The 144,179-nt window shown below is 44.9% G+C and overlaps 2 protein-coding genes across 2 annotated transcripts; one reads left to right on the forward strand and one right to left on the reverse strand.

The window, feature by feature from the left end:
* Window positions 1-45,925: 45,925 nt before the first annotated feature.
* On the forward strand, window positions 45,926-62,647 carry SPC24 (SPC24 component of NDC80 kinetochore complex). The gene is made up of 6 exons (XM_040415830.1): window positions 45,926-46,029; window positions 53,010-53,220; window positions 53,307-53,451; window positions 54,350-54,454; window positions 61,145-61,221; window positions 62,414-62,647. The coding sequence occupies exons 2-6, from the start codon at window positions 53,064-53,066 to the stop codon at window positions 62,518-62,520; spliced, it is 591 nt and encodes a 196-aa protein (XP_040271764.1). The 5' UTR covers window positions 45,926-46,029; window positions 53,010-53,063; the 3' UTR covers window positions 62,521-62,647.
* Window positions 62,648-66,194: 3,547 nt separating this feature from the next.
* Window positions 66,195-92,290, reverse strand: LOC120986396 (sphingosine 1-phosphate receptor 1-like). Its single transcript, XM_040414940.1, has 3 exons — window positions 92,145-92,290; window positions 77,916-78,032; window positions 66,195-69,140 (listed from the first exon to the last, which is right to left on the reverse strand). The coding sequence occupies exon 3, from the start codon at window positions 68,846-68,848 to the stop codon at window positions 67,697-67,699; it is 1,152 nt and encodes a 383-aa protein (XP_040270874.1). The 5' UTR covers window positions 68,849-69,140; window positions 77,916-78,032; window positions 92,145-92,290; the 3' UTR covers window positions 66,195-67,696.
* Between the last annotated feature and the right edge of the window lie 51,889 nt (window positions 92,291-144,179).

Raw genomic sequence — 144,179 nt, forward strand, 5'->3', positions numbered from 1 at the left:
GTACTGTTAGTCACAGTACAGGGTTAGTAGGCACAGTGATGTCACATACAGTACAGCCAGGGTTAATATGCAATGTGACATCACAGTGCAGGGTTAATATGCACTGTGACATCTCAGTATAGCCAGGGTTAATGCTAAGTGTTAATATGCGCTGCAAATATAAGCCCTGTGCTGTGTTGTCACTGCATATTAACCCTTTACTGTGATGTCACTGCATATTAAAGGGGTACTCTGGTATAGGAAAATAAATCCCCTATCCAAAGGAGATAGGAGATAAGTGTGTGATCGGGGGGGGGAGGGGGGGTGGCGATCGCTCGATGGGATCCCCCACGATCTCCTATATGGTACTCCGGATCTCCTTGTGCCCGGAGCGGTGGTCAACACTCCCCTCCATGTATCTATGGGAGAGCCGCAGATACAGCACTTGTGTATCGCCAAACCTTCCATAGAGATACATGGAGGGGGAGTGTTGACCACACCACCGCTCCGTGCAGTGGTTGACACATCTCATTTCTTGAGGACTGAGCCGGTGCGCCGTATGGGAGATCACGAGCATCCCAACAATCTTTGTGGGGGCCTCATGTTCGAGTTTCGCCTAAGGCCTCACAAAGTCTAGAGCCGCCTCTGGTTCCACATGCATGCTAGGTCCACTCTGATTTTTATAATTTTTGGTTGCCAAAATGGCCTCCATTAGTCTTGCACCCCTCACCAGCCTGTCTGCCCCATGGACTTATTTTTATTAGTGTAAGTATTAGGCCTCATGCACACGACCGTTTATTTTTTAAGGTCCGCAAAAACGGGGTCCGTAGGTCCGTGATCCGTGTCCGTTTTTTCTTCCGTGTGTCTTCCTTGATTTTTGGAGGATCCACGGACATGAAGAAAAAGTCGTTTTGGTGTCCGCCTGGCCGTGCGGAGCCAAACGGATCCGTCCATCTGCGATCCGTCTGTGTGAAAGTAGCCTACGGCCACGGATCACGGACGCGGATACCAATCTTGTGTGCATCCGTGTTTTTTCACGGACCCATTGACTTGAATGGGTTCGTGAACCGTTGTCCGTCAAAAAAATAGGACAGGTCCTATTTTTTTGACAGACAGGAAACACGGATCACGCCCGCGGATGAACAACGGACCTATTGAAAGTCAATAGGTCAGCAGAAAATCACGGAAAATGGAACAACGGCCACGGATGCACACAATGGTCGTGTGCATGAGGCCTAAAGCTGTAGCCTGCTCTCCCTCACTCACTGGAAGCCTTTTGGCACCAGGAGAGGTACACTGCGTGCATAATTATTAGGCAAATGAGTATTTTGACCACATCATCCTCTTTATGCATGTTGTCTTACTCCAAGCTGTATAGGCTCGAAAGCCTACTACCAATTAAGCATATTAGGTGATGTGCATCTCTGTAATGAGAAGGGGTGTGGTCTAATGACATCAACACCCTATATTAGGTGTGCATAATTATTAGGCAACTTCCTTTCCTTTGGCAAAATGGGTCAAAAGAAGGACTTGACAGGCTCAGAAAAGTCAAAAATAGTGAGATATCTTGCAGAGGGATGCAGCACTCTTAAAATTGCAAAGCTTCTGAAGCGTGATCATCGAACAATCAAGCGTTTCATTCAAAATAGTCAACAGGGTCGCAAGAAGCGTGTGGAAAAACAAGGCGCAAAATAACTGCCCATGAACTGAGAAAACTCAAGCGTGCAGCTGCCAAGATGCCACTTGCCACCAGCTTGGCCATATTTCAGAGCTGCAACATCACTGGAGTGCCCAAAAGCACAAGGTGTGCAATACTCAGAGACATGGCCAAGGTAAGAAAGGCTGAAAGACGACCACCACTGAACAAGACACACAAGCTGAAACGTCAAGACTGGGCCAAGAAATATCTCAAGACTGATTTTTCTAAGGTGTTATGGACTGATGAAATGAGAGTGAGTCTTGATGGGCCAGATGGATGGGCCCGTGGCTGGATTGGTAAAGGGCAGAGAGCTCCAGTCTGACTCAGACGCCAGCAAGGTGGAGGTGGAGTACTGGTTTGGGCTGGTATCATCAAAGATGAGCTTGTGGGGCCTTTTCGGGTTGAGGATGGAGTCAAGCTCAACTCCCAGTCCTACTGCCAGTTTCTGGAAGACACCTTCTTCAAGCAGTGGTACAGGAAGAAGTCTGCATCCTTCAAGAAAAACATGATTTTCATGCAGGACAATGCTCCATCACACGCGTCCAAGTACTCCACAGCGTGGCTGGCAAGAAAGGGTATAAAAGAAGAAAATCTAATGACATGGCCTCCTTGTTCACCTGATCTGAACCCCATTGAGAACCTGTGGTCCATCATCAAATGTGAGATTTACAAGGAGGGAAAACAGTACACCTCTCTGAACAGTGTCTGGGAGGCTGTGGTTGCTGCTGCACGCAATGTTGATGGTGAACAGATCAAAACACTGACAGAATCCATGGATGGCAGGCTTTTGAGTGTCCTTGCAAAGAAAGGTGGCTATATTGGTCACTGATTTGTTTTTGTTTTGTTTTTGAATGTCAGAAATGTATATTTGTGAATGTTGAGATGTTATATTGGTTTCACTGGTAAAAATAAATAATTTAAATGGGTATATATTTGTTTTTTGTTAAGTTGCCTAATAATTATGCACAGTAATAGTCACCTGCACACACAGATATCCCCCTAAAATAGCTTAAACTAAAAACAAACTAAAAACTACTTCCAAAAATATTCAGCTTTGATATTAATGAGTTTTTTGGGTTCATTGAGAACATGGTTGTTGTTCAATAATAAAATTAATCCTCAAAAATACAACTTGCCTAATAATTCTGCACTCCCTGTATAGTGTGGACACAGCATGCTAGGTTCCCGTCTTATAGAGATCGCCTTGACGTTTGGCAGACGGGCCCAAATAATTTTGTACAAAATGTATTTGCCAAGAATCTCAAATTTACAAAATAAGCGTAGCATTAGCACCAGAATATTTTCTATTACTATGGCATTATTGTACTTTATTTGGTTTGCAGAGTGCTGTTTTTTTTTTCTGCCGATTGGATTAGGTAGGGTCTTATTTTTTGCAGGATGAGATGACGGTTTGATCGGTACCATTTTGGGGTACATATGACTTTTTGATCGCTTGGTATTACACTTTTTGTGAGGCAAGGTTACCAGAAAATGGCTGCTTTGGCACAGTTTTTATTTATTTATTTTTCACGCCGTTCACCTGACACGATGGATCATATTATATTTTTATAGAGCCGGTTGATACGGACGCGGCGATACCTAATATTTCTGTTTTTTCTTTTTGTTTCCCTATTTTGTATAATTTTATATGACTTAATTACGTGAAAAAGGTGTTTTTAGTTTTTTTTTTACTTGGAACTTTATTTAGTATGTAAAACACTTTTTTTTTAAACTTTTTTTTACTTATTTTTGTGACTTCAACTTTTTGGGGTCTGATCCCCTCTGCGATGCATTACAATACATGTGTATTATAATACATTACTGTTAATACACTGACAGCCTCCCTGTGAGACTAAGGCTCTCTCACAGGCTTCTGTAGAAGGCTAGCCCCGATACCTATGGAAGGCACCGCAATACCCCTTGCAAACACCTTCTATAACACGGTCAGCACTTACCGAGGCAAAGAAAGGGTTAATCCGACGGCATCGGCTTTTACAGCAATGCCGGTAGATACAGCAAAATAAAAGCTTTTTTATTGGCATTCCCGGTGCCATTTTTTGTTGGTTTTTCATATGAGTGCGGGTGATAGGGGGAATTAGTGTTAGACACATATAATCTTGCCCAGTTAATATTTATAGGTGTGTGTATTTGCACTCTAGTGTTAAATCACACAGACGTCATTTTTAGCTGGTCAGCATTTTGTGGACGGCAAAATACATACGGTCATGTGAATGCACCCTCACTCAGACTCTTCGAGTTTGTCATGGAATCATATGTCAATCTGAGTGTCCAGGGAAATCCAAGGAGAAGAGCATGACCAGCCAGTTCATCTCTAATCATTCTGCTAGCTTTTGTGTTCAGAGGCAAGAGTCTGGAAACAGAAGGCACACTGGCGTAGGTATAGAGGTCGCAGCTGCAACCGGGCCCCTAAGCCAGGCCTTGCTAGTGGTGCTATATATTTCCCTTTATAAGACGCAGTGCGTCTTATAGAGTGAATTCTAGTGAGCGCTTCCATTATGAAAGCGCTCACTAGTATGCAGGAGGCAGGGGGGTGAAGCGCTGTACTCACCTCTCCCTGCTTGCTGTAACCGGGCCCTAGCTGCTGTGTCCTGCCTGCCTACTGCGTCAGGACGTACACCCGCATTATGATCTGACGCTGACCGGGAGAGTGGCGGCAGAGCAGGAGAGGTTAAGTTAATTTATTTATTTTGACATCTGATCTGAGGTCTCATATGGGGTATGGAAGTCTAATGGGAGTTTGAAAGTCCAATGGGGGTTTGATATGGAAGTTTGGAGGTCTAATGGTGGTCTGGAGGTCTGGTCTGAGGTCTGATATGGGGGTCTAGAGGTGTAATGGGGGTCTGGAGGTCTGGTCTGAGATGGGAGTCTGGTCTGAGGTGTGATATTGAGGGGTCTGACATGGAGGTCTAATCTGAGGTCTGATATTGGGGGGTCTGACATGGAGGTCTAATGCTGCGGCAAGCAGATAAAGCGCTGCCTTCTCTTCAAACAGCTGATCGGCAAGGGTGCCAGGGGTCGAACCCCCCGCCGATCTGATATTGATGACCTATCATGAGGATAGGTCATCAGTAGTAAGAAAAGGACAACCCCTTTTACAGTAGGACTGGAGGGATGGTTAGGTTGAGAATTTGGCATGGGGGAACGTTTAAATTTTTACCTCAGGCAGCAGAAAGGCTAGTTGCACCCTTGCCCCTTGTCAAAAAGCACTGAGGGAAGGGGGGGGGCACCTAAGCTGAACTCTTGCACCAAGGCCAATGAGCCTTTAGCTACGCCCCTGAGAAGGCATATTGGCCCACTGTACGGGTGCAGGTTAACTTGCAGAAAATCTGCAGGCTGCATTTCCATACCAGATCTGCAGCAAAAACTGCATGTGTGACTTGCGATTTTTGCAAAGATCTCGTTCTTCTATTGAAAAGGCTTAAATCGTTGCCAAAAATCGCAGAAACAATTAAGATCCTGCGGATTTCTAAATCCGTTCGGCAGGCCAACTTCCACAAGAAAAAAAGAGCAAAGTGTACATGAGATTTCTCTAATCTCATACACTTTGTTGGTACTATATTAAGCTCCAGTCACACGTCCGCAAAATGGGTCCGCATCCGTTCCGCAATTTTGCGGAACGGGTGCGGACCCATTCATTCTCTATGGGGACGGAATGGATGCGGACAGCACACAGTGTGCTGTCCGCATCCGCATTTGCGGAGCGCGGCCCCGATCTTTGGGTCCGCAGCTCCGCAAAAAGATAGAGCATGTCCTATTCTTGTCCGCAGCTGCGTGTGAATGCAGCCTTACACTGCATTTTTTCTGCACTGAAAAACTATGCATAATCCACAATGTCTGCAATTAGCCTAAACGTTCCCTGCCTGCTTTGCAGGGAGATATGGACTTTGCTGCGAGAAAATCCATAGGTAGCGGTCCCAGAATAGATAAACCTTCTAGGAGAGAGAGATCCGTGGCTGCATCTAGTAAGACCACAGTTGAGGTTGAGAACAGTGACAGAAGTGTCTGCTTTCCTCGCCAACCAAATGCACATGGCAGTACTTTCTGGGACGTGGCACTGGACCGAGGAGAGGTAACAACTACCTTATAGTGACCTAATACTACTGTGACTGAAAAAAATCTTCCCACTAATACTACCATATAGTGACCTAATAATACAGCTACAATACCAAATGAAACCACCACACAGGGAGTAAACTCTTATATCTCCATATAATCTCTCTTATATCTTCTCCTATTACTCCATATAATCTCTCCTGTATCTCCTCCTATTACTCCATATATCCTCTCCTATATCTCCTCCTATTACTCCATATATCCTCTCCTATTACTCCATATAACCTCTCCTATATCTCCTCCTATTACTCCATATAACCTCACCTATATCTCCTCCTATTACTCCATATATCCTCCTATATCTCCTCCTATTACTCCATATAACCTCTCCTATATCTCCTCCTATTACTCCATATATCCTCTCCTATATCTCTTCCTATTACTCCATATAACCTCTCCTATATCTCCTCCTATTACTCCATATAACCTCTCCTATATCTCCTCCTATTACTCCATATATCCTCTCCTATTACTCCATATATCCTCTCCCATATCTTCTCCTATTACTCCATACAGTTGTGTTCAAAATAATAGCAGTGTGTTTAAAAAAGTGAATAAAGCTCACAATCCTTCTAATAGCTTCTATTTCCATACACACAAATGCATTGGGAACACTACACATTCTATTCCAAATGAAAACATAAAAGAAAAATATATCTAATTTGTGTTGTTCCTCTAAAAAAAATAGAAGAAAAGTGAATATTAGACTGTTAAAAAAAATTGCGGTGTTTGTATTCTTCTTTACAAACTCAAACATTCACTATATAAACTGAAAATGTTTGAAGATTTTGCTTTCCTTTGAATTACTTCACTAATATTTAGTTGTATAACCGCTGTTTCTAAGAACTGCTGTACATCTGTGTTGTACGGAGTCAACCACCTTCTGGCCCCTGTGAACAGATATTCCAGCCCAGGATGATTGGACTACAGTCAACAGTTCTTCTCTATTTCTTGGTTTTGCCTCAGAAACGGCATTTTTGATGTCACCCCACAGGTTTTCTATCGGATTAAGATCCGGGGATTGGGCTGGCCACTCCATAACGTCAATCTTGTTGGTCTGGAACCAAGATGGTGCACGTTTACTGGTGTGTTTGGGGTCATCTTGTTGGAACACCCATTTTAAGGGCATTTCCTCTTCAGCATAAGGCAGCATGACCTCTTCAAGTATTCTGATGTATTCAAACTGATCCATGATCCCTGGTCTGCGATAAATAGGCCCAACACCGTAGTATGAGAAACATCCCCATATCATGATGCTTGCGCCACCATGCTTCACGGTCTTCACAGTGTACTGCGGCTTGTATTCAGTGTTTGGGGGTCGTCTGACAAACTGTCTCCGGCCACTAGACCCAAAAAGAACAATCTTACTTTCATCAGTTCACAAAATGTCTCTTTAGGCCGTCAATGTGCTCTTTGGCAAATTGTAACCTCTTCAGCACATGTCTTTTTTTCCACAGTGAGACTTTGCGGGGGCTTCTTGCAGATAGCTCGGCTTCACATAGGCGTCTTCTAATTGTAACAGTACTCACAGGTAACTTCAGACCTTCTTTGATCTTCCTGGAGCTGATTGTTAGCTGAGTCCTTGCCATTTTGGCTATTCCTCTATCCATTCGATTGGTAGTTTTTCGCTTCCTTCCACGTCTTTCAGGTTTTGGTTGCCATTTTAAAGGATTTACGATCATTTTAGCTGAGCAGCCTATCATTTTCTGCACTTCTTTATATGTTTTCCCCTCTCCAAGCAACCTTGTAATCAAGGTACGCTGTTCTTCTGAACAATGTCTGGAACGACCCATTTTCCTCCGAATTTCAGAGAGAAATGCACTGTAACCAGCATGTACAACATTAGCTGCCTTCCTTCCTTAAATAAGGGCAATAATTGCCACCTGTTTTTCAAATAATGAATGACCTCACTCATTGAACTCCACACTGCTATTATTTTGAACATGCCCCTTTCAATAAGTGATTGAATTACAGAGAATCAGCAGCACGCATGTCATGACTGTTGGGTCTGTTGGATTTCTATTACTCTACTACACCTGCTAGTAAATTATTTACCATGTAGAAATATCATTTCTACCAAAAACAGTGATTGATCAGGTTAGTGATGTATAACCTCCCCTATTACTCCATATACCCTCTCCTATTACTCCATATACCCTCTCACCATATTGTTGCCCCTCCCTGTGTTCAGTACAGTGCACTCTTGTTCCAGGAATCCCCCCTGGGCATTACACAAGAGGTGGGTTAAATATTCCTCACCGACCAGGAAGTTTCTGTGCACAGAGCCCCGCCTGTCTCTTCGGTGTATTGCTGAGTCACTGTGCGCTGCTGTTTTGCAGGAGAAGGAATGTGTGGAGGTGACCGGTGTAGTTCAGTTTTGTTTCAAAAAATGTTTTTAATGTATTTATTTAGTTACTTTTCTAAAAAAAAAATGTTGCACAGGTGATTTAAAAAAGTTTTATGAGTTATTTTTTGCACTAAAGCGGTACCAGACCCCACACAATGATGGCATCTGCATGCTGTCCATGGATGTCACTGACCCACTGAATAGAAAGGCCAGCAGTAAAAAGAACCGAAGTAGTCCATGAAGAACACAGCCAGAAGTGAATTACTCCATATACCCTCTCCTATACATCCCTGCGCATATATCAGACACATCCGCAGGCCCCCATATATCCGACAAGAGGCAGCGGGTTAATTTATTCTCCTTTTAGCTTATTTTTTCCCCCCAACTGTATGGAATAGCAAACTGTTAAGTGTCTCCTGTAGTAGAGTACTCTGGGATCCGTGTCATGGTCTCACTTTGTTTCCAGGATTTCACATTCTTCATCTTGGAATTTACATTTACAAGGAAATCTATGTGTGGCACATGTGCCATGTCAGACAGATAACGCCTCAGTTATGTGACACTATATAGAAGGTTGTCATACACCTGAGCGTCAAACACCCCCTCAAAGAATGCGAGATGATTGCATTTACTTCGTTATTGGGTCTACTTTAGGCTACTTTCACACTGGCGATTTGGCTTTCCGTTTGTGAGATCCGTTCAGGGCTCTCACAAGCGGTCCAAAACGGAATCCGCTCAGAATGCATCAGTTTGCCTCCGTTCCGTCTCCATTCCGCTTTGGAGGTGGACACCAAAACGCTGCTTGTACTGAATGTACTCTGTATGCATTCCATTTCCGTATTTCCGTTTTTTCGTTCCGTTGAAAGATAGAACATGTCCTATTATTGCCCACAAATCACGTTCCGTGGCTCCATTCAAGTCAATGGGTCCGCAAAAAAACGGAACACATACGGAAATGCATCCGTATGTCTTCCGTATCCGTTCCATTTTTGCGGAACCATCTATTAAAAAAATGTTATGCCCAGCCCAATTTTTTCTATGTAATTACTGTATACTGTATATGCCAGAAACGGAAACACAACGGATCAGTGAAAAACGGAACAACGGATCAGTGAAAAACGGACCGCAAAACACTGAAATAGCCATACGGTAGTGTGAAAGAGGCCTTATTAAAAATATATATTTGTACTGTTAGGCCTAATGCACACGGTCGTTTGGGTCCGCATCCGAGCCTCAGTTTTGGTGGCTGGCAGCTCGGATGCGGACCCATTCATTTCAATAGGGTCGCTGTCCGCATCCGTTGCACCGTTCCGTGGTCCGCAAAAAAATATATAACATGTCCTATTCTTGTCCGCAAGAATAGGCAGTTATATTAAAGGCTGACCGTGCCGTTCCACAAAATTGCGGAATGCACACGGACGCCATCCGTGTGTTGCAGATCCGCGGTTTGCGGACCGCAAAACACACAACGGTCGTGTGCATGAGGCCTTAGCCAGTAAATAGAAGATAAAATCAGTGACCAATCTAGCCAACCTAAATAGCAGTGAACTAGTCTGTGTTCATACAGTACATCCAGTCTTCGTGTCTCCAAGGAGTGTCTGTGCCTCAGCGGTCTGTCGCATCACAAGATAATTACTGCTGAGGTGTTTTAAGGACAAAGCCCCAGGTAGACAACATATTCACACCTTACAATGAAAAGACACATAAGCAAGTAAGGTTAGGACAGCACGGGTGGCAGTGACACCGTCACATGTAGTCAGGACAGCATGAAACTGCGAACCATCCCTTGGCTCCTACAACATCACTATGGCTGCAGCTATTTTCCTTCATGGATAATACATGAGAGGAATGGTTCTTGACATCACTGGTTCAGTCTGGCTGAGATTGCTGCCTGCTTTTCTAACGTCTCCACAGACTGCTGTTGATTTTAGCATTCAGTCATTTAAAAGTTAAAAGTAAGTGGTTGCCAAAAACCAGCATCACAATCATTGCAGACTGGGCCTGGAAAAGAGTCACGGCCACCTGAGAAGAGTCATGGTTATTCATGACTTCCTGCTCTCCTGCTGATGGCTGACAGTCTTCTACCTAGTTTTCTCTCTTTCTCTCTAGGAGAGAACTGCCAATCATCAGCAGATGGGCGGGAGAGCAGGAGATTATGGATAGCCAGGACTCTTCTCAGGTAGATCTGACTCTTCTCCAGGCCTGAGCTGCAATGATGATGATGCTGGTTCTCAGCAACCACTTACTTTTAGCTCATGAGTGACACAGCGCTGACATCAGCATTTCTGTCACTATTTTATACTGCCCTCAGTGAGATTAGCATAAAGTTGATAACAGGTTCCCTTTAAAGAGGTTGTCTCACCTCAGACAATGGGGGCATATCCCTAGGATTTACCCCCATTGTCTTTTAAGTGCGGGTCCTACCACTGGGACCGAACCTATATCAACAAAGGAGCCCCACAAAGTGGTGGCTGGAGGACTCCAAGTCCTGCCACCACCAAGCGCGCTCTCTCCTTAGAAGTGAATGGGAGCACACCGCGCATGATCGCCCACCGTTCCCATTCACTTTAATGGGCCCAACGGAAACAGCCGAGCCAGCGCTCAGCTATTTTTGGCGGCCCTATAGAAATAAATGGAGGGCAGCTGAGCAAGCGCAGTGCGCCCTCCACCAGTTTCGGGGCTCTGTTCTCGATATAGGTGCGGTTCCCAGCAGTGGGAACCGCACCTATCAGACAATGGGGGCATATCCTAGTGATATGCCCCTATTGTCTGAGATGAGACAACCCCTTTAATAAATCTACCCCAGTGTTCTGAGAAAAGAAGCTCCATAGTTATTACATGGGAATACAAGAATTTACTAAAACAGGCGTGTCAGGAGTGGGAACTTGTCCACTTTCTGAGAAAAGTTACAACTGTGTGACTGAATCAGAATGCTTGCCACATCTGGGTAAGACTCTTACATCCATGACCACCATAAAGCTAGTGCCACACCAAAACTTACATGCCGTTAAGTATTTTCGCTATCTGAATATACAGCAAAATAAATGATTAATCGAGAAGCCATAGAAACATTAGAAAAATACCTGTAGGAGGAGAGCAAAGAATAAAATGAGAGCAGTCTCCTCACTGCTTCTCTGCCCAGTCCTGTGAGATTCCACACTACCCCTGCAGTTTGGTACTGGACATGTGCTGGATTGTCAGGGGTTCAGATGAAAGGAATTATGTTTCTTGGAAAGGCCCTTGAAGACGGCCAATTTTCTAGGAATTGGTCTCTATTTTACTACTTTGCATTCCAGTCTTTATAGCATGTTTCATGTTAGCACAGTTGTATCACATGGTTAAAGAGGACCTGCAATGCAGTCTGAAAGCACAGTGTTATAGAGCAGGAGGGGAGCTGAGCTGAAGGCAAAGTATGCTCCTGTATGCCCATACAGTGCCACAGGCCGCAGCCTATTGTCAGGAAATCCTTTCAAACTATAGTGAACGGTTCTTAAGATTTGTTCTAGATCTGTAGGGCTGTAGTGTTTTTTCATGTGATAAGGAGTTGTTTTGCACCCGTCCTCTCATGACTGTAGTTGTGCTTCTGATCGTGCAGCACTCCAGAAGAGGGAACTTGCAAAATGATCATTATTATCTGGTTCCATTCAATGTTTTGATGTATTATACCCGTATTGTTCTTCTATGGATAAGTCAGCGTTAACAATCCTGGCTCTGCCCTGTAGGAAGCTGCTAGATGGACTTAGGTCCGCCCCTAGTTCATTCTAGTGTTAGCTAGGGAAGAGAGACGAGCTACATGTGCTCAATCCTTGGAGAAACTAGGCCTGAGTCCCAGAGAATCACTCAATCTCAAATATTTACAGCAAGTGAGCCATATCTACTGTACAGTCCTCCAGAGAGAGGAAAGGAAGAACTAGAAGGTCCAGGAGCTGTAGGGCCAAGCAATGGAGTCAGCTTATAAGGTATTCACTGTTAAAGGCTGATGAAGACTTTACTGCAGAGAGAGGGACATTACACCCCTCCACATTTTGGCACGGTCCTGGCCAACCAAATCTTAATTCTGTACCCCTCATCCTAGGAATTACAAAGTTTGCAAGAACCGTATTGCCATCCTTAAGAGAGAGACTTTGGAAACATAGAGTACTACACACCCCATCATTGCTCATATCCATACATAGGTATTATGGAGTAATTACACTGTGATACTGGATACTGCTGGATGTACTATAACTCCTATTTTGCACTTTAGTAAAACAGTGCTTTACTATCAGGAGGTTCAAGTACAAACAGAGTCATAAAGTCATAAATAACATAGCAGCAAACAGGTCAACAATTAAGGCTAGTTTCACACTTGCCGCTGACTGAAAGCATTTGTGAGATGCATACGGATGCGGATCCATCTCACAAATGCATTGCAAGGACGGATCCGTCTCTCCGCTTGTCATGCGGACAGACGGATCCGTCTTTGATCTTTTTTCACATTTTTACCGGTCTGCGCATGCGCAGGCCGGAAGGACGGATCCGGCATTCCGGTATTTTGAATGGCACTAATACATTCCTATGGTAAAAAATGCCAGATTCGGCATTCAGGCAAGTCTTCAGTTTTTTTCGCCGGAGATCAAACCGTAGCATGCTGCGGTTTTATCTTTTGCCTGATCAGTCAAAATGACTGAACTGAAGACATCCTGATGCATCCTGAACGGATTACTCTCCATTCAGAATGCATGGGGATGAAACTGATCAGTTATTTTCCGGTATTGAGCCCCTAGGACGGAACTCTGTGCCGGAAAAGAAAAACGCTAGTGTGAAAGTGCCCTAAAACAAGAGGAATGAGCACCTTGTTTGCAAAAGCTTACAATCTATGAGGAGATTGGGACGACACAGAAGGTAACAAGCGCTTGTTTTGTACAACACTATAGGGCAGCAGATAGTATAGGGCAGTGGTGGAGAACCTATGGCACCGGTGCCAGAGGCGGCACTCAGAGCCCTTTCTGTGGGCACCCACACCCTGGAAAAAGTCTATGGTGTACCAATATATGCCTTAGACTTTTCCTGCCATTCATCAGCCCAGGACACAGGCAGAGCATTATACATGGAAGATATACTGTATTGGACTGTAGTATTCAGATTAAATTGCCGGTTTTGGCACTTTGCAATAAATATGTGGGTTTTGGGTTACAGTTTGGGCACTTGGTCTGTAAAAGGTTCTCCATCACTGGTATAGGGCTTCATGAGCCAGTCATCAGCCGATATCTGTTGTGCTTCTGAGTGCATGGGGTGTGGGGGAATGGAGAGGAGTTAGATCAGGGGATGCGATAGGCTAACCTAAAAAGATGCCTAAAACTGTAGATGTGAATTAAAGGGTTGCGTGATCGGTTGGGGTACCGGTTGTCGGACCACCGCCAATCTGATGTTGATGACCTACCCTGAGGATAGGTCATCCATATTAAAAGCCTGGAAAACCCATTTAACCTAATTGCTTGGGCTAGAGCATTCCAGAGAACTACTGCAGTTGAGAGAAGGAGATAGGAGTGAGGGGTTCCGATCATGGAGGATGTTAGTCGTAAATCATTAGCTGAACTGGCCTGGTTACTAACTTCCTCACCATTCATCGGCCACAGCATCTACATCTCCTGCCCGGCACCTGTACCAAACACATAACACCAAGGGTACATCAAGTACCATCAGGCAGGAGCCCCAACATCGGGGTGTGCCCCAAGGGAAGAAAGGGTGCACCCTCCTGTCAGTGCCCAGCCCTATGGAGCTTCGGTATGAGGATTGCTGCTGTGATTTACGTGAATAACTGTTGCAGTCAGAGCCACTACCACTTCCATCCTCCGCTACTACCGAGCCGCGGCAATCACACATAACAATCTTTATCCAGCACGGTTGAATATGGTGACTCATATATACACTCACCTAAAGAATTATTAGGAACACCATACTAATACGGTGTTGGACCCCCTTTTGCCTTCAGAACTGCCTTAATTCTACGTGGCATTGATTCAACAAGGTGCTGATAGCATTCTTTAGAAATGTTGGCCCATATTGATAGGATAGCATCTTGCAGTTGATGGAGATTTGAGGGATGCACATCCAGGGCAGGAAGCTCCCATTCCACCACATCCCAAAGATGCTCTATTGGGTTGAGATCTGGTGACTGTGGGGGCCATTTTAGAACAGTGAACTCATTGTCATGTTCAAGAAACCAATTTGAAATGATTTGAGCTTTGTGACATGGTGCATTATCCTGCTGGAAGTAGCCATCAGAGGATGGATACATGTTCTCATTCTGTTTACGCCAAATTCGGACTCTACCATTTGAATGTCTCAACAGAAATCGAGACTCATCAGACCAGGCAACATTTTTCCAGTCTTCAAAAGTCCAATTTTGGTGAGCTCGTGCAAATTGTAGTCTCTTTTTCCTATTTGTAGCCCATCCGCCTCAAGGTTGTGCGTGTTGTGGCTTCACAAATGCTTTGCTGCATACCTCGGTTGTAGCGAGTGGTTATTTCAGTCAACGTTGCTCTTCTATCAGTTTGAATCAGTCGGCCCATTCTCCTCTGACCTCTAGCATCCACAAGGCATTTTTGCCCACAGGACTGCCGCATACTGGATGTTTTTCCCTTTTCACACCATTCTTTATAAACCCTAGAAATGGTTGTGCGTGAAAATCCCAGTAACTGAGCAGATTGTGAAATACTCAGACCGGCCCGTCTGGCACCAACAACCATGCCATGCTCAAAATTGCTTAAATCACCTTTCTTTCCCATTCTGACATTCAGTTTGGAGTTCAGGAGATTGTCTTGACCAGGACCACCCCCCTAAATGCATCGAAGCAACTGCCATGTGATTGGTTGACTAGATAATTGCATTAATGAGAAATAGAACAGGTGTTCCTAATAATTCTTTAGGTCAGTGTATATATGTAACCAAAAATAAAGTAGAATGAAGGTTCTGTTCACACCTACTTTAGTTATTTTCCCATCAGCTTTCCAAACTACTTGGCTGTGTGAAGTGACAGCCGCCCTTAGCAGTGACTCTCTGCTGTGGCTCATACATGGGATGTGGGCTTGAGGACTGCAGCCCGCTCCAGGACATTATTATGCCATAACAGCACAAACCCCTTGAGGTTATGGCCACGCAGGGCAGATTTTCTCAACAGATTTTGCTGCACTTCAAAAGTACGGTACATCCACCTGGCCTCATGCATACGAACGTGTGCTGACCGGGCCCGTGCTGCGGACCGCAAATTGCCATGTGCCGAGGCCTAAGAGTGCATTCACATGACCATATTTTTTGCGGATAGGATGTGGACCCATTCATTTCAGTGGGTCCGCAAAAAAAGTGGACAGCACACAATGTGCTGTCCACATCCGTATGTCCAATCTGTAGCCCCACAAAAAAAATAGAACATATCATATTTTTGTCCTAAGAGGCCTAACTTGAAATACTGCAGGTTTAAAATCTTTCTACTTTACTGGTATTATTAAGGGGTTTTCCAAGACTTTTTTGACTGGATACGTCATCAGTATCTGATGGGGGGGGAAAGGGGGTCCGATACCAGGTACCCCCGCCGATCAGCTGTATGAGAAGGGAGCGTTGCTCCTGTAAGCGCCACGGCCTTCTCTCAGCTTAACAAGCAAAGGCCATGTGACTGATAAACGGAACGTCACTGGCCTATGGAAAGCTGAGAGAAGGCTGTGGCGCTTACAGGAGCGTCAGTGCCTTCTGCAACATAGAAACATAGAATGTGTCGGCAGATAAGAACCATTTGGCCCATCTAGTCTGCCCAATATACTGAGTACTATGAATAGCCCCTGGCCCTATCTTATATGAAGGATGGCCTTATGCCTATCCCATGCATGCTTAAACTCCTTCACTGTATTTGCAGCTACCACGGCTGATCAACGGTGGCCCCGCACGTCGGACCCCCACCAATCAGATACTGATTATGACCTACCCCTTTAAACACTGCAGATCTGCGGTACACAAATCAACGGCAGCTCCGCAGCGTATTCCTCCTGTGTGGATGTACCCTAAAGGGGTTTCCAACCGTTTGATAATAATGACCTATTCTCAGGAACCCAGAGCAGCTCCATGAAAGCCTTACATCACCAAGTGAGTGCATAACTACAGAAGAGGAGGGGTAATGCTATGGGGGTGTTTTTCAGGGGTCCTTAGTTCCAGTGAAGGGAAATCTTAATGCTTTGGCACACCAAGACATTTTGGACAGTATTATGCTTCCACCTTTGTGGGAACAAGGTCCGTTTCTGTTCCAGCAGGACTGTGTCCCAGTGCACAAAGCATAAAGGTATGGTTGGCTGAGTCTGGTGTGGAAGAACTTGACTGGCCACAGAGTCCTGACCTCAACCTCATCCAACATCTTTGGGATAAACTACAACAGAGATTGTGAGCCAGGCCCTCTCCTCCAACATCAGTGTCTGACCTCACAAATGCTCTTCTAGATGAATGGGCAAAAATTCCCACCGACGCCCTCCAAAATCTTGTAGAAATTCGTCCCAGAAGATCAAAGGGGGACCAACTCCATATTAATGCCTACGGATTTACAATGGGATGTCATAGAAGCTCCTGGAGGTGTAATGTATAGATGTTCCAATGTCACCGATAACTTATGACGTACAAACACACCTTCTGATTTCACAAGAAACTGCCCATAACTTGAGCTATGTCACCACAGTCCCATTCTGAAGTCTAACTATACTTAGACCAAACATAAAACTGTCTTCAGTAGAATCTGCAGGTGTGGCAGGGCTGAGGCAACTCCTAGACAGTGTATGACGGGAGTAGACCACTGTTTAGTCATATATCACACACAGGCTCCCATGTTAAAAGCATACTAGGTAGTATACTTTTTTTTTTTTCAGGACACCTCTGCAACGAATAGCATAGAAGACCGTACTACATTTCCCAGCCTGACAGAGGCCAAAAGGATTCTCAGGGCCGTCATCAGGTGCCTGAAGTCCTATGGATACCTTGACAGCATATAATGCAAACAGACAGGCTTTGCTTCTAGGCACGAAACCTGTAGGAACCGATTACTTCTTCAGATCACTAAAAAGTGTCTGTCACTCACAATAGCCGAGTGAGCACACTTAGGCCCCTTGCAGACGAGCGTTCTTCCCGCAGCGAGTCCACATTGCAGCTCCCGGCCTGACCTCCCAGCACTGACTTACATAGCATTATATCGATTTATGATGCTATGTAACCCTTAGGCCTCTTTCACACGGGCGTGTCCAGATTAGGTCCGGATGCGTCCCGGTGCATTGCGGCAAACCCACGCGAGTAGGTATGCAATTGCAGTCAGTTTTGACTGCGATTGCGTTCCGATGTTCAGTTTTTATCGCGCGGGTGCAATGTGTTTTGCACGCGCGTGATAAAAAACCGACTGTGGTACCCAGACCCGAACTTCTTTACAGAAGTTCAGGTTTGGGTTAGTTGTAGTGTAGATTGTATTATTTCCCCTTATAACATGGTTATAAGGGATAATAATAGCATTCTGAATACAGCATGCATAGTAAAATAGGGCTGGAGGGGTTAAAAAAAATAAAAAATAAAAATTTAACTCACCTTAATCCACTTGTTCGCGCAGCCCGGCTTCTCTTCTGTCTTCATCTGTGAGCAATAGGACCTTTGATGACATCACTGCGTTCATCACATGGTCCATCACCATGGTGATGGATGATGTGATGAGCGTAGTGGCGTCATCAAAGGTCCTATTGCTCACAGATGAAGACAGAAGAGAAGCCGGGCTGCGCGAACAAGTGGATTAAGGTGAGTTAAATTATTTTTTTAACCCCTCCAGCCCTATTTGACTATGCATTCTGTATTGAGTATGCTATTATTTTCCCTTATAACCATGTTATAAGGGAAAATAATAATGATCGGGTCCCCATCCCGATCGTCACCTATCAACCGTGCGTGAAAATCGCACCGCATCCGCACTTGCTTGCGATTTTCACGCAACCCCATTCATTTCTATGGGGCCTGCGTTACGTTAAAAACGCACAAAGAGGAGCATGCTGCGATTTTCATGCAACGCACAAGTGATGCGTGAAAATCACCGCTCGTGTGCACAGCCCCATAGAAATTAATGGGTCAGGATTCAGTGCGGGTGCAATGCGTTCACATCAAGCATTGCATCCGCGCGGAATACTCGCCCATGTGAAAGGGGCCTTACAGTTCTGGAATGTATTGGATAACACTGGCAGCCTGCCGGATCCGGCAATCTGTGTGCAAACGGATACCATTTGTAGATGGATCCGGTATTTTCTCCATACAAAAACCAGATAGTGATTGAACTGAAGACATCCTGATCTGATTTCTCTCCATTCAGAATGCATAAAACTGATCTCCTGACGTCACTGGGTCACATGACATTCTCTTGTCACATGACTGAATCGGCAGCGTGAAGAGAAGGGTCGGAAGCTGGAGAGCTCAGGCTGTTTGCAGAGCAGGTCACGGATGGCTGCTCATCACTCATAGAGGGGGGAGAGAGTGTCTGTCAGTGCTGGAGGTACATGTGTGTGCTCTGGACGAGCTGAGGGGAGGGGGTCGAGAACTGTATGCTGGGGGATTCTGTGTAAGACTGTATGCAGGGGGGGGCATGTATTATTGTATGCAGAATGGGGTGCAGTGTAATATTGTATGCAGAAGGGGGGCTGCGTAATGTGTGCAGGGGGGGTCGTGTAATAATGTGTGCAGGGGAGGCCATGTAATATTGTATGCAGCGGAGGCCATGTAATATTGTATGCAGCGGAGGCCATGTAATATTGTATGCAGGGGAGGCCATGTAATATTGTATGCAGGGGAGGCCATGTAATATTGTATGCAGAGGGGGGTGCCGGGTAATAATGTGTGCAGGGGAGGCCATGTAATATTGTATGCAGGGGAGGCCATGTAATATTGTATGCAGCGGAGGCCATGTAATATTGTATGCAGGGGAGGCCATGTAATATTGTATGCAGGGGAGGCCATGTAATATTGTATGCAGAGGGGGGTGCCGGGTAATAATGTGTGCAGGGGAGGCCATGTAATATTGTATGCAGAGGGGGGTGCCGGGTAATAATGTGTGCAGGGGAGGCCATGTAATATTGTATGCAGGGGGGGTGCTGGGTATTATTGTATGCAGGGGGGGGGGGGCTGCGTAATGTGTGCAGGGGGGGTCATGTAATAATGTGTGCAGAGGAGGCATGTATTATTGTATGCAGAATGGGAGGCCGTGTAATATTGTATGCAGAGGGGGGTGCCGTGTAATATTGTATGCAGAGGGGGGGGGGCTGCGTAATGTGTGCAGGGGGGTTGTGTAATAATGTGTGAAGGGGGGCAGTGTAATATTGTATGAAAAGGCGGTATTTGTAATATTCTTGGCTGTGGAGGTGCTGTGTAATTTTGTATGCAGGGGGGGTGCTGTGTAATTTTGTATGCAGGGGGGGTGCTCTGTAATTTTGTATGCAGAGGGGGGGTGCTATGTAATTTTGTATGCAGAGGGGGGGTGCTATGTAATTTTGTATGCAGGGGGGTGCTGTGTAATTTTGTATGTGGGGGGGTGCTGTGTGATTTTGTATGCAGAGGAGGGGGGGTTCTGTGTAATTTTGTATGCAGTGGCGGAGGTGCTGTGTAATTTTGTATGTGGGGGGGGCTCAGTGTGATTTTGTATGTGGGGTGGGGGGGGGGGGGGCTCAGTGTGATTTTGTATGCGGGCTGCTATCTGGGGAGGCCACATTGTATGTGACATGTTTTACTGAATACAACAGGTTTTCAGTATGTTCTCCGCACCCAATATTTATTCATATATATTTTCTTCTGTACAAGTCAAAGTGAAAGCTGCCAGTTTTACTGTTTTTAATAAAAACTTATTGTTGAACCCAAAAAAATGTTTCTATATATTTTTGTTCATTTCTCTATATTTTTATTTTTATTAATTGGCATTCTTCTGTATTCTCGGCGCTTGTAGCTGTGCATAGAGATAGGCACAGACGTCTATCATGGTGAGTGTCGAGTGAAGTGAGCTTCAGATGCTTCATCCAAAACTTCGGAATAATACTGTATGGAGATCCGTCTCCGTACAGTATTAAAATGTATGGGCTCCAAGGAGCCGAAGTAAGTTATTCACAAAGTCACGCGAGACTCCATTGAATAACTGAGGTAGTTGATTTTTAAAGTGGAAAAACACTTTAAAACTTGAAACTGAACTCGGCTTCGGTTCAGAGGTACTAGAAGGGACCGAAGCCGAGTTCTGTTTCAAGTTTTAAAGTGGTTTTCCACTTTAAAAATCAACTACCGAAGTTATTCAATGAAGTCTCGCGCGACTTCGTAAATAACTTACTTGGGCTCCTCGGAGCCCATACATTCTAATACAGTACGGAGACGGATCACTGTACAGTATTATTCCGAAGTTTTGAATGAAGCGACTTTGGATGAAGCATCCAAAGCTCACTGCCTTCGACACCAACAATGGCCTAACAGACACGCACATTACACCGCCCCGCTGATCTGTGAGGAGCAGCATTTACTGCTACAAGGGGACTCCCTGTACCATGCTTTAACCCCTTCCTGAACACCCAACGTAAGTATACTTCGGTGGGTAGGTATTTTAATATGGCGGGCACTCGCGAGCACCATGGTTGCTGGGTGCTGTTTTAAACAGACACCTGGGGCCAATGTATGTGATTGACGATAACGTTGACTGCACACATTTAACCCCTTCAGGTGGCTTGGTGAAATGTGACCATGCATCGGCTCCCCCTATTGACCCTTGGTGCTCCAGAATGATCCAAGGCTGCAACAGCTGTCTTCCTATGAAGACCCTACCTGTGCATTGGAGACTATTGGGGGAACTATAAAAAAAAGTGTACCGAAAAAAAGATTTTTTTTTTATATATACAGTCATGGCCGTAAATGTTGGCACCTCTGAAATTTTTCAAGATAATGAAGTATTTCTCACAGAAAAGTATTAAAGTAACACATGTTTTGCTATACACATGTTTATTTCCTTTGTGTGTATTGGAACAAAACCAAAAAAGGAAGGAAAACAAGCAAATTGGACATAATGTCACACCAAACTCCAAAAATGGGCTGGACAAAATTATTGACACCCTTTCAAAATGTTGGATAAAAAAGATTGTTTCAAGCTTGTGATGTTCCTTTAAACTCACCTGGGGCAAGTAACAGGTGTGGGCAATATAAAAAAATCACATAAAGCAGATAAAAAGGAGAGAAGTTCACTTAGTCTTTGCATTGTGTGTCTGTGTGCGCCACACTAAGCATGGACAACAGAAAGAGGAGAAGAGAACTGTCTGAGGACTGGAGAACCAAAATTGTGGAAAAATATCAACAATCTCAAGGTTACAAGTCCATCGCCAGAAATCTAGATCTGCCTTTCTCCACAGTGCGCAACGTTATCAAGAAGTTTGCAACCCATGGCACTGTAGCTAATCTCCCTGGGTGTGGACAGAAGAGAAAAATTGATGAAAGGTGTCAACGCAGGATAGTCCGGATGGTGGATAAGCAGCCCCAAAGATATTCAAGCTGTCCTACAGGCTCAGGGAGCATCAGCGTGAACTATCCGTTGACATTTAAATGAAATGAAACGCTATGGCAGGAGACCCAGGAGGACCCCACTGCTGACACAGACATAAAAAAGCAAGACTACATTTTGCAAAAATGAACTTGAGTAAGCCAAAATCCTTCTGGGAAAACGTATTGTGGACAGATGAGACCAAGCTAGAGCTTTTTGGTAAAGCACATCATTCTACTGTTTACCGAAAATGGAATGAAGCCTACAAAGAAAAGAACACAGTACCTACAGTGAAATATGGTGGAGGTTCATTAATGTTTTGGGGTTGTTTTGCTGCCCCTGGCACTGGGTGCCTTGAATGTGTGCAAGGCATCAAGAAATCTGAGGATTACCAATGGATTTTGGATCGCACTGTAGAGCCCAGTGTCAGAAAGCTGGGTTTGCGTCCGAGATCTTGGGTCTTCCAGCAGGACAATGACCCCAAACATATGTCAAAAAACACCCAGAACTGTATGGCAACCAAGAGCTGGAGAGTTCTGAAGTGGCCAGCAATGAGTCCAGATCTAAATCCCATTGAACACCTGTGGAGAGATCATAACTCCTTAAGGACCAGGCCATTTTATGCAAATCTGACCAGTGTCACTTTATGTGGTGATAACTTTAAAACGCTTTGACTTATCCAGGCCATTCTGAGATAGTTTTTTCGTCACATATTGTACTTCATGACACTGGTAAAATGGAGTAAAAAAAAAATCATTTTTATTCATAAAAAAATACCAAATTTGCCAAAAATTTTGAAAAATTAGCAAATTTCCAAGTTTCAATTTCTCTACTTCTATAATACATAGTAATACCTACAAAAATAGTTATTACTTTACATTCCCCATATGTCTACTTCATGTTTGGATCATTTTGGGAATGTAACAAGGTTTAGAAGCAAATCTTAAAATTTTTCAGAAATTTTTAAAAACCCACTTTTCAAGGACCAGTTCAGGTCTGAAGTCACTTTGTGAGGCTTATATAATAGAAACCACCCAAAAATGACCCCATTCTAGAAACTACACCCTCAAGGTATTCAAAACTGATTTTACAAACTTTGTTAACCCTTTAGGTGTTCCACAAGAATTTATGGAAAATAGAGATACAATTTCAAAATTTCACTTTTTTGGCAGATTTTCCATTTTAATAATTTTATTCCAGTTACAAAGCAAGGGTTAACATCCAAACAAAACTCAATATTTATGGCTCTGATTCTGTAGTTTACAGAAACACCCCATATGCAGTCGTAAACTGCTGTAAGGGCACACGGCAGGGCGCAGAAGGAAAGGAATGCCATACGGTTTTTTGAAGGCAGATTTTGCTGGACTAGTTTTTTGACACCATGTCCCATTTGAAGCCCCCCTGATGCACCCCTAGAGTAGAAACTCCAAAAAAGTGACCCCATTTTAGAAACTACGGGATAGGGTGGCAGTTTTGTTGGTACTATTTTAGGGTACATATCATTTTTGGTTGCTCTATATTACACTTTGGTGAGGCAAGGTAACAAGAAATAGGTGTTTTGGCACCGTTTTTATTTTTTGTTATTTACAACATTCATCTAACATGTTTAGATCATGTGGTATGTTTATATACCAGGTTGTCACGGATGCGGCGATACCTAATATGTATACTTTTTCATTATTTATGTAAGTTTTACACAATAATATCATTTTTGAAACAAAAAAAAAATATCATGTCTTAGTGTTTCCATAGTCTGAGAGCCATAGTTTTTGGGCGATTATCTTAGGTAGGGTCTCATTTTTTGTGGAATGAGATGACGGTTTGATTGGTACTATTTTGGGGTGCATATGACTTTTTGATCGCTTGCTATTGCACTTTTTGTGATGTAAGGTGACAAAAATGGTTTATTTAGCACAGTTTTTATTTTTTATGGTGTTCATCTGAGGGGTTAGGTCATGTGATATTTTTATAGAGCCGGTAGATACAGACGCGGCGATACTTAATATGTATACTTTGTTTTTTATTTATGTAAGTTTTACACAATAACAGCTTTTTTAAAACAAAAAAAATGATGTTTTAGTGTCTCCATATTCTGAGCCATATTTTTTTTTTTTTCGGCGATTGTCTCAGGTAGGGCTTAATTTTTTGCGGGATGAGGTCACGGTTAGATTGGGTACTATTTTGGTGGGCATACGCCTTTTTGATCGCTTGCTGTTGTACTTTTTGTGATGTAAGGTGACAAAAAAATTGTTTATTTAGCAGTTTTTATTTTTTTCGGTGTTCATCTGAGGGGTTAGGTCATGTGATATGTTTATAGAGCCAGTCGATACGGACGCGGTGATACCTAATATGTCTAATTTTTACCATTTTTTTTTTTACTTTATTTGGGGAAAATGACGTTTTTGTTGATTTTTACTTGAAACTTTTAATTTTTTGGGGGGAAAACTTTATTTTTTGTCCCACTTTGGGACTTCAACTTTTGGGGGTCTAATCCTTTACAGTGCATTTCAATACTTCTGTATTGAAATGCATTGGCTGTATGAGTAATACAGTGAGTATTACTCATACAGCTTCCGGCCTGTGAGATCCAGGGGGCTGGATCTCACAGACTCGTCACAGGAAGGCAGCGCCGATGCCTCAGGAAGGCATCGCGCTGCCTTCCATGCCATCGGGTCCCCCCTACAGCCCCACGGGGACCCGATGGCACCGCCGCCGCGACATTGAAAAGCTGCAAACCGCAGGTCTGAATTGACCTGCGATTTGCGGCGATCGCCGTCACGGGGGGGTCACGGGACAGCATTTAGCCAAGGTGCCTGCTCAATGATTTGAGCAGGCACCTTGTTCCGATCACCACCCGCCGGTGATCGGAAATACACATGACGTACCGGTACGTTATGTGTCCTCAAGTACTGGGACAACATGCCGTACCGGTACGTCATGTGTCCGGAAGAGGTTAAAATTTCTGTTGGGAAAAGGCGCCCTTCCAATAAGAGAGACCTGGAGCAGTTTGCTAAGGAAGAGTGGTGCAAAATTCCGGGTGAGAGGTGTCAGAAGCTTATTGATGGTTATAGGAAGCGACTGATTTCTGTTATTTTTTCCAAAGGGTGTGCAACCAAATATTAAGTTAAGGGTGCCAATAATTTTGTCCAGCCCATTTTTGGAGTTTGGTGTGACATTATGTCCAATTTGCTTTTTTTCCTTCCTTTTTTGGTTTTGTTGCAATACACACAAAGGGAATAAACATGTGTATAGCAAAACATGTGTTACTGCAATACTTTTCTGTGAGAAATACTTCATTTTCTTGAAAAATTTCAGGGGTGCCAGCATTTACGGCCATGACTGTATATACACACACACAAATTCAAATCACACTATTTTCCCAAAATTAAAATACATAATCACTGCACTGATGCTGCATCATACCTATCACTGCATGCAAAAACACCCATACTATAAAAATATAAAATTATTTATCCCATTTGGTGAATGGCATAATGGGAAAAAAAAAAACACATCAAATTCACTTTTTGTCATCTCAACTTCCCAAAAGAACAGGTCAGTTTTATCTCATAGGGAACGCTATAAAAACTAAACCCATAAAACTATATACCGTGCCTTGCAAAAGTATTCACCCCCCTTGACTTTTTTCGTATTTTGGTGCCTCACAACCTGGAATTAACATGGATTGTTTGAGGATTTGCATCATTTAATTTACAGAACATGCCCACAACTTTGAAGATGTTTTTTTTTTTTTATTGCGACAGAAAAAAGTCAATGTGCATAACTATTCACCCCCCTAAAATCAGCACTTTGTAGAGCCACCTTTTGCGGCAATCACAGCTCCAAGTCGCTTTGGATAAGTCTCTATGAGCTTGCCACATCTTACCCCTGGGATTTTTGCCCATTCCTCCTTGCAAAACTGCTCCAGCTCCTTCAAGTTGGATGGTTTGCGCTTGTGAACAGCAATCTTTAAGTCTGACCACAGATTTTCTATTGGATTGAGATCTGGGCTTTGACTAGGCCATTCCAACACATTTACATGTTTCCCCTTAAACCACTCAAGTGTTGCTTTAGCAGTGTGTTTGTGAACCTCCGCCCTAGCCTCAAATCACGCACAGAGCGGTACAGGTTTTGCTCAAGAATATCCCTGTATTTAGCCCCATCCATCTTTCCCTCTACTCTGACCAGTTTCCCAGTCCCATCCCCACAGCATGATGCTGCCACCACCATGTTTCACTGTGTGGATGGTGTTCTTTGGGTGATGTGATGTGTTGGGGTTGTACCAGACATAGCGTTTTCTTTAATGGCCGAAAAGTTCAATTTTAGTCTCTTCAGACCAGAGCACCTTCCTCCATACATTTTGGGAGTCTCCCACATGCCTTTTCGCAGACTCACAACGTGCCTTTTTGTTTTTAGCTGAAAGTAATGGCCACTCTGCCATAAAGCCAAGCTCTATGGAGCGTACAGCTTATTGTCGTCCTATGTACAGATACTCCAGTCTCTGCTGTGGAACTCTGCAGCTCCTCCAGGGTTACCTTAGGTCTCTGTGCTGCCTCTCTGATTAATGCCCTCCTTGCCCGGTCCATGAGTTTTGGCGGCCGTCTATTGGCAGGTTTGCTGTTGTGCCATGTTCTCTCCATTTGGTTATGATAGATTTGATGGTGCTCCTGGGGATCATCAAAGATTTGGATATTTTTTATGACCTAACCCTGACTTGTACTTCTCAACAACATTGTCCCTTACTGGTTTGGAGAGTTCCTTGGTTTTCATGGCTGTGTTTGGTTAGTGATAATATAAAGAGTATGGTGGCTCTCTATCGCCTTTCACTATGGGTGGGTGCTGCTAAGCCTAATGACTCACCCAGTCAATTAAATTAGCAATGTGTATAGAAAGGCTGAGCACACTCCCAATGGACCACACACAGACTATTCAAAAATTATTATATTTATTGCACCGATATATAGAGATCCAAAAGTTAAAACAAAATAAGCATATAACAAATTACACAGTAAAAATATACCTTAAAAAATATAATATGGAAATTATTCGGATAAAAAGCATTCAAATAAAAAACATGAATATTTCATTTGCGGTGGTATACAAAAGGTTAATATATGCAACTTGAAAAAAGGGTATGCTGATTGGAAGAAAAAGAATCGATATCAGTTCAATATATTCGACACTGTGAAAATAAATTTTCGACTGTAAGAAGATAAATGTTCGAATAAATATAAGAACAAATTTTCGAATAAATGTCCAGACTGAAATTCGATATAGACTTGCAGTAATTATATCGATTGAATATTATTCAGTCAATGTTCCCTGTATGGCAATGCGAAAAAAGAAACACTAACTCTTGCAAAATGCCGTCTGACTGTAGCACACGGTGGCGTCCCACGTGGCTGATGGAGTCAGATTCGGCGGTACCTGTTAGTGGCGGTTCAGCAGGAGCAGTGTGAACGGTATAGCCCTCCGTGTAGAGATTCTTTAATAGAGAAGTTTTTGAATACAGCTCTATCACTTCAAGGGTTTAGATGTTCGCTATATGCCACAAAAGTCCATCAGGGTAAGAAGAAGTCGATTCCAGTTATTAAAGTCAGAACGTCCATCAGCTGATGTGCGGGTCTTTTGAAACCAGACGCGTTTCGGGGTCTTTTCCTAGCCCCTTCCTCAGTGGTGTTTGGTTAGTGATGCCTCTTGCTTAGGTGTTGCAGCCTCTGGGGCCTTTCAAAAAAGTTATGTATATGTAATGACAGATCATGTGACACTTAGATTGCACACAGGTGGACATCATTTCACAAATTATGTGACTTCTGAAGGAAATTGGTTGCAACACAGCTTTTTATGGGCTTCCTAACAAAGGGGGTGAATACATACGCACATTCCAATTTTCTGTTTTCTATTTCTAAACAATAGTTTTATTTATATATTTCTCTCATTTCACTTCACCAACTTAGACTATTGTGTTCTGATCCATCACATAAAATTCAGATTAACAAAACATTGAACTTAAAGGGGTTCTGCACTTTGTTTTAACTGATGATCGGCGGGGGTCCGACACCCGGGATCCCCGCCGATCAGCTGTTTGAGAAGGCAGCGGCGCTCTAGTAGCGGCACGACTAGTATCAACTAGCGTCGGCGCGGCTAAGCTCTATTAACTTGAATGGAGCTTAGCCCCGCCCACGCTAGTTGATACTAGTCATGACGTCAGTGGGCCGGCGGTAAACAGTGAGAAGGCCGGCGCTACTGGAGCGCCGCTGCCTTCTGAAACAGATGATCGGCGGGGGTCCCGGGTGTCGGACCCCCGCCGATCAGAAGCTGATGATCTATCCAGAGGATAGATCATCAGTTAAAACAAAGTGCAGAACCCCTTTAAGGCTGTAATGTAACAAAATACGAAAAAAGTCAAGGGGGTAAATACTTTTGCAAGGCACTGTAAATGTGTTATCGCTGTAATCGTACTGACCCGGAGAATGAAGGGAACAAGTCAGTTTTATCTCATAGAGAACATTGTAAATCGAGATGAGTGAATTTCATGTTATGAAATTTGTTCACGCTTCGTTTGGTGGTAAAAGTAGAATTGCGTTATGGATTCCGTCACCACGGACCATAACGCAATTCTATGACGGAATGCATAAAGAAAACAGGACGGATCAGTTTTGCAGCCCATAGACTTCTATTATGATGGAATAAATAACGGAATGCCGCTAAAGGCATTCCGTTATGCATTCCATCATAGAATTGTGTTATGGTCCGTGGTAACAGAATCCATAACGCAATTCTGCTTTTACCACCAAACGAAGCGTGAACGAATTTCATAACATGAAATTCGCTCATCTCTAGTTGTAAAAACAAAAGCCATAAAACTATATAAATGTAGTATCGCTGTAATCTAAATGACCTGGAGAATGAAGAAAACTGGTCAGTTTTATCTCATAAGGAACACTGTAAAAACAAAACCCATAAAACTATATAAGGGCTCATGCACACGAACATGATAACCCCTTTAATAATGTTTGATTGAAGCATTGATTTCGTTCTCCTGGCAGCATCAGCAATACCCAGAACGGTGCCATCTTGTGTGAAAGAAAAAAAAAAGAGACCAGAGGCCATATATGTGCTAATCTGCCATCAGAGAAAGGCCTCATGCACACGACCGTTGTGTGTTTTGCAGTCTGCAAAACGCGGATCCGCAAAACACTGATGGCGTCCATGTGCGTTCCACAATTTGCGGAACGGCACGGACAGCCATTAATATAACTGCCTATTCTTGTCCGCAAAACGCGGACAAGAATAGGACAGGTTATATTTTTTTGGGGGGCCACGGAACGGAGCAACGGATGCGGACAGCACATGGAGTGCCTCCCGCATCTTTTGCGGCCCCATTGAAGTGAATGGGTCCGCATCTGAGCCGCAAAAACTGCGGCTCGGATGCGGACCAAAACAACGGCCGTGGGCATGAGGCCAAAGTATAAAATACTAATCATCAGTATAAAGCATCCACAGAGCGGACAGAGACAACGAGAAGAGATAATTAAGAGCTAGATAGAATTAGAGAGTAAAAATTGTTGGGGTCATTTATCAAACTGGTGTAAAGTAGAACTGACTTAGTTGTCCATAGCAACCAATTAGATTCATTTCATTTCCCAAAGGAGCTGTCAAAAATGAAAGGTGGAATCTGATTGGTTGCTATAGGCGACTAAGGCAGTTCTACTTTACACCAGTTTAATAAATGACCCAAAGTGTTAGGGAGGGAGGGGAGTCTCAGTCCTTTACACTGTCACCCCTGCAGTTTCTGCACAGTGTGCCAGGCAGGGTCATAGCAGCCATTTACACAGGCTGTGCGTGTCACTGACTACTCTGCATCACAGTCACAAATTCCCACACAATCTATCTGCACAAAAGAAATCTGATATTTAAGTGACTGCGCGCTCTGTGTTTAGTGCAGTGCCAGACAAAATTGGCTTTGTATACAGCAGGTAATCGTCACATGCTATTTTGGTGAGTATTTGAAAAAAATTACATTTCAAAATTGTATTTTCAGTGGTAATTCAATTTCTTGCCTCAGGCTGTGTACAAACACCATGTATGTGTGTATTTTAAAAAAAGGTACAATTCTTGCATCACAGACAGGTTTGGTGAGTGGTAGACAGAGGTATATTCGGTTAGCAAATGTTTGGCATAAGAAAATGACAGTCATTTCTAGGTTCATCCACTAGTAACATGTCCGCTCCTGCCGCCACTGCAAACCCACCACAGCCAGACATCATCTCCTGCACCTTGTCCGTCATGTTTCATACTGCCACTGCTGTCACCAACTGCTACTACAACTGCAAGGCCAGACATCTTCTGCACCTAGTCCGTCATGTTCCATACTGTGCTGCCACCAGTTACTACTACCACTAGTGCCTCTACCATTCTCACTACACAGCCAGACATTATTTAATATTCAAATCCAGCCTTGTCCATGATGTTCCATACTGTACAGCCATTTATGTTGACACACCCCTGCTGCTTCCACCACTACACAGCGAGACATCTGCTGCTTTGCCCGCATCATGTTCCAAACTGTATTGTCGCTGATGACAACTCGCCACTGCCGCTATCACCATCACACAGCCAGTTATCTGTCGCCATTATGTCCGCCCTGAACTCTTCTGTATTGGAAATGTAGGCAACAACCATTTAGGACCTGTGCCTCATAAAATAATACATTTTGGAAGGCCATTATAACAAAAAAAGCCACTTCTTTTTACATAGAAAAGGTCCGTCTGGTGTATGGGAAATAGACAGTTCACTGTGAGCAGGGAAACCCCATGCCTGAAGAGGACCTCAGCAGCAGGAAAACTTCTCTGTACATATGGATCCCATTAGTGAAGAGGACCTTAAAAGGTAGGCAGACAATGTCATAGAGCAGCAGGAAATGCTAGCAGAATGCTTGGGTGTATAGGGAGAGGCATTACCAGTAGAAAGAGGGAGGTGCTCATGCCGCTCTACAGAGCACTGAGACCTCATTTGGAGTATTGTGCGCAGTACTGGAGACCATATCTCCAGAAGGATACTGATACTTTGGAGAGAGTTCAGAGAAGAGCTACTAAACTAGTACATGGATTGCAGAATAAAACTTACCAGGAAAGATTAAAGGACCTTAACATGTGTAGCTTGGAAGAAAGACGAGACAGAGGGGATATGATAGAAACTTTTAAATACATAAAGGGAATCAACAAGGTAAAAGAGGAGAGAATATTTAAATGAAGAAAAACTGCTACAAGAGGACATAATATCACAGAAAAAATATAGCTACCAGTTTTAAAATTTAACTTTTACTAAATGATATTTAAAAGAGCATTATCCAAATATTCCATGATATTATATTTGTAGGCCAGACTAAGATGAAGCTGAACCCACCTTTAGCATCAGGGTAGCAAACAAATATTTTGTTGATAAGAAGTAGGGAAAGAAATGGCACTTACGATTTGAAGGTATTCTTGTAAGGTAGATGTGTTATAGGTGCGATCTGAAGGTTAGATATCCTTATGGGTACCTGGTAACTAGACCCTTTACTTACCCCTACATGACCCTAAGATGCTTTCTCACAGTGGGCTGCTTGTTTTAAGGACAGGGTAGATTGTCCTATAACTGATGGTGAAAGGTCCCGACGCGTTTCCCCAAGTAAAGACTTGGTTTGTCAGGGGACTTTATATTAGATTCCCATAGCCGAAGGATGGTGGCTGAAATTCTGGCGATAACAGAGGCTGATGATATGCAACCTCCTGTATATTAGAGCAGAGTTTAAATAGCGGACTTTTGGCGCCAAATATTTAGTAACGCCCCCTCTGACTCGTAGGTGAGTGATGTCTCAGTGGGTGTGTTATTATTGTGCCGGTGTTCTTATTGATGTTAAAACTAGGTACCACGAGGGTGACGTACCTGTTGTCCGGCCCCGCTATTTTCTATTACGCCGATACCCCGATACGTCACATCCGGTCATATGATCAGGAGTTTTGGCATCATGTGATCGCTACTTCCTGTCTATGGAACGCAAACAGATGCCGTTGGTTGTTTATGGAACACATCGCCTGATACTGATTTTTGTTTCCTCTCAGATCACTTGGGTATTATAATAATATTCTTTTATAGTTGCTAAAAACTCTGCAATTAGATGTCAATAAAAGAAATTAAATTGGAATAAGGATGTTTAATCGATGTCTTAGTTTGATAAAGGGGGGGTGAGGAGATATATAAGACTTTTGAACCTATTCCGGCTCTGATATAATCTGGATTCCTAGTCATATCTATTTTTAAATGGATCCCATGTCTATAGTTACATCACTAGAGACCTTACTGAAAAAGAGGGAGGAGTTAATTTAGATGAAGCATGTGTAGGAGATTTGTTCATTGAGTCCCTGGGGGTGAATGGTTCTTAATCTATAGATCCACTGGGCTTCTTTTCTCAAGATTCTGTTATCCCAGTCTCCACCCCTGGGTGACTGTCTGACCACCTCAACCACTTGAAATTTTAATGTTTTTGCATCCCCACCATGATATTCGTTAACATGGTGTGCTATTGGTTTATCCCTTTTATTCCTGATATCTCCCAGATGTTCACATACCCTTCTTCTAAATTCACGTTTGGTTTTCCCAATGTAATTTAGTGGGCAGATACAGGAACACATATATATTACTCCTTGGGTACGGCAGTTGGCAAAGTCATAATTTTGATATACTATGCCCGTGCTACTGCTAGAGAAGGAGTTGGAATTTAATATATATGGGCAGCACACACAGTTGTTTCCACATTTGAAGGTTCCTGGAGGTCTATTTCCAAGCCAGGTGGGGTCACTGGGTGGTTTCTGATAATGGCTGTGTATTAGCCTATCCCGTAGTGACCTACCACGTCTATAAGTGATGGTGGGGGTAGTTGGTAGAAATTCAGCTATGTCAGGATCAGAGAGTAGGATCTCCCAATTGTTGTTCAGGATATCTCTTACTGTCATGACCGCTACCCCAGCAGCAGTCGTGTCGCACCAGACGGAGGGGAAGGGGGACCCTTTATCTATGGATGGGAATAGTATGGCCACCCCTGACTAACCCTAAGCTGGCACCTGTCTGCCCTGATACCCTAGACGGGGTGTGAACCCGTGCGGCGAGCAGGATGCCTAAACCCTCAGTCACCCTAACAAGCCTAGAGTGGGGAAAGGCCGATGGGAGCACTAGTCACCATCACTCATGTCTAGGAGAATAGCAGGGGAAGACAGCAACAAACAAACTATAGCAGAGATAGACTTATCCAGTCACGAGCAGAGAAGGCGATCCCAATCACGACAGTCCACGCCGGACAAGAGCTCCACAGCAACACCATCAAACGATCTCCTTCAAAGGTCAGAATAGAACTGGAAGTAAGGACTATATCTGGCAATGACTGCAAGTGAAAGTGAAACTAATATAGTAGCTGGGAGTGGCAGACAGGACTCACCTGAGAAGGATGCCTACAAACTCCCAGTCAGGACAAAAAGGTTCACAAGGCAAAACCCAGATGACATACCCTGAACCACGGAGCAAACTCACAAGCTATCGCGAGTAGCAAGTTGCTGCGACCTTCTCCTCCCAGACCTGTCTGGATCAGTCACAGTCGTGACAGTACCCCCCTTTCTACGAGGGGCCCCTGGACCCTCAAGACCAGGCCTCTCCGGATGGGAGCTATGAAAAGCCCGAATGAGTCTGTCCGCTTTTATCTCTGATGCTGGAACCCACATTCTCTCTTCGGAACCATAACCTTTCCAGTGCACCAGGTACTGAAGAGAGCGACGAACATATCGTGAATCAACAATTTTTTCTACCTGAAACTCAAGACTGCCATCAACAACCACCGGTGGAGGCGGTAGTGGCAATGGTTCAGGAGGTTCTACATATCTCTTAAGCAGAGATCTGTGGAAGACATTATGGATCCTTAGAGTCTGAGGTAGCTCCAGACGAAAAGCCAGCGGGTTAATGATCTTAATTACCCTATAAGGACCGATACATCTCGGACCTAATTTCCACGAGGGAACCTTCAACTTGATATTTCTGGTAGACAACCACACCAAGTCATTCACCCCAAGGTCCGGACCTTCAGAGCGCTTCTTATCAGCCGCACGATTGTATCTACCACCAATTCTCTTCAAACTTTCTTGCACACTCTGCCACACTGAAGAAAGTGAAGACGCAAATCGTTCCTCCTCGGGAATCCCAGACGGCCCCCCCTGACTAAACGTACAAAACTGAGGATGGAAACCATACGCACCAAAAAATGGTGACTTATCGGTGGATTCTTGACGACGATTATTAATGGCAAACTCGGCTAACGGTAAATAAGATGACCATTCCTCCTGATTTTCGGAAACATAGCATCTTAAATATGTCTCTAGGTTTTGATTGGTACGTTCAGTCTGACCGTTGGACTGTGGATGGAAAGATGAAGAAAACTACAGATGAACCCCTAAACGAGAACAAAAAGCTTTCCAAAATTTAGAAATGAATTGGGTACCACGATCCGAAACAATATCGGAAGGGACCCCGTGAAGCTTCACGATGTGGTCAATAAAAACCTGAGCCAGTGTGTTAGCATTAGGCAATGCGGCAAGAGCAATAAAGTGCACCATTTTACTGAATCTGTCAACAACTACAAGAATAACAGTCTTCCCCGCTGATACTGGTAGATCCGTAATGAAATCCATTGACAGGTGCGTCCAAGGCCTGTTGGGGATGGCCAGAGGTAAAAGACGCCCTGCCGGACGAGTATGATCTACCTTAGAACGAGCACAGGTAGCACATGCAGACACAAAATTCAACACCTCCTGGCGCCACTTAGGCCACCAGAACCGACGAGACACTAATTCAGAGGTTGCCCTACTACCTGGGTGTCCTGCCAGTGTGGAGTTATGGTGTTCTTTTAGTATTTCCAGGCGTAAATTTTCTGGCACAAACAGTTTACCCGAGGGGCAGGAGGCCGGGGCGTCCCCCTGAGCTTCCAACACCCTTCCCTCCAAACCTGAGTGTAATGCAGAGACCACCACCCCCTTTTGCAAAATGGGCTCTGGTACCTCAACATCACCCCCTCCAGGAAAACTTCGAGACAATGCATCCGCCTTAGTATTTTTTGCCCCCGGGCGATAGGTTATTACAAAATTAAACCTAGTAAAAAATAACGACCACCGAGCCTGTCTAGGGGTGAGACGTTTAGCAGACTCCAGATATAATACGTTTTTGTGATCAGCAATCACCGTGACGGGATGAACCGCCCCCTCCAAAAAATGACGCCACTCCTCAAAAGCCAACTTAATAGCCAAAAGTTCCCTGTTGCCAATATCATAGTTCCTTTCAGCAGTAGACAATTTCTTCGAAAAGAAAGCACACGGACGCCATTCACCAGGGGACGGGCCCTGAGATAGTACCGCTCCCACCCCCACCTCTGATGCGTCAACTAGGGATCGACCGATTATCGGATTGGCCGATATTATCGGCCGATATTGAGGATTTTGAACGTTATCGGTATCGGCATCTATTTTGCCGATATTCCGATAACATATTGGGAACACAGAACGCGCTGCTCTCAGCGCTCTCTGTGTTCCCTCCGCAGCACAGGGGAGAAGGAAGCCGTGTCTCCCTCCCCCTGTGCTGCTGCTGCCGCCAATGAGAGGAGAGAACATAAGAGGAGGGGAGGGGCTGTGGCCACCGCTCCACCAATGAAGATAAGCCTTTCATTCATTCATATAAAGGAGGCGGGAGCTGGCTGCAGAATCACATAGCCGGCTCCCGACCTCTATGAGCGATAGCTGCGGTCCGCGGTAGTTAACTCCTCAGGTGCCGCGGATCGCAGCTACCGCTCATAGAGGTCGGGAGCCGGCTATGTGATTCTGCAGCCAGCTCCCGCCTCCTGTATATGAATGATTGAGAGACATCTTCATTGGTGGCGCAGTGCGCCCCCCCCAAGCCCCCACCCCATCCCAATCCCGGCCAATAGTAAAAACATTGGTGGCGCAGTGCACCCCCCCCCCCACCCAGTATTACTCATTGGTGGCAGTGGCCACAGGATCCCCTCTCCCCTGCTCCTCCGATCGGAGCCCCAGCAGTGTAAGCCTGGGGCTCCGATCGGTTAACATGGCAGCCAGGACGCCATTGAAGCCCTGGCTGCCATGGTAACCTCCCTGCTGCTGTGTGCACAAAGCACAGAGCAGCAGGGATAGTGTGAGCTCCTATTTACCCTGATAGAGATCTATCAGGGGGAATAGGACAAGGGTTCTAGTCCCTAAGGGGGCTAAAAGTTAGTAAAAAAAAAAAAACACAAAAATATTAAGTATAAATGAAAAAGATTTATAAAAAAAAAAAAAAAAATACACATTAACAATAAATAAAAAAAATACACATTAACAATAAACATATTAATTTTCAGCAGATTTGTGTAGGAATTTTTTTTTTTTTCTCAAAAATGAAAATTCCCAGAATATCGGTATAAATTATCGGCTATCGGCCTGAAAGTTCACAAATTATCGGTATCGGCCCTAAAAAATCAATATCGGTCGATCCCTAGCGTCAACCTCTACAATAAAAGGAAGCGAGACATCTGGCTGTACGAGAATAGGGGCCGAGGTGAATCTCTCCTTCAGAGATGCAAAGGCAGTTTTGGCTGCATGTGACCATTTGGAAAAATCGGATCCCTTTCGGGTCATGTCCGTCAGTGGTTTGACCACCAAGGAATAGTTCTTTATAAATTTTCTATAAAAATTGGCAAACCCCAGGAAGCGTTGCAATGCCTTCAGGTTCTCAGGCAGATCCCAGTCTATAATCGCCCGGACTTTCTCTGGATCCATGCGGAAACCTGAATCTGACAACACATACCCCAGAAATGGCAGTTCTTTTACGGCGAACACACATTTTTCTAACTTAGCAAACAATTTGTTGGCCCTTAATATCTGCAGCACTTGTCTCACATGGATCTTATGTGTATCCAGATCCGGGGAATAGACCAGGATGTCATCAAGATATATCACAACAAATCTCCCGATAAGGTGACTAAAAATATCGTTGACAAAATGTTGGAATACCGCAGGCGCATTAGTAAGACCAAATGGCATGACCAGATTTTCATAATGCCCTTCCGGAGTATTAAAAGCCGTCTTCCACTCATCCCCCTCTTTGATGCGAACCAGGTTATAGGCTCCTCTGAGATCCTTTTTGGAGAACCATTTAGCACCAGCAACCTGATTAAAGAGGTCGGGAATGAGAGGAAGAGGATAGGGATCTCGGATAGTTATCCGGTTTAATTCCCGGAAATCCAGGCAAGGACGTAGGCCCCCATCTTTCTTTTTAACAAAAAAGAACCCTGCAGCCACAGGTGAAGAAGAGGGTCTGATGTGTCCCTTAGCCAAACTCTCCGAAATATAATCTTTCATAGCCTTCCTCTCCGGGCCAGAAAGATTGTATAACCGGGTTTTAGGTAGTTTTGCCCCAGGTAGTAGATTAATCGGGCAATCATATGGACGATGAGGTGGTAACCCCTGACAACCCTTCTCAGAGAACACATCCATAAAATCTGACAGAAAGGCAGGTAAAGATGTTACAGAGAGTGTAGAGCACCTACTACTCAAGCAGTTGTCCTTACAATGTTCACTCCACTCCACAATCTCCCCAGCCTGCCAATCCACCACGGGATTGTGAGTCACCAGCCAGGGAAGCCCCAATACCATAGGAGCCGGAAGACCGTCCAGGACATAACAAGAGATATGCTCTTTATGGAGGTCCCCTACCTGCAGATGGATATTATGAATGATCTGAGTTAACTCTTTCTGAGTAAGAGGGGAGGAGTCGATGGCAAAAACAGGAATAGTTCTGCGTATCGGTTCTGGAGTAAAACCCAGAGCCTGAGCAAACCGTGAATCCACCAAGTTGACCCCCGCCCCACTGTCCAAAAAGACGGAACAGATCTCAGTCTTATTGCCCGCCTCAACGGTAGCGGACAAAAAAAACTGAGACATGCGTATGGAGGAAACAAATACGCCCAGACTGTTATCCTCCGCACAATCTGGGGACTCTAGTTTTCCGGCGGCTCCTTTGTTTGTGGTCTCTTGGGTTCTGAGGGACAAACCTTTACAAAATGACCCCTCCCCCCACAACGAAAACAAACCTCTGACCTACGGCGGAACTTAGGAGGATTCACCCGTCTAGTGGCGCCCCCTATTTGCATTGGTTTGACTGGATCATAACAAACCGATCCCTGCCCTATAGAGGCCTCCGTAAAATTTAATAGTCTCTCCCTGAGTCGTCTGTCGATTCTTATGGACAGAGACATAGCAGCCTCCAGAGACCCAGGGACCTCGTATACCGCCAGCGCGTCTTTTAATTTTTCAGACAACCCCTGGCAGAACTGACTCCTAAGGGCCGAGTCGTTCCATAACGTATCAGTAGCCCACCTACGGAATTCGGAACAATATAGTTCAGCAGACCGGTTCTCTTGCCGAAGTCTACGTAGCTTACACTCAGCCAGTGAGACCCTGTCCGGGTCATCATATACGAGACCCAGGGCTTCAAAAAACTCCTCCACTGATCGTAAGGCCAGAGAGTCTGATGGTAGGGAGAAAGGCCAAGCCTGCGGATCTCCTTGCAGGAGAGAAATTACAATGCCCACCCGTTGTTCCTCACCGCCGGAGGATCTAGGGCGTAACCTGAAGAACAATTTGCAAGCTTCTCTGAAGGTTACAAATTGGTCTCTCCCTCCTGAGAACCTATCAGGTAAAGCCAAGGATGGCTGCTGCAGCACTGTTGCTTTTAATCCTGCCACTTCAAGGGATAATCCCTGTAATTGTTTCGCCAAAACCGTAACCGGATCCATAGTGGAACAGAAAAATACAAAGCAAAACAGCAAGCAAAAAAAAAAAAAAAAAGGAAATGTCACTTTTTTTTTTTTTTTTTTTTAAAAGGCCAGATATACTGTCACGACCGCTACCCCAGCAGCAGTCGTGTCGCACCAGACGGAGGGGAAGGGGGACCCTTTATCTATGGATGGGAATAGTATGGCCACCCCTGACTAACCCTAAGCTGGCACCTGTCTGCCCTGATACCCTAGACGGGGTGTGAACCCGTGCAGGATGCCTAAACCCTCAGTCACCCTAACAAGCCTAGAGTGGGGAAAGGCCGATGGGAGCACTAGTCACCATCACTCATGTCTAGAACAGCAGGGGAAGACAGCAAAAAACAAACTATAGCAGAGATAGACTTATCCAGTCACGAGCAGAGAAGGCGATCCCAATCACGACAGTCCACGCCGGACAAGAGCTCCACAGCAACACCATCAAACGATCTCCTTCAAAGGTCAGAATAGAACTGGAAGTAAGGACTATATCTGGCAATGACTGCAAGTGAAAGTGAAACTAATATAGTTCACAAGGCAAAACCCAGATGACATACCCTGAACCACGGAGCAAACTCACAAGCTATCGCGAGTAGCAAGTCGCTGCGACCTTCTCCTCCCAGACCTGTCTGGATCAGTCACAGTCGTGACACTTACCCTCTGGTTCTGTTTAGCATAGGTGCCAACAATTCTAGTTGTGGTGTCAGTCTGACAATGAGAGACATTTGTCGCAAGTAGAGAGTGCCGATCTCTCTGATTGGCATGTTGGAATGCAGCCCTTAGTATCTGATCAGGATATCCTCGCTGTTGGAATCTACCACGTAAATCTGCAGATTGTTCATAGAAGGCGGAATAAGATGAACAGTTCCTTTTCATGCGCAGATATTGCCCCCTGGGAATGCCTCGTTTCAGGCTCAGTGGTTGAAAACTGTCACCTTGAAGCAAACTGTTGGTAGAAGTGGCCTTCCTATAGGTCTCAGTACGTAACTCACCCAGATGTTTGGTTATACGGACATCCAGGAATGCCAACGTTTCGTGGTCAATCTCAGACGTAAACTTCAACCCTATATCATTGATATTAAGATGTTTAACAAAATCCGAGAATTCCTCTCTACTGCCGTCCCATAAAATGAATACGTCATCGATGTAGCGACCCCAATATATAATACTGGGGGCCCATCGATGACATGACTCATTGAATACCAGCGTGTCCTCCCACCAGCCCAGGAACAGATTAGCGTAACTGGGCGCACATGGGCTACCCATCGCTGTGCCCCTGAGCTGGTGGTAGAAACGTGTCTCAAACAAGAAATAGTTATGCGATAAGACAAATTCCAGAATTTTGATGACAAATTCGGAATGACGCTGGTATTGGGTACCACGAGTGCTCAGATAATGTCTTGTTGCAGTAATGCCCCAGGAGTGGGGAATGCTGGTATATAGTGCCTCTACATCAATAGAGGCCAGATAGATGGTATCTGCAACTTCAACATTCTCAATTTTGAGTAGTAAGTCTGTGGTATCTCTAATATGGGACGGCAGAGAGAGGACAAAGGGTCTCAGAATTTTGTCAATATAGGAGCTAACACCATACGTAATGGAGTCTATACCAGAGACAATTGGTCGTCCCTTTTGAGGTGGATAGCCCTTGTGGATCTTGGGGAGCGCATAAAAAGTTGGAATTTGGGGATGAATAGATAACATATGGCCCATTTCTTCCTTTGATATTAGTCTATCATCAAGTGCCTGAATCAGTATGGTCTCTAACTCCATGTTAAATTTAACTGTAGGGTTTGCGGGTAAGATGGCATAACATGTGATTTCATTTAGTAGGCATAGACACATATCCCGATATGTATTATGATCCATTATAACCACATTTCCACCTTTGTCAGATGGTTTCAGTATGATCTTAGGGTCTTTTTCCAGTTTTATAAGGGCCTGCATCTCATCCTTACTCAGATTACTGATTTTAGTTCTTTGTGATCTCTCTAGTTTAGTCAGTTGGTCTGTCACCAGTTTACAAAATAAATCTATAACTAGAGTATCCTGGGGAGGTGGTGTTTTTTTACTTTTTTGTTTTAAGTCGGTAAAAGGACCTAGGCCGCGAGTTTGTTCATTATCATCTAATAGGGAATTCAGAATCCGTACCCCCTCTAGATCAGATCTAGCGATACCTAGTTTTTTACACTCCTCCTCATCATGAGTTTTGAAGAACTTGCGCCATTTAAGCTTACGGACAAAAAGATTGATATCTTTAACCCACTCAAAGGAATTAAAATTTGTAACCGGAACAAAAGAGAGGCCCCTACTCAAGAGGTCCTTCTCCTGTTCCGTTAGTAGTTTGTCCGTAAGGTTAATGACTTGATTCTGAGAGGGTATTATTTTGTCCTGTTTCCTCGTTGTGGAGGACATAGTTTTAAAATAGAGGGGCAAAGGTTTAAAAGTAATATCAGGAAGTATTACTTTACTGAGAGAGTAGTGGATGCATGGAATAGCCTTCCTGCAGAAGTGGTAGCTGCAAATACAGTGAAGGAGTTTAAAGGGACACTGACAGGCCCAATAAGCATATTTAGGTATATATATGACAGTACAGGTCTTATAAAGTGTATTAGAATCATCTAAGTATCCCCCCTGTCCACCTTAAAATAATACAGTAAACTGAAGTTTTATAACCTGCTTGAATCGTCTTCAATCTGCCCAAGGGGCGGCGTTTCATCTCCACTTGCGCCCAGCCAGCCTCGCCACAACTGCCTTTTTGAAGCGCCGCCCAGCTCATCAATATTCACTTCACTGGGCGGCTACTACTGTCCCCGACTTCACAAGATCCAGTGCATGCCCAATACAATCCTATGGGCATCGGCCTCCGTCTCATCTTCAGCGCATGCACCCGGCACCCTCACTGGCCGGGATCACATTGCGCCTGCGTACAGTCTGCATCTTAGAGGCCGCTTCAGCCTCTGCATTATGCGCATGCGCCGGGCACTGTTCAGCGCAGCGCTTCAGATCGGGGACAGCAGAAGCCACCCAGCAAAGTGAATATTGATGAGCTGGGCGGCGCTTCAAAACGGCAGTTGTGGCGAGGCTGGCTGGCTGAAAGTGGAGATGAAACGCCGCCCCTTGGGCAGATTGAAGACGATTCAAGCAGGTTATAAAACTTCAGTTTATTGTATTTATAAGGTGGACAGGGGGGATACTTAGATGATTCTAATACACTTTATAAGACCTTTACTGTCATATATATACCTAAATATGCTTATTGGGCCTGTCAGTGTCCCTTTAAGCATGCATGGGAAAGGCATATGGCCATCCTTCATATAAGATAGGGCCAGGGGCTATCCATAGTATTTAGTATGGTCAAATGGTTCTTATCTGCCGACACATTCTATGTTTCTATTATGTATATTTTGGGGCTACATCTTGAGCTTTCCTTTGACAAGGATAATGGTAAAATCACAAGTTATTGACAAAGTCTTGCAATCTGATTGTATACTTTGGTGCTAACAATTCACAGATAACTCTCGACAAATGGAAAATTTGTGCCATCGTTCATTTTGATCGTACACTGTACAACTTTTCAGTCTAGTTTGAGCATATTAAACCGTTAACATAGCAATGTTCAATAAAGTACCTTCATTCCAGCATGGGTCTTCTTTCTTTTATTCAAGTTTGCATTTTGATCAAAAAGTGATTTTTCAAATATCCTAATTCAGGGCTTGACAAATTTCCTTGGAATCTAGGAGCCAGCTAAAAAAGTTAGGAGCCAGGCGGAGCCGCGTCATAAAATCTATATTGCGATATAATTTTAAGCATGTATATCGCAATATATTGTTTTCTATATTTGGGGGGGGGGGGGGGGGTGTTTAAACTTTTTTTTTTTTTTACTTTATTTAATAACTATTAGCCTCCTTAAGGGCTAGAACCCTTGTCATATTCACCCTAATAGAGCTCTATTAGGGTGAATAGGACTTTACACTCTCCCTGCTGCCCTGTGCTTTGTGCACACAACAGCAGGGAGATGACCATGGCAGCCAGCCTCTGATCAGCCCCCCCCAGCCTATGATCAGGCCCTCCAGCCTCTGATCAGCCCCCCCCCCAGCCTCTGATCAGCCCCCCCCCCAGCCTCTGAAGTGGGGAGGGAGGGACTCCTCTCCTTCTCCACTGTGCCGGCTCAGGAAACCATGGTGCGCGCCGAGAGCGCATCTTTGAAAACGGGCTGACAAATACCCAAGCGCCAGGACCAAATTCCTGGTCGCCATGGCGCCCGGGATTTGTCGAGCCCTGTGCTAATTAAGCTTCAAGGTACCCAGAGGGGTGTTATTCCTCTCCTCTAGTGCCCAGTAACGCCCCCCTGCAGTGCCCAGCCGGCTTTATTTCAAGCCCAGCACGCCTCCTCATAAATTAATTTACTCCCACATCGGAGCCGAATGGCGCCTGCCCCTCCGCTACGTCATGTAATTTATTCACCCCACGATCCTTGTGTCCTCCTTTCTTTCCCCAGAAATCTCGCGCAGCCGCAGTATCGCCGACTGCCTGCGCCTATACGATACTCCTGGTCCTTAAAATATGCTAATGAGCCTCTATGTGCTATGAGGGCGTTGCTTCAGCACCTAGAGGCCCGGTCAACTCACCCTTTGGCACGCCCATGTACAGTTGATTGACTTTTGAGTTCTCCTCAGTGTCCTGTAAATCCCACGCCTGCGCCGTCTCGTTTAGTATTCGGCGCAGTGAGTGAATGACACGCTCCTGCTGCCGGCTACCTCACTGAACCGAAGGAAGGAAGCCGGCACCAGGAGCCTGTCCTTCACTCGCTGCGCCGAATACTAAACGGGACGGCGCAGGATTTACGTGACGATGAGGAGAACTGGACAGTCAATCAACGGGACCTGGGCGTGCTAAAGGGTGTGTAGAACGAGCCTCTAGGTGCTGAAGCAACGCCCTCATTGCACCTAGAGGCTCATTAGCATATTTTGAAAGTCTTTATTTTAAGAGAACAGCGGCAGGCAGGGAGTTATAAAGCACACTGTTCTGTACTGCTGACATTAGCCCATCACTAATGTCAGTCAGCTACATAACGTTATTTCTCATGACAGAAACCCTTTAAGCAGGTCCTCACAGAGTATGGAGTTTAGACAATTCACTGTGAATCAGTTAAATCCCATCATAGTTCCTGACCTGACCACCAGGGGGCTGAGAGGTCCTTACCGGGTATGGGAAATAGACAGCTGCTGTAGAGTCGGCTATTCCGCATACTTGGTAAGGACCAGGTCCATATTGTGCATGGAGTTTAGCCAAATCAATGTGAGCCGGCTAACGGTACTTTCACACTTGCAGCAGAGTGATCCGGCAAGCAGTTCTGTCGCCGGAACTGCTTGCCCGGATCCATCAAAACGTATGCAAACTGATGGCATTTGTAAGACTGATCAGGATCCTGATCAGTCTTACAAATGCATTGAAATGCCGGATCAGTCTTTCCAGTGTCATCCGGAAAAAAACAACGAATCTGGCATTTATTTTTTTCACATTATTTTCGGTCAGAAGGATCCAGCACTAATGCATTCCTATAGAACAAAAAGGCCGGATCCGGCATTCAGGCAAGTCTTCAGTTTTTTTGGGCTGGAGATAAAACCGTAGCATGCTGCGGTTTTATCTTTTGCTTGATCAGTCAAAAAGACTGAACAGAAGACGTCCTGAACGGATTACTCTCCATTCAGAATGCATTAGGATAAAACTGATCAGTTCTTTTCCGGTATAGAGCCCCTAGGACGGAACTCAGTGCCGGAAAAGAAAACCGCTAGTGTGAAAGTACCCTAAACAGTAGCTCTGTTCCGGACCCGTCCACTAGGGGCCGAGAGGTCCGTACCCTGTATGGAGCTTAGGGTCTATTCACACGTCAGTATGTGTTTTGCAGATCCACAAAACACAGACACCTGCAATTTGCGGACCGCACATCGCCGGCACTTAATAGAAAATTGCGGACAAGAATAGGACATGTTCTATTTTTTTCGGGAACGGAATTTGCGGGTCTGCATTTCCGGATCCGGGCTGCACATCGTGCGGCCCCATAAAAATTAATGGGTCCGTAATTCCGTTCTGCAAAATGCAGAACTGAATTGCGGATGTGTGAATGGAGCCTTAGACACAACCGTGACGGAACTCAATACTGGAAACGTTAGTGTGAAAGGACCCTTAGACAATCCCTCCAACTCACTCTTGGCGCCTACTTAGGCCTCCTGCACTCAACCGTTTCCCCCCCCCCCCCCCCCCCCCCCGTTTACTGCCCGTTTTTTTGCATTCCGTATACGGAACCATTCATTTCAATGGTTTCGCAAAAAATACAGAATGTACTCCGTACGCATTCCGTTTCCATATTTCCGTTCAAAGATAGAACATGTCCTATTATTGCCCGCAAATCACGTTCCGTGGCTCCATTCAAGTCAATGGGTCCGCAAAAAAACGGAACACATACGGAAATGCATCCGTATGTCTTCCGTTTCCGTTCTTTGCTGAACCATCTATTGAAAATGTTATGCCCAGCCCAATTTTATCTATGTAATTACTGTATACTGTATATGCCATACGGAAAAACGGAACAAAAACAAAAAACGGATCCGTGAAAAACAGACCGCAAAACACTGAAAAAGCCATACGGTCGTGTGCAACAGGCCTTAGGCCTCATGCACACGACAGTATTTTTTTGCGGTCCGCAAAAAGCTGTTCCGTTTCCGTGTGTCTTCCTTGATTTTTGGAGGATCACCAGACATGAAAAGTGAAAAAAAAAATCTAAGTCAAGTTTGCCTTGCAAATGATGGGAAAAAAAACGGACGCGGACGACAATCTTGTGTGCCTCCGTGTTTTTTCATGGACCCATTGACTTGAATGGGTCCGCGAACTGTTGTCCGTGAAAAAAATAGGACAGGTCCTATTTTTTTGACGGACTGGAAACACGGATCACGGACGACAAATGGTGCACTATCCGAGTTTTCAACGGACCCATTGAAAGTCAATGGGTCCGCAGAAAATCACAGAAAACGGAACAATGGTCGTGTGCATGAGGCCTTATACAGTTTATACCCATTTCGGACATGGCTTTTGGGCTTAGTTTTACCTCAGGACACCTCACCTACAAAATCCTATCATTAGCGGCCATTTTTACTTGAAAACATGGCAGAACAGCCAACATCCTGAGGTGAATGTGTACAGCAGCTGTCACAGACCGGGTGTTTGCTATACCTAAGGTATAGTATTCTGACAGAACATTCCGGGTAACCTCCTTCCTCCTCCTCCTCTTCGCGCCTCATCATTGGTCCCACCAGTGAGAAGCCCGCCTTGGCATGAGGGGAGGAAAGACACTCCTCCTATCAGGACGAGGCGGGCTCCAGGGCAGGTTACACACGCTGACGTATCCCGGCTATACCCCGCTTTCTAAACCCACTCCGCCCGACTAGGTGAGCTGAGCACCGGCAGCGATACCGAGCAGCGGGCGGTGAGGAGGCGCAACCGCCAAACGTACCACAGAGTGGTCGTTAAGAGCGAGGATTGGGCGGGAAAGTTTGAATCCAAACGGTCGCCTGAAATCCTTAGGAGAAGGCAGGGAGGAGAGTTCGTGCTTTGACTGTGATTGGACAGAGAGCACGCGGCTCCTGTGACTAGGCGTGTCACAACGCCAGAGCTGGTCGGTGATTGGGTGATAGGCGGGGAAAGAGATGATTGACAACGGGGGCGTGGTCATGACGTTTGTTCAGGCAGTGGGGTTTGGTGCGATGGTAAGAAATAATGGCGGCTAAATGATGGCACCTCAGACCCCAGCCCGTCCATCTCACTGCCGAGGGGATGTGGCGGTGAAGGCTCTGTTCACACTGCACTATTCTTTCACTCAAAATTATTATTAAAAGGCGGCTTATAAGATGGAGCCATCACTTACAGTGGCTGGTGTGAATGTATCCTCAGGCTCTGTCCACGCGGCCCATAAAGGTTTTGCTTTGATTTTCATAAAATTCTGCAAAAATTACCTCAAAAAGCTGTGATAGGAATACGGCTTGGGAATAAGCGAGGGCAAATCCGGTTAGAAATGCGAATTTCATGGGGAAAAAAACTGATCTTCTTGTTCTTGACGGTTTCTAACAGTCCATGAAACGCAAACCGTGTCACGGCCGCGTTTCCGTGCTCAATGTCATAGACCAAAAAGGCTCGTCTCAAACCGGCCTTCGAGGAGTTCTGCCATGATGAGTGTAGAACATGGGGATCTCTTGGCTGCAGCCAGCCCACAGATCTCCACATTTAGGCTCCGTTCACACGTAACGGAATTGCGGACCCGTCCGTTTTTATGGGGCCGCACTATGTGCTGCGCGGATCCGCACTTCTCGGGCCGCAATTCCGTTCCTGAAAAAAAATAGAACATGTCCTATTCTTGTCCGCGATGTGCGGTCCGCAAAATGCGGAAAGGACATTGCCGGTGTCCGTGTTTTGCGGATCTGCACATCCTGTCACCTGGATTTTGGGTATAGAGCTGAGGACATGGGCTGCTAGATCGCCTCCAGCACATCCGCAATACCCAGTCCTCATAGCTCTGTGTGCTTTAAGGGTACTTTCACACTAGCGGTTTTCTTTTCCGGCACGGAGTTCCGTCCTAGGGGCTCAATACCGGAAAAGAACTGATCAGTTTCATCCCCATGCATTCTGAATGGAGAGAAATCCGCTCAGGACGTCTTCAGTTCAGTCACTGAACGGCGTTTTGGATGGAGGAAATACCGCAGCATGCTGCCGTATTATCTCCGTCCAAAATTCCGGATCCGGCATGAATTTACATTGAAATGTATTCATGCCGGATTAAAAATACCACAATGCCGGATCCGTCCTTCCGGTCTGCGCATGTGCAGATCGGTAAAAATGTGTTTGTTTGTTTTTATAACGGATCCGTTTCTCCAGATGACATCCGGAGAGACGGATCCGTTCTTGCAATGCTGTCCGTTTTCATGCAGATTGCCTGATCCGATGACAGAACTGCTTCCCGGATCACTGCAGCAAGTGTGAAAGTAGCCAAATTGTGTCAAAAAACCGATTTTATAGATATAATGAGTCCAGCGTTCTCTGACTCTGAGCCCAGCCACGCCCACTGTGAAGGAGCCCAGCTCCGCCCCCATCCTCCGAATCTCCTCCCTGCTCCGCGACGTCACAAAGCTAGAGCGCCGTAATCTTGCCATGTACGAGCTAGCGCATGCGCAGTTCGTTCCCTGTGGCTAATGCCAACACAGGGAAGGAACACTGCCGACACTGCGCATTCGCTAGCTCGCGAGATTACTGCGCTCTAGCTTTGTGACGTCGGGGAGCAAGGAGGAGATTCGGAGGATGTGGGCGGAGCTGGGCTCCTAAAACCTTAGTAGCCTCATTTATATATCTATAAAATTGTTTTTTTTACACAATAAAAGCACACAGAGCTATGGGGACTGGGTATTGTGGATGTGCTAGCGGCCATCTAGCAACCCATGTCCTCAGCTCTGTACACAAAATACCAGGTGACAGGTTCCATTTAATTGCTTCAACTGTTCTATATTTATTTCAGGCTTGCAGCTCAGGGGGTGTGTCCTTTCTGCTGCAGGTCTCTCCCTATCACAGCTCAGGGGTGTGTCCTTTCGGCTGCAGGTATCTCCCTATCACAGCTCAAGGTGTGTGTCCTTTCGGCTGCAGGTCTCTCCCTATCACAGCTTGGGGGGGGGGGTGTCCTTTCTGCTGCAGGTCTCTCCCTATCACAGCTCAGGGTGTGTGTCCTTTCTGTTGCAGGTCTCTCCCTATCACAGCTCAGGGGTGTGTCCTTTCTCCTGCAGTTCTCTCCCTACAACAACTCGGGTCAGGGTGTGTGTGTCCTTTCTGCTGCAGTTCTCTCCCTATCACGGCTCAGGATGTGTGTCCTTTCTGCTGCAGTTATCTCCCTATCACAGCTCAGGGGGTGTGTCCTTTCTGCTGCAGGTCTCTCCCTATCACAGCTCAGGGGGTGTGTCCTTTCTGCTGCAGGTCTCTCCCTATCACAGCTCAGGGGGTGTGTCCTTTCTGCTGCAGGTCTCTCCCTATCACAGCTCAGGGGGTGTGTCCTTTTTGCTGCAGGTCTCTCCCTATCACAGCTTGGGTCAGGGGGGGGGTGTCCTTTCTGTTGCAGGTCTCTCCCTATCACAGCTTGGGTCGGGGGGGTGTCCTTTCTGTTGCAGGTCTCTCCCTATCACAGCTCAGGGGGTGTGTCCTTTCTGCTGCAGGTCTCTCCCTATCACAGCTCAGGGGGTGTGTCCTTTCTGCTGCAGGTCTCTCCCTGTCACAGCTCAGGGGGTGTGTCCTTTTTGCTGCAGGTCTCTCCCTATTACAGCTTGGGTCAGGGGGGGTGTCCTTTCTGTTGCAGGTCTCTCCCTATCACAGCTTGGGTCAGGGGGGGTGTTCCTTTCTGTTGCAGGTCTCTCCCTATCACAGCTCAGGGGGGGTGTCCTTTCTGCTGCAGGTATCTCCCTATCACAGCTCAGGGTGTGTGTCCTTTCTGCTGCAGGTCTCTCCCTATCACAGCTCAGGGGGGGTGTCCTTTCTGCTGCAGGTCTCCCCCTATCACAGCTCAGGGGGTGTGTCCTTTCTGCTGCAGGTATCGCCCTATCACAGCTCAGGGTGTGTGTCCTTTCTGCTGCAGGTCTCTCCCTGTCACAGCTCAGGGGGTGTGTCCTTTTTGCTGCAGGTCTCTCCCTATTACAGCTTGGGTCAGGGGGGGGGGTCCTTTCTGTTGCAGGTCTCTCCCTATCACAGCTTGGGTCAGGGGGGGGTGTCCTTTCTGTTGCAGGTCTCTCCCTATCACAGTTCAGGGGGGGTGTCCTTTCTGCTGCAGGTATCTCCCTATCACAGCTCAGGGTGTGTGTCCTTTCTGCTGCAGGTCTCTCCCTATCACAGCTCAGGGGGTGTGTCCTTTCTGCTGCAGGTCTTTCCCTATCACAGCTAAGGGGTGTGTGTCCTTTCTGCTGCAGGTCTCTCCCTATCACAGCTCGGGGGGGGGGTCCTTTTTTGCTGCAGGTCTCTCCCTATCACAGCTCAGGGTGTGTGTCCTTTTTGCTGCAGGTCTCTCCCTATCACAGCTCAGGGGGGGTGTCCTTTCTGCTGCAGGTATCTCCCTATCACAGCTCAGGGTGTGTGTCCTTTCTGCTGCAGGTCTCTCCCTATCACAGCTCAGGGGGTGTGTCCTTTCTGCTGCAGGTCTCTCCCTATCACAGCTCAGGGGGTGTGTCCTTTCTGCTGCAGGTATCTCCCTATCACAGCTCAGGGTGTGTGTCCTTTCTGCTGCAGGTCTCTCCCTATCACAGCTCAGGGGGGGGGGTGTCCTTTCTGCTGCAGGTATCTCCCTATCACAGCTCAGGGTGTGTGTCCTTTCTGCTGCAGGTCTCTCCCTATCACAGCTCAGGAAGGGGTCCTTTCTGCTGCAGGTATCTCCCTATCACAGCTCAGGGGGGGGGTCCTTTCTGCTGCAGGTATCTCCCTATCACAGCTCAGGGTGTGTGTCCTTTCTGCTGCAGGTCTCTCCCTATTACAGTTCAAGGTGTGTGTCCTTTTGGCTGCAGGTCTCTCCCTATCACAGCTTGGGGGGTGTCCTTTCTGCTGCAGGTCTCTCCCTATCACAGCTCAGGGTGTGTATCCTTTCTGCTGCAGGTCTCTACCTATCACAGTTCAGGAGGGGTGTCCTTTCTGCTGCAGGTCTCTCCCTATCACAGCTCAGGGGTGTGTCCGTTCTGCTGCAGGTCTCTTCCTACAACAACTCGGGTCAGGGGGTGTGTGTCCTTTCTGCTGCAGGTCTCTCCCTATCACAGTTCAGGTGGTGTGTCCTTTCTGCTGCAGGTCTCTCCCTATCATGGCTCAGGATGTGTGTCCTTTCTGCTGCAGTTATCTCCCTATCACAGCTCAGGGGGTGTGTCCTTTCTGCTGCAGGTCTCTCCCTATCACAGCTCAGGGGGTGTGTCCTTTTTGCTGCAGGTCTCTCCCTATCACAGCTCGGGTCGGGGGGGGGGGTGTCCTTTCTGCTGCAGGTCTCTCCCTATCACGCCTCAGGGGGTGTGTCCTTTCTACTGCAGGTATCTCCCTATCACAGCTCAGGGTGTGTGTCCTTTCTGCTGCAGGTCTCTCCCTATCACAGCTCAGGGGGGGTGTCCTTTCTGATGCAGGTATCTCCCTATCACGGCTCAGGGTGTGTGTCCTTTCTGCTGCAGGTCTCTCTCTATCACAGCTCAGGGGTGTGTCCTTTCTGCTGCAGGTCTCTCCCTATCACAGCTCAGGGGGTGTGTCCTTTCTGCTGCAGGTCTCTCCCTATCACAGCTCAGGGGGAGGGTGTCCTTTCTGTCAAAGCACTTTCTCTATAACTGACATAGCTTCTAATAGAACATATGGCTGGTGGCAGTTGAAGACTTAGGGCTCATTCAGACGGCCGTATGGTGTCTACAAAAATACGGATCCGTTATTTTGAGTATTAGATGCTACTTTATTCACTTCTATGGGGCCTTTTCTTCCATTCCACGACTCAGCAAAACAAATGAAACATGTCCTATACTTGACACTGAAAATCTGGACTTGGTCCCAGTGAAGTCTATGGGTCTGCAAAAAAAGCAGAATGTAATCAGTTTTTTTGCGGACATTATGAACTGTCCGCAAAAAAAAACAAAAAACGGATCCGCATTTTTGCTGACAGCATACGGCCGTCTGAATGAGCCCTTAAACTGAGCGCGTGCGACCAGCTCAGTGAGGTGGACAGAAAATAATCTACATAGCAAACAGCGGGTGGCGCTATACAGATGGATTTCATTGAATAACTATATTATTGTATCGTATTAGCTATAATACATCTTTAATTACCTGCAATAACAAAAGTATTCAGATCTAGGAGCTGGTTTAAAAACTGTGGGGCAAGCCCTTCAAGCGTTTGAATCCCGAATAGTGTGTATGACCTCCTTTATGAATCCAGACTTCTAAGTAAATGCAGACCCCAGACCAGACTCCCTGAATAAATACAGACCTCAGACCAGACGTGCAGACTCCCTCCCCCATTCCTGCGCTCGCTCTATACCCCCGTGCTCCTGACCCCAAAGACGGCATCAGGATGTTGTCTGTTGTGGCAAAGAGTTCTGCAGGAACATAGGGGAGTATATATATATATATAAGGGGACGAGGCGTCCGGGAGACATTCACTTCTGTGGGGCCAGGGCTGCGTGAAAAATGCAACGCAGAACTGATACTTAAAAAAAGAAAAGCTCATGTACACAGATCCATTGAAATGAATGGGTCAGGATTTAGTGCGGGTGCTATGCGTTCACTTCACTTCACACATCGCACCCGCAAAAAAAAAAAACGCATCAAAACTGAGTGCACCCACTCGGAAAAACGTGAAACACTGAACGCAAATGCAGACAAAACTGGCTGAACTTGGTTGCGAAACGGTGCGAGTTTCACTGAACGCACCCTGACACAATCCGTATCGTCCGTGTGAAGGAGGCCTTAGGCTGCGTTCCCCATCTGTGTAGAACATTCCCAGCAGGCTGTTCAGGTAGAGTCCACCGGATCCGGAATTGTCAAATTCAACAGATCACCACCAGATCCCTATTGGCTATAATGGGCCCCAGCCGGGCAGGTAACATTGCATGCAGCGTTTTTTGTCCGGCCCACAGCCAGCAGTTCTGCCGGATCATCTCTAATGGAGATGTGAACGCAGCCTTAGGCCTCATCCACACAGAGGCTTTTGGCCACGGAATTTGGAGTGGACTCCGCACCAAAAACCACGGAGCAGCCTCGCGGAAACCACCTCCCATTGTTTTCACCGGGAGCGCAGTGTCAGAGCCCCGCCGATCCGATACTGAGGACTTATCCTTAGGATAGGTCATCAGTTTCAGGAGCCTGAAAACCCCTTTAGGGTTTATTCAAACAAACATAAGGGCTCCATGCTGCGGACCGCTATCTGGCACCAGCCGTGTGCACTCCACGCCGTGGACGCATTGACTTGAATGGGTCCACAAAACACAACAAAAAATAGGACATGTACTGTCTCTTGCGGTGCAGAAGCACGCACCTGCAGTTCGGAGTGTTTCCATAGGCTTCCAATCCGTGCCTCCGCTCCGCAAAAGATAGGACATGTCCAATTTTTCACCGTATCTTGCAGATCGCAGACCCATTCAGGTCAAAGGCTCCACGGCACACAATGCACACGGCCAGTGCCTGAATATTGCGGACCCGCCATTACGCTCGGCTGAATGAGCCCTTAATCTCATTATTAAACGGTTGCACTGCTCCATGAGCTACATTGGCCCTTATTGTGAACATAGTGACCCCTACTGGATATTTAGAGTATCGCAGCTGCATAGACCTGACGCTATATATGTTGCCGTCCTGTTTGAAGTTCTTACTCTTCCGTGTTTTTCGTTTTTTCTAGGCCTCCTTCATTACTCCAGGTCGCTTCCACCTCCGTGTTCACATTCCAGATAAAATGTATCGAGAACAGATACAGGAGTACGTAGAGGTCAGTCGGGAGATTGTCAAGGTCATTGTGTCAGACAGCGCTGCCGGCATCTTAAAGAACTGTCAGGAGTCCATGATCGACTCTCTCATAGAGACAGAGAGCCAGGTCTCGGATCTCGTCAGAGGTACGGTGTCCTGTCTACCTGTGTGGCGCCTCATCTAACAGAGTAGAATAGATGAATCAGACCTAACGTGAAATGTGCACTTGTAGATTTTCTGTCCGTAGAAGAAGTAGTAGCGGAAACCCTTCTGAAAACGGAAGAAGTTAAGAAGAAGTCCTCCGGCAAGCTGCAGAAGATTGAGCAGGAGCTGCAGGCTGCACGGGACGAAAATGCCACCCTGGAAAGCAGCATTAAATATCCTTTACGTGAGGACAGTCTTATGATGCCATTCCGTCTCCCAGTGATCCCACAGGAAAGTCCCATGCCGGAGCATGGTTTGGGTTTCCTACTACTGGAGAGGGTGATGCGGCAGCAGGTCCTGAATGGGGGGGAGATAAGTAATTCATGTGTAGGTGATGAACCGGGGGCTTTCATAACTGCCACCTCCTGGTCCATCACTACACAAGTGTTGACAGTCGCAGAAGTCTATAGTGATACTAAATAGAAATAAGCTTTATATTAGGCTCTGTTCACATTTCAATCAAGCTTTACGTTTTTAGAACAGAAAAAAAAAAAGGAATCTGTCACCCTGCGCCCCAGACGATCAGCTGTTTCAGAGTAGCCCAGTGCTAGAACGGCACAGCTCCATCCACTCCACAGAGCTGTGTAGTTCGACATATTTTGGATCCCGACCTCTCAGGTATCGATGGTCCTGAGGATAGACCATCAGTAGTCAAATCCAGGAAAAACTCTTTAACAGGGTTGTTCACCTTTTATGATGATTTTTACAGACCCCACAGCGTGGCAGGACCTGTGGTGGTGATCATACTTACCTGATCTCCGCTGCTGGGTTCTGGCTCCATCGTTGCCCTGTCCGCTTTGCAGGTCCTGGGTCTCCCTGTGTAAAAACGGATGTTAATACTGGGAGACCCAGGACCTGTAGAGTGGGTGGGGCAGCGATGGAGCCGGAACCCAGCGGCAGGGGTCAGGTAGGTATGATCACCACCACAGGCACTCAGAATTACCTAATAGAGTGTATGATGATGGGTTTTCTAAACCCTTTTAAAGGACAACTACATTTGGTATAATACTTCACAATGTCCGTGGAAGTCCAGTATTGTGTCTTCTCGCTTTATTTCCTGAACGTCAGTACATTCCTACAGAAGGAGCTCGAGGAGGTGAAACTCCTGGAAGAGGAAATTGCAGAGGTGGAGAGGGAGGCTCAGGAGGACACTACCGTAGTCATTCCTTCAGCACTGTGAGTATTACCTTCACCTAAGCCAGGGGTATTATACCTGCAGTCACCACTAGAGGGAACTCACTGCACATGGATTCATGCAGCTGCCATTAAACTCAGACCTGTTCTGAGTAAGGCTACTTTCACACTAGCGTTTTTGCTGGATCTGGCAGGGAGACGCTTCCGTTTCTGATAATACAACCGTCTACATTTGTTATGAACGGATCTGGTTGTATTATCTTTAACATTCCCAAGACGGATCCGTCATGAACTCCATTGAAAATCAATAGGGGATGGATCCGTTTTCTATTGTGGCAGAGAAAATGGATCCGTCCCCATTGACTTGCATTGGGGGTCATGCCGGATCCGTCTTGCATCCGCATCCCAGGACGGAAATCAAAATACAACATTGAAACAAATCTCACGCCCTATTTAGGGACCCTTGGGATGTCGTAATCAATGTAACATGCGGTCAAAAGACCAAAAAATCCCTTTAGGGGTCTCTAACTAATGTTAAAATATATCTTTATTAATTATTAACTTAAACAGTGATACACAAATTCTATAAGGAAGATCTAATGTTAAAACTATCAGAATACAGTTGAGGTTTTGGATATATATTATTCTCCTGTATTAAACTATCCACTGTTGCTTTTGGCTAGCAACAACTAGGGGGTGTAGTTACATGGAGTGTGTGTCCATATAGATTCCTGTCTTAAATAGTGGTCATTAGGAGCGCGTGCACGCTTAGGACCCTACTTCCCCTGACGAAGCCACAGCAGTGGCGAAACATGTCGGGAGGGGGTGCCATAGTGTAGCGCTAAGTTTTTAGACAGAATACGGAGAGTGAATTAGCAGGTGAACACAGGACCAGTTATAGACCAGATAGCGGCTGTGCAAAGGCACCTTGTCATCATTCAGCAAGCTCAAGCATAGCTGTATAGCAATATTAGGCACAGTTCAGAGTGAATTGATTATAAGAAGCGACCATCAAACTCAGTCACTGTGACACAAATCAACTGTCAGTACACAGGAACACCACTATAGGAGAGAGATTTGTTGCCAACTGGTGGACAACATTGCCAGTTGTTGCAACAAGGTATAATCTCCTCTAAGACAAATACGTGGTAGATAATACTGGATGTGTCTGAACAGTTGAGACAAACATTCCACTATATAAGTGGCTACGGTGTAGGAACACGTTGCACTGAGTGGTACAGTACAAACTATCCGAAATCAAAATTAACCAACTCCTAACTGGCCCACCATTGAGGGTTATGACATATAGTGGTAGCCATATGCACTCCTGGTCCAACTGGATACACATGAGCACATTAAACTGATTCCCTGCACCGAGTACCTTCCTGGTTCAAATACCAAGACAGGAATCTATATGGACACACACTCCATGTAACTACACCCCCTAGTTGTTGCTAGCCAAAAGCAACAGTGGATAGTTTAATACAGGAGAATAATATATATCCAAAACCTCAACTGTATTCTGATAGTTTTAACATTAGATCTTCCTTATAGAATTTGTGTATCACTATTTAAGTTAATAATTAATAAAGATATATTTTAACATTAGTTAGAGACCCCTAAAGGGATTTTTTGGTCTTTTGACCGCATGTTACACAAAATACAACCTGTTGCGGTTTGCTCTCCGGTCTGGGAACGCAACTAAACTGAACGGAATGCATTTTGGAGCATTCCGTTCAGTTCAGCTTTGTCCTCTTTGACAATGAATGGGGACAAAACTGAAGCGTTTTTTTTTTTACCGGTATTAAAGCCCTTATGACGGAACTTAATACCGGAAAACGAAAACGCTAGTGTGAAAGTAGGCTAAGCCCCTATCTGAAAAATGGAGCTGATATAACATGACATTAATCAGCCCAGAATTGGGGATCTAAAAATGAAGTGAACTTCAAAGCTGAACATGAACTATAAAGAGGTATTCCTAGTAACCCCTTCCTAACAGAGAAGTTTTTCTGTTTTTTTGTTTTCAGTTTTTTTTTTTTTTTTTTTACTCCCTGCCTTCCCAGAGCTATAACTTTTTATATTTTTATTCACATAGCCATATGAGGGCTTGTTTTTTGCTGGACAAGTTGCACTTTCTAATGGCATTATTTAATATTGCATACAAAGTAGTAGGAAGCTGAAAAAAAATAAAATTTAATGGGGTGGAATTGGGGAAAAAAACACAATTCCGCAAGTTTTATGGGTTTTGTTTTCAGGGCATTCTCTATGCGGCAAAACCACCCTTTATTTAGTTTTTCTTGTGTTTTAATACTTGCACAAAGCAATAAAAACTTTGAAAAAATTCACCCCCCCATTTTGCCGTTCCATACTCTTAGGGCTCATTCAGACGACCATGGTTTGGTTCCGCATCCGAGCAGCATTTTTTGCGGCTCGGGTGCAGACCCATTCCCTTCAATGGGGCCGCAAAAGATGCGGACAGCACTCCGTGTGCTGTCCGCATCCATTGCTCCGTTCCGTGGCCCTGCCAAAATTATGAGTCATGTCCTATTCTTGTCCGTTTTGCGGACAAGAATAGGAATTTCTATAAAGGGCCGTCCATTCTGTTCCACAAATTGCGGAAGGCACACGGGCATCATCCGTGTTTTGCAGATCCGCAATTTGCCGACCGCAAAACACGGCACCTTCGTGTGAACAAGCCCTTATATTGTAATAGTCCAGGTGTTTTGGGACACAGCAGTAACAATTATCTTTATTTTTTTGCTTATTTTTAGTTGTAAAATGGGAAAGGGGAGTGGTTTGAACGTTAAAATATTTTTTATATTTAAAAAAAATATTATTTATACTTTTTTTCTACACTTATTTTTAGTCCTCCTAGAGGACTTTAGCATGCAATCATCTGATCACTTCTGTCATAGACTACAATGATTTTCCCATGCAGTCTATGTTCCGATCAGGCCCTGCCATAGGCATAGCTTCATAGGAACTTTGCTATGGCAGTCCTTAGAGCCTTCAGAAGGCCCAAAGCTGCAATAGCAAATTAATGGCTCCGGGAATCTCTCCGCGGGAAGCCTTTCAGACACCGGGAGCACAGGACTTCCAGTATTTGACTGCTCAGATGCCATGGTCATCACGGCATCTGAAGGGTTAAAAGTCCATGATCGGCATGATACGGGTGTCTGCTGTGGTGCTCAGGTGCTCAAGCTCCTGTCTGGAAGGGGTTAAAGGTATACTTCAGATAGATGCCATACAGTGGCACCCGTCACCATAGGGTATCATTGTAAAAAAAAACTATACGTTATACTATGCTTTTTTTTTTGTTGTTGCTGGACTAGTGCTACACTTTTGTATCCTCCCCCCCCACCCCCAACATACGGTATATGTTAAACTTGGGACCCAAACTTTATGTGAACAGCCCCGAACTCCTATAGAAGTAAATTAAGAGTTCCACGCCCACCTATCCTTTCATTCTCCATTTGTATATTGCTGCACCACACCATTCTGCACATAGGTATGGACCCCACAGGAGGGCCCCACATCTATCCCACATTCAATATCTGTCACATGGAAATACCCATTTAAATGGTGTCACTGTATAGTGATTCCATTTTTGCCTATGAATCCCTGTTTCTTGCCTCTTGAGGCCCCGCACCAGGGATTACACATAGTTTCAGAATTTGGTACACATTATCAGCTACCCTTTTATATACAAAATGCCTAGAATTCAAAAAATAAATTTTGAAAAATGTAAAACTTTGTACTTCACTTAGTGCCAAAACATTTTTTCAGCTCACCAGTGTCAGTCACTACACCTTTCCTGTGCAATGATGACTAAACATATAGCCTCTTATGCTGTGCAGTTCCCCTCTGTCACCTGTAGGTGGCACTACCACATCTCACTTCTCCTTAAACCCTTCCAGAGCGCCTCACGTAAGTTTAGGTGGGCGGTCAGGTATTTAACAATGTCACCCGTTCGTAGTGCAGAAGGCGCCATATCCGCCAGGTGCCTTCTGTTTTGAACAGCAGGCACCTGGGGCTAATGTATGCGATCAACGTTAACGCCAATTGCACACATTAAACCCCTCAGACGCCGTGATCAATTGTACAAACGCTCTCGGCCGTGCACTGGCTCCCCCCTGGCGAGGATCGGGAGCCAGAGTGTGTGTGCAGCAGACTCTGTATTCCTCAATGATAAGATGTTGCTGCACATTAGTTCCTATGGAGCCCCTTAAAGACTAAAATCCTTATAGACTCCAATGCTAATAGATCGGAGTCTATGAGAGACGCAATCCGATCAGTGCTTGTCATAGTTCCCTATGGGAACTACAAAAAAGTGTGAAAAAAAATTGAAAAAATGTATAAAATTCAAATCACTCACCCCCCCCTCCTCAAAACTAAAATAAAAATATATAAACAATAAAAAAAAATAAACGTTGTGGGCATCGCCGCATGCTAAAACCCCTGTTCTATTAAAATCAAAAAATATTTGTCTCATACAGCAAACTGCGAAACAGAAAAAAAAGGCCAATTTTTTATTTACTTTTTGGGCCGTTTCACCTCCCACAAAAAGTTAAATAAAAAGTGATCAAAAACTCATACAGACCCCAAAATGGTTTCAATAAAAAGTACAGATCGCCCCACAAAAAATGAAACATCAGACAGCTCCGTACACATAACTACAAAAAAGCTATGGGGGTCAGAATATGGCGATGCAAAGAAATACATTAGTTTTATTCCAGTATTAACCCTTTTGGCTACCGGAGTTTTTTGGGGGGTTTTTGCATTTCATTTTTCTTCCCTATTTTGCGTGAGCCATAACTTTTTTATATTTCCATTCACATAGCATTATGAGGGCTTATTTTTGGCGGGACAAGTTGTACTTTCTAATGCCACCATTAATTATGGCATAAAATGTAGTGGGAAGCGGGGGAAAAAAATTCCAAATGGAGTGGAATTGGAAAAAAAATGCAATCCCTCCACAGTTTTACGGGCTTTGTTCCCACCGCGTTTTGTTTACGGCAAAACTGACCCATGCCCTTCATTCTCTGGGTCAGTATAGGTATTGTATGTGTAAATAGTGTAAAAAGAAATGTAAATTTTGAGATTATTATTATTTTTTTTACATCACCATATTCTGACCCCCATAACTATTTTATACTTATGTCTACTGAGCTGTTTAGGGGCTCATTTTTTGCGGGACAATTAAGGGTACATGCACACGTTCAGGATTCATGTGCGGGGGATCCGCACTGAAATCCGCAGGTGTTCCCAGGCAAATCTGTGCGGTCAATCCGCATCAATTGGTGCAGATTTGCATGCGGATTTTCGTGCGGTTTCGGTGCGGATTTCCCGCATGCTGATTTTACTAAGTGAATGTCCGGTCAGGAAAAATAAAATAAATTGACACGCTGCGGATTTTAAAGTCCGCGCGGAAAAAATCTGCATCGTGTGCACTGAGAATTTCAAATTCTCATAGAATAAAATGTACATGACCTACAGTGCGGATTTTCCGCACGCAAATCCGTGCGGAAAATCCACACGCAATCCTGATCGTGTGCATTTAGCCTAATAGTTTTTATTGATACCATTTTGGAGTGTGCATGACTTTTGGATCATATTTTTTTGGGTAAGAGAAGCAATGAAAAAATGGCAAATCGATAATTTTGACCCTTTTTCCGTTACGCCATTTGCCGTATTGGATTATTTTTATTTATTTTTATTTTATTTTATGGGCGTTTTCAGGATTTTTATATTTATTGTTATTTAGGGATTCATTTATTTTTATTATACGGAAAGGGGGGTGATTTAAACTTATATTTTTTTATTTTTTTATATATATTTTTTATTTTTTATCATCATTTTAAGGCTCATAAAAGACCTTTATAAATAATGTTTTACATTTTTTTATTTTGACCTATAAGGGATTTAAAAAAATGACAATTTCTTAGCATTTTGCTAATATCTTATGTTGGCCTGCCATCTGGTGGCCAAAATAAGAATTGCAGCATTAATGCTCAGAATTTTTTCATATAGACTCAGCGCATGTACTGAAGTCCCGATTGGCCGCACAGGGCTTCAGTACTTCACGCTTCCGGGTTTTCGCGCATTCAGGTGCTGTGATCTCACTTGATCACGGCATCTAAAGCATTTAACTACCGCGATTGGCATTATTGCTGGTTGCGGTAATTAGCCGCACGTCTCTACTGTTTGAAACAGCAGAGACTTGCCGGCCATGACGCCCGCTGCACGCGCGAGCGGGCGTCATGCTTGCACAGCGCTACTGGTAGCAAAAGGGTTAAAACGTAAGATAAATGACACATATGTGGTATCGTTGTAATCGTACTGACCCAGAGAATAAAAGTAACAGGTCAATTTTACTGCAGAGGAAACGCTGTAAAAACAAAACCCATAAAATTGTGGCGGAACAGTTTTTGTTTTTTTATCATTCCTCCCCATTTGGATTTTTTTTCCTGCTTCCCACTACATTAAACGCATTCGTAAATGGTTCCATTAGAAAGTACAACGTGTCCTGCAAAAAACAAGCCCCCATACGGCTATGTGAACGGAAAAATAAAAAAAACTATGGCTTTGGGGAGGCTGGGAGTAGAAAATGAAAATGCAAAATCACCCGATCATGAAGGGTTGTGGTTGATATAGAAATGTTTTTTTTTTACTTTTTATGTGTTTTTTTCCCTGGTGCATTATAATCCATGTTATCGCCCATTTCCTCTGCAGGTACATGGCAAAGCTGTTCCACTCCGTGACCAAGATAGACTGGGATTACAATTGTGACTCAACACTCATCAAAGGCAGTATCCTTTTCTGTGATCTAGTTCACTTACTGTTGCCTCTCCCCCTACAAACACACCTACCTTAATATATAATTTCCCAACACGTTTGGGCTGGCGCTGGGCAATGGCAGTGATTCATCATTCCAAGCATTAAAAGCTCTGTGCCTGGGGGAGCCGACTGCTTTTATTTTGCTGGAGAAATATTGCAACGTCCTGCAATGTGACTTGGTCCGTTCTTTCCTTTCTAACTTCCAAAAGCCCCAGCTTTTTAAATTTTTCATTCCCATGCAGGACAACAAGTTATATTTTTTAATGACACCGTTTATTTTTCCATCTCTTGTGTCAGAAAACAGGGAAAAACATTGTTTGTGGTGTGAATTTTAAACCGCAATGCTGCCATACTTTTTGGGTTTTCATATTACAGCATTCACTGTGTGCTGAAAATGACATGACGTCCTGATTTTTATTTCCACCTACAGAGCTGTAAGTATTAGGGCTGTTTTTGCAAGGTGAACTTTAGTTTTTGTTGGTACCATTTTGGGGTATGTACGACCAATGGTGACCAAAAAATGGCGAATTAGGAATTTCTTTTTTCCTTTATGGTGCCCAGAATAAATATTTTGATATTTTTAGCTTGGACATTTTCAGACACTGCTGTTGTTGTGGGGTTTTTTTGTGTTTATTTCTATGTGTTCCAGTTGTTCTCTGGAAGGGGCTGTAAGTGAGCGTTTGGAGCCATATGGAAGACCGAGGTTGAATGTGTCCATTTTACAAAAATAAAGTTAAAGGGGTTGTCTTAGACTGCAAAAAGTTGCCAGGAGTTTGACATGGTGAAAAAAAAATACCCACTTCTAGCAGCTCCCAGCAGCAGTCATGAGCATGTAGATAGCACATCACATTTATGGTCCAGCAGAGATGGGAGCCATGGCCCTGGAAGCACTGATGAGAAAGCACTGAGGTGTTTTTGGTTGTTTTAATTTAATTTTTTGACACCATTTCTATCAGTCTCAGACAAAGAAAAAAAAAAAATTAGGACTACCATTTTGAAGTAAAAAAATATTTATATCCAAGGTTTGTAGAAATTGCAAGCAACATTTGATCTTCTGTGACTTTGCTGTCCTTGTAGCATTACGACAGCACTATTGCCGGTGATAAAGTGTATATATATCAGCCTATCTTCCACACTATTTCCTTAACTGGGGCTAATTTTCAGTCCACTACGGAGGAAAGATCGCCCAGCCCATCAACATTGACAGCTCACAGCACTCCAAGCTCTTCATCTGTGATTACCTGTGGAGCCTCTTGTCCACAGAATGGTGACCGGACGCTGCCCTATACACCTTATTTATACTGTGGACTGCAAGCTTTTTATATGTGTGTTGCTTTCAGACATTTTAAATTCTTTTACTTTTTTTCTCTTTTGTAAATAAAATTATGTTTTCTTTCTCTTTTCTATCAGTTTAATTGAGAAGTAAAAAAAAAGCTCCTTTACAAGAGAAGAATTTTACTTTTAGGAATCTGCAGGGGTTCACTGGTCATCGGGATATTTGTAGTACAGAGCAGCATTTCTCTGTTCTATACACTTACCAGTATATATTTATAAAAATTTCAGTTGCTTGTTGCAGTTTATGTTAGGCCAATTGGAGCTGTATACAGCTGTACACATATTGCCCTCTAGTGGTGACAATGGATGCTCTTGAATTCAAATCCAATCAAAGTCAAGTATTTTTTGTTTCATTCCACACTCCAAAAGCATACCGATTTGTCTTCTAAGAAATTGGCCGCAGTGTATGAGTTGGCTAGGGAAATTGGACCATGAATCCTACTAGGGACTAGTGCAAGTGTACAGTGCTGTGGAATATGCTGGTGCTATATGAGGTCTGATAATGAGGTTTGCGAACAAGTGGATTCAACATTTTTCTAAGGGCAGAGAAAGAGTCACTGACGAAGAAAGATCAGGACGGCCAACAACGAGCAGAACTGACGAAAACATTGCAAAAGTTTTTTAAGTTGTACGTGAAAATCGTCGCCTGAGGCTGAGTTCACATCAGCGTTCAACCTTTCCGTTCTCCTGCTCCGTTATAGGAGCAGAAGAACGGAAAGGACGGATTCAGCACATAACTGAGGCGAACGGAGCTTAGGGACCGTTAGATTTCGCTCAGGGGAAGATTTTGAAGCGGAGACAAAAGTTGTGCATGCAGGACTTTTGTCTCTTCAAAAATTTTCCTCTGAGCGGGAACCTAACGGACCCCATTATAGTCTGTGGGGCCCGTAGGCTCTGTTCGGCTCAGTTATGTTCCGAATCTGTCCTTTCAGTTCTCCTGCTCCTATAAAGGAGCAGGAGAACTGAAAGGCTGAACGCCGTTGTGAACTCAGCCTGACGGTCAGGAGGATAGCAGAGCAAGTGGACATCTTGGCATGAGGAAGGTGTGTGCAAAAATGGTCACCGAGATGCTCACCAATGAACATAAGCAAAGGAGAGTCAAAATTTGCCAAGACATTTTGAAGAGGCAAGAAGAAGTTTTGGGCTGTGACATCACAGGTTATGAAACATGGGTCAACTAATACGACCCTGAAGCGAAGCAGCAAAGTGCACAATGGAAGTCTGCCGATTCTCCCCGACCACAAAACTTCCAGTGCAAATTAGAAGTCAAAATGTTGGTAACTTTCTTTGACATTAGAGGGACCCTTCAATATGAATTTGTACCAACTGGATGAACAGTCAACCAAGTGTACTATTTGGAAGTGCGGAAAAGGTTGGGTGAAAAAGTTAAGGGCGGAAACAACCCAAATTTTTTGCAAACAACTTGTGGCTGTTGTGCTACGATAACGCACCTGCTCACACAGCGCTGTCTGTGAGGGAGTTTCTAGCTAATAAACAAATAACTGTGTTGGGACACCCTCCCTATGCATCGGATTTAGCCCCCGATGGCTTTTTTTCTGTTCCTAAAGATAAAGGAAATATTAAAAGGAAGAGCATTTTGATGACATTAATGACATCAAAGGTAATATGAACGACAGCAGCACTGAAGGACATCCCGCAAAACCAGTTCCAAAATGGCTTTGAACGAGGAGCTGGCTCCAGTACATAGCTTCCCAAGGGAACTACGTTGAAGGCAACCACAGTGAAATTCAACAATGAGCACTTTAATGTAGCACTTTTACCACAATGAGTTGGTAGACTTCGTATATTTTTTTAAAAAAAAATGGGTAATAAATACAACTCACTCAAGTATAGTCCCTGCTCGCATAGATATCCAGCTGATGTAGGGAGGCAATTATTTCCCGGAAACAGTTTCCAAATTAGCTTTCCTCCAGAAGCCGGAAAATGGTCTCTCTAGTGTCAACTATAGGTAGCTGCCCTATAAGTCAATGTCTTAAAGGGTTTGTCCAGCCTTTACAGAGTGATGGCCTACCCTATGGATAGGCCATCACTAGCTGATCGTCAGGTGTCCGACACCTTGAGCCCCCTCTGACCAGCTGTCAGGGTATAGCTCCGTCACTGGTAGTCGGTGCCGGAACTACACAGCTCTATCAACTGCGCAGTAGACAGAGCTTGTCACTGCAGAACTCCTGCCTTTGAATTCAATGTGAGCAGCGCTGTAGTAACGAGCTTCCTCCACTACAAAGTTGACTGAGCTACAGTTGATTGGTGGGAGTTCGGGGGCGTCAGCTAGTGATGGCCTAGTGTGAGGATAGGCCACCACTTATTATAGGCAGGACAACTCTAGGCTTATTTCACACAAGCGATACGGAATGAGTCAGGGTCTGTTTGGTGAAAAACTGATGGTTTTTCAATCAAGTTCAATCAGTTTTGTCTGGGATTGTGTTCAGTTTTTCATTTCTTTCCCCGCAGATGCAATCAGTTTGTGATGCATTTTTCACACGAGGGAAGATAAACACTCAACATCTCCTAGTAAGCATCAGTGAAAAATGCTTTGCATCCATTTTTCACACAAGCCCCATTCCCTTCTGTGGGGCCAAGGCTGTGTAAAAAAACGCATAATATAGAACCTGTTGAGACGTGACAGAGTCTGGAGACGCCGTGGAGAACGTTCTGCTGCCTGCAACATCCTCCAGCATGACCGGTTTGGCATTGGGTCACTAATGGTGTGGGGTGGCATTTCTTTGGCGGGCCGCACAGCCCTCCATGTGCTCGCCAGAGGTAGCCTGACTGCCATTAGGTACCGAGATGAGATCCTCAGACCCCTTGTGAGACCATATGCTGGTGCGGTTGGCCCTGGGTTCCTCCTAATGCAAGACAATGCTAGACCTCATGTGGCTGGAGTGTGTCAGCAGTTCCTGCAAGACGAAGGCATTGATGCTATGGACTGGCCCGCCCGTTCCCCAGACCTGAATCCAATTGAGCACATCTGGGACATCATGTCTCGCTCTATCCACCAACGTCACGTTGCACCACAGACTGTCCAGAAGTTGGCAGATGCTTTAGTTCAGATCTGGGAGGAGATCCCTCAGGAGACCGTCCGCCACCTCATCAGGAGCATGCACAGGCGTTGTAGGGAGGTCATACAGGCACGTGGAGGCCACACACACTACTGAGCCTCATTTTGACTTGTTTTAAGGACATTACATCAAAGTTGGATCAGCCTGTAGTGTGTTTTTCCACTTTAATTTTGAGTGTGACTCCAAATCCAGACCTCCATGGGTTGAAAAATTTGATTTCCATTTTTTTATTTTTGTGTGATTTTGTTGTCAGCACATTCAACTATGTAAAGAACAAAGTATTTCAGAAGAATATTTAATTAACTCAGATCTAGGATGTGTTATTTTTGTGTTCCCTTTATTTTTTTGAGCAGTGTAGTTCTCTGTGCACCGCTGTACACATTTTATCAATGGGGCTGAGTGCTCACCGGAGGAGAGCTAATTTGCATACTTTTTCCCAGCATGCATTGCCTGCCTACACCAGCTGGATCTCCACAAGGAGAACCAATGCCCACCAAAACTTTAGACACATATACTCTTAAAGCTTGCGTTCAGTTTTTTCTTTATTTTTCTTTCTTGAGAGCTATACATAGATGTTAATGCTGTTTGAATTCATACATTATTAATTTATACATTTTCATTATATACATATATACACATGTACAACATTTTACCCCATCTATATCACTGTGGGATCTGTAATGGTTTGAAATTACATAGACACAAAACTGTATAGTCAGGTCCATAAGATGTTGTTTTTACAAGCAGTATGTGTGCATGCATGTTGTTGAGACCACATTAGATTTCGGTACGGTAATGCTACATTTGGCTGCAGACGTGATGATTAAATACCCTCGTAATGACATCCTGGAGAAAGAATTCAGAGGCTATAAAGACCCATGATTGGTAATAATGAATGAGACTGATTACTGTGCTTCCCCATGATATGGTTGCATCTCTGTTGATATGGCATACGTGTGCTGTCCGTATTTTGGGTCTGCATTTGATCCACGTAAAATGCAGATCGGATGCGGACCCAAAATACAGTTGTATGCATAAAGCCCAAGTGTTCAGGCTTCTTGCAGCGCCACCACAGAATAAAGGAAGGCATTACAAAGTGTCCATTCAAATCAGTAAGATGTCTGTGTAATGCAGGATCGGACTAGTCGTTCAGAGCAGGAGATGCTCTTTGCATCTGCTCTCCATTTTGGCCAAGAGATGAGATTCTTGGATAACGGATCCTCACCTTAAGAATTCTTTAACGGTGTATAAAAATTATTTATTTAAAATAGTCCTTTAAAGGTGTCCTCCAGCTTTTTAATACTTTTTGCCTCCACCTGTCAGACTTGTGGATGGAAACAAACTTAACTGCTTCTTGCCGCTCAATGAGCACAGCAGTAGACTTGACCAGAACTGATCAACGGGGAGAAGGTAAATATGTTTCCCTCCACAGGTCTGGTGGGGAGAGGGGAGAACAAAGCTGGATAACCTCTTTAATGTCCATGAGCATACATAAAGGAGTAGAGGCTCAGTAGCAAACCTAAATGCTCACGCTCCTTTTATTCCTGGCATAGAGTCACATAACCACATGGCCCCTTTCTGGCAGAGGAAGTCCCACTTTTTAGCTAGGAGAGAAGAGTTAAAAATCCCTCAGAGGAGTTTCTCTCTGTTTGCCAGCTAACTTTGAGGTGTTTGTGGAAAGGTTTCACCCAGCCTATTGGAAAGACCATGACACCAAAACAGCCAGGGACCACTATCCATGGGCATCACAGCATTTACTGCTGTCCCAATGGCATGTACACACCCATTAATGAATGTAGGCAAACTTTACAGGTCATGTTCTTCTTTCTTACTGATCGTTTGGATAATTGAAGGATAATGACGTAAATCGGATATATTACAACAGTTGTCTTGTAGTGTCTTTTGCATGGCCTCAAAACCTTCCAATATACTTCATAATTTCCAGTCCAAGTCAGATAAGATATAGGGGTTCTCAGATAATTCCCTTTTAGAGATATGAAAAAAGTTTGATGGTTCTCAACCATGACTTGGCTCAGTACTTTTTGGTGGCCACAAGAGACTTAACTGGTGTAGGAGTCCCATTTCCTGAAGATACGGTTGTCTCCAACCCCTCCTGCTTGTGGGATGACTTTTCAGATTTGCTTGTGCTTCGTTCAATGACCGGGAAGAATCCAAATCTCCCTCTGGTCTCTCCGTCCTCATTGATAAAGCAAAAGAAGCAGACCAACTTCAGAATGGCTCTTCTAATTTCTCTGCTGGTCAAGGTGTAGATGATTGGGTTTAGAAAAGAGTTTATCATGGCCAATCCAAGAAAATAATCAGCTTTTAGAAGGACAGGGCATGCATTGACCTCACACGACACATCGAAGAGGAGAAGGATGAAAAGAGGAAGCCAGCAGCCAATAAAGGTTCCTACTACTATAGTGACCGTTTTCAACAAAGCCATGTATTTTTGGGACTTTCTCAGTGCTCCTTTACGTAGAGTGCCCAGCCTCTGACTGTTTAGCTTTACAATCCTATATATGCGTAGATAGAGTACCACAATTGAGATGAGGATAGCCAGAAAAATGGTAATGCAAAACAATATGTACTTCTTGGAATATAGTGGTAAGATGGTAGAGCAGGAAGGAAGGTTTCTGATACAGTTCCATCCAAGTATTGGTAGAATCCCTAACAAGATAGAGACAAGCCAACTGGCACCTACAAGCAAGGCCATTCGTCCCTGTTTGTCTCCACTGTAGAGCTTCATGCGAACCATGGTGATGTGGCGCTCTATTGCAATAGCAAGCAGGCTGAAGATAGAGGCAGTCAAGGTGACAAACACACCCCCTTCCCTTACAAACCACATAACAGGGGTGAGCCGGAGCGTGTTGGCCCCCGACAACACAATATTAACCATGTATGCTACTCCAGCCAGGAGGTCGGACAAAGTTAAGTTGCCCAGGAGGTAGAACATAGGTGAATGAAACTTCTTGTTGCGCCATAGAGCCAAGAGTACAATAAGGTTCTCCAGAACGATGAGGACGCATACCACCAAAAAAAATACAGCTTCGGCTTTTAGTCCACCCTTGTATCTGCTAGTGCTCAGCTTGCCCGTATAGTTGTAATGAAGAGCAATAATACTATTGTTTTGGTATTCCCTGTACAACCGGCTCAGATGATATTGATGTGTTACACCTTCCATGGTTAACGGTTGGTCTTCTCAAAGCTCTCAGAAGTCTAGAAACTTGACGGGACCTCAACTATAGAAGGTCATATCCAAGCAACAGAAGATGTACTCTCAGCAACATCCAGGAGTATATTACCCCAGCACGGATGGTTGTTGGTTTCTGTTCAGACACCCATGTATTGTGACTCTGCAGACGTTTCATGCAGGCAAACTGCTTTTTTTATGTTGCTGCATTTCCACAAGGTCTCCACATAGTGTCAGCATTTCTTCATTCAGAAGATGTACCATCCACACATGCCGATGTAACCTACAGGAAGAAAGGGAAAATTGTTAAAGCCTAAAAACGTAAAATTAACTTTATAAAATAGTAAATTTCACACAAACAATGTCTACAATAGTGCAACCCACTTGCTCAAAAAGGAACATGGGGTCTGAGGATTCTAATATTTACGCAAACAACATCGTAATGAGTCATCAAGCAAGTACAGATGGGGCACATGCTAAAATTTTGGAACCGACCCTTTAGAGCTCACAGTCTGATAGATAAGTGCAGCACCCCAGAACTAGGGGTATTGGCAATTGTTTTATACAGTAATTATATAATGTTTTATATTTTCTATGTATTGGCCTTGTGTTACAGCAGAGGTGGTCATGGTTGGCAGGAACACGGCTAACCACCCTATTCCTCCTGTCTCTGTAGGAGTGGGCTGTTCTGGCTTCCTGTCAGAGAGAAGGGAGAGGAAGCACATGTGAGAGCTCCTACTCCTTGGAACCAGATTTTATTCTCCTGTGAGACCAACACTCCAGAAAGATCAGCAAAATCAAGAACACAGCTTCCAGAAAGCATCAGTGTGTCAAGACAGCAGCGTGATGAGTGAAATACAGCTTTATAAACACTGCTGCGAGGTGAGGGTAGTAAAAGTAAAGAGAGACTTTTATACCTTTATATTTGGCCTTAATCTTCAAATCACCATCACTCACATATAAAGACTCCTCCGGTGTAACAAAGAGAAAATAATAGTAAGATGCAGAAAATCTGACCTGTGAATTGTGGGTCTGATCTTCTGGCTGCATTACACTCAGTGTTGTGAGCTCTATTTTGTACATGCTTTTGTGTTAATTTCTAGACTTCCTACTTTTTGAGATCCACGAGGCTCAGCCCTTTGTTTTAAAAGGCTCCTCTCAGGCACTGATTCATCCTTTACAGGAAAACTGCCAGATATTTAGGCTACATCATTTAGATGACAGAGCACTACTTGTCAGAGATGATAGCTGGCTCCAACTTGCATGTAACACATTCGTACGTGACAGCCCGAGACAGTTATGGAGTTCTCCTATTATTAAGCCAACATCACAAGATGTTTCCATGTTTGTAGCTCCATCTATTCCAGACAGTGAGAAAGTCTGGAATGTCACAAGTAGAAGATTAAGAGTCCTTCTGCTTCCATTAATAATGGATTAAAGGGATTTTTGCGGATCGTACAACCTGGTTATATAAATACAACTGATGTTACGGAGAAGTCCTTCTGTTTGTACAACTCGAGATGGACCCCATGTGTCTCTGCTTTATAACAGTTGTCATTATTCATGGTAAAGCTGGCATAACAAGGGGATTATAGGCAAATGTTATTTCAACCTGTGCCTGCTTATAACCATCCCCTCTCTAAAATCTTAAAAATCCTACATGGAGCAGGGGGAGGTCAAACATTCACCCGTTCTCTGAGCCTGGCTGTTGACTATCAGCCCTGGAGTGCACCTTGGCCAAAAAACGGTGGAGATGAGCAGCTGCCACATACTTTGGTTGTCACTTACATGAGGTCTATGGGCAGGTTCCTCAAACATTGAGGAAAAACATGATGTAAAATAACAACAACATAATAAAAAGAAGATAAAATCATGACATGGAGACACTTCATCGGGACAGAAAGTGAAAGGCAATCAGGGAGGGGAAACATCTAAAGCACGTTTAAGAGATTGAGATAATGTGCGCCTGACAGTAATAATTACCACATAGGATAAACTACAACACGTCCTTACATGTCTCCTCCATGGAGCTTTCTCTCACGTGGCAGAAATGAGAGACGCATTCCTATCATTTAATCTTCTATCATGTCAAGCAGACGTGTCCAAGACCTCACATTTATGAGATCTCTACCGGTGACGTACCGGGCTCTCCATAGGGACTGCAAGGTGGAGGCTTGCGCCCAGCAGTGAGCCCGGTGACATCACCTTGAAACAGTGTGTGCTGGTGGAGGTCTTGAAACAGTGTGTGCTGGTGGTTTTTCTTTTAAGGTTGAGCCCACCAAGAATGCAAAAGAAGACCAGGACCCACCTATTCAGGACAAAAGTGGTGTCCCCAAGTCCTGATGACATCGTAACTTACGATTCGTAAAATATTTATCGTGATGATGTGCTGGGAGCCAAGGGGGTGCAAGTGGAGGATGGGAGTGCTAGTAGCTCTGGAGTTGATGACTAAATACACGGATCACAGTGGTAATCCTCACATCGATACCCTCTAGGGCTGTGCAGTGATAGGAGCACACATCCCTTCATTCTCCGGGGCACACCCCGGTATTGGGGCTCCTGTCTGGTGGTAATTAGGGTGCTCTTGGTGTTAAAGGGGTCAGCTGTGAACTCGAACATACCCATATTTTCACCCAGGTAGCTCCCCTAATATGAGCATCGGAGGATTTCATGCTCCAATGCTCTCCCTTGCCATGCACTGGATCGTGCAGGGCAAGGGCTTTTTTGTTTATGTTTCTACATTGCTAGTTGAAGGCTTCTGTCCAGCAGTATATTCGGTGATGTCACCGGCTCTGATGAGTGGGCTTTAGCACTGCCCTCGCTGTTTTACAGGCTAGAGCAGCGCTAAAGCCCGCCCATTAGTGCCGGTGATGTCACCGGGCTCACTGCTGGGCGGAAGCCTCCACCTTGCAGTCCCTATGGAGAGTCCGGTACGTCACCGGATCTCCTAAAAATGCCTTTGCCTTGCGCGATTCAGGCCTGCTATCTTGTTTGGTTTAAAGCACATGGACTTCTGTTTCACCCAAGGACTTATGTGTTGCTGCCTGGTGTGAACAAACACCAGACTCAAGGTGACAGTTTTTTCCTTGAAACTGACTTTTTGTTGTCACTTCAGAATAAAACACTGAACTGTTTAAGTTAAAGACGTAGTCGTTGCCTCTATACTGCGTCCGCAAGCCTGTTTACCAGAGCAAATCCCCACAATTGGTGGAGGATGTGTGCATACGCAGTGAGGCTGGCCTGAAGTCCGACATTTTTTTGTTTTTCCCTGGCACAAGTGCATATCCTACATTAAGCCGGCAAGGTTACGACCCGTGTCCCCTGACAAAATGGAGGTGGTTGTGAAATCCCTCGTGGAGGCTAACTTGCAGCAGCGGGAGGCTAACAAGCAGCAACAAGAAACTAACCAGCTGCTATTACAACATGTAATGGCATTACAAGCAGCAGGAGCGTCCCAGAATGTCCACGATGCCAGGGAAGCTGTCCACGCGTCGATTCCTAAGATGACCGCCTCGGATGACGTATAGAGATGGTCTACCTGGTGGAGTGCTACGAGGCCACCAGAAATCTTCCGGGGGGTTCTTTTGGGAGGGGGCCAGTCAAACCCCGGAAATCTCCACTCCAAACCCAGCGGCTGGTGCCAGCCAAACCCGCCCGGGAGGTAACCCCTGCAGACCCAGTCCCAGTGGTCTGCTGGCGGTGTCACGAGCCTGGACACATAAGAGCCGACTGTCCTCATCGGGGTGAACCCATGGAAACCAACTATGGCTACCGCCACTTATTGTATGCCAGGAAGCTGTGCGCCACAGGTACCTCCGAGACTGTAGACAATAGTCACCTGTGCCAAGTCGAAGTGGGGGACATTCTGGCAGTGGCACTGCTGGATTCAGGGAGCCTGGTGTCCCTGGTAAGAGCTGCCCTGATGCAGCCCACCGAGTATACTGGCCGAAAGGTCGGCGTTGTCTGCATTCATGGGGACTTAAAGGACTATCCCACCGCCCTGGTCTCTCTGTCAACGGTGGCCGGCAGGTGGACGCATGAGGTGGCTGTCGCCACGAAGTTACCGTATGAGTTAATAATTGGGAGAGACTTCCCCGGTTTCCCGGCACTATGGCCGGATACGAAAGTTACCGATACCCGGGAGACAGATGTAACCCTAGCAGAGTGGCCTGGCTCAGTGGGGAGACCAGAACCCTGGGAACCTGAGTCAGAAGGGCCAGCAATAGGGGTGACTGCCACTTCAGTGGAAGAGGGGGAGACAACCCCGCTAAGTGTGATGGTGGGAGACGTGGAGGACTTGCCGCCGGGCACTGAGCTGACAGACCTCAATGTCTCAGGGGATAATTTTGGTACAGCACAACACCAGGACTCGACTCTGTCTTGAGCCTGGGAAAATGTGGTAATAGTTGAGGGTGAGCCACAATGACAGGGGGTCGAGTCTATGTTCCCCCGTTTTGTGGTTTAACAGGAGATGCTGTATTGGATAAATCAACTACGGAGTGAACATATTGAACAGCTGGTGGTGCCCAAGGCGTATCGCAAGCTCGTGTTGGAGTTAGCCCACCAAAAAGGTCTTGGGGGACACCTGGGACATCAGAAAACGCAGGACCGGATTCTACAGCGGTTCTACTGGCCCAGTGTGTTAAGAGAGGTGGAAGAGTATTGCAAGTCTTGCCCAACCTGCCAGATAACCAGCCCCCAGCCACATTTCCGTAGTCCCCTGGTCCCTCTCCCGATTATTGAGGTTCCATTCGAGCGGATCGCTATTGGTCTCATAGGCCCAGTACCGAAGTCCGCTAGAGGGCACCAACACATCTTGGTCATCCTCGACTACGCCACTCGGTACCCGGAGGCGGTGCCACTGCGTCATACATCAGCCAAACTCATAGCTAAGGAGTTAATGGAGATGTTTTCCCGAGTGGGTCTGCCTGACCAAGGGACCCCTTTTATGTCCAAGGTCATGAGAAAACTATGTAACTTGCTCCACATAAAACAGTTGTGGACGTCCGTCTATCACCTGCAAATGGACGGCCTGGTGGAGAGGTTTAATCAAACATTAAAAAATATGTTAAAAAGAGTGGTGTCTAAGGATGGGAGGGACTGGGATCTTCTTCTGCCCTATCTCATGTTCGCAGTGCGAGAGGTGCCCCAGGCCTCTACTGGGTTCTCGCCCTTTGAACTGCTATACGGCAGACACCCTTGCGGTCTGTTGGACGTGGCCAAAGAGGAGTGGGAACAACAACCCACTCCACATAAAAGTGTTGTTGAGTACGTTACCCAGATGCAAGGACGGATGGAAACAGTGTTACCTCTGGTTAGGGAGCATATGGAGGCAGCACAGCGAGCCCAGAGTAGGGTCTATAATCGGCAGGCTCGGGTTCGGAACTTTAACCCGGGGGATCGGGTATTGGTGCTGGTACCAACCGTAGACAGTAAGTTCCTAGCTAGGTGGCAGGGGCCCTACGAGGTACTTGAAAAAATTGGAGAGGTAGATTACAAGGTACATCAGTCGGGGAGGCGAAAGCCAGACCAGGTGTACCATGTGAATCTGCTCAAACCCTGGAAAGATAGGGAAACCTGTACGGAAGACAGCCCACGTCCAAGATTTCTAGGGGAAGCGGACTAGGTCCCTCTGTCTGAAGCAAGGGAAACGGCTGCCACAGTGAAAATTGCTGACAGCCTCAACAGGCTCAGGAATCCAGGGAGTTCGTTAGTCGGAACACGGATGTGTTTTCGGACCTTCCTGGATGCACTTCCATAATCCGACATGACATTATCACTGAGCTTCAGGCAAAGGTCCGGTTAAAACCATACCGGGTACCCGAGGCTTGGCGACAAGCCATCGCGGAGGAAGTGCAGCTAATGCTACAGCTAGGTGTCATCGAGGAGTCAAAAAGTGAATGGGCCAGTCAGATAGTCTTAATACCCAAGCCGGACGGGACACTGCGGTTCTGTAACGACTTCCGCAAACTGAATGAGGTGTCCAAGGTTGACGCATATCCCATGCCCCAAGTAGATGAACTTATTGAGAAGTTAAGCGAAGCCCGGTATTTTTCTGTGTTGGACCTCACCAAAGGGTACTGGCAGGTACCCTTGACGGAGGCTGCCAAGGAAAAAACGGTTTTCATCACGCCAGAGGGCTGTATCAGTACAAGGTATTACCCTTTGGTCTACATGGCGCACCGGCCACGTTTCAATGGACATTGTACTCCGTCCACATCGTAGGTACGCTTCGGCGTACCTGGACGATATCGTTATCCACAGCACCGACAGGGAAAGTCACCTACCTAAAGTACAGGCTGTAGTGGACTCCCTTAGGAAGGCTGGCTTAACCACTAACTCAAAAAAGTGCGCAATAGGGTTAGAAGATACCAAGTACCTGGGGTATGTAATTGGGCGAGGAATTATTAAACCTCAGGTAAACAAAATTGAGGCAATTCGGAATTGGCCTCGACCTGTCCCTACTCGGCAAGTAAAGTCGTTCCTGGGAATGGTGGGATACTATATGAGGTTGGTTCCCCACTTTGCTACAGTCGCTGCACCATTGACAGGCCTTTTGAAGGGACAAAAGTCAGTGACGGTCCAGTGGAATGAGCAGGCGGAAAAGGCTTTCTCCGCTCTGAAGTCGGCCCTGTGTGGGTCCCCGGTGTTGGTTACGCCCGACTTTAAGAGGGAGTTTGTGGTACAGACAGATGCCTCTGAAGTAGGCCTCGGAGCTGTACTCTCTCAGGACATCAATGGGGAGGAACATCCCATTGTTTTCCTGAGACGCAAACTTATCCCAGGCGAGACTTGGTACCGTATAGTGGAGAGAGAGTGCCTGGCCATCAAGTGGGCACTCGAGTCTCTCCGCTATTATCTGTTGGGGAGAAAGTTCCGTCTGGTAACCGACCACTCCCCTCTCAAGTGGATGAGCCAGGCCAAAGAGAGGAATGCTTGGGTCACCAGGTGGTTTTTGTCTCTACAGAACTTTAAGTTTTCCGTGGAACATAGCACAGGCAGGTTACAGGGAAATGCAGATGCCCTGTCCCGGGTACACTGTCTGGCGGGTGTTCACCCCCTCAGGGTTGAACAAAGGGGGGAGGTATTTAGGAAAGATATGTGTCACCGAGGTTCCTGGCATCGGTGAGGTAAGAGCCAGTAATTTTAAGTGTCAGCGGCAGCTAGTGCTGATTGATACTATTGGTTATTTAGTGTGGCTGTAAAGTTGATACGGGCCGGCTCTTACTGGGAGCAGCCAAAGTGCAGGGTGGGTGGCTGTTCCCCACGTTCCAGGCCAGGTTTTGGTTAGGGATATAAAACCCAGCCAGCAGTCTCAGCTGGTGTGGATTATCCTCCATCTGACAGTGGAGCTTTGCCAGTCTCTGTGTTGGGGCCTGAGAGTTTAGGCCGGGATTAAGGCCTGCTATCTTGTTTGGATGAAAACACGTTGACTTCTGTTTCACCCAAGGACTTATGTGTTGCTGCCTGGTGTGAACAAACACCAGACTCAAGGTGACAGTTTTTTCCTTGAAACTGACTTTTTGTTGTCACTTTCCTTATGTGTGAATAAAACACTGAACTGTTTAAGTTAAAGACGTTGTCGTTGCCTCTATACTGCGTCCACAAGCCTGTCTACCAGAGCAAATCCCCACACTGTGTATATGACATGCTAGAAGATGACTGTAGGCAGAATTCCCCTTCAAAGTACAGTTACCATGTAGCATGGTGCTTATATACTGTATGTAGGTTCTGTAAGTTTTTGCATGACATGAGAAGTTTGTGTTTCACACTTGTTCCCACTTCCCACGTGGCCCCCACCCCGAACCACAGGTTCTTAACATTATTTGACTTTCCGGCAATGCAGTACAAGGGCACAAACCACAAATGTCACATATGGTTAGACAAAGGGCTGATATGGTGAAGCTAGTTTTTTGCTGCAGCAAGTCATGTATGCATGTGGAATATAAATTTAGTTTAAATTAACTAGATTTACCATTTAAAGGGCATCTGTCAGGAAGATAAATCCTATAAAACCAGGCATACTGCCTGGTAGGATTCATCCTGCCGATTAAAATGATACCTGTCTTGTGAAAATCGACTGTGGTGTTCCTGGGGAAAAAAAAACCTTTTAGTGTTTATGCATATGAGGGCTTCAGTACAAGGGGTGTGGTCAGCACTGAGAGGCTAGGATCCGCCCCTTTATCCACATATGCATAAAGAATAAAGTAGTTTTTATCAGGAACGACACAACCGATTTTCACCGGACAAGTATCATTTTAATCAGCATGATCAACCCTTCGAGGCAGTATGGCTGGTTTAATATGGTTGATCCAACTGACAGGTGCTTTTTAAAGGAGGGCAAAATTAATATTAAAGGGTTTGTCTCCTTACAGACAACCCCTCTAATCTGATTGCCTGGGAACAATATGGGCACTGCAGGGAAAATGTGCTATTACATGGCTGTGCTCTTACATACAACAGCTAGGACCCAGATGATATGGGGTCGGGCAGATGAACTTTATTTTATGTCTGTAGCTAAGGTTTTCAGCAACTATAGTAAGAATACTTTCACACTTGCGGCAGAGGATTCCAGCAGGCAGTTCTGTCGCCGGAACTGCATGCCGGGGCGGCAATCTGGACGCAAACGGATGGCATTTGGAAAAACGGATCCGTTATTTATTTTTTTCACAGATTTAAAGGTCTGCGCATTCGCGGACCGGAAGAACGGATCCGTCAATGCGGCAATTTTAATGCCGGATCCGGCACTAATACATTTCAATGGAGATTAATGCCGGATCTGGCATTCTGGCAAGTGTTCAGGAGAGAAAAATACAGCATGCTGGGGTATTTTCTCCGGCCAAAAAACGTAAAAGGGACTGAACTGAAGACATCCTGATGCATCCTGAACGGATTGCTCTCCATTCAGAATGCATTAGGATAAAACTGATACGGAAAAGAAAAACGCTAGTGTGAAAGTACCCTAAAGACTCACAGGTCAGGGCTACAAGGGTATTTTTCCAAAATTACAAGAAGTACACATAAAAAGAAGAAGTTCATCAGATTAAGAGATTCTTACCGATACTAAGGATCCTCCGTGCATTTGTGCAGTTAGGTTATCTCTTGAAGGGGAATTTCGGCCACATTTATCTTCAGACATATCATGTAGACATTCCCATAAACAACAGCGTGCTGTCTGGAAAATGAATTTAGTTAGAATCCCTCTATACGTGACATAAGTAACCACATATTGTCTCAATATATTTATTTGTCCTTAAAGAGCTGTTGCCACGAAAAACATTCTACATTAAACCAGCAGCTGGATCTGAATACTTTTCTAACTGCATGCAGTATAGCCACACTGAGCTATTCAATAAAATCTGTCTAGCGCCACCTGCTGTTTGTTTTTCTCCTTATTTTTTGTCCACCTCACTAAGGTGGTTGCACACGCTCAGTTTAAATTGTCAACTCTCACCAGCCGTATGTTCTGTTAGAAGCTGTGACAGTTGTAGGGAAAAAGCTACAGCAGAAGGGATGCCAGCCTGAAGAAAAATCTACCGGAACAATTGCAGCAATGAATGGGGAGATCTCTTGATCCATGTAAGGTACAGGGCTGGTTCTAGCTTTGTCAGAAAGGTATTGTCATGTCCTAGATGATGTCTGATTACATTTTTTTACGTCAATCGTTGGATAACCCCTTTAAAATGAGACTTTTACCACGGACCGCTCTCGGCCACGGAGAATTATTTCTACTGGGGGGGCATTATGGTGGGCTTTATTACTCCCCCATGGTATGACCCCCTAGTAGCAGCACCAGCCTCTCCCTGCTCTGCTATTCCTCTGCTCCTTCTCCAAATCCTTATTATGAAATCTTTCTCATTAGGATAAAACACATCAGCTCCGCCGAGCCCCCGGCCAAAGTGTTGAAGTGGCGTCCGAGATCCCCAAGGGCCAAGCCAAGTAATTGTAAGTTTTCATGTGAAATATGTTTATGTTATACACATATAGCCTACACTGTGCCACACAATATACAGTATACCTCTACACTGTGCCACACAATGTACAGTATACTTCTACACTGTGCCACACAATGTACAGTATACCTCTACACTGTGGCACACAATATACATTATACCTCTACACTGTGCCACACAATGTACAGTATACCTCTACACTGTGTAGTCTGTTCTATAAGCACCCTTGTTCTGTGGCGGCGGACAGATAATAATCTGGAAGTGCCCCTCCTGAGACCAGGCTCTGGATCCGCCACTGGTCTGGACCGCTCACAGGAGTGTACATTTCTTCTAAACTGTAATCCGTATCCTCTGACCTGCAGAAATCAGAGCTCGCTTGGTAACAACTAACATACAGTGCCTGTAGGCTGTAGCCTGGCCCTGTTACCGAAGCTAGCCGAGTGGTGTAAGGTTAAGGTACTAGTAGAAATGAGCGGCCGCTGAATCCTGATTTAAAGTTAAAGTTACTGCAGGATATGGATTACAGTTTAGAAATGTTAAATGTACACTCCTTCGAGTGGCGGGGAGGGAGATTTGTGAATGACACTGTTATAGGGAGGGGGATCTGTGGATGACACTGTTATAGGGAGGTGGATCTGTGGATTACACTCTTATAGGGAGGGGGATCTGTGGATGACACTGTTATAGGGAGGGGGATCTGTGGATGACACTGTTATAGGGAGGGGGATCTGTGGATGACACTGTTATAGGGAGGGAGATCTGTGGATGACACTGTTATAGGGAGGGGGATCTGTGGATGACACTGTTATAGGGAGGGGGATCTGTGGATGACACTGTTATGGAGGGGGAAATGGGGATGACACTGTCATGGGGTGGATCTGTGGATGACACATATGACATAAGATGCTATATACGGTATGTGTCATCCACAGATCCCCCTCCCTATAAAAGTGTCATCCACAGGCAACTAGGACATGTTGAAATCTGAGTGATTTTTATTTTTTTTAAACCACAGACAGCAGGACTTTTGTTCCCCGTTGCGGTTTTAGGTATTGGGTAAAGTATTGCAGCATTTCTAAGCGTACTTGTGTAAATGTATTGTTGTTATAGCTTCCCCCCCCCCTACTTTTGTCCTGGCCCCCAGTGTGCCCCCCCAAAATTTGAAAGCTAGAGACGCCACTGCTCCAGAGTGGGAGACGCTCTTTCTAGATGATCTATTCTCTGACTAATAGATGAGGGTCCTATTAAATACCCTAAGGCTGGGTTCACACCAACACTATCCAGAGACAGACTGGGAACTTAAAGTGGTCACCAGAAAAAAATAAAAAAAAATAAAAGTGGCCCCATGTTGTAGGTGGGTCCAGACTGACAAAAGGCGGGATAACCGAAGTAAGCAATACTGTACTGCAGAACACAATACTGTCCCAGGAGAACCAAATACCACAGTGCAGAACAATATACTACCCCAGCAGATCCATATACCACAGTGCAGAACAATATACTGCCCCAGCAGAACCATATACCACAGTGCAGCACAATATACTGCCCCAGCAGATCCATATACCACAGTGCAGCACAATATACTGCCCCAGCAGAACCATATACCACAGTGCAGCACAATATACTGCCCCAGCAGAACCAAATACCACAGTGCAGCACAATATACTGCCCCAGCAGAACTAAATACCACAGTGCAGCACAATATACCGCCCCAGCAGAACCAAATACCACAGTGCAGCACAAGATACTGCCCCAGCAGAACCAAACACCACAGTGCAGCACAATATACTGCCCCAGCAGAACCAAACACCACAGTGCAGCAAAATATACTGCCCCAGCAGAACCAAACACCACAGTGCAGCACAATATACTGCCCCAGCAGAACCAAATACAAAGTGCAGCACAATATACTGCCCCAGCAGAACCAAATACCACAGTACAGCACAATATACCGCCCCAGCAGAAACCAAATACCTCAGTGCAGCACAATATACTGCCCCAGCAGAACCAAACACCACAGTGCAGCACAATATACTGCCCCAGCAGAACCAAACACCACAGTGCAGCACAATATACTGCCCTAGTAGAACCACATACCATAGTGCAGCACAATATACTGCCCTAGCAGAACCAAATACCACAGTACAGCAAAACATACTGCCTCTGAACCAGTTAATTTCTGGAGGACACTTGCAACCACTGGTCAGGTGCATAAGTGCCTTATGGACCTACAATAATTAATGCTGAGAGCATCAGATCTTTATGTACCTGTCTGGCAGCCCCCTGGACATAAGCCCAACAGGAACTTTCCCTGTAGGGTCTATGGCTAGTCCGCCAATGGCGCTATCAACAGAGCAGAATGACTGAAATAAGGCACCGGATGGCACTGAACAGATCCTATGTCTATAATAGGCTCCATTCCATTCCTTTTGGGAGTCCGCTCTTTCGGTGGTAAAAAAAATAAATGTCTGACTTTTTTATCCACTGGGTTTGTAGGAATGTGCAGCATAGGCCTTGAATGGAGGCTCTAAGGCACATGTGGACTTAGCCTGATAAGGATCAGACAATCCTTTTAAAGGGGTTACCTTCGCACTGGAAAGTAGAGGGGGTTAAGCCCTTTAAATTGGCTATTCACAAGAAGATTTGCCATGTGATCTCACCAACGTGCCAATATTTTTGGGCATGACTGTCACTCGTGAGGCACACAAAGCAAGATACTGACAACACTCTTCTATTAAGTATGAATTTCAGAAACATGGGAAGGTGTCAGAGTACTTGCTGTGTGTTACTCCATATATACACATGGGCTTGATAGTGAATTTATCGTCTTGTAATGACCAGAATGAGATGAGTCAGTTCTGTCCATCACTCATCACTTCCGCTTTTTAGACATTTCACTGTGAAAACAATAATATGCAGGAAAAGGAAATCCAATGTCTTCCTTCTCACCCTAAGAGACCCCCGAGCACAGATTCCTTCTCAATAAAGAAAACAAACTGTGAGTATATGACAAAAAAATATATACCGCACCAAAAAGGAGCTGTTGGAATCTAATAAAACTCTCTATGTGTGAGTGTAATAATGGTATACACTCCTCAACACTGAAATTGCAGCACCAAGATGAACAAGCTGTAAGGTTTGGCAAATAGAGGAAGTAGCAGGTATTGCTAAGATCTGCAGATGATCACATTTTCAAACACCTAGCTCCATTTTGCAACGGATGATCACATTTTCAAGCACCTTGCTCTATTCTGTGACATGTGGCAGTGGCATAAAAGCCAGATTGAAAGCAGAGTTTTTTAGCCACATGAATCCTCAAAATCAGATCGTGTAGGATGACTGTGCAATGCCTCCTGTTTGTGGACATGCCAGTTGTCACCACTGAGAGGGGCAGAATCCTTGATCTGAGAGACCTTGGTTTATCACTCCAGCAGATCACTACACGCCTAGTGCAATAGGCGCCTCCCCCTAGGGCCCTATATATCGCGTCCCAGGTGTAGGAAATGCAGAGTGGTATGTTGCTGCCTAAATTGTCTCTTTATGTGTGTCACGTTGCTCCTACCTGGATACTGCTGGACCCCAGGCTTTGGCTCTGAAGCAATAAGTAGGGGGAATAATTGAGGAATAAAAGAATAACTTGAGTCCAGACCTCGAGATAAAGTTCAATGGCAGCTTTACTTGAATAAACGTTTCTCCAAAACAGTTTACAGACTTTGTCTTGGTTCCAGCAGGCTTTAGCATGAAACTGGCAGGCAAACTTCACTCTGCTATATCTGTTTCTCTCTGACTCTGCTGTACTGACAGGCTGGCTGTATAACTCAGCTTCTTCTGTATGCTGCACTTCACTTTGTAGTCTGACTCTAGGTTATGTCAGGGAATGTAACTCCTGGCACCTGAGGCTTCAAGCTTTGGCCTCCATGGCTAAAAGAGCTTAGGGTATTCTGGCTGGCGTTGGCACGTCCAGCAGAGACGTGCCCCTGTATACCCTTCCCCTAGCTGGGGGTAAGCTAGACTGACTAGAACTTCTGCTCCACCCTTCCTGCAGGAAGTAGGACTCACCCACCTCTCTCCAGAGTGGGGGTTAGAATGGAATGGAAGGTTCCATTCTATCTAAATATAGCTCTGCCTTGTTTGCTGCCACCTGCAGGTGAACCAGGTGCATTACATGAACAGTTACATAACAGTAGAAATGCACAGTGTGGAGGACATGGAATAAATGCATAAGATGACATGAGGTTAGACCAATAAAGACAGTAGCAAGGTGCAGAAGTGGTAACACCACTCTGGGGTGTTACACTAGGTCGAGATGTCAGCACTATTCAACATTGTGTGTTGTGCTGGTTGGGAGAACAACGAAGAACTGGAATGACAGGAAGAGGTGCACAGAGGTGAACTTCTGCACAGACAGATCATCTCATTAGAAAAATGGCACGTAGTGATCCATTCTGTACTGCAAGTGTCATTGGACGTCACATGCCAAGCCTAGGCTACAAGCGGTGTGATTATTATCGGTGTATAGTGTATTTTTTTTCACTCCATAAGACTCAAAAGTGGGGAAAATGGAAGTGTGTCTTATGGAGCGAATACTAGTGAGTGATTCCATTATAGAAGCACTCATTAGTATACTCACCGCTCCCTGGTCTTCTTCCGGGTGTCACTCTGCAGGTGTCCTTACTGCCTACAGCATCAGGACATAGTGCACATAGGCACAGGCTATGATCTGACGCTGTGCGACGTCGGGTCACAGTGCAGCACAGGGCCCAGAAGAAGACCAGGGAGTCCGCCATATCTGCAGAGTGGCAGCGCTGTCTGCAGCAGGAGAGGTAAGTTCATTTATTTATGTCTGATCTGAGGTCTGATGAAACTTTGAGAATCTGATGGATTTTGGGGTCTGTCTGAGGTCTGAAGGATCTTGGGGGTCTTATCTGGTCTGATGGATCTTGGGGGTCTTATCTGAGGTCTGATGGATCTTGGGGGTCTGATCTGAGGTCTTAAGGATTGCAGGGGTTTGATCTGAGGTCTGATGGATCTTGGGGGTGTGATCTGAGGTCTGATGGATCTTGAGGGTCTGATCTGAGATCTGATGTATCTTGGGTATCTGATCTGAGTTGATGGATCATGGGGGTCTAATCTGAGGTGATGGATCTTGGAGGCCTGATCTGGGGTCTAATGGATATTGAGGGTCTGGTGGGGGTCTGATCTCGGGTGTGAAGGATCTTGGGAGTCTGATGTGAGGTCTGATGAGGTATGGGGGTCTGATCTGAGGTCTGATGAGAAATAGGGGTCTGATGAGAACTGGAGGTCTGATGAAAAATACTTTTTTTCCTTCTCTATATCCTAGATGCGTCTTGTGGAGCGACAAATACGGTACTATCACTATACAATTCAGTGTGGGGGTCTTTTCTCTGGACATTTTCTTTGTTTTATGATCATGTGCTCAGGTTATTACACACAGTTGTTTTTTTGGGGAACTGTAGATTTCCTGAAATGTGTCGGCCATGTATTATTTCCCTTGAAGGAGGAAAGTTTATCTTCTGCTATTTATATAGGGGCCCCACATCCTTCTATAAAAGTAAAAAAATTAATAAATAAGCATAGTCCTCCCCTGCAGAGAGACAATAGACGGCAAAAGACTGGCAATCTGAGAGTAGTATGAGAACAGGGGGCAGGTTCAAGGAGAAGCAGCGCGATAGCCTATATGTGTGATACACAATACATGGGGGAGATTTATCAAAAGTTGTGCAAAGTAGAACTGGATTAGTTGTCCATATCAACCAATCAGATTCCTCCTTTCATTTTTCAAAGGAGCTCTGATAAATGAAAGGTGGAATCTGATTGGTTGCTATGAGCAACTAAGCCAGTTCTACTTTACACCAGTTTTGATAAATCTCCATCATAGACTTCTAACATCGGACATTTCTGAATGTATTTGTTCCCTTTTGATTCCTGCAGGGGTCACTGTGAACCACAAAATCTGAATCCGAATTTTTGACCATTCTGAATCTTTATTCGCAGTCTTCTTCCCTTGGGCGACCAGTCAGTAGAAGACAACCCCTTCCCCCTCATGCTTCACAATGTGCAAAGACAAGTCACACTGTCACTTCCCATAGTTCAGATCATCAGGAGAAGCTCTGCGCTTCGAGGCAAGAAAGAATGGTGGAAGATTTTCGCTTTAAAGGGGTTGTCTCGGCTACATTCACACGACCGCGCAGTCTTTTGCAGATCCGCAAAACACGGATACCATGCTCTATACTTTTTGGCAGGGCTGCAGAGCGGAAGTACGGATGCGGACAGCACACATCTTTTGCGGCCCCACTGAAATGAATGGATGCGGATCCAGTCATACGGTCGTGTGAATGAGCCCTTGTCATGTAGAGAAAGTTAATACAAGGCACTTACTGTCACGGATCAGCGAGTGTGGACCCACTGTGCCAACTAACTGGTTTTGCATATGGGCTAAACCCTAATGGCGTTAATTCTGGCACTCCCTTTGTATTCACCCTTTAAGCCCTGTACAGGGATCTGGCCTTTGCTGTAGGGGAGCCACCAGACTGCTACCTCTTGGGATAGTCCTAGTGTAGTCGGCTGCTGACCTACTGAGGGAAAGGACACAGGTGCAAGCACCGGAGGCTCTAGGCACAGAAAATGCACCTAAACTGCAGGTATAGTCTGAACAGGAAGGTATACTGATTATAGGCAGAACTTGACTTACACATGGACTTGAACTTGAAACTGAACTGTGAGGTCAGGAGGACAAGGATGGGAACGCAGGCCGGGTTCACATCACCGTTTCGTTTTCCGTTCTTACAAAAACAAAACGGATCCTGTATTTTAGGCATGCGTTCTGCACATTAGCCATTTCCGTCTGAATTCCGTTATTATCTGCATGCAGGGCTTTTTTTTTGGGGGGGGGGGGTCTAAAAAAACGGATCTCAGGCGGAATGCAAAATGTGCATAACAGATGCTCAGGATCCGTTTTTTTACAGGATTCTTTTTTTCTGTTCTTTTTGACGAATTGGAAGAACGAAAAATGAAACGGTTATGCGAACCTTGCCTATCGCAGGTAAATCGCGAGAAAATCTCTGAAGCACAAAGTCTTCTAAACACCTTTGATGGTCACAGGGAACCTTGAAGCTCAGGCACCCTCTGCCAGGACAGAGTGCCACTGGTCTCAGCCATTGGCTGGCGAAGGATTTGCACATGCGCGCACTGGCCCTTTAAGAGGCCACAAGTGAGCGTGGGCGTGGCCCTAAGGGAACAGAGACTGGAGCAATGGAGAAAGCAGCTTGCAGAGGACGCTGGACAGCATAGTTTTAGCATGACAACAGCGGGCACGGACTGCTAACCTAGCATTTACAGTACTACTGTATTGTGATTGTCCATATTGCCTCCTTTGCTGGCTGGATTCATTTTTCCATCACATTATGCACTGCTCGTTTCCATGGTTACGACCACCCGGAAATCCATCAGCGGTGGTCGTGCTTGCACACTATAAGAAAAAGTGACATCCTATGTCTGCTCCCAACGGTCCTGGCCACCAGAAAGGGCTGCGCTTTGCCTATAGTGTGCAAGCATGTCCACCACTGGTGGATTTCAGGGTGGTCGTAACCATGGAAACAAGCAGTGTATAATGTAATAGAAAAATGAATCCAGCCAGCAAAGGAGGCAATATGGACAATCACAATACATTAGTAAGTGCCTTGTATCAACTTTCTCTACATGATAAATGCCATTTGCTGAAGTGAGACGACCCCTTTAAAGCTTGCACAATTGTGATTTCAGCTCTGGAGTATAATATAGGCTGTAAAGTAAGTAATGTAAGTTTTCTGATGGTGTTGATGAGTTCTATATGTGAATGAAATGTAAAGAGTGAAGGTGCGATTTACAGTGATAACCATAGTGCCTGCCACCAGATTTCACACTCTCTGAATGGTCACTCCTGACAGTAGATCGATCTGACATTTCTGGTGCACTCTATTAGATGTCTGGTCACAGGCTGCCTTCTACAACCCTTGAAACGCTGACACCTTCAGGCCATGAGGGGGTACTGCATACTGGTCAATCTCAGTTATTCCTCAGCTTTTTCTGGTAGGCTTCATTCACACACGTCAATATCCATGGTCTGTGCTTCATCCGTGACACTGTCCATAATCCATTGATGTTTGATCCGTGGTTCCGTTGTTTTCAGTCTGTGGGTCATCAGCTAGGCTGAAAATTGGTTTGTAGAGCAATGATCCATAAAAACCACGAACCATGCACGGATGGCATACCTCTTGTGTCCATAGTTTTCACAGATTCATAGACTACAATGCGTGTGAGGGATCCATAATCACGTACATAATAGAGCATACTTCCGTGGTGCCCCGTAGACCCACAGTCCATAGAATACCACTGTTGTGTGAATACACACATTAAACTCAATGGATGTGTGCACCACCTGTAAGGACTTACTTCACCCATTAAAGATATCTGTATATCCCCATAATATGACAATTCTAAGCATCTTGTCTAATAATTTAACATTGTACCATTCCTCTGTTATTCCTCCTGGAAATGTATGAATGCATTTATAGCTGGGTGTTACCAGTTAGGGTTTATAGCCCTGCTCACCGGCGCCATCAGACCGTGTAGAGATAGGGAATTGGACCATGTCTGAGGGCAAGACACTTGCATGGGCATCATTTATACCCTGGATGCCATACTATTTATTATTTGGGCTCAAGTATGGTGGTATTATTTAGCACTATATAGTACTATTAATTTGGGCATAATTTAGTACTGCTATATGCTGGTATTATCCTCCCATGTCATACTATTATTTGTGCACTATTTAGTACGGTTATTTGACACCATATAGTAGTATTATTTGATGCTATATGCTGTTACTGTCTGGTACTATATGGTAGTATCATTTGGACACTATAATGTATAGATTTTTAGCACTGTAAGCTGGTATTATGTAGCACTATATCATACTTCTATTTGGCACTAATTGGTAGTATTATTTGGTATTATACTGTTTGGCATTATAAAGTACAGTTATTTAGCACTGCAAGGTGGTATTGTTTGGCACTATATAGTACTATTGTTTAGCGCTACATAGTTCTTGTATTTGGTAATATATGGTGGCTTTATCTAGAGCTATACCGTGGTATTATTTGGCCTAGCATGGTGGTATTATCTGGAACTATACCGTGGTATTATTTGGCCTAGCATGGTGGTATTATCTGGAACTATACCGTGGTATTATTTGGCCTAGCATGGTGGTATTATCTGGAACTATACCGTGGTATTATTTGGCCTAGCATGGTGGTATTATCTGGAACTATACGGTGGTATTATGTGGTACAGTAAAATAAAAGAGACTGGCTGACTATCAGGATCGGTGCTCTAATGTCTAATCAATATTTTTTCCCCCAAACATAAATCAATGTGAATGGATGATTGGCGCTCTATCTCCGGAATCCCATTGGAGCATAGGGATAAAGAATATATACTTTATTCTAAATTGTCCACCCAAGATAATAATAAAACACACGCTAAAATATCATCAATAAAATATAAACGTAATTATAAAAAAAAGTATATAAAAAATTCATAGAAGTAGTATAGAACCTGTAGTGTATCTGATCGTACACTGTATAGTATGGATGAGAATAATCCAGTATATAGTGGGAATAGTCCCCAAATGATAGAATATGTATCCTTCGAATGGTCCCTTGATGACAAACAGCAATCGATCGATGCGGCAATATCCGTCCTTATGACCTTTCACTTGTTCATATATTAATAAGGTATTAAGGTAAGTATATATTGTAGAGTATATAATATCTATTGGTTACATTGCCGGTAAGGCTTACTTATCCCAGACTTCCTTCATCAATATTCACTTTGCTGATGCTGTGGCTACGATCATTCATATGTGTATAACGGCAATTTTCCCCTTTCTCACGCACTTGGGTATAAACCCGCTGAGGGATCGGGATCTCGTGTCGGCGGTGGCGTCCCACGTGTCGCTCGGCATAGAACGATCTTACCTCCGGTATGATGTCTATTCGGTTGCGTGCACTGGGGGGTAATGAGATCAGCTAAATGCCGTAGCAGTTGCAGTTCGCACAACGCAGGGTAATGGCAGGTTAAATCATCTCTTGTCTCCAGCTGGAGAAGTTGCGGAAGTTGCGGAGCGCTCCGTATCGCTCGTGGTCTCAAAGGTCCTTCACTGTAACAGCAATATTCATAGTCTTCCAGCACCAAACACGTTTCGGGGCCCCTAACTGGTCCCTTCCTCAGTGGTCAAAGTTTGAAAGGACCAGTTAGGGGTCCCGAAACGTGTTTGGTGCTGGAAGACCCCCAAATATTGCTGTTACAGTGAAGGACCTTTGAGACCACGAGCGATACGGAGAGCTCCGCAACTTCTCCAGCTGGAGACAAGAGATGATGTAACCTGCCATTACCCTGCGTTGTGCGAACTGCAACTGCTACGGCATTTAGCTGATCTCATTACCCCCCAGTGCACGCAACCGAATAGACATCATACCGGAGGTAAGATCGTTCTATGCCGAGCGACACGTGGGACGCCACCGCCGACACGAGTTCCCGATCCCGACGCCACCGCCGACACGAGATCCCGATCCCTCAACGGGTTTATACCCAAGTGCATGAGAAAGGGGAAAATTGTTGTTATACACATATGAATGATCGTAGCCACAGCACCAGCAAAGTGAATATTGATGAAGGAAGTCTGGGATAAGTAAGCCTTACCGGCAATGTAACCAATAGATATTATATACTCTACAATATATACTTACCTTAATACCTTATTAATATATGAACAAGTGAAAGGTCATAAGGACGGACATTGCCGCATCGATCGATTGCTGTTTGTCATCAAGGGACCATTCGAAGGATACGTATTCTATCATTTGGGGACTATTCCCACTATATACTGGATTATTCTCATCCATACTATATCGTGTACGATCAGATACACTACAGGATCTGTACTACTTCTATGAATTTTTTATATACATTTTTTTTATAATTACATTTATATTTTATTGATGATATTTTAGCGTGTGTTTTATTATTATCTTGGGTGGACAATTTAGAATAAAGTATATATTCTTTATCCCTATGCTCCAATGTGATTCCGGAGATAGAGCGCCAATCATCCATTCACATCACTTGGTACAGCATGGTGGTATTATCTGGAACTATACGGTGGTATTACTTGGCACAGAATGGTGGTATTACTTGGCACAGAATGGTGGTATTATCTGGAACTATATGGTGACATTATTGGCAAAGCATGGTCATATTATCTGAAACTATATGTTAGTATTAATTGCCACAGCATGGCGATATTTTCTGCCACTTTATGCCGGTATTATTTGACATGGCATTGTGGTATTTTCTAACATGCCATAGAGGTAATATTTGGCACTTCTATTGAGATAGTATATGACGGTATATATATATTTTTGTAAAGGGGGGGCACACATGTTTTACCAGGGGTCTCCACAGACTGATCCTGCCGTGGTCAACACTTACAAACATGTAACAATAACATTTGGTGATTCCTTAGGACCCCGTAAACTATGATCTCACAGACATACTGTGCGGGAGCGGGAAATGTGAGCTGCACCGGTGCGGTCACCCAGCTCTGCAGCCCTGAGAGGTAGCATCCTCGTGCTGCATCATTCAGGAGTCTAGGAAAGCTGGGTGACAACTCTGTGGGTGCTGTGAGGGTGCACATGTAGTGCTGCTAGGACACACGCTAATTGCATAAGAATTGCTCATGCCCTGGGGTCCATTGACAGGTCCCATTGACATTGTAATGCCGCACACTGTGCACATCTCATTACACCAACAACCATGACCTGAGGCAGTGTATACACCGCACCTATACCGACCCCATACACAGACACAGTGCCAGGACACTGCCCGGCAGCACTACACCCGCTTTGTACAGGGCACTGTGCACACAGAGAACTGCCAGAGGAGCCGGAGATCACTGATCACTGTCAATTGTAACTGGATTGAGGCTTTGGAAATTAATTGGGTTGGGGGATAGGGTATAACCTATATAGTGTGCGCAATAATGTATCATCTCCTATCTATCTATCTATCTATCTATCTCATATCTATCTATCTCATATTTATCTATCTATCTCATATCTATCTATCTGTCTATCTATCTACAGATGTAGATAAAACTCTTAAATCAAATTTCTTAACTCATCGCGTTATCTTGAGACAAAAGCCATTGAAAAGCAATTGAAAGTGTTTGCTTAACACATTTATTTTAGATAACACGTCTCATAAAGCATGAGTGTTAACTCTACTACATCTGTATTTATCTATCTATCTATCTATTATCTATCTATTATCTATCTATTATCTATTATCTATCTATTATCTATCTATCTATCTATTATCTATCTATTATCTATTATCTATCTATTATCTATCTATCTATCTATCTATCTATCTTCCTTATCTATCTATCTATCTATCTACAGATGTAGCAGGGTTACAAACTCTTAAATCAAATTTCTTAACTCATCGCGTTATCTTGAGACAAAAGCAATTGAAAGTGTTTGCTTAACGCATTTATTTTAGATAACATGTCTCATAAAGCATGAGTGTTACCTCTACTACATCTGTATCTATCTAATATCTATCTATCTCATATCTATCTCATATCTATCTATCTATCTATCTATTATCTATCTCATATCTATCTATCTATCTATCTATCTATCTATCTATCTATCTATTATCTATCTCATATCTATCTCTCATTTCCATTATACGCAGCTATCCCCTCTTACTTTAGTACAGTACAAATATCTCCTTTTAGATAATAAATGAAGTAAATCATACAATGTGCCATAGTGGTGACGGGGACAGCTTTCTGTTACTATTGTTTATCTAGATAAATAAATCAGAATTAAGATTTTCCAACTTTCCCTGCAGAAATAACAGATATTTCTCCCGCTAATCTCTCTTTTGTGCCCAGGGATGAGGTAATGCCCCGAGCAGTGAACCGTCCATCAAACAATCCATCAGGAGTGACGAGGGACCGCGGCGGAGAAGACGACACAGCACAAGATGCCATCTCTCCCGCAGAGCTTGCACTCTATTCTATGCAGGCTCTATGTTCTATACTGCACAGCACATCTGGATTGAATATTGCACTAGACTGGACTATGCAGAGGCTATCCTTCAGCTGCAGACCCTTACTGCAGGCTCTTAAGGAGACATGGAGAGAGCAAGAAAGATAAGAAAACAAGAAAAATCTAATTGATGAAAGGAGAAGGAGCACAACTTACTGTGTGGAGCAAACTTCTGATGTCCAAGATTCTCAGGTTCTTAGAGGAGCAGAGAAGAAATCCCAAGTCTGTGCCTGTTACAGGCAGCAGATAAGACTGACCTCCTCCCCTGAGCTCTGCACCCAGGCCCTGCCCATTCTCTAGACTTAAATATGAATAGCCTGCCCATCCGCCTGCCCCACAGCCATCCTCCATAAAATGCACAAGTCTGTATCTGCTCCGCTTCCACCCTCCTTTCTGGCTGGATCTTCACTCTTTCTTGGTGTCTCACAATCTTCTGCTGAAGGCTGGAATCACATCTGCAGCTTTTGCTGTAGTTTTTATGCAGTTTTTTTGAGCCAAACACAGGAATTGATGCAAAAGAGAAGTGATATATCAGTCTTTTCTATATACTTTTCCTTACTTTTGTATATCAGTCTTTTCGATATACTTTTCCTTACTTTTGTATATCAGTCTTTTCTATATACTTTTCCTTACTTTTGTATATCAGTCTTTTCTTTATACTTTTCCTTACTTTTGTATATCCGTCTTTTCGATATACTTTTCCTTACTTTTGTATATCAGTCTTTTCGATATACTTTTCCTTACTTTTGTATATCAGTCTTTTCTATATACTTTTCCTTACTTTTGTATATCAGTCATTTCTATATATGTTCTTTACTTTTGTATATCATTCTTTTCTATATGCTCTTCTTTACTTTTGTATATCAATTTTTTCTATATACTTTTTCTTACTTTTGTATAGCAGTCATTTCTATATATGTTCTTCACTTTTGTATATCAGTCTTTTCTATATACTTTTCCTTACTTTTGTATATCAGTTTTTCTATATAATGTTCTTTACTTTTGTATATCACTCTTTTCAACATACTTTTCCTTACTTTTGTATATCAGTCTTTTCTTTATACTTTTCCTTACTTTTGTATATCACTCTTTTCTTTATACTTTTCCTTACTTTTGTATATCACTCTTTTCTTTATACTTTTCCTTACTTTTGTATATCAGTCTTTTCTATATACTTTTCTTCACTTATGTTTACCAGTCTCTCCTATGTGTTTTCCTTGAATTTAAATTCACTCTTGAATTTAGTTAAAAATTGCACCAAAAACTGAACGTGATTCCAGCCTGGAGGGCATTTGTCCCCAGAAAAGTCCTTCAATTTTTTTTTCGGGTTGTCCTATCACTGCCTTGCACAGCCAAGGTAGGAACGACCCACAATTAGTGCTGGACCAGGGTGGCCGGAATTAGGAAACATCTGAGTGGCTGACGCCTGTATGTTTCCATAGCTCTCATAGCAGTGAATGGGAGCTACACCTGATTGATTTTTCCCATCTCAGCCATGAAAGTTTGAAATGAGACAACCCCTTCACCCTGGCCATATACATGAGATAGTAGTTGGCCAAATAAGCCTTCAACGATCTCTCCTGATCCTCCCAAACATACAGTACCAGTCAAAAGTCTGGACACACCTTTTCATTCCATGGTTTATCTTTCTTTTTTTATATAATTTCTACATTGTGGATTCATATTGAAGACATGAAAGTGATGAAGGAACACATAGGAAATACATTTTTAAAGAAAAAAGTGTTAAACCAGAATATGTTTTATATTTTAGATTGTTCACAGTCGCCCCCATTTGCTTTGATGACAGCTTCGCACACTCTTGGCATTCTCTCAATCAGCTTTATGAGGTAATAGCCCCTAGAGTGGTTTTCCAACAGTCTTGAAGTAGTTCCCAAACCATCTCAGCTGGGTGATAATGGAGGCCATGTTATCCGATGCAGCACTCCATCACTCTCCTTCTGGCCATTAGCCTTCACGTTGCCTGGAGGTAAGTTTGGAGTTGTTGTCCACTTCAGAAACAAATGATGGTCCCACTAAGACCAAACCAGATGAGATAGCATGTCTCCATAGAACGCTGTGGTAGCCATGCTGGTTAAGTTGTGCCACGAATTTTGAATAAATCTCTCAGCCGAGCATGCTATTGAATGTGTATGGCCTCCTTAAGAACAGGCAAGCACTTACTGAGTTTTTGTGAAGTTATGTTACCCAGCTTTTCTAGAGCTCTGAGCACTAAACCTGCCTAGTTATGTAGTGATATGGATGCATCACTGCATAACTAGGAAGTTTTACCAGTCAGGGGACTGGGAAAGCTAGGTAATAATCAGTCCGAGACAGATTTATCATTAAGCTCTATGTAAGCGGTTCACATGGAAATCTAGTGAGCTCCCCCTAGTGGTGACTGCAGGCAGCCAGAATTTTATCATTTAGCTCTATGACTGTTTGACAGGAACAGTGTTGTAACGATTGGGGTTGCAGGGGCTGCAAATGGGCCCCGTAGGAAAGGGCCCTCCTAGATTCCCAGGCAGGCATTGGTTTCAACTGTTTTACATCCACAGGATCTTCCAGTTGTTGAGTATGGCAGCCACTGGTTCCCTGCCACACCATTTATTATGGTCAGTGAAAGGGTGCTTTAAAGGGGTTATTCACCTTTGTAATAACCCCACAGCGTGGTCAGACCCACAGTGGTAATCATACTTACCTGATTCTTACCACTGTGCTATGGCTCAATCCCTGCACCTTTGGCTCTGGAGGTCTCTTGCCTCCCCATGTCAGTATCCAGTTTGATGCAAGACAGGTGACTGCTGCAGCCAATGAATGACCGCCGTGGTCGCGTATCACCCATGTGGCACATGACCCAGTGACATGCCGCATGGGTGACACATGACCACTGCTTCTTGGCTGCAGCAGTCACATGACCCGCGTCAAAACGGATGTTGACTTGAGGAGACCTGGGACCTGCAGAGCCAGCAGGGCAGCCATGGAGCCAGAGCCCACCAGTGGGTCTCACCCTGCTGTGGGGTTTGTACAAAAGGTCATAAAAGTTAACATTCCCTTTAAACCTGTTGCCTACCAAAGGCTGGGAGCAGGGATACAAAGTCAGACAGTGCCTTGATGTCATTGCTTCATACTGCCTGTGCTGGAAACTGGAAAAGGAGCAGACTGGCCTTTGATCCTACTGGTAAACCATCAGATGGCATTGGCACCTGTGGTCCTTATGTACCCAGCCAGTAGCCAAAAAGGTCTAGGAGGTGACGCGGGCAGTCACCCTCCTGAATCTCAATGTATTGCTATATATCTGTAAAGGCTCTAAGAATGCCACTGATCTTGCACATCAGAAGAACGTGGCGGTGGGGGACACAAATCCAGAATTTGTCCTGGGGCCATAGGACCCTAGTTTACGCCCCTGTACAGGAAGTAGCTCTGTACTAGTACACTTTAACAATAGATCTACAGGGCCACTAGTATTACATTGTGACAAATCAGAGGACAGATTGTCCATGGACAGTCCACGTCTGTCAGAACCCAATTCTAGAAGAAGTCTTTGCTTATCTTTTATGTCTAAATAGTGGGAGCCCGACCGCTAGGACATTCAATGGCCATGGTATTGAGAGTATGGTTGACATGAGGCCCATGCTCACTCTGTCCCTAAAAGCCCAAATACAACAGGTGTTATCCCCGCTCTTATGTGTGGTAACTACTGTTTCATCATAAACAATTGTGCACGAGTTGAATTTCCATTCATTAGCTCAATGAAGAGCACATATGGTTGTGATGTGGGGTTTACACACTTTTGACCATATGGGGTCTATCTTCGTAATGCATTTCTTCATAGTTTCATGAGATGACATTGTGGGACAACTTAAATCTGCTGGTAACGTTTCCACGTCCTTACCCTTGGCAGATGGTCTGTTATCTGTCAGATATGTTGTGGTTCTAGTTGGGTAACTCGTCACTGCCATATTAGAGGTAATAGTAATGTGGTGGTTTCTTGTGTCTGGGCTTTGATCACATCATATAACTTCTGAGCACAACCTTGATGGTCCATGCTGTGCCTACTGAGAGCCCAATACATCTGGGAATTATGGAAACTTTTTGATTTAATGACATAATGATGGAAGAGGTGTTCTCAGATCATATAAAGGCTGTGGACAATATTGCAATTTTTTATTTATTTTTTGTTCCAGCAACTTTCTTAATAGTCATTATTTAAAAATAAAATCTACCATTTTGTTGTGGAGTGTGCAACTCCTCCACCTACCTAATTGTCCCGAGAGACCAACACCAAGCTACTCTTGGCTATGTTGGCTCTCTGCTCTCCCCCTCCCATTTGTCAGTGATAGAGTTAGGAGCAGGGAGGGGGAGGAGGAGAAGCAACCACATCTTCAGGGAGACCGCAGAGGCTGTACTGTATCAGACTGTAGATGGGGAGAAGCACACACACAAGGAATCTTGAAGGGAGTGAATAAATTAGGTTATGTAAAAAAGAAGAGCATTCACAACAGACTCTGCAGGAGGAGAGGGGGGATTCATCCATACACTCCTCCAGATCAATGTGTGTTTGCCCAAGGGACATGAAGCACTTCATGGGCTGTGAAAGGGGAAATGAGTCCAGGAATGAAGTTGCATTTGCAATGCCATAGGTCTGTGTCCACCTGCATCTCTTCTCTCCTAGCGTCATGACCGCTGGAGTACTCAACCCTCCTCCATGCCACTTGCAGCCAACCCCACCTCCTTCCTCCTGCTATGGCTTGTGCAAACTCCCATAGGGAGCGCGCACTGTTCCCAGCTCTTAAAAGGCCAGTAAGCACACAGGCTTATCTGCCTCCCTGGGGTATATATGGAATCAGCCCCCATGGGAAGGTGCGTGAGCAATAAGGTTCCTGGCTTGTCCAGTTCCTGCAAATGTGTGCCATTATTGTGTGTTTTGAACTCCCATGCATGACCTCTGACCGATAACCATAAAGATCCTGTCCCACCGGTCGTAAACTCTGCCTTATAACCTTATTGACCCTATTACGCCTGTCCCGACCTCTGCCTGTTTACTGTACTGACACTGTGCCGCCTGCCCTATTGGCCGTTTTACTGTATTGCACAAACTCTGCCTGCCCTCTGGCCACTGACCACACTTTCCTTGATGCCAGGTCACTAGTTTCTGAATGGAGACTACTCTTATTGGTAGCAGCCTGTTGGCCCCTGCAGTGTTGACAAAGGGTGAATACCAGGGGACCACCTTGGCGAAGCCCTCAGAAGTAGCCCCGAGTCTTTGTTCAGTGGCACAGTGGATCCACACCCACTGAATTACAGTATTCATACATTAGAGCTAGCGAAGGCAGCAGCATCCTGGACACACTGATCTGACATCCAGCATGTATTACTGAGAGGGACACGTCTAACGGGAAAAAAGTCTGAAACTAGGAGCAGGGTGCAAACTACTATGAAGTGGATGTATAATTAAAGACTGCAGCCTGAACTTAGTGCAACTTTAACACAAGGTAACCATAAAAAAAAAATTTGCATGTCAGAGGTGTCCAAAACAGTCCCTCCTTCAAGGTCTTAAATATGACAAACACATCTTGCTTTTGCACTTGTGGGCTGGAGAAATCTTTATTAGAAAACATCTGAAATTTAACTAACTGCATGTGAGGAAACTGACCGTGCCGATTTAGAGAAGTAAGTAAAGGTAAAGTGATAGTGTGTGCTAACAAAATCTTACTCAAGGGCCGAACTACACCGTGCCAAATGATTACAAAATAATACCGTAACAGCTGGTACAAACAAACAGCCTTGCCCTTATTAATTTTCTGTATTTGTATGAGAAGGAATCTTAATAGTACCACATATTGTGCCAGTGTCACTCATTGGCATGCTGCAGTCAATGGTGGTGCCCAATGTTCCTTCCTTCCACTTTAATGAGTCAGAAAAAGATACTCTGAAATCTGTTGCCATATGAATCTGTCTAGGAGTGACTTGAAGGTGCTGCTGATCCTTAATGCAAATCTATAACAGCCCCGTGCCACCTATCAATTGCACTGCTTTTCAATTATGTGCCAGAAGGACCACTTTGCCCCCTTAGGTACCACACTCAGGTTGGGACTGCACCTTATATAGTTCTATAGTACAACCTCCAGAAGAAAGAAATGGCAATGTCCCCTTAGCAGGTTAGTATCTTCGTGCTTCAAGTGGATTTGAAGTTACTGACGTGGTAGGTCACTTGTAAAGAAGAGCTTCCATGCTGATGCCCCAGGACAGAACTTACTGTTTTCTGGCATTTCAGTTATCATAAGGTCACCAGGCCTTGAGGCCACCAACAATCAGATCTGTCCTTTCATTAATTTTCTTACCTATGCTATATAAATGAAATCTGGGTTCTAATACATACACCTTATAGAGAAAGTATTGGGTCACATGTCATAATCGTTGGATTCCGGTGTTTCATTCAGTACCATTACCACAGGTGTATAACATCCAGCCCCATGCCATGTAGTCACCTTTACAGACATTTGTGAAAGAATGGTTCCTTCTAAAGAGCTCACTGAATTCCAGTGTCGTCCTGTAATAGGATGTCACCGCTAGCCCAAGTCACTTCCTAAAATGTCTTCTTTGTAGATATTCCACCCTCACCTGTAAGTGGTGTGGCAGCCGCAGCACTATGAAGTACCTTTTATGGTGTGGCATTAGAAGAATTTTGGTATCTCTGACTTTTAGTCTAACCAGACTGTCTATTACTCTGTAATTCCTTTAGCTCCGTTCTATGGAAACAGTAGGTTTAAAGAGCACACCGAATGCTTGAAATAACTTATTTATTAACTTCAACTTATCTTCATATAACACTGCCGCCTCTGCAGCAGATAGTCCATGTACATAACATGTGTTAAAAAGATATCACAAAATGGCGGTATGATTAAGATGGTGGTTCAACTGTTCAATCTTGTCATTCAACATAAAATGGTGGATATATTTCTCTCTTGAGTATCTGTACTCTCACTTTAAGTTATTTAAGCACTTTATGATTTCTCTGAGGTCTAACTAATAGTTCTACTGCAGATTGCAGTTTGCTTTTGCAATTTGTATGGATTGTATGATTGATTAGCTCAGTATGGTGGAACTGTAAGTAAACACATATACAGTACAGACCAAAAGTTTGGACACACCTTCTCATTCAAAGAGTTTTCTTTATTTTCATGACTATGAAAATTGTAGATTCACACTGAAGGCATCAAAATTATGAATTAACACAGGTGGAATTATATACATAACAAACAAGTGTGAAACAACTGAAAATATGTCATATTCTAGGCTCTTCAAAGTAGCCACCTTTTGCTTTGATTACTGCTTTGCACACTCTTGGCATTCTCTTGATGAGCTTCGAGAGGTAGTCCCCTGAAATGGTTTTCACTTCACAGGTGTGCCCTGTCAGGTTTAATAAGTGGTATTTCTTGCCTTATAAATGGGGTTGGGACCATCAGTTGCGTTGAGGAGAAGTCAGGTGGATACACAGCTGATAGTCCTACTGAATAGACTGTTAGAATTTGTATTATGGCAAGAAAAAGCAGCTAAGTAAAGAAAAACGAGTGGCCATCATTACTTTAAGAAATGAAGGTCAGTCAGTCAGCCGAAAAAATTGGGAAAACTTTGAAAGTAAGGGCTATTTGACCATGAAGGAGAGTGATGGGGTGCTACGCCAGATGACCTGGCCTCCACAGTCACCGGACCTGAACCCAATCGAGATGGTTTGGGGTGAGCTGGACCGCAGAGTGAAGGCAAAAGGGCCAACAAGTGCTAAGCATCTCTGGGAACTCCTTCAAGACTGTTGGAAGACCATTTCAGGGGACTACCTCTTGAAGCTCATCGAAAGAATGCCAAGAGTGTGCAAAGCAGTAATCAAAGCAAAAGGTGGCTACTTTGAAGAGCCTAGAATATGACATATTTTCAGTTGTTTCACATTTGTTTGTTATGTATATATTTCCACATGTGTTAATTCATAGTTTTGATGCCTTCATAGTCATGAAAATAAAGAAAACTCTTTGAATGAGAAGGTGTGTCCAAACTTTTGGTCTGTACTGTATATCTAGTTCAGTATACAGTTCTAAACACAATACTAACAGTATGAACATTATATAACTGTTTTAAATACCTATTTTGACCTCTTGTTCCCATAAAACTCAGCTCTCAGTGGAGTGAATGTCTCTTCAGCTCCTGTCTCTGGCAAATAATGATTCTAGCAGTTCCTGCTAGGGGAATTCCCAGACAGGCTGTGTGTGAGGCTGGCTGTGATTGGTGAAAACTCTTGCTGTGTGAGAAGCTGGCTGTGATTGGTCTAGACTTCTGCCCAGCAACAACAGATTAACACTATGCTGTATGTTGTTTCTGCTGTGTCACTAAGTTTACCTTACATTACAAAATTAATCTTAAAGGCATATTATCTTTTTCTGCTTCTGTGAACACAAAATATAACAGTAATATGACCTCCAAATCATGATGTCACAGTAAATAACTCTGCTTTTGTCTTTAAAACATAAACATAGGAACTGTATTAAGGCTATTGGCAGGTTTAGCTGTATACACATATAAGGCATATTAGCAAACTTGGACAGGTCTTAGCTGGCCAGCTACAAGTGGTATTAAAATAAAGTAGAAGGAACCACAGCAACTCAGCTATGAAGTGGACACCACGTAAGGTTACAGAGCAGAGTCACCGAGTGCTGAGGAGCATAATGTATAAAAGTCACCAACGCTCCGCTGACTCCATAACTGTAGAGTCTAGACACCTCTGGTATCAGCACAAAACCTGTGCTGTGCCGGGAGCTTCATGGCATGGGTTTCCATGGCCGAGCAGCTGCATGCAAGCCGTAAATCAGTGATCCTCAACTCCAGTCCTCAGGACCCACCTGCCAGTCATTATTTGAGAATATCACACAGAATGAATACCTGTGGTAAGTCCTGTTGCATTGATACTAATTATATCACCTGCTCAATTCTAAGGAAATCCTGAAATCTTGACTGGCAGGTGGGCTCTGAGGACTGGAGTTGAGGAACACTGCCTTACATCACCAACCACCATGCCAGGTGTTGGATGGAGTGGTGTAAAGCACATCACCGCTGGATTCTGTAGCAGTGGAAACATCTTCTGTGGAATAATAAATCACACTTCTCTGTCTGATGGATGAGACTGGTGAATGCCAGGAGAACATTACCTGCCTGACTGCATTGTGCCAGCTGTAAAGATGGTGGAGGAGGAGGAGGATGTGGGTTTCCTTCAGGGGTTGGCCTGGGCCTCTTTTGTGGGAACAGTTTGGGAGAAGGCCCTTTTCTGTTCCTGCAGGACTGTGCCCCGGTGCACAAAGCAAGGTCCATGAAGGCAATGTTTAGGGGAGTTTGGTGTGGAAGAACTTGAATGCACAGAGCAATCATATGATTTTTTTCCCTAGTATATAAATGTAGCTGTACTCTAAAACTGTAAACAGCTGTCGGCCAAATGCTCGTTCCTCCTGGCCCATGCATGCTCAGCTTGGAGGAGCACGCCTATAGTCTATGTGGGGGGAGGGAAGTAAGTTGTCTATCTTTCCCTCAAACAAAATGATCGGGCAATTACATATTCAATACATTTGCTATTGGGGGTGAATCAGGCACCCCCATACGCATTAGATAGCCGACCAGTCCCACCAAAATCTCCAGGTTTGATCATCCGTCATCTAATGTGTATGGCATCCAACCTGTGGCTCTCCAGCTGTTGGGAGTTGTAGTTTCATAGGTTGGGGAATACTGCTCTGCAGATTGTCTTTCATCTTCCGGATTCCTGCTGCTCCTGGTACGCCCCTGTGGGCAGGTGTGGGTTAAGCGCGTCCTAATTCCTATACTTAAGGCGCAAAGAGGCACACGCCCAGCCCAATAATGCGGCTCCTGAAATCACAAAGGCCCATTAAACAAAAGCAGCCTGAACTGAAAGAGACTTAATTATCCTGCTGATGTTCAGTTCCCTTAGGGGACGAACAAGGGAAAATGCTGTTTACAAGGAAATTATCATCAAAAATGATTGTTTTCCTTTAAAGAGGGTGTAGTGTGAACACCCAATAGGAGGCTGCCATCTTGAGGCTCCTGTCCTGTGATCTTTGGTTCAGAGCTATACGGGGGGTCGGGATCTTTCACATGTGATAGATAGAAGCTTTAAAGTTATAAAAAATGATTGCTTCCTTCCAACAGCGCCACCCTTGTCCATAGTCTGTGTCTGGTATCGCCACTCGGCCTTAGGCTGTGAAATAGCTTCTACCACGTTAACAGATGAATTATATAAAAATGGAGTTCCCCATTAGGGGCGTTTCACACGACGGCAGAATTTTGGTTTCGGACAGCGGCGCCAAAATTGCCCCGGCGGCTATGTCCTTTCTGCCTCCAATGCATCTCAAAGGGGGGAAGCTCTGAGGATCACAGAGGGGTGGTTTATAGAGCTGACATGTCCCTTCTCATCATGGTCGCAGCTTTCAGCCGCCGCTCCTCGATCCTTAGCGTTGCCTCCCACTGAGATGTATTGGAGGCAGAATGGACATGACCACAGGTGGGTTTTTGGCAGTTTTTCTACTGTAAAAGCCGTCATGTGAACGCCCCCTTATAGTGAGCGTCCTTCATTTTATGGGGTATGTACATTTCACATTTTGCTCCGCTGTTTCTTAAGTTTTGTTTACAACATTTCCATTGTTCTGCTCTGTTATAGGAGAAAATAAGAGAAGTGCTGGATCAGCACATAACTGAACCGAACGGTGCCGAACGGAGCCCGGTGACTATAATAGTGTGTGTTTGGTTTACATTCAGAAGGCTCTGAAGCGGTTGAGAGTTTTATGTGTATGGGGTCTGGCAGGCAATTTTAGGCTACATTCACATGACAGTGTTAAATTCTAATAATAATAATGTAATATAATAATAATGTTAATACTCACCTCATCCTCTTGCACACACAGGAACACTCACTCTTCTCTGGATGCAGCAGGACCTGACGTCACCATGCTGGTGCAAGTCCTTTCCTGCTGCATCCAGAGAAGAGTGAGTGTTCCTGTGTGTGCAAGAGGATGAGGTGAGTATTAACATTATCATTTAATTTTTTTTTACACAAGCTGAATTGGGGGCCAAAGTGGTGAAATACTGGGAGCCACTAAGGTTGGCTTTCATAATATTGCGGGCCAGTTAGGGGGGAAGGGCATTCATTATACTGGGGGCCACAAAAGAGGGCATTAGTAATACTAGAAGGCACTAATGCGGGCATTAATAATATTAGGGGACACTAATTGGGACGTTAATAATATTAGAGAGCACTAATGGGGGCATTAATAATATTAGAGGACACTAATGCGAGCATTAATAATATTAGAGGGCACTAATGCGAGCATTAATAATATTAGAGAGCACTATTGGGGGCATTAATAATATTAGAGGACACTAATGCGAGCATTAATAATATTAGAGGGCACTAATGGGGGCATTAAGAATATTAGGGGGCACTAATGTGGGCGTTAATAATATTAGAGGGCACTAATGGGGGCGTAAATAATATTAGACGGCACTGACGGAAATGAATAATATTGGGAGCACTAATGGGGGCATTAATATTAGGGGGCACTAACAGAGTATTTATCATACTGGTGGCACTATGGGGGGATTTGAAGTCCAAGGGGCACTATGGGGGACACTATGTATACAGAGGGCAGTGCAAGGGGTTGGAATTAGTGTTAAGGGCAAATATTCGAATCGCAAATTTTTATCGTGAATATCGGTACTTCAAGAATTCGCGAAAATCTAGACTATAGAGCTATATATTCGTAATCGCGAATATTCTAGGTTTTCATCGGTAACCTCACTGCTTCTTGCTTGTGGGCCAATGAGAAGGCTGCAATGTCTTTGTCTGAGCTTAGCAACATCCCTAGCAACCAATAGGGAAGTTGCCTGCCCCTTACTATATAAGAACCTCCCCAGCAGCCATTTTCTACAGTTTTGTGCAGTTGTGAGAGAGAGAGCCGTGTCATTGCTGTGCTCTGTGCTTTGCCGTGTCATTACATTAGATAGTTAGTTCGATAGCTTATATATATAATACAGATAGTTAGTGGGAGATAGTCAGTGTCGGTTAGATCCTGATATAGTGTAGCTGATAGGTTCTGCTGTCCATACATACATGCTACAGACATTGTGCTGTCACAACAATACTTAGTGCACCAATCAGTAATATCTACTCAGACCTGATAAAATGTAAAGTTGCATGTATTACGCCAAAAATATGTGCATCGTTAGTGCCGATTTGCGCAATCGCAAATATATATTGGAGCACTCTATCAGGAGTTCTTCCTCACAGTCACTAAAGTTGCTGCCAACCATTTTCTCCAGTCTCAGGAAACTTCTAGCAGCTTGACAAATGTAGCAAAAGTGACCCACGCCTGTACTGCGCGTGCAATACGCGCAAATTACATTGCCTATTTTCAATTTCAATCAAGAAAATAATGACTGGAGATCACGAATTCTAGAATTCGCGAATTTATGGCGAATATTAGGCCATAAATTCGCGATATATCACGAAAACGAATATTGCCTATGCCGCTCATAAATAGTTGGAATTAAAAAATGTATTTGTTTTTTAAGGCTGTTTTTAATGGTCATGTAAAACTGACAATGTGTTCCATTTTTCAATGCCGTTTTTTTTCACTGTTTTGTAAATGTAGCCCCATGATGTTTTCAGTTTGAGGAAACAAGAATTCAAGGGGTTGAATTTTAACCCTTTCAGGACCCTGCCATTTTTTCCCTGGCCGTATTTTGGAAATTTGACATGTGTCACTTTATGTGGTAATAACTTTGGAACGCTTTTACTTATCCTAGCCATTCTGAGACTGTTTTCTCATGACACATTGTACTTCATGATAGTGGAAAATTTCAGTCAATATTTTTCCTTTTTATTTTAACAAAATCCCAAATTTACCGGTACGCCACGTAAAAGTAGATTGCGGCGCGGCAGGGGTTAATTGTGACAGGATGCCCGCTGAAATCATTCAGCCTGTCACAATTCAGACCTGCGGTTTGCGGCTTTTACCTGGTGCGGCGGTGGTGGTCGGCGGTGCTATCGGGTCCCCATGCGGCTGTGGGGGGGACTCGATGGCATGGAAGGCAGCGCGATGTCTAAGGAAGGCATTGCGCTGCCTTCCGGTGAAGAGCCTGTGAGATCCAGCCCCCTGAATCTCACAGGCCGGAAGCTGTATGAGTAATACACACAGTATTAGGCTACTTTCACACTAGCGTTCGGGTGTCCGCTCGTGCGCTCCGTTTGAAGGGGCTCACGAGCGGCCCCGAACACATCCGTCTGGCCCCAATGCATTCTCAGTGGAGGCGGATCCACTGAGAATGCATCCGCCTGCCAGCGTTCAGCCTCCGCTCCGCTCAGTGAGCAGACACCTGAACGCTGCTTGCAGCGTTCGGGTGTCCGCCTGGCCGTGCGGAGGCGAGCGGATCCGTCCAGACTTATAATGTAAGTCAATGGGGGCGGATCCGCTTGAAGATGACACCATATGGCTCAATCTTCAACAGATCCGTTCCCCATTGACTTACAATGTAAAGTCTGAACGGATCCGTTCAGGCTACTTTCATACTTAGAAAATTTTCTACGTTTTAATGCAGACGGATCCGTTCTGAACGGATGCAAACGTCTGCATTATCGGAGCGGATCCGTCTGATGAAACATCAGACGGATCCGCTCCGAACGCTAGTGTGAAAGTAGCCTTACTCATACAGCCAATGCATTCCAATACAGAAGTATTGGAATGCATTGTAAAGGAATATACCCCCAAAAGTTCAAGTCTCAAAGTGGGACAAAAAATAAAGTGAAAAAAAAAGTTGAAAAAATAAAGTTTTCCCCCCCAAAAATTAAAAGTTTCAAGTAAAAATAAACAAAAACGTCATTTTCCCCAATTAGGGGGGGGGGGGGGGGGAAAGTATACATATTAGGTATCACCGCGTCCGTATTGACCGACTCTATAAACATATCACATGACCTAACCCCTCAGATGAACACCGTAAAAAATAAAAAAATAAAAACTGTGCTAAATAAACAAAATTTTTTGGTCACCTTACATCACAAAAAGTACAACGGCAAGCGATCAAAAAGGCTTATGCCCACCAAAATAGTACCAATCTAACCGTCACCTCATCCCGCAAAAAATGAGCTTCTATCTGAGACAATCGCCTAAAAAATAAAAAAAAACTATAGCTCAGAATATGGAGACACTAAAACATAATTTTTTTTGTTTATTTTTTTGTGTAAAACTTACATAAATAAAAAAAAAGTATACATATTTGGTATCGCCGCGTTTGTATCGACCGGCTATATAAAAATATCACATGACCTAACCCCTCAAATGAACACCATGAAAAATAAAAAATAAAAACTGTACTAAATAAACCATTTTTTGTCACCTTACATCACAAAAATTGTAATAGCAAGCGATCAAAAAGTCATATGCACCCCAAAATAGTGCCAATCAAACCGTCATCTCATCCCGCAAAAAATGAGACCCTACCTAAGATAATCGCCCAAAAACTGAAAAAACTATGGCTTTCAGAATATGTAGACACTAAAACATTATATTTTTTTTGTTTCAAAAATGATATTATTGTGTAAAACTTACATAAATAAGAAACAAAATATACATATTTGGTATCACCACGTCTGGATCGACCGGCTCTATAAAAATATCACATGACCTAACCCCTCAGATGAACACCGTAAAAAATTTAAAATAAAAACTGTGCTAAATAAACAATTTTTTGTCACCTTACATCATAAAAAGTGTAATAGCAAGCGATCAAAAAGTCACACGCACCCCAAAATAGTGCGAATAAAACCGTCATCTCATCCCGCAAAAATCATACCCTACCCAAGGTGATCGCCTAAAAACTGAAAAAATTATGGCTCTCAGACTATGGAAACACTAAAACATGATTTTTTTGTTTCAAAAATGAAATCATTGTGTAAAACTTACATAAATAAATAAAAGTATATATATTAGGTATTGCAGCATCCGTATTGACCGGCTATATAAAAATATCACATGACCTAACCCCTCAGATCTACTTTTTTATTTTTTTCACTTTTAACATAATAAAAGCATATTTGAAACAAAAAAATCATGTTTTAGTGTCTCCATATTCTGAGAGCCATAGTTTTTTAATTTTTGCCCGATTGTTTTATGTAGGGGCTCATTTATGGCGTGAGGAGTTGACGGTTTAATTGGTACTATTTTGGGGGGCATACGCCTTTTTGATTGCTTGGTGTTGCACTTTTTGTGATGTAAGGTGACAAAAAAAGATTGTTTTAGCAAAGTTCTTAGCTTATTTTTTCTACAGCGTTCAGGTGAGGGAGTGGATCATGTGATATTTTTTATAGAGCCGGTCGTTACGGACACGGCAATACCCAATATGTCTGTTTTATTTATTTTTTTCTATTTTTTTTTACAATTTTGGGGGTTTTATTTTGGGATTTTTTTTTTTCTTGAAACTTTATTTATTTTTATTATGAAAAACACTTTTTTTTTACTTTTTACATCCTGTATTGTAATTAATTGGCTGTCAGCTTGTATGCTGACAGCCTGCCTGTAAGACCTATCCTAAGGGGCTGGATCTCACAGGCTTCTGTAGAAGGCTGCCTTCTCTGCCATCGGGTCCCCGTCACTGTAGCGCGGGGACCCGATGGAGATGCGGAGGGCACCAGTACCCTCCACAAACCCTCTGCCATGCCGCTGTCAGCTTTGACCCCGGCATACAAGGGGTTAATACGCCGACATTGGTATTTTCACTGATGCCGGCATATGTCAGTGACGCGATCTCGATGACCGGAAGCGCATCTTCAACTATCGATTGACTCGCGCCCGTCGGTATGTGGAGTGCGCTTTCGGAATACTGTCCACAAAGTGGAGAGTGTTCATGTCATCCATACAGATGAATCCGAACGATGCCACCTTGGTGATACAGGCCTGTGTACCCCTACACAACTTCACCAGGATACATGAAGCCTCCGCTGATGCAGATATTGGTCAAAATATGACATCTGGACGACCTGGAACGACTGGACTAGCTGTTCGGGAACTCTATGTAGACTTTTTTTGCAGTCCAGAGGGGGCATTGCCGTGGCGGTTGGAAGCCATCCGTGGAAGTCGTTGATTTCAGCTTGATTCTGGATTGTAAATGACTATAAATTTTAATTTTCTTAGTTCAGTCCCCTGTTATTAGTTTAGATTAGGGACTCGCAAGAGAATGAGGACCCTTGACGTGGGCTTGAGGGCTGAGGTATTTAGTAATTTCCAAATTCCACTATCAATTTACACTTATTATATTGATAGTGACTCATATTTTTAGATTTTTTTTAATAACTTTTTTAGAATTTGGTTTTAATACCTGCTAATACCTCATTACAAATGACATCTTAAAAAGTGTTATGGTCATTACACCATTTTTTTAAGACGCAATTGTACCCGCACAATGTTGATACCAGTGTTCTCAGAGGTGGAATTTTTTTTCTTCGCTATGCTATAACAGCAAAAAAAAAGTAAATAACGTTTTAATGGCGAATTAAAAGATAATCAATAAAGATATTTTATTGGAAGACTAATTATTGACTCAATAAGTGCTATATCATAAAAAAAAAAATTTAGGCACCTTTCACGTGAACCATTCCCACGCAGCGTGTGTCAGGTAGAGCACCCGTCCGGAACTTTCATCACCTCCTTGATCGCATAGCATATATTGATTTATGATGCTATGCATCCCTTGAGGTCTGGAATTTATTGTATCACTGACATAAGGCAGTCACTCCAGTCCATTCATATCAATATATGCTATGCGACCACGACAGAATGTTCTGGACGGGTGCGTTCCCTGACACACGCTGCAAAGTCAGATGCGTGGGAATCGCTAGTGTAAAAGGGGCCTTAGGGTCCATTCACACGTCCGCAACGTGTTTTGCGGATCCACGAATCCGTGGATCCGCAAAACACGGACAGCGGCAATGTGCGTTTCCACATTTTGCGGACCGCACATTGCTGGCACTAATAGAATATGCCTATTCTTGTCCGCACAAGAATAGGACATGTTCTATTTATTTCGGGAACCAAATTGCGGACCCAGAAGTGCGGGTCCGCAATTCCGTGTCCGGGCAGCACACCGTACTGCCCCATAGAAATGAATGGGTCCGCAATTGCGGAACGAAATTGCGGACGTGTGAATGGACCCTTATGGTAATGCTTTGATGTCCAATCAGCGGTCCTCCATCTCTTACAAAACTATAATAAGGGCTCATGCACACGGCCGTTCCGTGCATTGGGGGCCGCAATTCGCGGTCCCCATTCCACGAGCAACATCCGTGCGGCGGCCGGGACGGATCGAGACCCATTCAACTTGAATGGGTCCGTGATCCGTCCGCACAGTAAAAAAATAGAACATATTATTGAATGGGTTTTCGGAAGCAAATTTTGTCTTTTTTGTAAGCATTTGCGTGTTTCAGTTATTTCCGCGCAGGTGCTAAATCTAATGATGCGCTTTTCACGCGCGTGAAAAAATAAGAAGGTTTACAAACAAAATCTTCTAGCAACCTTCAGTGAAAAACGCATTGCACCTGGACCCCTTTCAGGTTAGGCTAGGTCTACACGTCGACATTTGTCGCACCAATGTCGCGCGACAATTTTTATAATGATAGTCTATGGTGTCGCACTGCGACATGCTGCGACTGCGACGCGACCCTCGCAAAAAAATCCATTCGAAATGGATTTTTCTGCGACTGTCGTGTCGCATCCTTATGAAAATTGTCGCGCGACATTGGTGCGACAAAACGACGCGCAACAAATGTTGCAGTGTAGTTGTGCCCTATGTGTCGCGTCGTGTAGACCTAGCCTTACATCCCGATGCAATGTGTTTTTCAAAGAAGCCAATTGGGCCAGAGCTGCTTGAAAAATAAATCATGCTGCGATTCTCACGTAACGCAGAACTGATGCTAAAAAAAACAAACTCATGTACACAGATCCATTGAAAGGAATGGGTCAGGATTCAGTGCGGGTGCTATGCGTTCACGTCACGAATCACACCCGCATGCAAAAAATTTGCTTGTGTCTTAATAAAAACTGTGCCATCGTTTCAGAAATAATTTTGCCTTAAAGGGTCAGTCCAGGTTGAATCAGTGCGCTGCCGGCATAGGCCCAGGCAAATCACATACTATGTACTTACATAACTTCACGGCACCCACGTCGCTTCGTAACCCCGCTTGTCGGCTACAGTATTTCATCGTTGCACAGATGAAAACATCCAACGTCATGGGGGGGGGCAATCAATTGCAATTGCAGTACAGAACGAAAACTAGCCTGCCTAGCATCACCTGCAAGGCTAGGAAGGCTAGTCTCCGTCAGCGCGTGCTATTGGCTGCCGCACTCTTCCTTGCGATGTCGGATATTTTCATCCGGATGGTGGGGACATGCAGCTGTTCAGGCGTAGGAAGCGACTCGGGAGCCAAGTAAGTGCAACCTGTGTGAGGGACCTGGGCATATGGTGGGCCATTTTGGGGATTGGATAACCACTTTTTTAACTATGGGTCAAATGGAGATCCAGTCACAACACATCAAATCATTTGAGTTCTCTTGTTCCTCTGCATGTTTGCTGCCTTGTGACAGGATATCCATCTGACCCCATGAAAGTTGGTTACAGAATGTTTGCATACACTGCCAGTGATGGTCAGTTCGCAGTCTTCGCCTACGAACACATGCGGGCCGCCATCTTTAGTAAGGTAGACTCACCCGTCCGGTGATGCACAGGTAAGCCCTTGCCTGTGGCGGGAGCCGGTCTGAAATAAAAAGCAGTCACCGAGAACAGCCGCCGGGGGCCTTCATCGGGGTGTTCTCGGAACTGCCTGCTCCCGGTGACTGCATTTCATTTCAGACCGGCTCCCGGCACAGGTGCATCGCCGCCGGATGGGTGAGAATACCTTACTAAAGATGGCAGCCCGCATGTGTTCGCTGGCGAACACTGCGAACTGACCATCACTGTACACTGCTCCACCCTGGCAAGGTAATTAAACAATTTTATTGATTATTATACAAGAAATGCATATATAAAATTGGCATCCAATGTCAGGTTTGATATACCGTACATCTACCAGAAGGTACATCGTATACCTGTATTAAAATGCATTTCAAGTGGATTAATCTATTGATCCTAAAAATTGACATCATGGCGTATCCCTTTCCTTTGAATACGGTATGGAGACGGATCTTCATACAGTATTCAGATCTAGGATCGTAAAATAGCTTCGCTCCACAGTACTCAACAAATAAAACTACGCATATTTATTTTGCAAAATTTTACTTACGGTCTCATTTCCATGATCGGTTTTAAAAACTGTAGTTGAGTTGTATAGAGATATGGCTTTTTTTTTCCAACGATCCATCACCACTTTTCTTCACGTTCAATTCTCTTCTAAATTGATCGCGGCGGGAGAACCAACGATTTTTGATACTACAAAAATAATAATAATAATTTTTACATATACATATTTTTTAAATCATTTTTAATGAAATATAATTTTGCTTCTATATGAGGTTAGCTAACTATGCGACCAGTCGTCAAGTACATATACAGTATTTGCTAAAAGGGGTTAATTACATATGTAATGCATAAAATGAGCATACATATGTACGGAGGTGCCTTGCTATGCAAAAGTTTGCAAAGTACATTTATCAGCTGAAAGAGGGTCATAGGTGGATTTCACACTTTACAATCCTAAAAATAAAAGGCTGCTAAATGGTGTTACAAATAGGGTGTTATAGATGCTATATGGCAGGCATGGCCAACCTGTAGCTCTCCAGCTGTTGCAAAACTACAACTCCCTACAGCACATCATGGTGGGAGTTGTAGTTTTATAATAACAGTTGGAGAGCCACAGGTTGCCCAGCCCTATATGGTTTAAGGTGGCCATACATATACACAAAAGAGAATGTGTTTACTCACTGGTGGTTTGCCTCTTTTTTGAGTCTGACTTCTCCCATTCAGACCTTGCCGATCTCCTCCCATGACCTGTCCTTGCGTAAAACGGTCATGGTAGGACTCAGATCTGGTATCCCGAAGGTTGGGACGTTCTTGAATCAGGACGATGAGCTTTTCAACATCGAACGATGTCATCTTGATTGGCTGCACTTCACTTCACACAGAAGAATCACAATCGAGCTCTGCCACGGCCTAGCACATGGATCTCTGAGGGCAGGAACGGAATTGCGGATGACACATACGGAATGTCTTCCTCATGTCTTCCGCGTTTTGCGGATCCAATGACTTTCATTGTACCACGGACCGCAATTTGCGGCTAAGAATAGGACAAGCTGTATATTTTTGTTCGGAGCTGCGGAATGGAAAAAAAATGGATGCGGCAGCACACTGTGTGCTGTCCGCAATTTTTCCGGACCCATTGAAATGAACGGAGCAGCATCCTATCTGCATAATTTACGGATCGGATGCGGGAAAAAAAAACGGACACATGAATGGACCCTTACACAGTAAAGTATTTGCCGGGTCCTCCAGAGAGGGAGAGAGAGACGCTTTTTCGAGCCACTCTCTGCTCTGGCTGATGCACGAGGGTCCTGAAAGAGTCCCCCCTCCCCCGATTAATTCAGAGTGTCCTATTTGAAAATGAGTTGGTTTTTTTTTAATCAGACTTTTTAAAAATAATATGCTTTTATTTTACTGGCACCATAGAAGTAAAAAATTCTTCAACTTTCTAACATACTTTATATTTCAGTTCCTTAACATTTTCAAGATCTCTGCTGTCAGTGGATGGAAATGTTCTTGCGTACACCCAGACGCTAAAAACAGGCGTGTCAAGGAGGAGCGTCGATATTACACTGTAACACGGCCTTCATCTGTATCATGTTGTCAAGATCAGGATCCGGACAGCAAGCAGAGATCATTCATGACCATGGTGAGACACTGAAATTCAGAGACTAATTGGTACAATCCTATTGTAATCTTTGTAGGACTGTGTAATAATGAGCGTGCGGTACATCGACGATCTCCACCCTGATAACAGGTGATGTGCACAAACAATGTATGTCTCCAGTAGCCTGGAGTCAGGGATAGTCTGCATGTAATATGTCATCTGGATAATGTAGCTTGTAATCCGGAGCGTATGGATATTACAAGGATTGGATTCTGCAGCTGAAACGCGATAGTCCGTACAGCATTTCATCCCTACAGGAGAGCCCATTCATCTTGTAGATCAGTGCTCCTCACAACTCACTGCATGTTATACATAAGGCCTAAAAAAGACATCTCTCCATCCAGTTCGGCCTGTTATCCTGCAAGTTGATCCAGAGGAAGGCTAAAAAAAAGCCAATTTTCCTCACTTTAGGGGAATAAAAAATTCCTTCCCGACTCCAATCAGGCAATCGGAATAACTCCCTGGATCAACGACCCCTCTCTAGTAGCTATAGCCAGGGCCGCTGATAGGCCAGTACAGCTGGCCCAGTTGTACCGGGCCCGGCTGGCAGGGGGGCCCGGGCTGCCGACTCCCGAGCCCAGAGGCGGCTCTTCCATTAGGCCACTTAGGCCACCGCCTAAGGCCTCGCGCTGGCTCCCACCCGACACCGCCACAAGTACTTGCGGCAGTGTCGGGTGGGAGCGTCCTTAGGTCAAAACATTCCAGGCCCCGAATGCTATTCCCCACGCCCCTTGTACTTGTCTGTCCACTAATCTGCTAGGCTGCTGCGCTGCGCGGTCATGAATTCAGTCACTTGACAGCCAACCCAGTCGTGCGGTGCGTTACATGCGTAATCTCGCGAGACCGGCGGGAGGTTGCGCTGTCAAGTGACTGAAGTTGAACTCATGCCCGCGAAGCGCAGCAGCCTAGCAGATCAGCGGACAAGTACAAGGTGGGGGGGAAATTTCATAATATGAAGCAGTGTGTGGGGGACAAATTTGTGAGGCAGTGTGGGGGGACAAATTTCTTAATGGGGGCAGTATGGGGGACAAATTTCTTAATGGGGGCAGTGTGGGGGGACAAATTTCTTAATGGGGGCAGTGTGGGGGGCAAATTTCTTAATGGGGGCAGTGTGGGGGGACAAATTTCTTAATGGGGCAGTGCCATCCACAGATCCCCTCCATAACAGTGCCATCCACAGATCCCCTCCATAACAGTGCCATCCACAGATCCCCTCCATAACAGTGCCATCCACAGATCCCCTCCATAACAGTGCCATCCACAGATCCCCTCCATAACAGTGCCATCCACAGATCCCCTCCATAAAAGTGCCATTCACAGATCCCCTCCATAACAGTGCCATTCACAGATCCCCTCCATAACAGCGCCATAAATATCACTTGTAGACAAATCTGCATGTTGTTTCAAGGCGGCGTCTGGGGAGGGGCCAAGGGCGGGGCCAGGGGTGTGGCTGAAGGAGGGATCAGGGGGTGGAGCTGAAGGGGGCCCCGTCATGTATGCTGTACGGGGCCCCATGATTTCTATCAGCGGCCCTGGCTATAGCCTGTAATATTATTACACTCCAGAAACACATCCAGGCCCCTCTTGAATTCCTTTATTGTACTCACCATCACCACCTCCTCAGGCAGAGAGTTCCATAGTCTCACTGCTCTTACCTTAAAGAATCCTCTTCTATGTTTGTGTACAAATAGTGATGGATGAACATCGGTCGGGACGGTTCGCGAATGCGATCGCGCAAATGCGATCAAATGTTCGCAAACCGCAAGTTCGCAGCGGGCCCCATTCACATTAAAGGGATTGTATCACCTTGTTTTAGGTTATAGAGCTGCGGACATACACGGCTAGATCGCCGCTAGCATGTCCGCAATATACCGGTCCTATAGGGCTGTGTCCTTTTATTCTGTTTAAAAAGTTATTTTAAAGATATGTAAATGAGCCTGGTAAGGAACCCAAGGGGCTGTACGAACCTTCCTGGTGCCCAGCCACGCCCCCTGTGAAGGAGCCCCGCCCCGCCTGTGTCCTACGAATCTCCTTCTTGCACATAGTTAGATTGCCGTAATCTCACGATGCGCGAGCTCGCACATGCGAAGTTCCTTCCCTGTGGATGATGCCAGCCCAGGGAAGGAACACTATACCGGCACTGCGCATGCACGAGATTTCGGCAATCTAACTGTGAAGAAAGGAGGAGATTCGGAAGACGCAGGCGGTGCTGGACTCCTTCACAGGGGGCGTGGCTGGGCTCCAAGAAGGTTAGTACAGCCCCTTGGACTCCTTACCAGGCTCATTTACATATCTCTAAAATCTTTTTTTAAACAAAATAAAAGCACACAGCGCTATAGGACAGGTATATTGCGGACATGTTAGCGGCGATCTAGCCATGCATGTCCGCAGCTCTATAACCGAAAACGAGGTGACAGAATCCCTTTAATGGCAGGCAAACCTGAAAAAACTTCAGCTCATATTTGCAGCCAGCAAAAACCTACTAGAAGTGCACAAATAGTCCCACAACATGGACAGTGATATACCAGAGGGGGATCATTGGCAAAAATTCCCACAAAAAATATTTTTTTATGTGTCTTAAAGGAAAATTCTCAAAAATGTGCCCTGCTGGAGCCTAGAAAAATGTTATTTCCTATCAGTTTGATGTATACAAATGTGCAGTACTCCACGTTTTTGTATCCTGCAGAGTCCATTAAAAAAATGCATACCTTAACGTAATTTTTTTTTTCCTACCATGGAACTGTATGGTGAACGGACGCCACTGTATGGCATCAGTCTGAGGCATCTGTTAACGCATACATTTTTGGTATGTATTAAATGAATGGGAAAAATAGGATGTGAACCCAGCCCTAGTGTCAGAATAAGCACCAGTACACAGCGGAGCAGCGTGGCGGAGAGGGGAGGCCGCCATGTACTGACAGAGCGCTACCTGGTCCTGGTGGTCAGGGATGAGGACTGTGCTTCTCAAGGATCATTTTCTACTGGGAAATACAGGGCACAGTATAATACACTAGAATCTATATAATATAAAGATATTAGCCCTACCCCCGAATAATAATACAATTAGGGGGTCATTTATTATATAGAAATATGTCTCTATTAGGCATATTTCTGAGACAGATTGTGGCGCAAAGGTCCTTAGCACCACAATCTGCATATTTTTCCCGCTCATACCAGGTCTAAAAAAGGATGGCGTGGGCAGGGAAAGGGATACAGTTATGGCTATCCAGTTATTGGATAACACCACCATACCGTGACCGGATAACACCTCTGCACAGTGACCGGATAACACCTCTGCACAGTGACCGGATACCACCGCCATACCGTGACCGGATAACACCTCTGCACAGTGACCGGATACCACCGCCATACCGTGACCGGATAAAAGGGTATAAGAGGGCACAGTACAGGGAATGACTAGGGGCACTGCACAGGGTGTGGTAAGAGGGCACAATGCAGGGTACAAGGGGTCACAGTACGGGGTGAGGGGCACAGTACAGGGTGGGGGGCACAGTCACATGACCCTGTGATATTAGAAGGTCCTTAGGGTGAATGCGGTTCATACGCCACCATAATGAGAGGCAGAGGAGTGAGACAAGGGTGTGATTATGTGGCTAGAGATAAAAAATGTAACTGTTGGCCAGTACCTGACAGACAAATGCTGCACTACCTAAATGCACTATATAGAAAGTATATTATTGGTATATAACACCCCGCTTCAATCAGTTTTTTGGGGGGGCAACTGGTAAATCACACCAGTAGAAATTATTTGTTCCACTAGGGTGTGGCACTCTGTGTGGCTGCAGTATACAATTGCACTATAATATACTTTCTATGTTAGAAAGTATATTATAAGTATATCGCTCCCCTCTGTGTATCACACCTATCGATAGCACATCTATACCAGTCCTTAAAAGGACTTTTGTGGCCCTATTAGCTAGCGTTTGGTGTCCCTAACAGCCTGTCCCTGCTCCACACAGCAACCTCTCCCTACACTGGCAAAACACTGAATGTAAAATGGCGCCCAGATCAGGTTTATTTATAAGGTAAGGGGTATGTCCATGTGCTGAAACGTCTCAATTGCCTGTCCTGTACCACCTGATGGATGTGTCATGGGTCAAAGTTCTTCACAATGTAAAAGAATATGGCAGGCGCGAATATCGCCATATGTTCGCCCGTTCGGCGAACAGCGAATGAGCAAAGTTTGCAGTGAAACGACCGCCGGGCAAACCGCAAGGCCATCTCTATGTACAAAACCTTCTTTCCTCCAGACGCAGAGATGGCCACTCGTCACAGTCCTGGGGATAAATAGATGATGGGATAGATCTCTGTACTGACGGTGTGCGGCCCCCCCTCTATTGTATTAATATCATTGGTGGCCAGTGTGCGGCCTCCCCTCCCCCCCCCGATCATTAGGGCAGCGTAGAGTTCCGATCGGAGTCCCAGTTTAATCGCTCTGGGGCTCCGATCGGTAACCATGGCAACCAGGACGCTACTGCAGGCCTGGTTGCCATGGTTACTTAGCAATATTACAATATTAGAAGCATCATACTTACCTGCTGCGCTGTCTGTGACCAGCCGGGAGCTCCTCCTACTGGTAAGTGACAGATCATTAAGCAATGCGCCGCACAGACCTGTCACTTACCAGTAGGAGGAGCTCCCGGCCGGTCACAGACATTGCAGCAGGTAAGTATGATGCTTCTAATATTGTAATATTGCTAAGTAACCATGGCAACCAGGCCTGCAGTAGCGTCCTGGTTGCCATGGTTACCGATCGGAGCCCCAGCGATTAAACTGGGAATCCGATCGGAACTCTCCACTGCCACCAATGATCGAAAGGGGGGAAGGGAGGGGTGGCCGCACACTGGCCACCAATGATATTACAATAGAGGGAGGGAGGGGGGCCGGGGGGGCCGCACACTGGCCACCAATGATAATACAATAAAGGGAGGGAGGGGGGCCGGGGGAGGCCGCACACTGGCCACCAATGATATTACAATAGAGGGAGGGGGGGCCGGGGGAGGCCGCACACTGGCCACCAATGATGATACAATAGAGGGAGGGAGGGGGGCCGCACACTGGCCACCAATCATAATACAATAGAGGGAGGGGGGGCCGGGGGTGGGGGCCGCACACTGGCCACCAATGATATTCAAACTGGGGAGGGAGGGGGGTCTGCCCCCTGCTGCCTGGCAGCCTCTGATCTCTTACAGGGGGCTATGATATGCACAATTAACCCCTCAGGTGCAGCACCTGAGGGGTTAATTGTGCGGATCACAGCCCCCTGTAAGAGATCGGGTGCTGCCAGGCAGCAGGGGGCAGTCATGTACACAGTTCGTAGTATATTCTAACTAGAAGCGTCCCCATCACTATGGGAACACCTCTGTGTTAGAATATACTGTCGGATATGAGTCACGATCTAACTCATATCCGACAATGTATTCTAACATAGAGGCGTTCCCATGGTGATGGGGACGCTTCAAGTTAAAATATACCATCAGATCGGAGTAAACTTAAGTATAATAGGGACTCCTGACTTTACATTGAAAGTCAATGGGGGACGGATCCGTTTGAAATTGCACCATATTGTGTCAACGTCAAACGGATCCGTCCCTATTGACTTGCATTGTAATTCAGGACGGATCCGTTTGGCTCCGCACGGCCAGGCGGACACTAAAACGACTTTTTTTTCATGTCCGTGGATCCTCCAAAAATCAAGGAAGACCCACGGACGAAAAAACGGTCACGGATCACGGACCAACGGAACCCCGTTTTGCGGACCGTGAAAAAATACTGTCGTGTGCAGGAGGCCTAAATTAGTTTGACATGACCGAAATATGGCGTTATTTACTTATTTTCATTGAGGTACTCCAAGATATCATCTCTTACAAAACCTTCAAACAGTTTATCCACGACAGATGTTAAACTTACCGGCCTATAGTTTCCGGGTTCTGTTTTTGGACCCTTGTTGAATATTGGCACCACATTTGCTATGCGCCAATCCTGTGAAACACTCCCTGTCAGTATAGAGTCCTTAAATATCAGAAATAAGGGTCTGGCTATGACATTACTTAATTCCCTTAGGATACGGGGGTGTATGCCGTCTGGTCCTGGCGATTTGTCTATTTTTATCTTTTTAAGACGCCGCTGTACTTCTTCCTGGGTCCAACAGGGCACTTTTAATGAGGAATTTACTTTTACATTCTGCATTTAATCTGACAGTCTATTTATCTCAGTGAATACAGTGGAGAAAAAAATATTTAATAGCTTTGCTTTCTCATCGCGATATATCTGATTACACACTGCATTATACAGTACAATATGGCGGTGGGCTTTAAATGGAGCCTGTCAGCAGTTTTGACCATGCTAAACTGCTGACAGCAATAAGTAGGGGCTGAGGAGAGCAAGGCAGACATACCAGTATCTTTTAATTTCCCTTAGTATTGCTGAGATTTTATTTTAGTCTGTACATCATGTGATGTAAACCACCCAAATGATTGGGGCCCCAGAGATCAGGGGCCCCTTGCTAGCTACAAGCAGTTGGATGAAAAACAAGAAAAAAACAACTAATCTGGAGCAGACAGGGGTCCGGTGGGGGATGAAGGTCCCTCCCAGCTGTAGAGAACAGAACAGAAGTGCTCAGGATGCACTACTAAGCTCAGAGTGGGGCTCAGTAGGCTGTTGGGAGTGGATATTAGCGTTGGAACGCTAGTGGAGCTTAGTGGTGTGATTAGAGGGTGTTTTTTATTTTATTTACACCACAGGGGCTTCACTATTGTAAAGGGTCACTAAGGGGGAGCACTACTGTGTGGGGGCACTAAGGGGGCAAAACTACAATGTGGGGACACTAAGGAGCCATAACTACTGTAAAGGGGGCACTAAGGAGGTATGCTACTGTGAAGGGGGTACTAAGGGGGCATATCTCCTGTGAACGGGCAAAACTACTGTGAAGGGGGCAAAACTACTGTGAAGAGGCACTAAGGGGGCATAACTACTGTAAAGGGGCAATAAAGGGACATAACTACTGTGAAGGGGAACTAACAGGACATAACTACTGTGAAGGGTGCATGCTACTGTGAATAGGGCACTAAGGGGGATAACTACTGTGAAGAGGGCATTGAGGGGCATAACTACTGTGTTGAGGCAGTGAGCGTGGGCGGTCTTGACTAGCTGCAGGGTCCGGGGAAGTTACTATGGGGCCCAGCCCTTTCTAGTTACGCCCCCTGGTGTGACAGGGCGGAGCTTAGTTGTGTGGTGTGATGGATCTTAGCGGTGCAATGGGGTCAGGGCTTAGTGGTGCAATAGGGGGGCCACCAGAAATGCCAAATCTGCCTCTGGATACAGGGGTTTAGATAGTGGGCTGGGGGCATCAGGTCCCCTGTGGATTTTTGCCCCAGGCGAAGAAAAGCCCATCTACACATTTGATATGGTATTAAAGTGCAAGTTCTGCAGCCCGGGACTGCTTTGTAATACCTCTGTGTATAATATGTATTGTGTGTATTATATGTCATGTGTATATGATATTCAGCCTTTTTCAGGTGTTCTTGATAAATGACGCCTGGGGACAGGATTTAGATTCAAAATCCGGTTCAACCACATTCATCTGCAGCCGCTCACACTCCCTCTGTTGTATGTTACATGCTAAGTCCCCCTTCCCATGTCACATCATGTTTAGAGAGTACTTCCTCCTCATATACATTGATATTGCTGTATAAAGGCGCATCAGGCCTCAACTACACAATGGACCTAGTTACCCAGTACAGTCCCGGAATTTAAAAGGGAACACCATTTTTTATAATGGATTTTAGCTTCAGAGCTGCACTCAAAATTCTGTTCATCTTCTACACCAGAACAGCTCATGCGACTGTTGGATCATACCAGCCATTCATGGCTGAGGTCAGACGGCCTGTCCTATGCGGCAGCCATGACTTTCTTTATAGAGGATGTAGACTAAAGTCTGTTTCCATTGGCAGCTGGGAGAATTAGGAATGCAGCTCTGGGTGTGAAAGACATCAATTGAGCACCAAAGAGTTGCAAATTGTGCAAAAAAAAAAAAAAAAAATGATTCCATCATGTACACGAAACATTGTAAAAGTGGGAGTGGTTTAATGAGAGGGGTGTGGCCTAAAACTTTGAGGGTGCTACCACACTTGTTGTTTTTTTGTAAAAAAAAAAATCATAAAAGCTATAGATTTTTCTTACAAGTGTTTTTTGTGGTTGTGTTTTTTAGTCGCACATTGTTGCTTTTGTTATTTTTACTTTTTTTTTTTACCATTCTCTCAAATTATATATTTTTTTCTCAATAAATCTGCCCCAAAATATTTTGCCATGAATTGCTGATTGAGCTCATGCCATGACTGTTACAAATATTTTTTCTTTGATTTTTTTTTTTACATTTTTTTTTTTTTTTTTACCACCTGGAAACCATCAACAAGCAGGTTAGCTGTCCCAGTGTTACCATTTCTATGCATCTCTGTTTCATACATTGAGTGGTTAATGAACAGGGTATAAATGTGGATATGACTGTCGCCTTAAAGGGGTTATCCAACCCCTATAGTGCCCCCTCTAATGCCCAGGCCCCTCACACAGGTTGTACTTACCCTGCTCCCCGTCACCCGTGTCACTTCTGATGCCTGCATGGCGGAGGGTGGGGGCAGCCAATAGCAGGCCGTGACGGGATTCTAGAGAGGCTCGTCCCCGTCGTGGCCTGCTATTGACTGAATCCCCCCCCCCGACACCAGATGTTTTCATCCGCATGACGGGGAGATGCAGCGGCGGCCGTGCAGCCATCAGAAGCGGCGCGGGTGCTGGGGAGCGAGGTAAGTACAACCTATGTTAGGGGCCTGGGCATTAGAGGGGTTGAAAACTGGGTCACCAACATACAAATTCTTAAAACGGATATTAATTATTCAGAATTTATATGTTCAAATTTGAATCTTTCAACGTATTCACACGAGCTATGAGAGTATAATGGAAAAACCTGCTTGTTGACGGTTTCCATCTAAACCAAAAGAATAAAAGTCTAATCTATTGACGGTAAATTATGAAGATGGGGAACTCAATATCCTGAATGTCTACAGAGCTGATATTAACCATAATGTGGTGACAGCAGCTCTGACATTTATATTTAATTCCCCCCATTAACTGCAGGTCCGGGGGCTGCATACATGTCTACTATATGATACGGCACATGCTTTTTTTTTTTTTTTTATAATTTAATTTGTATATTTCATATATGATTTGCACTGTTTAGACTTTTGCTGGCATTTGTATTATCTTCTTCCTCCTACCTTTGGATGCACATGCTGCAGTGTATGCGGTGTGTGACCTCTTCATGCGCCCCTCGCACAGATGCTGTCTGTGGTTGTAGAAGGACCATTTATATTAATGATGTCACGCCTGCATCCTGCCAGCCCTGCACCAGGGTAACCACACGCTATGTGTCATGCTAAGCCTTGAGAGACATTATGACCTGAAGGAGAACGAGAGAAGATGGCGGCATACTCCAGAGGGGCAGTTATAATACCGATTAACAGAGCCAGGATTTCAAGGGGTTACCCATAATTACTGAAAATGTCTGCTTCCTCTCAAAATCAGAGCCTGAACCTGTCTAAAGGCTGGAGGCAACTCACGTGAATGTGGTCACCCGATGGAGCTGCAATACTAGACACAACCCATGGGCAAGAGTGGCGCTGTTTACTACATGAGGTCGGCACTCAATCAGAATCCAGCACCTTGAGCGGAATTCAGTGGGGTTGGAGGACTGTGTGCTGGAGGACTAATGGAAGTCCTGGTTAATCTCTAATTTTTGGAAGGAAGAGAATGACGAATATTTCTCCATGATGCTAACCAAATAAAACTTCTTGGATGTGCCTAAATAATACTTCCACACTGTGCCATACAGTGTCTAATTAATACTACCACACAGTGCAGAAACAGTGCCATACAGTGTCTAAATACTACTACCACACAGTGCCATACAGTGTCTAAATAATACTACCACACAGTGACATACAGTGTCTAAATAATACTACCACACAGTGCAGAAACAGTGCCATACAGTGTCTAAATACTACTACCACACAGTGACATACAGTGTCTAAATAATACTACCACACAGTGACATACAGTGTCTAAATAATACTACCACACAGTGCCGAAACAGTGCCATACAGTGTCTAAATACTACTACCACACAGTGACATACAGTGTCTAAATAATACTACCACACAGTGACATACAGTGTCTAAATAATACTACCACACAGTGCCGAAACAGTGCCATACAGTGTCTAAATACTACTACCACACAGTGACATACAGTGTCTAAATAATACTACCACACAGTGACATACAGTGTCTAAATAATACTACCACACAGTGACATACAGTGTCTAAATACTACTACCACACAGTGACATACAGTGTCTAAATAATACTACCACACAGTGACATACAGTGTCTAAATACTACTACCACACAGTGACATACAGTGTCTAAATAATACTACCACACAGTGACATACAGTGTCTAAATAATACTACCACACAGTGACATACAGTGTCTAAATAATACTACCACACAGTGACATACAGTGTCTAAATAATATTACCACAAAGTGCCAATACAGTACCATAATGTGTCTAAATAATATTACCACACATTGCCATACAGTTTCTAAATAATACTACTACACAGTGCCAAAACAGTACAATAATGTGCCTAAATAAAATAATACTGCCACACAGTGCTGCACAATGCCTAAATATTTACTGCCCCACAGAGTTCCATACAGTGCTTAAATACTACTTCCACACACCATCACACAGTGCCTAAATAATACTACCACACAGTACCAAAACAGTGCCATATAGTCTCTAAATAATACTACCATACAGTGCCTTACAGTGAACCCATTACATGAAGGAGCAGTGAAGTTTTTAGGGCAGTTGGCTGTTCAGTCACATATAGACAGTTCAGGACAGGCATTGCTGGCTGGTCCTTGTAGTTCTACATCCCTTAACCAACCAGAAGTTGTTGCAGGAAGTCATTGATTCAGCTGTAACAGATTGTCCACTTGTTGGTTGACAGGTATGGACTGCTGGGACTTGCAGTTCTTCACCCTCCCTCTGACTGAGGCTTTCATGTGGTCTGTGCGGCTGCCTGTGGCTTCAACTCTAATTATCAAGGTCAATTGTTATGAGTTGGGGTTAGACAGGGGGTTGTGCGGGTCAGGAGGTTATCCTCACCCCTCTGATGTGTCCCATAGGCTGACACTTGTCCCCAGATCTGACCTGGAGGATTCTGGGTAGACCGGTCCTGGCTCTTCCCTGTGTATCTAATGGAGAAAGGGATGTGCATGAAAAATTCCAAGTATCTCCAGAGGGCCATAACTATGAACTGTATCACAGGGGCTTCACGTGCCGCACTATGTTGCTATGTTACTATTACAAGAAACAGCTGTTCGGCTCATGATACACGCCACACGTACATACATGAGCGTAAAAAGATGTGTGCACAGATGGACTTCAGACGATGACCCGGATGAGAAGATGCATGCGTCTCGTTAGAAAATTACCCTAAAAAGTTAGACAGTAATCTGAAAGTGAGACGTTAAAAAAAAAAACTCTTAATAAATAAAGCTTGTCAATTGTAAAATAAGGGAAGCCATTTAGTAGTTTGGTTATTGTTACTTTGCATCATTGGGACCCCCACCTATTCATAGGACAAGGGCCCCTTCACCGCAGGTCTGTAAGCTGAGGTGCCTGATGGACCCACTGCCTTCAGAAAGTACAACACCTAACCCCTATATAGAGGATAGGGAATAAGTATGGTGTTTGACCACCGCGACTTCCAGTAATCAAGAGATTGGGGTTCCTGGAGTGTCCTATGTGAGTGGAGTGGTGGTGTCCATGAGTGACCATTAGGACCAACAGCAATCACGAAAAAACTAGGTTCCTGGAGTTCCCTATGTGAGGAGCCATGGTGTCCATGCTGACCATCAGGACCTCCAGCAATCACAAGAAAAGGGTTCCTGGAATTTCCTTTATGAATGGCCCGGTGGAGTCCATGCATAACCATAAGGACCCTCAGCAATCACAAAAACTAGGTTCCTGAAGTTTCCTATGTGTGGACCATCAGGACCCTCAGCAATCATGAGAATAGGGTTTATGGAGATCCCTATGTGAATGGAGCCATGGTATCCATGCATGACCACCGGTCTCTAGCAGCTTCTTTACTATTGATAAACTTGAGCCGTCCATTTATTTCAATGGCTACCATGTAATACTGCATATGCCCTGCAATGGTCGCTGCGGGTGAAACACCCAGCTGTGGTATCCCCTGCCAAAATCGGCTGGATAGAAATGGATTTGCTTGTCCTTACTACCGGTGTTTAGCCCAGATGTGCTAATTAGCCCAGATGTGCTATTAGTTTGTGACCACCTCTGTCCCTCTACTGACTACTGTAAGTTTTTGATTGTGCCAGTCCAAATACCTCCCACCTGTTTTGGCCCCAGTTAGCTAGCTGTAAGACCTTCATTCACTACCAGTTACCATCTTCTCTTGAAAAACAAAAACAGTGCCACATCTGTGCCCAGGTTGTATGAGGTATTGCAGCTCAACCCCCTTAACTTCAAAGAAACTGAGCTTCAACACTAGACACAGCCTATTGACAGATGTGGTGAATTCACAGGAGCACCTTCTCAAACAGTTAATCGGTGGGGGGTCCCGGTTGTCGGACTCCCACTGATCAGATGCTGACCATCAGTTAAAAAGTCTTGGAAAACCCCTTTAATGTTTTTGGTGTGACACCCCATGGTCACTACCTAAAGATCTGAAGATCTCCAAGACAAAAGTCGAAGGAGGATAGTGCTCAGAAGATCATCAAATTCCCTTCATTCTACCAAATCCAACCCAAAGACCTCGACTGATGACATCTTCCAAAGACTATTTTTGACATATCAAAATGGCCAAAACCTAAATTTTCAATTTTTTTGGGTTAACGAAACATTTTATTACCTGATCAACATGCAGAGAATAAGAGCTCTGTTCACACGAGCTAGCAGTCTAAAAATTCCTAAGCACAGGCACGTAATCTCGTAGTGTCATAAGAGTTCTTCAAACAGCCATAGCCTGTGGGAAATTTCGTCAAAGTAGGAATCTGGAGTTCTCATTCATACTAATGAATGGATCTGTATTTGCCCCCAACTCAGGAATGTGTTAACCCCTTCTACTCCATCTGTTGACAAGACATTAGACAAGTTGAGCTCTTTTTAACCCAACATCAACTCCAGTGTCAGACTGGTGTTCTGGGGTTCCAGAAGAAATTATTCTTAGGGCCCAATCCCGATATCGTCAATAAAGTGTAATAGAGATAGACCTAGTAGCAAGTGATTGGTTCTAAAGGTAGCTCCAAATGTTTTTTTTGTCTCCTGCATCTTTGCCCACTATGGTAAAAGAGCCTGGGCCTACTGGAAGATCCTCTAGTATTGTGGTGGGCCAATCAAACACTGGTCAGCTTGGATACAACAGGGACCTGTCTCTGTCCTGAGTTTCACAAGAGATGTAGAAAATGTGGACTCCACCAGCTGACGGCTGACTAGTTACTGTGACCTGAATTCATGGGACAATTGTGACAAATGTCTATTGTTGGGCTGCCATCATTCCCAGGCCTTCCTGCATAATTAATGTTTTGGCATCAAATAAAGGTGATAAACGAGAGGGGTCGAGCACGTTTACTTGTCTTGTATGTCTGGAGGAATTTGGCCTCAAGGGTCATGATGCCACCTTAGGCCAGACAGGACACAACCAGAGATTTGTGGTTGACTCTGCCCCAGATTTCGACTTATGAAAGAAGTAGAAGTTTGGTTACAGAAGCTGTAGTTGAAACCACAATCACAGTGTTTTTGTGAGGAAAAAACACAATTTGGAGACTTCGTAACTTTTTGACTTCGTAACTTTTCGACCTTTGTCGAGTTGAGATTTCTTTCAAATATATGGACAATGTTATGGAAGATGAAAAAGAAAATTTAGAAAACTTAAATCAAAGTGGTGGACTTTCTAATATATATGGGGGTCCTCCCAATTCCCTCAAGAGCAGAGGTCGGGGGTTTAGTCACAGACTGTCCTTCCTGAGTTCTGTCTGGCTCATGTGAAGCCTTATCTCTAATCTCCTGACCTCATAAACACTAATTATAGCTAAACTATTATCAAACTGATAAGAATATGGCTTTAATGACTGTTTCTGAGGTCAGGAGATCAGACATAAGGTTTCACATGAGCCGTCAGCTGATGGAACTCAGGAAAGATAGTCTGTGAATAAAATGTTTTTTAACAACTTGTATCCCAAAAAGAACAATCCCCCCCCCCCAAAAAAATAAATTGACCAAAATTAGTAAAATGCAAGGCTTCCCCCTGCAAAATCAGAGGTTTGTTTGGGGACAGAATTTGCATTCTGAAAGGGATGCCAAATGTAGACATCCCAACCATCCTGTTTTTTGTGGGACTGACTGAACCTCAAAGCAGGTGGGACATTCAAATTTACCAAACAAGTGGTCATGTGAGTGAACTGGGACCATGCAGTAGGTAGGAGGGTGGTGGGACAAGAAGTACAAACATACAATTTGTGGAGCTTTTATTATCAGGAGTAGTGTGAATATGAAGTTTCATTCTGCCAGATTCTGCTCCCGCAAGTGCCCTGGAGGCAAAGCTACACTGTGAAGTGCCCTCTACATTGAGCTGCTTCACAGTCCCTTCCCTCTTCTTAGAGTAGATTCCAACCTGAACACCACTACAACATGACCCCAAGCAGGGCCGGACTGGGGATAAAAACCAGCCCTGGAAAAAGTTGCACACCAGCCCCACAGCATTGCGTCATTATTTACTTGTTTATAATAGGAGAAAGCATTCATTTTAAAACACGTGTGTAAACACGAATATGAACTTTGCCCCACGATAGCTCTTTTGTAGAACCCCCATAAAAACTTACAGTTACTTGACTTGGCCCTTGGGGATCTCGGACACCACTTCAACACTTTGGCCGGGGGCTCGGCGGAGCTGATGTTGTGCTTTATCCTAATGAGAAAGATTTCATAATAAGGATTTGGAGAAGGGGCAGAGGAATAGCAGAGCAGGGAGAGGCTGGTGCTGCTACTAGGGGGTCATACCATGGGGGAGTAATAAAGCCCACCATAATGCCCCCCCCAGTAGTAATAATTCTCCTTATAATATGCAAAACATACCCCTTTGTAATGCCCCCAGTTGAGCTAATGTTCCCATAATGTGCCAACATAAAATACCCCTTCTCAGTGCCCCGTAGATGACCCCCATAGTGCTCCCCCCTTCCCCATAGTACCCACCATAATGTGTCCCAGTATAAAATGCCCCTATACAGAGCCCCCCATATAAAATATCTTCTTTTTAGCCTCAGTAGATGCCCCTATAGTGCCCCCCAATAATCTGCAGTAAGATGTGCCCCCATAGATGCCCCCATATCATGTGCCAGTAGCCAGAGCCCCCCCATATCATGTGCCAGTAGCCAGAGTGCCCCCATATCATGTGCCAGTAGCCAGAGTGCCCCCATATCATGTGCCAGTAGCCAGAGCCCCCCCCCCATATCATGTGCCAGTAGCCAGAGTGCCCCCATATCATGTGCCAGTAGCCAGAGTGCCCCCATATCATGTGCCAGTAGCCCCCCATATCATGTGCCAGTAGCCCCCCTTATTGCCAATAGCCCCCTTATGGGCCAGTAGCCCCCCTTATGTGCCAATAGCCCCCCTTATGTGCCAATAGCCCCCCTTATGTGCCAGTAGCCCCCTTATGGGCCAGTAGCCCCCCTTATCATGTGTCAGTAGCCCCCCTTATCATGTGCCAGTAGCCCCCCTTATCATGTGCCAGTAGCCCCCCTTATCATGTGCCAGTAGCCCCCCTTATGTGCCAGCCCAGTAGTCCCCCCTTATCATGTGCCAGCCCAGTAGCCCCCCTTATGTGCCAGCCCAGCCCAGTAGTCCCCCCTTATCATGTGCCAGCCCAGTAGCCCCCCTTATGTGCCAGCCCAGCCCAGTAGTCCCCCCTTATCATGTGCCAGCCCAGTAGCCCCCCTTATCATGTGCCAGCCCAGCCCAGTAGTCCCCCCTTATCATGTGCCAGCCCAGTAGCCCCCCTTATGTGCCAGCCCAGCCCAGTAGTCCCCCCTTATCATGTGCCAGCCCAGTAGCCCCCCTTATCATGTGCCAGCCCAGCCCAGTAGTCCCCCCTTATCATGTGCCAGCCCAGTAGCCCCCCTTATGTGCCAGCCCAGCCCAGTAGTCCCCCCTTATCATGTGCCAGCCCAGCCCAGTAGTCCCCCCTTATCATGTGCCAGCCCAGCCCAGTAGTCCCCCCTTATCATGTGCCAGCCCAGTAGTCCCCCCTTATGTGCCAGCCCAGCCCAGTATTGTACCTATATAAATAAAAAAAAACAAAAAAAAAAACTTATACTTACCTCCAGCAATGTGATGCGATGCAGGCCGCCTCTTCCGTCTGTGTCCCTCGCTATACGGCAGTCAGGCGACGCGATGACGTCATCGCGCTGCCTGCACCGGCCTCTGATAGGCTGCCAGCACTAGGCCGGCAGCCTATCAGAGGAACAGGAGGGGACACACCTCTCCCTCCTCTGCCGCAGCACAGGCATCTGTATTGCCGTCCTGAGGACGGCAATACAGATGACTATGGAGATGAGCGCTTCCGCAATGGAAGCGCTCATCTCCTGCTCTGCCCTGCCGCCGGCCGCGGCCGCCCCCACTTGTCACCAGGGCCGCGGCCTTGCGGCACTCAGGCTTGCCGGCCCACCGGGAAATTTCCCGGTATCCCGGCAGGCCAGTCCGGCCCTGACCCCAAGCAGAGGGAAGGGTCTGTGATGCAGACAAGCTCTGTCTCCTGTGCACTTGCAGGAGCAGAACCTGACAGAATAAAACTTCATATTCACACTACTCCTGATATTAAAATTCCACAACAAATACATTTGTCTTCCTCTCCTCTATCCACTGCATTAAGCAGTTTAACATGGTCAAAACTGATGACAGTTTCCCTTTAAAAAGAGATCATTGAAGGGGTTTTCCAGTATTTTAATACTGATGGCCTATCCTCGGGAGATCGGCGAGGGTCAGACTTGACATCCCCGCTGATCAGCTACTTGAGGAAGCCACGACACTCAACGGAGTGCCGGCGAGCACCATAGCCTTCTTGCAGCCTACCAAGCATAGTGCCATCCATTGGATAGTGGCAGTACTTGGTATCGCATCTTAACCCCATTCACTTGAATAGGACTGAGATTCTCGTAGGTCATGTGACTGACGAAAGTGAAATCACTGGTCCAGGAAGAGGCCTAAGCGCTCATGGAGTGCCGCAACCTCTCCATACAGCGTGTGCAGGGAGTCGGACCTCCACCAATCTCATATTGATGGCCTAACCTGAGGATAGGTCATCAATATGGGAAACCAGACACCCCCTTTAAGCTTGCTACTGCTATCAGTTTTTAATGGTTGCCCTTTCATGTAGGCCACTTTCTGACAATCCCTATAGTATCCCAGAAAACTGGCTTAGTTGCCCATAGCAACCAATCAGATTTCCCCTTTCATTTTACAAAGCAGCTCTGTAAAATGAAAGGTGAATTCTGATTGGTTGCTAGGGGCGACTGAGCCCATTTTCCTTTACACCAGTTTTGATAAATCTCTTCGTAAGTCCCATGGGCCGAGAGAAAACAGACACGCGAACTCCCTCATCTTACAGGTGGGGAGTTGTGTAGAAATCTCTGCCCGTCACACAAAATGCAATACGGCCATTTCACAACGCGTTGCGCCACTATCATTGAACATTGAAACATCACTTTAATCAAGATTTCAACATCGCTGTAAATTACACAACAACAAAAGAAAAAAAGAACATAAAGCTTCATCGTCTAGCGGACACCGCATTTGTAAAATTGGATTTGACCCCATATTAAGGCGCAGGCTGGCTCAGGGGGTATCACTGGTACCTGCAGTGATGGGTTGAACATCTAATGGTCAAATTGATGTACAGCGCTGCAGAATATGTAAGCACTATGGGGGAGATTTATCAAAAATGGTGTAAAGGAAAACTGGCTTGGTTGCCCATAGCAACCAATCAGATTCCTCCTTTCATTTTTCAGAGCTCCTTTGCAAAATGAAAGGTAGAATCTGATTGGTTGCTATGGGCAACTAGGCCAGTTTTCTTTTGCACCAGTTTTGATAAATCTCCCCCCTATACGAGTGAATAAAATGTATGATTCAAGGCTGTGTCCGCTAAAGGGTCAATGAGCTTTCGGAAAATGTTTGATATCGGTGGGGGTCTGAACGCTCAGACCCCCATTAATCGCTCGAGCGAGGGGAGAGAATGGCTCACTCTGCGCACACTCTCTCTCCTCGCTGACCATAGACCTGTCTATTGAGCCTGTCTCGCTCCCTGTCCTGCAGCGAGGGGAGAGAACACGATAAGGTCGAGTTCACACCATTGTTTCATTTTCCGTTTTTCTGATCCGTCAGAAAAGCAGAAAAAAAATACGAATTCTGTAACGGATCCATTTCCGTCTGAGATCCGTTATTTTCTGCATGCGGGAATTTTTTTCCTGTCTAAAATAACGGATCTCAGATGCAAAATGTGCAACAGGTTCTGTTTTTTTGTTGTTGATAGAATCCGTTTTTTTTTTCTGGAAAATGAAGCGTCGATGTGAACCCGGCCTAAGAGAGCACTTCTTTCCCCTCGTTCTAAATAACGGTGGGGGTCTCAGCGCTCAAAAACATTTGCTATGTCCCTATGACATAACGCAAGTTCTCAGCGAAAGCACAGCGACCCTTTAAAGGGGTTGTATAGCATTGTGAAAAAAAAAAAAGGGCCTGCTTTTAGTTTCTAGAAACAGAGCCACCCATGACCATAGGTCATGTCCGGTATTGCATCTCAGACTCATTGACTTGAATAAAGCTGCAATACCAGAAATGACCTATAGAGCAGAGGGGCGCTGTTTGTGGGGACTTTTTTTCTTTCTCATTCTGGACACCCCTTTTAATTATTATACAGTATTTATAGACGCATTCCCTTTGCCGATGGGGTATGTGGCTAACACTCTCGTACTGTGACCACTTAGGAAGGGTGCTGAATATCCTTAAAGGGATCAATCCTATATGGAGACTTATTGGCAGTGATCCATGGGAAACAAATTCACACACTGGTAACAGTAGGAATGGTAACTGTAAATGAATACAATACATTTCCAGGAGGAGTAACTGAGGAACAACATAATGCAATGTTGTAAAAAACAGATGCTCCATAATTGTTATTTCAGGTCAACCAGTCTGCCCGGTTAGGGGACTGATTTTAGTACCGGCCACCATAAGGACACAATGGGAGGACCAGTTCACCGTGCTTGTGGCTCTAACTTTTGGGTTATACAGTGTGGGTTGCCATTAAAGTGGTTGTCCTATAAAAATAAAAAAAAATCTGCAGTTTTCAAACCAGCCCCTAGATCTGAAAACGTTCATAATGGCATGTAATTAAAACTGTAGCATAGCCGCTGAATTGTTCAATAAAATGTATCTGTATAGCGCCACCTGCTGCTTGTTATTTTTCTTATTTCTGTGTCCACCTCGCTGAAGTGGACACACATGCTCAGTTCTATCCTTCAACTGCCTACTGAGCTGTGATAGAGAGAGGGCGGCAGCAGAAAGGACACGCCCCCTGAGCTGTGATAAAGAGAGGACAGCAGCAGAAAGGACACGCCCCCCTGAGCTGCCAACTTGATGTAAATCTAGCAGAATAATTGGAACAATGAATGGGGAGATCTCTGGATCCATGTGAGGTACAGGGCTGGTTCTAGCTTTGTTAGAAAGAAGTTGTCATGGACTATATGATGTCTGATTTACATTTTTTTTACGTTAATCATAGGAGAACCCCTTTAAGTGGACGTTCAGACTGCAGCTATATATAGCACTTCCTAAAAAACTGAACCTCTTATGAAATCCCCTAGTTACAGGACACACTGACATGGGCGTGCCAGAAGTGTGAATGATTGGGAAATTACACATACTACAAGGTATAGTCAGTGGTATGCAACATGGCAGGTGCACCTACCTCCACCTTGTGTGGCCCTCCGCCACCAAGAATGTCAGACTCATTCTCAATTCTGAAGAATGCCTGGAGATATGAGAACTGACACATTAACACCAGGTATGTGCACGTAGGTGAAGAATGTACTGTCCTCCAGCAATATAAAAGCTCAACTATACTGGAGATGTCTTGTAAGCATGCTATTTCCAAAGACAATCAGCAGAATAGTGAGTACAGCTCTGGAGTATAATGCAGGATGTAACTCAGGATCAGTACAGGATAAGTAATGTATGTACACAGTGACTCCACCAGCAGAATAGTGAGTGCAGCTCTGGAGTATAATACAGGATGTAACTCAGGATCAGTACAGGATAAGTAATATATGTACACAGTGACTCCACCAGCAGAATAGTGAGTGCAGCTCTGGAGTACAATACAGGATCAGGATCAGTATAGGATAAGTAATGTATGTACACAGTGACTCCACCAGCAGAATAGTGAGTGCAGCTCTGGAGTATAATACACGATCAGGATCAGTACAGGATAAGTAATGTATGTACACAGTGGTTCCACCAGCAGAATAGTGAGTGCAGCTCTGGAGTACAATACAGTATGTAACTCAGGATCAGTACACGATAAGTAATGTATGTACACAGTGACTGCACTAGCAAAATAGTGAGTGCAGCTCTGGAGTATAATACAGAGTGTAACTCAGGATCAGTACAGGATAAGTAATGTATGTACACAGTGACTTCCCCAGCAGAATAGTGAGTGCAGCTCTGGAGTATAATGCAGGATGTAACTCAGGATCAGTACAGGATAAGTAATGTATGTACACAGTGACTGCACCAGCAGAATAGTGAGTGCAGCTCTGGAGTATAATACAGGATGTAACTCAGGATCAGTACAGGATAAGTAATGTATGTACACAGTGACTCCACCAGCAGAATAGTGAGTGCAGCTCTGGAGTACAATACAGGATCAGGATCAGTACAGGATAAGTAATGTATGTACACAGTGGTTCCACCAGCAGAATAGTGAGTGCAGCTCTGGAGTACAATACAGTATGTAACTCAGGATCAGTACATGATAAGTAATGTATGTACACAGTGACTCCACCAGCAGAATAGTGAGTGCAGCTCTGGACTATAATACATAATAAGTAGCACACCTGGTTATGTAGATGTTATATATACACCATAACTTTTTATCCCAGGAATAAATCATTAGTACATAAATCGGCCAGGCTCAGGGCTCATCCACACGGCTGCTTCTCATGTGTCGTGTCACATTTGCACTCAACCCTTGGTAACGGCAGCTGAACTGGCAGTTTGTTAGGTTCAATGAACCCTATGAAGACCACATAGCGCACGAATGGGAGATCAGCAGACGGCATGCTCAATTACTTCCATCCACGACCCATCCAATGTGCATTGTGTCACCTCGGAGCATTGCTTGTAGTGTTCATCGGTTCTTCTGGTCACTGTCTCTGACCGGTGAAGGCAACCAAGTCGTGATACATCCCTGGTCAGTAGAAGATCAGGATCACAACTGTGTACATTGGTTAGAAAACTTTCTCCCGGTTCTGGATATGAACTGTTCTTTCGCTCTTCATTAGAACCTATCCATATACAATAGATCCACGGGAACCAATAGTCAGGTGGGCTCCTTACAACCTTAGGCACCCCCAATAGGCAGGTGATGCGCCCCCCTCCCCCCCCCCCCCCCCGCCCATTTATAAATACCAAAATATTCATGTTCCAGGGTCACGCTCCCCTTAAATACGTGAGATCTGGATTTTCACCGTGTATTTCATTCATTGCATATTTTCCTCTGGATAGGTCATCAGTATCTGATCGTTGGGGGTCCGACACCCATCACCCCCACCAATCAGCTGTCTTGTGTGCCAGAAAATATATGGTAGACGGAGCCAGAAGCAGAAGATTCAGTCCACTGTGTAGTGGCCATACTGAGGTAATGCAGCTCAGCTCTCTTTAAAGGGCTTGCCCCATGAAAAATATTCTACATTTTTAAATCCAGCCCCTGGATCGGAATATTTTTGTAATTACATGTAATTAAAAATTTAGCATAGCCCCTGAGTTATTCACTGAAATCTATCTGTATAGCGCCACCTGCTGTTTTCTCTTTTTCTAATTTCTCTGTCCTGCTCACTGAGACAGAAGCACACGCTCAGTTCCATCCTTCAACTGCCACCAGCTGCAGCAGAAAGGACACACCCCCTGAGACAGGACACACCCCCTAAGCTGGCAGCTTGAAATAAATCTAGCAGAATGATTCGAGTAATGAATGAGGAGATCTCTGGAACCATGTCAGGTACAGGGCCGGTTCTAGCTTTGTTAGAAAGTGGTTGTCATGTATTATATAATGTCTCATTTTCATTTTGTACGTTCTTCGTGGGATAACCCCTTTAAGTGCCGGGTGTCAGACTGCCACCGATCTGATGCTCAGGATAGGTCATCAGTATCCACTGTAAGTCCTGGAAAACCCATTTGAAGAAGGAGTTGTCATGGTGAGCCGGTGATGTCTCCAGGCAAGTTTTATAGAAAATGCGGACCTGGCCAATAAGAAAAGTACACTAAGATAATACCGCCATTACCTTCTGCCCTGATAAACAATACTGGGTGATTTTTATCTGTGACCCTGTGCAGTTGCCTAGTTTTCCACCAGCCCTGTTCACAGAATGTTCTTCGGGTCTATGAATTCTCTCCACACGTCCAGGGTGGCCTTCCTCCTCCGCCTCAGCAGAGAGGAACGTGTTCAGATCAGTAGTTAAGAAAGGGGTAGCTGCTTGGTTTTAGGATTTCTGAGGCCATGTACAGAGTTCCTCAAGGAAACACAAAGGAAATGCTTGACGGGCCGTAGACACAACATGGAGCTTTCTGTCTGTGCTCCGTCCAGCAGTCACCTGGCGTTGCCCCAAATGCTTGTGTGAACTTGTCCTACTGCTTTCAAAGTCTCTTCAGCTCCTCCATGGAGCGCAACACAAGTCGGGGTCCCAGGGGCTAAAATGCGCTTGGACTTTCAGGGCTCAGTTGAAGAACATGGACGATGATGGAATATTTTCCAACTCTACAAAAATATAGCAACCGAAGGACAAAGCCAGTCTTACCTCTGAGACTTGTTGCTAGAGATCTGCTGCCTGACAACCCCATTGAAAAAGACTGTGGTTGCTAGGCAGTATATACCTAGCAACTAGACTGTCAAACACGTTTGTTCAAAGCTTGGTGGACACTGTGCTGACTGGTTGCTAAGGACATGTTGCTTGACAGATCCAATGAAAAGAGTTTGGTTGTTAGGCAACTATCCATGGGCATCCGCAGAAATTTTTCCAGGGGGGGGGGGGGGCATAATTTTATTGACATCCATGCTCTGCTTGTTTCTGAGAATGTAATGAAGGGGAGGAACATATTCATTATCACAAAGTATAATAACGCATGAGCTGTGCAGTGGCGGATCCAGAGCCTGGTCTCGGGAGGGGCACTTCCAGATTATTTTCTGTCCGCCGCCACAAAACAATGGTGCTTATAGAACAGACTACACAGTGTAGCGGTATACTGTATATTGTGTGGCACAGTGTATGCTATATGTATATAACAAACATATTTCACATGAAAACTTACAATTAGGGTCCATTCACACGTCCGTTGTTTCTTTCCTGATCTGTTCCGTTTTTTGCGGAACAGATCTGGACCAGTTCTGTACCCATTCATTTTCAATGGGTCCTTAAAAAAAATCAGACATTGAGCTGTCCGATTTTTTTCAGGACCCATTGAAAATGAATGGGTACAGATCTGGTCCAGATCTGTTCCGCAAAAAAACGGAACAGATCAGGAAAGAAACAACGGACGTGTGAATGGACCCTTACTTGGCTTGGCCCTTGGGGATCTCGGACGCCACTTCAACACTTTGGCCGGGGGCTCGGCGGAGCTGATGTTGTGTTTTATCCTAATGAGAAAGATTTCATAATAAGGATTTGGAGAAGGGGCAGAGGAATATCAGAGCAGGGAGAGGCTGGTGCTGCTACTAGGGGGTCATACCATGGGGGAGTAATAAAGCCCACCATAAAGCCCCCCCAGTAGAAATAATTCTCCTTATAATGTGACAATGCAAAAAATACCCCCTTGTAATGCCCCCAGTTGAGCTAATGTCCCCATAGTGCCCCCATAATGTGCCAGTATAAAATACCCCTATATAGTGCCCCCAGTAAATGCCCCCATAGTGCTCCTCTCCCCCCTTCCTCCTAGTGCCCCCCATAATGTACCAGTATAAAATGCCCCAGTAGATGCCCTCAGTGTCCCCCATAATTTGCAAGTATAAAATACCCCTTCTTAGTGCCCCCGTAGATGACCCCGTAGTACTCCTCTCCCCCCTTCCTCATAGTACCCACCATAATGTGTCCCAGTAGAAAATTCTACTGTACAGAGTCCCCTTATATAAAACACCCCTTCTTTGTGGCCTCAGTAGATGCCCCTATAGTGCCCCCAATAATGTGCCAGTAATAACAGCCCCCCATCATGTGCCAGTAATAACAGCCCCCCCATCATGTGCCAGTAATAACAGCCCCCCATCATGTGCCAGTAATGACAGCCCCCCCTTGTGCCAATAATGACAGCCCCCATTATGTGCCAGTAATGACAGCCCCCCATTATGTGCCAGTAATGACAGCCCCCCATTATGTGCCAGTAATGACAGCCCCCCATTATGTGCCAGTAATGACAGCCCCCCATTATGTGCCAGTAATGACAGCCCCCCATTATGTGCCAGTAATGACAGCCCCCCCATTATGTGCCAGTAATGACAGCCCCCCCATTATGTGCCAGTAGCCAGAGACCCGCATTATGTGCCAGTAGCCAGAGACCCCATTATGTGCCAGTAGCCAGAGCCCCCCATTATTTGCCAGTAGCCAGAGACCCCCATTATGTGCCAGTAGCCAGAGACCCCCATTATGTGCCAGTAGCCAGAGACCCCCATTATGTGCCAGTAGCCACCAGTATTGTACACAAAAAACAACAAAAACACTTATACTTACTTCCTTGGCAGCGATGCGATGCAGGCCTCTTCCGGCCTGTGTCCCGCGCTGTACGGCTCAGGTGGCGCGATGACGTCATCACGCCGCCTGCGCCGGCCTCTGATAGGCTGCCGGCCTAGTGCCTGTAGCCTATCAGAGGAAGGGAAAGGGACACACCTCTCCCTCCCCTGCCTCAGCACAGTCATCTGTATCGCTGTCCTGAGGACGGCGATACAGATGACTATGGAGATGAGCGCTTCCACAATGGAAGCGCTCATCTCCCTGTGCCCCGCCGCCGCCCCCCCACTTCTGAGCAGCTCGAGGGGGGGGGGCAATTGCCCCGTTGCCCCCCCCTGGATCCGCCAGAGGCAGAACTCAGTTCACAGATTTCCACCCTTACCCCCCCTGCAGACACCCATGCAACTATCCCTAGCAACCAGACAAGATATAGTTATTTAGCTCAGAGTTGGGCTGGAGAAGGAGAAAAGAAGCTTGACAGCAGTCTCAGGCAGTCATTGCTCATCTCAGCCTCTCTATAAAAAAAAGTTCTTGCAGCTGCAACGGGGCCCTTAGAGAGAGAAGGGCCCGGTCCAGATTGGCTGTAAACCCTTATTTTTATGGTCATGAGGCAAAGATCCCATCTCCACATGTCCTACAACGTGAGCAATCAGTGGTGTGGAAATTAACCTAAGGCCTCATGTACACGACCGTATGTATTTTGTGGTCCGCAAAAAAGGATCCGCCACCAAAAAAAATGACGTCCGTGTGCATTCTATATTTTGCGGAACAGAACAGCTGGCCCCTAATAGAACAGTACCATCCTTGTCCGTAATGCGGACAATAATAGGATATGTTCTATTTTTTTGCGGAACGAAGATACGGAAACGGAATGCACACTGAGTACCTACCGTTTTTTTTGCAGACCCATTGAAATGAATGGTTCTGTATACGGTCCGCAAAAGAAACGGACATGGAATGAAAATATGTTTGTGTGCATGAGGCCTAAGGCTGATGGGGAAAATACTGCCCCAGGTGGTTGGGGGTGTGATAGTGTCCATCAGGCCCAGAAGAGTTCAATGTGCTCCTGTAGACAGTCAAAACTGGATTGTCGACAATTTAAAATGTATATGCCCGATCCTTTTTATGTCTGGGACACATCCTTTTATTCAGGACACATGCATGCTCAGCCAAGCATGCATGTGTACGAGAGGTCGGTAGAGATAAATACTGGGCCAGACGAGAATTTGAATGATATCTTCCAATTCAGGCAGATGTCAAGGGAGATAAGGATCGAACAGTTGGGTTTCAACATGCCAGATCCTTTTCCTCTCAGGAACACAACCTTTTATTCAGGATACATGCATGCTCAGCCAAGCATACATGTGTATGAAGAGGTCATGAGAGATAAATGTCCACCAGACAAGAATTTTGACTGACATCTCCCGACCTTAGCAAATGTCAAAGGAAATAAGGATCAAACTGTTGGGTTTCAGTATGCCCATTCCTTTTTATCTCTGGGACACATGCATGCTTAGCTAAGCATGCATGTGTATGGAGATATCGGTAGAGATAGATATCCACCAGAACAAAATTTTAATGACAACTTCCGATTTCGGCAGATGTCAAGGAAGATAAGGATCCAACAGTTGGGTTTCAACATGCCTGATCTTTTGTATCTCTGGGACACATCCTTTTATTCAGGACACATGCGTGTTCAGCCAAGCATGCATGTGTATGGACAGGTTGGTAGAGATAAATGTCCACCAGACAAGAATTTGACTGACATCTCGTGACCCTGGCAACTATCAAGGGAGATAAGGTTCAAGCAGTTGGGTTTCACCATGTCCGTTCCTTTTTATCTCTGGGACACATCCTATTATTCAGGAGACATGCATGCTCAGCCAAGACAAGAATTTGAATGACATCTCTCTAATGTGCATGACTAGCCTTACCTCCATTGATACATTTGTAACGAGCAAGGATTTGAAAGTAAACAAAGATATACGCATGCTTACAGCAAGCAGAGATCTTGACTGTGACAAGGCTTCAAAACACTGGGGGGCCCAACTGCTTGGACCCCCCATAGATAACAAGAATGGTAGCCAAGGTCAGCATCAATCCCATATCAATCCTCAGTAGAGTGGTAGGGCACATGCAGGATGACCGTTCCATTGAAACGAAAGATATGGGTGATCGGAGGGGAACCCAGTGGTCAGACCCCTCACGGTCATAGATAGGTGACAAATGTTTCGTGCATTGACAACCCTCCTGCCAAATCACATGGTTCAAGGGGCCATGTTTTCCTTCCTTCCTTCCTGTACATGAGTTATGTTCTTCAGCCTCTGCTCAGTTGTCACTAAAAGAACATAAAACACAAGACAACAATGTAGTAAAATACATCACGAGGTCACACAGGGTCAAGACGTGTCACTGGGGAAGGAATCCAACTGATGGCTGCTAGAACGCCAAGCGAATAGCTGCCCTCTGTGAGAGAACCGGCAGAAGTCTTCAACTTTCCTGCAGTGCCTCCACAGGGGAAATGAAGTACTACACTGTTCCTAGTGAAATCAGCGGACTGCCTATTTAATGTATAGATGTGGTGGGTCCTCCAGAGAGAAGGACACTATTATAGGATCTGGAATGGAGGACCTCACTCCTATTAAATCAGAATTTCCAGTTGGAGTGTTTGAACATCTCTGAAATTTAAAGGGGTTGTCTACTTTAGAATTTTTTTTTTTTTTATACATCCTATTAGAGGAGGTCCTCTGTTCAGAATCCTCATCTCTTGGCCAGATTGGAGACCTCTTTCTCTGAAGGACCTGTCATGTCCTGCATTACACTGACAACCCATTGATATGATTGGACATTGTGTAATGCTTCATTTATCCTGTGGTGGTGCTGCAGGAAAACTGAACTCTTACTGCCAGGTTCCTCCACAGATTACACCTGGTCTCTGGAGGTCTCAGCAGGACCATGCTATATGATCAGCGTATTGACCCTTATTGGACCCTTCTAAGGGGCTGTTCACACTGCAGGTTTAAGGCTGGGTTCACACCTGAGCGTTTTACAGCGCGTTCCTACGCGCTGTAAAACGCTCAACAGGCAAGAACCAATGATCCCCTATGGGCATGGTTCTCACCTGAGCGTTTTACAGCGCGTACGAACGCGCTGTAAAACGCCCTACGCCCCAAGAAGTACAGGAGCTTCTTTGGGGCGTATGGTCGCGCGTTCCCGTACATAGACTTCCGGGAACGCGCGACAATGGGCGTTTGCTTGTTGCCGGCCGCGAATAGGAACGCCCGATAAAATCGCACATACAGAGCGCTCCATACAGTACGCTCAGGTGTGAACCCACCGTTATGGCATATGCATAAGAACGTATTTTTCTAACGTTTCCGTTCTGGGTTTTTTACAGGTTTGTATACGGAACCATTAATTTCAATAGGGCTGAAAAAAAAAAACGGAAATGACTCCGTGTGCAGTCCGTGTCCGCATGTCTGTTCCGCAAAAAAATAGAACATGTCCTATTCATGTCCATTTTACGGACAAAGGCAGGCGTTGTTACAATGGATCCGCAAAAAATAAATAAATACTGCAACGCGGACGTCACACGGATGTCATCTGTTTTTTTGCGGATCTGCATTTTGCAGACAGCCACATTAAAATTTCGCTTGCAGACGCTTCCTTTCTGCCTCCCTTTTTTTTTCAATGGGAGGCAGCTCTTAAAGTTGCGGCCGCTCCAATAATGGACATGTCCCTTCTCGCCGTGGCCTCGACTTCATTAAGTCGCTGCCCCGCAGTCCTCAGCGCTACCTCCTATTAAAATGAATGGGAGGCAGAAAGGACGCTGCTGCCGGCAAAAGACGCCGTGTGAACATACCCCAGCACAGGGGTGCTCAACCTGCGGCCCACCGGCTGTTGCAAAACTACAACTCCCAGCATGCCCTAATAGCTGTAGTTGCAGTTTTGCTAAAGTTGGAGGGCCGCAGGTTGAGCATCCTCGCCCTAGCAAGTAGGGATTGTTCAAAGTGGAGAACCCCTTTAAGTCGCCTTTTTCTGCCACGGATCCTAACCAGCCATTTTTTAGTTATATCTTTCTGTGGGAAAGCAGGGTGACAACCAAAATGGCCTTCCTTAAAAAGGCCCACAAGGGTTGTCAGCTAGGTTCAGCGATAAATCAGTCTCATTATACATTGACACCTTCCTCTGGCAGTTGTGTCATGCAAGGGTCCATTAAAGGTGGGTGACAGGTGTAAGAGCAGCCATTTTGGTTGTCACACAGCCTTCCCGGGCACTGAAATAGCCCAGACTACTTTACTAGGGGCGTCTTTTTATTAAAGGGAGAAAATTGGATATGGTGGGGAGATTTATCAAAACTGGTGTAAAGGAAACCTGGCTTAGTTGCCCATAGCAACCAATCAGATTCCACCTTTCATTTTTCAAAGCTGCTTTGGAAAATGAAAGCAGGAATCTGATTGGTTGCTATGGGCAACTAAGCCAGTTCTACTTTACACCATAGACCGTCTGCTGTAGACCGTCTATACAGACTTTCGGCCCAGATGTATAAGCTCGGGTGCCCTGAGGGAGAAACAGGAAAGGGTTAATCCCCAAGAATCTAAGCAACAATGGTGGAATCAACTCTGATTGACCTTAATTCTACCCAGAATGCTTTGTGAAGGACATTCACTGTAGCGTGAGGGAAGGTAGAGGGGGAGGGGGGGGGGGATCGGTACAGAGTTGGGCAGAGCGTATGGGGGGGGGGGGGGGAACCAGTTAGATGAGGGTAAATAGAGCCGCGATGATGAAAGAAATATACTGGTCTCCCTGATATAATGGAGGAGTAGGAGGGGCCACATTGAGCGGCCAATCAGATGCCTGCAAAACTAGAAAGAAAAAAAAGCTGCTTGATTTTGTTAAAGGGGTGTGTATACTTTTGCAGCCTCTGCATTCAAATTGAAGCAACTTTGCAAATAGTTTCGATTAAAAACCTTCTATCCATCTGTGTATACAGCGTGTATGTGTCTCCATGGTGACAGACTACAAACAAGCCCTATGTAGTCAGACCCTGCATTCGCTCCAGAACCCTCCGACCTTCCTACACACCTATAGGTTTAGTAAAAGGGGAGGCAGCTGAAACATAGGTCCGTATGGGAGCTGTATACACAAAACGATGGCAGATTGGTAATCAAGACAATGCGCAGAGTTGCTTTGTTTTGTATATCTAATGCGTTGGAGGAATGATAAAAAAAAAAAAATATTATTGCAAAAGTATACCCACCCTTAAAGGTGTATGTAGACTGGCACCATGAGGAGGTTTCAAGGGGCTTTCAGATCTTCTGTAGTAACAAATTATGAAACTTTCTGATATACTTTATGTTTCACTTCCTAACCGCTTTCAAGATCTCTGCTTGCTGTCAGTGAATGGGGACACCGGTTTAAAGGGATTTTCAGATCTTACGTAAATAAGGCTTAGCTATTCTACAGCAGACAGTTCTGCCACTTTCTGATATACTTTATGTTTCACTTCCTAACCGCTTTCAAGAGCTCTGCTTGCTGTCAGTGAATGGGGACACCGGTTTGAAGGGATTTTCAGGTCTTACGTAAATAAAGCTTAGCTATTCTACAGCAGGCAGTTCTGCCACTTTCTAATATACGTTATGTTTCACTTCCTAACCGCTTTCAAGATCTCTGCTTGCTGTCAGTGAATGGGGACATCCTTATTTAGATCCAGGCTAAAAGACCCACCCGAAAACTTCTTACAGCTAAGGGTTTGCTCCAATTATCTCCCGTGCAGGCAAACACGTCCGTGGCGCAAATCTCTGTCATGATCCTGATAGTTTGTTACAATGTATCAGTGCAGGTAAAATGGATCATATTTTTTTTTATATCTCGGTCAGGATCGTCTAGATTGGATCCAATTGTTGCAAGCACAGGATTTTAGCGTCTGGATGTTCCTTTTCACTGACAGCAAGCAGAGATCTTAAAAATGGTGAGGAATTGAAACACAAAGTATATTAGAAGGTTGCAGAACGCCGATTAGGCTTTTTCATACATAAAACCCCTGTGACGGG

The sequence above is a fragment of the Bufo bufo genome, chromosome 1, assembly GCF_905171765.1.
Source record: "Bufo bufo chromosome 1, aBufBuf1.1, whole genome shotgun sequence".
NCBI classification, from domain to species: domain Eukaryota; kingdom Metazoa; phylum Chordata; class Amphibia; order Anura; family Bufonidae; genus Bufo; species Bufo bufo.

Coding starts and splice junctions, on each gene's coding strand:
- SPC24 (XM_040415830.1), top strand. CDS start 53,064: ATGTATCGAGAACAGATACAGGAGTACGTAGAGGTCAGTCGGGAGATT. Junction 53,221..53,306: donor GGTCTCGGATCTCGTCAGAG/GTACGGTGTCCT, acceptor GTGCACTTGTAG/ATTTTCTGTCCGTAGAAGAA. Junction 54,455..61,144: donor GTAGTCATTCCTTCAGCACT/GTGAGTATTACC, acceptor TTTCCTCTGCAG/GTACATGGCAAAGCTGTTCC.
- LOC120986396 (XM_040414940.1), bottom strand. CDS start 68,848: ATGGAAGGTGTAACACATCAATATCATCTGAGCCGGTTGTACAGGGAA.